The sequence below is a fragment of the Chenopodium album genome, chromosome 5 (assembly GCF_948465745.1).
Source record: "Chenopodium album chromosome 5, dcCheAlbu1.1, whole genome shotgun sequence".
Lineage (NCBI taxonomy): Eukaryota > Viridiplantae > Streptophyta > Magnoliopsida > Caryophyllales > Amaranthaceae > Chenopodium > Chenopodium album.
The window spans coordinates 73,666,293-73,810,471 of NC_137838.1; the positions used below are offsets into that span (position 1 = coordinate 73,666,293).

Below are 144,179 nucleotides of genomic sequence, written 5' to 3' on the forward strand. Positions count from 1 at the left end.
TGTAGACGAAATTTTCAAAAGAGAAAAAAAAACTAGTTAGCATTCTTTTAATATTGCAACAAGGTGAAATGCTCAAAATTTTCAAGAGAAAATACAAGTTTATCTCCTTAATAAACAAAATATGTTTATCAAATGTCAAAACTATAAATCAATCAACAACTTTATCAAATGTCAAAACTATAAATCAATCAACAGCTTTTTACTAAAAATAGACCCTATAATAATTGATTTATTTACAATCATGCCATGACAACTAGAAATGGATCTCACAATAGTTGATTTATTTACAAAAATGTCATGATGATTAGGCAAAATTATTAGTTTATTTACAGTTTTACCATTTAATAAATGAATTTTGTTTATCAAGGAGATAAATGGGGAATTCTCTTTTTCATAGTGATAAAATAAAAGGGCAAAATTACCAAATTAATCCAAATTATTGCAAACATTAACAAAAGCAATATATATAAACAAGGATATATTTGGAATTTGTAGCATAAAACATTTGATTTCTTTAAATGGGTATGATTCAAAAGTTTTTAAATCTTCTAAAAACATACCAGTATACATTGCAGCATTAAAGTTATTTTTTTTTTTTTTTTTTTTTTTTTTTTTTGTCTAAGATGCAGCATTAAAGTTACATGGGAAAAATAATCTAAAATAGTTCTATAGTTCAAGTAAAACAACTGCAATGTTCAATCCTATTGTTTTTAGCAGTTGGTATTGAGTGTAACCAAACTTAAGATGCATGGTGACATAGCCCCTCTATTCGACATTCAACAACTCATCATTCAACAATATACTCCGTAATAAACACACTAACTTAAACGTGCCATTACTATTCATCAGAACTAGCAAAGCAATCTCTTCATCCCAATTATCAAGTCTATCAACTAGTGGTGTTAGACAAAAAAAAATAGGGTTTCATATACAAGCTGGCAATGTCTAGCAATGATATACACCACCCAAATCCGGGCCACAAATGACAGTACTTGCACGTTTACACAGTTGAAGCTTCTACTTTAGAGCAAAATTCTGGCATGTTTAATTTTGTTAGAGATTTGACTAAATGATCACTAGCATTGCAAATGACACATTTAGTGAAGTCATAAGACTAACATAAAAACAAATTACTTCCTTTGTAAAAAAGATGCTGGTAGACTGTATTGTCTATATATATATAATATAACATCAATACCTTAATCACAAGAAAAAGAAAAAAAAGACCAAAATGACAATAAACAACACCCTTGAGAGTAAAATAGCGGTTATAATGGTACCACTACCTGCACAAGGCCATCTCAACCAACTTCTCCACCTTTCTCATCTCATTGCTGCCTATGGTATACCGGTCCATTATGCCGGCTCCGCCTCCCACAACCGTCAAGTGAAGGTCCGATGTAACGGGTGGGAATCAAAAAGCTTAACAAAAATTCAGTTCCATGATTTTGAACTCCCTCCTTATAACTCACCTCCTCCCAATGTCGACCTCATCTCTTTCCCCCAACATCTCCTACCCCTTTTCGAGGCTTCCATGCATCTTCGTCAACCGGTATATGATCTCTTGCAGCAACTCTCGGGAAAGTTTAACCGAGTCATAGTCATTCATGACATTCTTATGGCTTATGTTGTCCAAGATGTAAAGCTCATTCCGAATAGTGAAACATATAGCTTTATTCCTGTCTCCGCGTTTTACAATTTCTTATATTCATGGATAAGTATACCCGACAAAGAGAAGCCATTTCAGTTGGATTCAAAAGATATCCCAGAAGGTATCCCCCCTGAAGATGGGTGTTTTATACAAGATATGACAGAGTTTTCTCTCAATCAATTGAAATTTCTCGGGTTTGAATCAGGGTGGATTTTTAACACCTCGAGAATTATAGAAGGTGGATATGTTCAGCTATCGGAGAGGCTATCTACAACAAAATCACAAATAAATCACTTTGCCTTGGGACCTTTTAATCCGGTGAAAATCAAAAGTGAAAACATGAAAAATCGACACCAATGCCTTCATTGGCTAGACAAACAAGAGAATGATTCGGTGATATACGTGTCTTTTGGGTCGACAACATCTTTGACGGATGATCAGATCACAGAGTTGGCAAACGGATTGGAAAGATGCGGAGAGAAGTTTATATGGGTGCTTAGAAGAGCGGATCCAAACGACGTTTTTGCAGAAGCTGATAAAGTAAAAAAGCCTCAACTTCATGCAGATTATGAAGAGAGAGTAAAAGATAGGGGAATAATAGTAAGAGATTGGGCACCACAGCTAGAAATCTTGGCTCATCCATCAGTTGGCGGGTTCATGAGTCATTGTGGATGGAATTCTTGTATGGAAAGTATAAGTATGGGTGTGCCAATTCTAACTTGGCCTATGCATTCTGATCAACCAAAGAATGCGTTTTTGATTAGCAATGTGCTTAGAATTGGTGTAATGGTGAGAGATTGGGAACACCGCGGTGAGATTGTAAAATCAATTTCGATAGAGAATGCAGTGAAGACATTAATGGCATCACAAGAAGGAAAGGAGATAAAGACAAGAGCTGCAAGTGTAGGAGAAGCTATGAGAGGATCAGTTGCTGAAGGTGGTGCTTCCAGTTTAGAAAGGGATGCTTTCATTTCCCATATCTCTAGATAGTCCTACCTTGTAGTAGCCTTGTTTCCATTGCACATTTTCTTTTTTCAATTCAGTAGTCCTTGTTTTTACAGTATTGTTACATTCCAAATAAATGGTTTAAACAAATTGTTGTAAGGATGTTTCTGGATCTCATAACTAGCTTGTAAAAAAAAAATGAACATCTGACATTTTTTATTATAAGGAATGGACAATGAGATTATTAATTCTACAAAAAGGAACCGTTTTAGAAAACATATACTACCTCCCTCTCTTATTAAGAAAAGTTTCAAAAAATAATACAAATATTTGGCCCGTTCTTTCTTAATAATATAACCTTTGGGTTATATACAATCTTTGGAGAGTGTTCATTTAAACAGGCAAACCAGATTGGAAACAAATTTACCATAACACGTGTCGTCATGTAATTGGTTACCATGACACGTGTCGTTATAAAACGATGATAACTTGTATAAGCAGGTTACCAATCGATTTATTTTAGCCTGTTTAAAATGAACACCCCCTAAAGATTGTAATATTAATGTATAATCCAACGTTTATATTATTAAAAAGAACGGGCCAAAAGTTGTATTCCCTCCGTTTCATAATATAGTTCTTGTTTTCCTATTTTAAAGAACCAAAATGATGTTTCTTTCCATTTATGAATAATATGTAAAGACTATTACATCCTCAATTTAATAACTTTAGTCATTCTACTTCCTACAATACTCTTGAATTTTGCACATGTCTGGTACTTTTCTCAACTTTCTCTCTCTAACTTTTGTGTATAATTGTACTTTTCACTTTTATTAATGTACTTCATCCACTTTCTCCTCTTATTTCTTAAATACTGTGTAAAAAACACAATCGAGAACTATATTTTGGGATGGAGGGTGTATTATGTTTTGCAATATTTCGTTCTGAAAAATTTATATCTCACAAATAATACCCTTTGGACACATATGGGGATATACTTGTAGTTTTGAAGACAATCCATGTGATAGAAGAAGTAGCATTTTCAAGTTTTCATCAAATAGAAACAATACCACATAAAATGGTAGGGCAGTAAAGTAGGAATGATCACTAACCTCTCGAGGCTCTCGTGGTGTATAATTGGGGGGCAAAAATTTCTACTAGCTGACAAGTTACAGGGTTATAAAACATGTCTAATCTTTTTCAACAGTGTAAAAATCATCATCCTTGCCTAGTCCTACGGGCAAGTCCCAAACCGTCTCAATTTCATACCACCAGATGACATTAATCTATAAGAACCGCACAATTTTACAGAGTAACATAGTCAGTTAACTTATATGATATGTGATACTTGGTATATCTTATCATTACTTCATAATTCACTACACTTACCAATTACCAATTTACCAGCAGAGTTAATGTGTTATAAGCAGACCTATAATTTTCCAAGGTTCTACGAGTATATTCTTTTTTTTTTTTTTTGGTGCAACCACTACAAAAATTTGGCCTTTTAGCAACAGGTGAAATCCGTTGCTAATTGCTAAAAATCCGTCGCTGGACATAGCTAGCTACGGATTTATCAACGGAATCACTCCATTGGTAAAAACCTTGTCGCTAAATGAATTTAGAGACGGAAAAAAAAAATTCCGTCGCTGGACTTAGCAATGAAAAAAAAAATCCGTCGCTGGATTTAGCAACGGAAAAAATATTTTGAATCGAAAAAAAAGCTGCTATTTGGGTCGACCTCTAGGAGTCGAACCCGAGACCTCAATGTCAAATATTGATACTCTTTCCAACTATACCAAATATTATTTGTTTACTTTTACGCACATAATTGATAATAAATGAAAGAAATATTAGAGACGGAATTTAAAATCCATCTCTAGTTTAGAAACGGAATTTAAAATCCGTCTCTAATTTAGAAACGGATTTTCAAATCCGTCTCTAATTTAGAAACGGATTTGAAAATCCGTTTCTAGTTTAGAGATGAATTTAACTTACATAATTCGTCTCTAATGTAATATTTTAAATAATTAGTTTAAAAAATTATCTAGAGACGGAATAAAAAATCCGTTGCTCATATTAGCAACGGAAAAAAAAAATTCCGTCTCTAACTTAGCAACGGAAAAAAAAAATCCGTGGCTAACTTAGCAACGGAAAAAAAATCCGTCTCTAAATTTAGCAACGGAAAAAAATCCGTTGCTAGATTCATCAACGGAAAAAAAATCCGTTGCTAATTTAGCAACGGAAAAAAAATCCGTTTCTAATTTAGAGACGGATTTTCAATTCCGTTGCTAATTTAGCGACGGAATTTTTAATTCCGTTTCTAAATTAGAAACGGATTTTTAAATTCCGTCTCTAAATTAATTTAGAGACGGATTTTTTGATTCCGTCTCTAATTTAGAAACGGATAAAATTCCGTCGCTAGAATTCCGTTTCTATATGGACATTTTTTTGTAGTGAACCTACGAGTATATTCGTAGTATTGTGTTACTCTGTGTTCAACATGGTTTCTTCCATCTATCAAAACTAACTCGCTTTATATAACTGATAAACTCTTATAATAGTCTAATTCACGAAAGCTGTAACAAGGCCTAACAAGCAATTTTGACTTCTTACAACAATAAACAGGTCATAAGCTGTACCTGAACACAACTGTGAAATTTTTGTAACAAGGTACAGAAAACTTTCTGCAACACATACGAGCAAACTTGGCTACTGTATAAAAACCATAAGGTATGAAACAATTGAATGGTACGGAGTATGAGTTAGGATATACTGATATTTTACCTCTTTTCTGGCTGTATGGCAGTGTATGCGGTCTACCCTTAGCATTCTTTACATCCACAATATTTTGTTTTTCGAGCTAAACAACCTATAAGATTGTAAAGGACTATATCAGCAAAATTCTGTAAAAATATTTACTATCTTAGAGGTCGAGGACTGTTGAGCATGTTGGTCTAGCACCAAACATACTTGGGATGGTTATTCAATTTTAAGAAATCATAGGTGGTAGACATTGTTAGTTCAACTAGTAGAGCTCATAAACTTAACATACATGGAGTGATTGCGATATGCTACCTTTGTACCGCCTTCTTGTTAATCTTGGCATGTAAAAAAAAAAAGTAGAAATCAGAGGCCTAACATTAAAATGTGACATACAAAAGCTGAATAATTATGGGAAAAATAGTTATAAAAAAGTGTACAGATAGTAAATGATTTATGGTCAATATAACAGAGATAATTACGTAGTTAGAAAATGTGAGACACTAATCACAAAAGGGGTGTGAAAATCTTAGCACGAGTTAGTAATAGGAAAACATTTAATAGGCATTTCAAAATAGCATAAAGGAAGAAAAATATTAAATTTAAGTCCTGGTTTGAAGATACTTTTTCTCGTTTGTTTTTAATCACGATGAATTCTTGTTTGAGAAGCTATAAACTTATTGCAATATTAGTTTATTTTGAGCATAATCTATCTCTCTCCTTATCACATACTCCGTAGTTGGGTTCATGACATAATAAAAACAAATAAAACATAGTTTTGGAAGGAGGAAACAGACAGATTTGAGCAAGCAGGCTTCACTTTTTTTTTTTTGTTGTTGTTGTTGAAGAAAGCAGGCTTCACTTAGTAAAGATAAGATTTTTTTTTCTTTTTATTTTTTGAGGTCAGTAAAGAAAAGAATTAAACACGGGTATATACGAGTAGTAAATTCCACAATAATCAACGAGGAAATATGATGTCCCAATAACTTACTGCCACAGTAAGCCTGGTCTTAAGGTCTTCTGACCGAAACTCAACCCTCACTTTTTTTTTTTTGTCCGGTATTTACAGGTCAGACACTTTGAGAGTGAGGAGGGAAGGATAAGGAATCTTCATCCTCAAAATGCCTCCAGTAGGGATTGAACTCCCAACCTCAAGGTTGGATGGTACAATCTTTCCCACTGGATAAGCTTAGATAAGCTTAGCTTGGTAAATATTATTCTGATCTGATCTGAATAGTTCATATTAATATTGACTTGTCAAATATGCAATTTTTATAATTTTTTTAGTTACAAAAATAAAAATATTCAATGAAAATTAAACCTAAATAAGAAAATCTATATAGTTTAATTTGATCTGAATTAATTTGATACAAACTTAAATAGTTTTTTGAGGCAAACTTAAATAGTAGTTAAATTGATCATAGCTTATAAACACATTTGTAATTATCATAATTTTATACTCTGAATCCAAAGTAGCAACAACACATAGTAGGTAGTTATAAATCAAACGTAATACTCATCTTCGACAGTATAAATCTACATACCTCCCTGCCAAGTTCCCACCCCAACTAACAATGGAAGGCCAGACTTGCTATAAAGACTCCCAAGTGGCAGTTCTGATAGTGCCATTTCCGGCACAAGGCCACCTTAATCAACTCCTGCATCTCTCAAATCTCATTACTTCTTATGGATTACCTGTACACTATGCTGGATCCTCGGTCCACAATCGCCAGGCCAAACTCCGTCTCCATGGCTGGGACGCGGAAAGTTTGAGTAAAATCCATTTCCATGACTTCAATCTCCCTCCTTACAGCTCCCCTCCTCCAAAACCAGACCCTACTGTCCATTTCCCTACACACCTTCTACCGCTTTTCGATGCTTCTGAGAATCTCCGTGAACCTATTTCCCTACTCCTACAGCAACTATCAAGCAAGTTCAGGAGAGTGATCGTGATTCATGACTGCCTAATGGCTTCTGTGGTACAAGATGTGAAAGATATCCCAAATGCTGAAGCTTATGCATTTATTCCCATCTCTGCATTTACATCTTTCTTCAATTCTTGGGACAAACTGCCACAGAAACCTTTTACATTGGATTCAGATGTACCAAAAGGCATCCAATCCACGGAAGGGTCTTTAACGCCCAGGGTTACAAGCTTTATAGTCAATCAACGAGATCATTTGGGGTTCGAGTCCGGGAGGCTTTACAACACATCAAGGGTGATAGAGGGTGAATATATTGAGCTACTAATGAAGCTGCCAAGAAAAGCTGATATGAAACACTTTGCAGTTGGACCTTTGAATCCAGTGGAAACAGAAAGCAAAAATGAGAAGCGTAGACATATATGCCTGGAATGGCTAGACGAACAAGAGAAAGATTCAGTAATATATATCTCTTTTGGATCTACAACCTCAATGACAGATGAACAGATCACAGATTTGGCTTTGGGATTGGAAAGAAGCGGCCAAAAGTTTATATGGGTGCTTAGAAAGGCTGATACTAGAGACATTTTTACATTTGATGAGGTAAGCGAAAGAATGCCTCAGCTGCCTGAAGGGTATGAAGAAAGAATGAAACAAAATGGAATTGTGGTAAGAGACTGGGCACCCCAATTACAGATACTAGCACATCCATCTATAGGTGGGTTCATGAGTCACTGTGGGTGGAACTCATGCATGGAGAGCATCAGCATGGGAGTGCCAATGGCAGCATGGCCTATTCATTCCGACCAACCAAGGAATGCTGTTTTGGTGACAGAGGTTCTAAGAATGGGTACTCAAGTGAGGGATTGGGCACACCACGCTGAACTGGTGACATCAACTACTGTAGAGAATGCTTTAAGAAAATTGATGGCATCAGAAGATGGGGAGGAGATGCGGAAAAGGGCAGAAGAGCTAGGTGAAGCTATTCGAGCATCAGTTATCAAAGGAGGCACTTTTAGCTTAGAAATGGATTCTTTTATTTCTCATGTAACCAGATAATAAAAATCTGTTAGTGTAATGCAGGGCCAAAATTATCAAACAAAGGAATAGAGATTGACTCGAGTCCAGAAGGCTCTTCAACAAAATTATGCTCTATCTTATCTTAGTTACAGAAACTTACCATTTAAACATTACTGTTAGTGAATCTCTTGTTCAAAAAACTCACATGAACCTGTGCTTTATAATAAGCAGGCACTAAACTTGTCTATATCCTACTACTGTAATCTCTGTGTTTGGCATTGTAAATTCCTACTAAAACTTATAAGCATAATCACCTGCCTCTAGATCACGACTATACTCTAAGAATAATCAGAAAGCACACTTGTATTAAGAGTTCTTACAAACAGAAGCAGATAGTAAAAAGAGTTTCAAACTTCAAACTTACAAAATTAAACTTTTTTCAAAAACTAAACGAGAAGAATTTATAGATCCAAAAAAAAAAAAAAAAAAAAAAAGGTTTACGAATACTAAAAAAAATAAGTACACCCTATTAAAAAAAAAAAAAAAAAAACAACAACAACATTCTGCTTGAACAAATTTCAACTTAGATGTACAAGAAGCAAAATGGCCCGCAGCTAATACCCCTTTTTGTCATGTATGACTTAACATGAATAAAAAGATTAGAACATTTTTAAAATAGAAAACTTCAGTCTGCAAACGTAGAAAAACCACATATCAGCAGACAATGTCACAAATAAAATGTTATAAAATCCAATCTTAACATGAATCTTACTGATAGGGGCCATGACGCAGCCACTGATGTAAGAACTGAGGCAACATAAGCTCCTCCTAAAATAACATTAAACAAATTTTGCTTTGTGTGTACAACAAGTAACCATAATTTAATAGAGTTTTTTTCTATTTATCAAGAGTAGTATAAAAATCACAATTCTTCCTATATTCTACCCCAAAACTTGACCCCAAATGGAAGACCAAAATTGCAGTAAAATAGGCAACCAAGATGAAGTAAAACACCCTCAAGTGGCTGTGGTGATGGTACCATTTCCAGCCCAAGGCCATTTGAACCAGCTCCTCCATCTCTCTCACCTGTAACCTCCTACGGATTACCAGTTCATTATGCTGGATCTGCCAGCCACAACCACCAAGTGAAGCTCCGACTCCATGGTCGGGACTCTGAAACTTTAAGTAAGATCCACTTCCATGACTTCCATCTCCCTCTTCATAGTTCACCCCCTCCTAATCCCGACCCCTCTATCCTTTTCCCCACTAACCTTGAACCACTATTCGATGCTTCTACACATCTACGTCAACCCGTTTCCCAACTCTTACAAGAACTCTCCACAAAGTTCAAGAAAATCATCATCATTTTTCATAGTCTAATGACTTCAGTGATCCAAGATGTAAAATTCATCCCGAATGCTGAATCCTATGTCTTCTTTCCTGTCTCTGCCTTTATCATGTTCCTAAATATCTGGGAAGAAATACCTGAAAAGCCTTTTCAGCTAGATTTTGATGTCCCAGAATGCATTCCCTCAAATGAAGGGTGCTTGACACCAAAGGTTTTTAATTTCATAGTCAGCCAACAACTTTTGGGGTTTGAGGCAGGAATACTATACAACACATCAAGGCTGATAGAAGGTAGATTTGTTCAACTATTGGAGATGCTATCAATAAACCCTGAAACAAAGCACTTTTCTGTTGGACCTTTGAATCCAGTCGAAAAGGAAGGTGAAAATGATAACCATATATGCCTACAATGGCTAAACAAACAAGAGGCAGGTTCAGGAATATACGTCTCTTTTGGATCAACAACCTCGATGACTGATGAGCAAATCACGGAGTTGGCAATAGGATTGGAAAGAAGTGGAAAAAAGTTTATATGGGTACTTAGAAGAGCTGATACAACTGATGTATTTTCCAGCAATGAAGTAAAAACTCCTTTGCTACCGGAAGGGTATGAAGAGAGACTGCAAAATAGGGGTATGGTGGTAAGAGACTGGGCACCCCAAATGCAAATTCTAGCACATCCATCAATAGGTGGTTTCATGAGTCACTGTGGGTGGAACTCATGCATGGAGAGCATCAGCATGGGTGTGCCAATGGCAGCTTGGCCCATGCATTCTGATCAACCCGGGAATGCCACTTTAGTGACAGAAGTGCTAAAAATTGGTACACTGGTGAGGGATTGGACTCACCATGCTGACCTAGTAACGTCAGCTACTATAGAGGATGCATTGAACAGATTGATGACATCATAGGAAGGAAAGGAGATGCGAAAAAAGGCTGCAGAATTGGGTGAAGCTGTCCGAGCATCAGTTGCTGAGGGTGGTGCTTCTCGGGTAGAAATGGATTCTTTCATTAGTCATATCACCAGATGATGATATGCAGATATCTCTCTTAAAAAGTGGCCCTTTCACCAAGAATCTCAGTTGCTTTGGGTCTAGAAGGGTCAACATCCAGTTGTGTGGTGTCTTAAACTATTTTCACAGTCACATGTTCTGCTTCTCTATTATCAAATTATTTGCATCAGTTTATTTATTTATTTATTTATTTATTTGAAAGACTGATGCGTTCAGATTATCATAGTATGCAAACATTATTAAGTTTTCCAATGGTTGTTATTTCAATAATCACAATTGTGCTCAAAATACTATTGACTCACCATTAATGATACTAATCAGCTATTTCTCTTTTCTCTGAGAACTTTTATCCATTTTTCAGAGCTTCCAATCCCTTCCATACATAATTTGCAAGCCTGTTTATCAGCTCTTGCAGCACCTCTCGCCTATGTATCAGAAAATAATTGCCATTAATAACAATGTATATGATTCTGTAGACCAAGATGTAAAGTTTATCCACAATTACTGAACTCTACAGTTTAGTTCCCATTTCTGACCTTACCCTTTTCTTGACTTTTGTGGCATAGTATAGCATTCCTTGGCAATGTCCTAATTCCCTTTGAACATGTAAAACTTTACTAGTTAGAGCACACGAAAGCATTAAGGAAGCACAATACTCCCTCCGTCCCTTGTTTTTGCCCCATATAGAATTATAGATGAAGTTGCTTTTTTAAGATTTTGTTGGAAAGAGTTGATGAGAGAAAAAAAAAATGGTGGGACCAAAAGTAGTTGGTGTTAAGAGTAAAGTAGTGGTCCTATATAGCATTTATGGAATTGGGCAAATTTAAAGGGACGGACTAAAAAGGAAATTGGGGCAAACATTAGGGGGTATAAATTAGTAAACATAAAGAGTATAAATATTAAATAAATAAATAAAAAGAAAAGGAAAATGAGAAGATCCATTTTTTATTTTATTTAATCATGCTTATATGTTGCAAATAAAAAAAATAATAACTAAATCTAATTTAAACAGAAGTACAGAACATACTTCTTGAAACAGGAACAGCTTAGACGTGCAGGAAGAAGAATGGCCCTCAGCAAATGCCTTTTGATCATCTATGAATTACTACGATAATAAGTACAGGATATAAGGATTGGCACTTTTCTACAATGAGTAGAGAAGCATAAGACAACTTCAACCTACCCTAGATAACTCACATATCAGCAGACAGTGTAGGGTTGCCAAAAAAAATCAATATAATGGAGAGAATGCAGAAAAGGGAAGCAGAGCTAGGTGAAGCTATCCGAGCATCAATTATCAAAGGAGGCACTTCTCGCTTAGAAATTAGAATTGGATTCATTCATTTCTCATGTGACCAGATAATAAAAAATATGTCAGAGTAACACAGGACAAGAATAAAATGAGATTGATGTTAGTCCAATTTATGCTCTTTCTTATGCTAATTTCACAAATTCGCCATTTACATATAACTGTTACTCTGTTAGTCCATACTCACATGAATCTGTTGTTCATAATAACTTAATAAGCAAACGTCTAGCTTCTCTATGGTTCCTTAATCCTACTAATCTACTATTGTGATCTGCTTTGTGTTTGGAGTTGTAATCTCCATGTAATAAACCTTATAAGCATAGTCACCTGCCTCTAGATCATGACTAGACTCAGAAAAATCAAAAAAAGGTGGTAAAAGGCTCACACCAGGTTAATTGAGAATATATCAATCGAGCAACCTTGACGGCTTGACTTAAGGGGTTCTTCCTAACAGAAAGCAGGTTCCAATAATAGTTACAAACTTTCGAACTTATAAATTTAACTTCAAAAAAAAAAAGTGTCACAAATAAAAAATTCAAGTAAACCCTATTTAAACGAAACTAAATACTTGAATAACTCGATAAACTACAGCTCTAGATGTGCCAGAAGCAGAATGACCCCTTAACTAATGCCCTTTGGTAATGTATGCATACTATGGCACTAAACATAGATACAAAGATTGACACTTAAAAAAATAATGAGAAGTGTACGACAACTTCAACCTGCAAACATAGAAAAACACATATCAGCCTATAAATGTTATAAAATCTAATCATAAAATCCGTCTAACTCCAAGGGGCCATGACAACATCAATGAGGTAAGAATTGAGGCAACAGTAAGTATTTTTTTTATTGTTCTTTTATTGACAATAGCTAAGAGGGAGCAACAATTTGCCGCTAATTAATATTAAACAAAACTGAGCATATGACAAGTAACCATAATTTAATAAAGGTTTTTTGTATCTATCATGAGTAGTATAAAATCATAATTCTTCCTATACTCAACCTCAAAACTTAACCCCTAATGGAAGACCAAAATTGCAGTAAAGTAGGCAAGCAAAATGAAGTACAACACCATCAAGTGGCTGTGGTGATGGTACCCTTTCCAGCCCAAGGCCATTTGAACCAGCTCCTCCATCTCTCTCATCTCATAACCTCCTATGGATTACCAGTTCATTATGCTGGATCTGCCAGCCACAACCACCAAGCGAAGCTCCGACTCCATGGTTGGGACTCTGAAACTTCAAGTAAAATCCATTTCCATGACTTCCAAATCCCTCCTCATAGCTTGTCCCCTCCCAATGCCAACCCCTCCACCTTTTTCCCTACAAACCTTGAACCACTATTTGATGCTTCTATGCATCTCCGTCAGCCCATTTCCCAACTCTTACAAGAACTCTCTACAAAGTTAAGGAGAATCATCATCATTTTTGATAATCTAATGACTTCCGTGATACAAGATGTAAGAGGCATCCCAAATGCTGAATCATATGCCTTCCATCCCACCTCTGCCTTTACCAAGTTCTTAAATGTGTGGGAAATATTACCTAAAAAACCTTTTCAGCTAGATTTTGATGTCCCAAAATGCATTCCTTCAAATGAAGGGTGCTTGACGACAAAGGTTATCAACTTCTTGGTCAAACAACATCAACTTTTGGGGTTTGAGGCTGGAACACTTTGCAACACATCAAGGCTGATAGAAGGTAGATATGTCCAACTATTGGAGAACCTTTCAATAAACCCTGAGATGAAGTACTTTGCTGTTGGACCTTTGAATCCAGTGGAAATGGAAAGCAAAAATGATAGACATATATGCTTACAATGGCTTAACGAACAAGAGGCAAGTTCGGTGATATATGTCTCTTTTGGATCAACAACCTCAATGACTGATGAGCAAATCATGGAGTTGGCGCTGGGTTTGGAAAGAAGTGGACAAAAGTTCATATGGGTACTTAGAAGAGCCGATAAAGCTGATGTATATTCCAAAAGTGATTTGAGAAATCCTCTGCTACCCGAAGGGTATGAAGAGAGACTGAAAAATAAGGGAATGGTGGTAAGAGACTGGGCACCCCAACTGCAAATTCTAGCACATCCATCCATAGGTGGTTTCATGAGTCACTGCGGGTGGAACTCATGCATGGAGAGCATCAGCATGGGTGTGCCAATGGCAGCTTGGCCCATGCATTCCGATCAACCCAGGAATGCCACTTTGGTGACAGAAGTGCTAAGAATTGGTACACTGGTGAGGGATTGGGCTCACCGTGCTGACCTAGTGACCTCAGCTACTATAGAGAATGCATTGAGAAGATTGATGGCATCAGAGGAAGGAAAGGAGATGCAAAAAAGGGCTGCAGAACTGGGTGATGCTGTCCGAACATCAGTTGCTGAAGGTGGTACCTCTAGTGTAGAAATGGATTCTTTCATTATGCACGTCACAAGATGATGACCTGCGACCATTTCACGAGAATCTCAATTTTCTTTGAATCCAGAAGGCTCAATATCCCAAGTTGTGTAGTGCTATTTTGACATTTTCACACAGTTCATGTACTGTATTTTTGTCTGCATTCAACATTGTTAATTTTGTGTAATAAAAAGCATGTTCAACACTGCTTCTAAGCATGTAATGAAACAAAATTGTAGTCATCTTGTTCTAGATCACAAGATTCACAACAATACCAATGGAATTATCTCACTAAGAAAAGTTAACAAGAAATGAAATAGCTCAAGTAGAGGATACATCAAGTGAAATTGAATTCTCACAAACAGAAAGCAGTATTAGTTTAAATCAAAGTTCACTAGGAGGGATAAATGGTTTTCAATCTACTGAAATCTATTACTTTATAAGCAAGCTTACTGAAGTCTGATGATTCCACTTCATTGTCACAAAATTAACTAACCTTCAAATTAACTTATTTCAGAGAGATGAACAATAGCAAAACGAAATGTTTCCTTATCTCTGCCTTAAAATTTATCGTTACAGTCAAGTAAAAAGCTTTATAAGTTATGGCCTTAAAACATAAGTACAATAGAAATACAAGAATAAATCTAAACAAAGGGGTATAAAAGATACGGGTTTTTAACATGTTTTTTGACATCAAGCAACAAAAATAAGTATAATAAGATAACAAACAGATTAGAATACCACAAGCATATAAAAACACAGAAAAAACTTCAAAATCGGATTTCAGAGTAGCCAGTAGGTGAAGTTATATTACTTCCAAAGGATTTTAATCTAATTTCAAACCTCAAGCACTTCCTTAAGTTCTTAAGATGTTAAATTGGTATAGAGTTACAGCTAGAGTTTAAATTCACTCATCAAGAAGTAGGAACTGTAAACAAACTTATAGGACAGAAGAAGCATACACATTTTATGATTGTTCCAAATGCCCCGAAGTAGAGACGACGTCGTTGATACTTGGAATCTTCATTATCTTCCCCTCAATTACCAATGCCAATACCTCAATTTAGGTGTAGACACTCGACACTTCATTTTGAACCAAATTCGTAAAATATCCGACTTGACAATTGGCACCTGTATGATCAAGTTTATCAAGTATCATGTTAACTTTCCAAGAGACAAGATTCACACTCAGGCTCAAAATCAAAACACATTGTGCTCTTAAGAATTACAGTTTAAAACCCTCACAAATATGAGAAAATTAGCAATAATCATTTTAATATGAGTACTTCAAATTAAAGCCAAAATAAACAAAATTCATGCCCAAAATGACAATTTCTCTCATTTTTATAACCCTAAGTAAAAAAAAAAAAAAAAAAAAAAAAAAAAAAAAAAAAAAAAAAAAGGATAATTAACTAAAAAATCTCAACTTCTCAAGAGTAGTACACTTATGATCTTCTTTTAAAAAAATAAATAAATAAATAAAAAGAAAAAAATAGCATTTATGATCAATTCACTAATCCGAGATGCAAACACTCGATTAAACAAGAAAATTGCTCAAAATACTGTGAATATGTGACAGATTCAGTGAAATAAAAGCTAAATTACTCAAATTGAAGACACATAAATGATGAAAATCAAAATTTAGCGGAAATTCTTCAAATTGGAATTGGAAAGATAAATAGCAATCGAAATTACCGAAATTTACAAGAATCCACTGAATTAAACGAGTGTAGATTGTAGAAGCAGATGTCTGAAATGCAGGTAGCAGATATCGAATGGATAATTGTTGATGAAGGATGATGAATACAGATTAACTACAACAGCTTCTTTAAATGTCTAGCATTGAAATGGTGAATTGGAATGGTGAGTATTGTTGCGCCAAAAGTAAACATGAATTGATTTGTTTAAATACTTGTACTTCAAAAACAGAGGAACGGGAAAAATTGGAGTAAAGATTAAATACGGTCCCTAAACTATCGTATTTGTGTCGTTTTAGTCCCTCTAAACTATTTTGTGCCCTTTTAGTCCCTCAACCACCTTCTTTGGTGTTTGTCAACCAAAAGTTTAGGGACCTAGCCTAGTCAGTAAAAGTTGAAGGACCATGACTCATTTTTTTTTTTATTTTTCTTTTGTTTTTTCCTTGAGAATTTATTAAAAAATGAATCTTTTAATTATTTGTTTAAAAATTAATAATAAAAAACAAGCCACCCTTAAAAAAGCCCAGCCGCCCTCCCCCTACTCATGCCGGAAGCCGCCGGCGATGGCGACCACACCTACTCCCTTTCCCCCACCTACCAGCCACACCCACCATACGCACCACCAGCACCATAAAAATTCAACAAACTCCACTAATCAATCGATCATACAAATCAAAACCCTTAATTTATCACAAAATCATGAATTCAACCCAAACTATTCAACAAATTGGGCAAAATCATACCATTTTTCGCCAATTTTGCAAGCCACCACAAATCATAATTAAAAAATCATTTTTCGCCAAAATCATACCACCAGCAACACTACCCAAATAATTTTAAAAAAAAAAAAAAAAATCTCCACCCTAACCCTAAACCCGCCTAAGCCTACACTCTACAACCACCACAAACCCAGCCTAAGTGTCACGGTCCGAGTGATTCAACACCAGATCGTGCGGCGCGCTCTCGTCTTTTGGCGACAAGGGCGCAAGCCTAAAGCAAGGAGGTTCGTGAGCACACAGCAACACGGACCTACGGTGTCTCAAGAGGGCACACGAGAACAACGAGTGCGGAGTCGGGGCTTGTGACGGCCGATACTTCGAAGCGGGCACAAGCGGAACCGACGAAAATGAGGACGTCTCTAGGGTCTCTTGGTTTGGTGGGGGATGCTTTAAAACAAGGCAAGCACAATATCTATAAAGGCTTAAACAACACACAAGTCTTAAAGCAATAACAACGGGGTAGAGAGCTTTGATTGAATAACCATTCGCTCCCTAAAGAGCTTTATATTGCATTAGTAGAGAATTACAAGTGAACGTTGAAATGACAGTAACACAATAATTCTCCCTAGGGTCTAGAAAAATAAAAAGAAAGACTAAGAGACATTACATAAGGAAAATACAAGGAAAATAAAGAAGAATACAAAACAAAGAGGTTGGATTCTAACATCCTCCCCCACTTAAGTCGTCGACGTCCTCGTCGACTTACAAAATCTACACTAAGATCTTAGCAGCTTCAGTCTTCTGTTGTAGGGGTGGCTCTTGTCCTGGTTCTGATGTTGGCGCGGTAGCTGACGTTGCGGTTGCTGTCGTCGGGATCTGGATGGTAGGGTTTTAGACGACTAACGTGGAAGACGGGGTGAATCCTCATCCATGCAGGCGGTTCTACCTTGTATGCGTTCTTCCCAATCCGTTTAGTGATGCGGATGGGGCCTTCATATTTCCGAATGAGGCGACGATCTCTCCCTCTGAGAAACTTCAGCTGTTCTGGTAAGACCTTCACCATCACCATGTCCCCAATAGCAAAATCAACTAGCCTTCTGTTTTGATCAGCCCATTTCTTCATCCTGCGCGATGCTCGCTCTAGGTAGGCTTTCGCAATGTCGGTGTTTTGCTTCCACTCTCTTGTAAAATCTCGAGCCTGAGCACTCCTACCGCCCTCCCAGTCAGCCACTGTGTGCGGGAGGAGAGGTTGTTGACCCATGACCAACTCAAAGGGGCTTTTGTTGGAAGAAGAACTCCTTTGAGCGTTGAAGCAAAGTTGTGCGACGTCCAAAAGTCTCACCCAATCTTTCTGGTTGGCGCTCACAAAGTGACGTAAGTATTCCTCGAGAAGCCCATTGAATCTCTCTGTCTGCCCATCAGATTGAGGGTGGTGGCTTGACGACATGTTGAGGTCAGACCCCATCATTTGGAATAGCTCAGACCAGAATGTGCTCGTGAATCTGGTATCCCTGTCGCTTACTATGCTCTTTGGCAATCCCCAGTACTTCACAATATGCTTAAAGAAGAGCGATGCCGTTTCTTCTGCTCCACAAGCCTTCTGCAAGGGTACAAACGTTGTGTATTTTGAGAACCTGTCTATCACCACCATGATAGAAGAGAACTGGTCAACCTTCGGGAGGCCACTAATGAAGTCCATCGACACACTCTCCCACGGTCGAGTTGGTACAGGAAGAGGTTCAAGGAGGCCCCCGGGCTTCTGTCTGTCAACCTTGTCTTGCTGGCACACAAGGCAGGTTTTGGTGTAGCTCATCACATCTTCCTTCATTCCTGGCCAGTAGTACCCCATCGCGAGTAGACTGAGGGTTCTCTGCCAACCTGGATGTCCCGCCCACAGCGTATCATGGCATTCCTTCAACAACATTTTCCTCAATCCCCCTGCTTTGGGGATGAACAGCTTTGTACCTTTGGTGAAGATGAAGCCATCTTCCAACCAAAAGCGTCTAGTCTTCCCTTCTTCAATCAACCTTGTTATGGTTTTTGTCATCGGATCATCTGGGAGATAAGCACGAACTTGATCTCTAACGGATGTGGCAATGCTGCTTGCCGTCATTGGCTCTAACTTATACATCGCAGCAAGGTCGGCCCGCCTACTCAGGGCATCGGCAACTCTATTGCTGGATCCCGTTCTATAGGTGAACTCCACGTCGAACTCAGCTAAGTCCTCCTGCCACCGAGCTTGTTTTCCTGTCAGCTTGGGTTGGGTGAGAAAGTGACTCGCCGCGGTGTTGTCTGTGCGGACGGTAAACTTTGACCCCAACAAGTAGTGCCTCCATCCTCTTAGGCAGTGCACAATGGCTAGTAGCTCCTTTTCTTGTGCCGCATACCTTCTCTCCGCATTATTCAGCTTCCTACTTTCGAATGCAATAGGATGTCCTTCTTGGAGGAGCACTCCTCCTAAAGCAAAATCCGAAGCATCCGTCTCGACCACGAATGGTTTGGTGATGTCTGGCAGGGCAAGGACCGGCTCCTTCACCATTGCTTCTTTCAACTTCTGGAAAGCTTCCTTCTGGGGCCCTGACCATTCCCAACGACAATCTTTCCTCAATAGGTCGGTGAGGGGATTTGCGATCTCTGAGTATCCCTTAATGAATCTTCTATAATAGTTCGCCAGTCCTAGAAAGGATCGCAGCTCAGAGGGGTTCTTGGGATCCCGCCAATCGCGAACAGCACATATCTTCTTTGTGTCCATCCTCAATCAACCCTTCCCCACAAAGTGTCCAAGAAATCCGACTTCTTCCTGCGCAAAGGCACACTTTTCTCGTTTCACAAAAAGGTGATGTTCTCTCAGCTTCTCGAAGACCAATCTTAGGTGCTCGAGGTGCTCCTCCAAAGTCTTGCTGTAGACAACGATGTCATCGAGGTACACAACCACAAACTTGTCTAAGTACTCTCGAAATACTTGGTTCATCAGAGTACAGAACGTAGCAGGTGCATTCGTCAAGCCGAAGGGCATGACTAGCCATTCGTATGCCCCATATCTCGTCACACAAGCAGTTTTTGGTTCATCTCCTTCGGCGATACGAACTTGGTGATAGCCAGACTTCAAGTCTAGCTTTGTAAAGTACACTGCATCCCCTAACTGATCGAACAAATCCGCCACCAAAGGGATAGGGTAGTGATTGCGCACCGTAACCTTATTTAATGCTCGGTAGTCGATACACAATCGAAGACTTCCATCTTGTTTCTTCTGAAAAAGCACAGGAGCCCCATAAGGAGCCTTTGATGGGCGGATGAAGCCTGCCTCAAGCAAGTCCTCCAATTGTTTCCGGAGTTCAGCCAATTCTGGGGGAGCCATGCGATAAGGGCTTCGTGCTGGGGGTTTCGCCCCTGGAATCAGCTCAATCTCATGGTCCACTGTCCTTCTAGGTGGGAGAACTTTTGGTAGGTCTTTCGGGAGGAGATCCTGGAACTCTGATAGTAGCTCGGCAACTGCAGGCGGAAAGTCTCCACTTGCTTCATCTTCCTTCGTGGAAAGTGTTGCTAGGAACGTGGGCTCGTTCCTCTTCAACCCCTTTTCCAATTGCATTGCTGAAAGGAGGGGCCCTTTCGGCCCTTTTCCCGGATCGCAGGTTCGGAGAAGACATGGTTGCTGCCCGGGCACCAGAATAGATCTAAAATGCGGCATCGGGACTGCCTTACTAAAGTGTAAGAAGTCCACGCCAAGCACCAAGCTGAAGTCGTCCATTGGCGCAACGGTAAAGTCCACCTGTCCGCTCCAATCTCCCAGCTTCATTGTTACTTTCTTGGCAACGCCGTGGATCGGTTTGGCAACTGAATTCACCGCTTTCATACTGCCTCCTTCTGGTAGGAGCTTCAACCCAAGTCTTTTTGCCTCCTTTTCTGAAATGAAGTTGTGGGTAGCACCGGTATCCACCATGGCACGAGTTTCCTTTCCGTTTACCAACGCATTCACATACATCAATCCAGAGTTTTTGGGTTGGCCCTCAGAGCCTTCTCTTCCCATAGCGCACATCATGCGGATGGCCCCCAGTCTGGAATGTTCTCCTTCACTAGGTTCTACCTCATCGGCTTCTTCACCCTCGGGGTTTTCTAAGGACATGGAGGACAGTTTCTTTTGGAGATTGTCAATTTCTCCCTTATGTCGACATTCAAACCACTTGTGCGGTCCTCGGCAAAGGATACACGTCAATGGCCTGGCTGCCGAAGATGAACTAGGGGTGCTTCCTCTACTAGAGAAGGAAGAAGCTCCACTCTTCCGAGGGTCTTCTCCCCCACTCCTATTGTATCTATTGTTCGAGTTGTTGGAGCTCACTTGCGAGCCATGTCCGGAGTTCCTAGGAGGGTTCGGTGTCGGCCCGCTATTCCCTTTCTTCAAACCTTGTCCTTTATCTGAGGAGTAGTCCATCAACCTTTCGGCTGCAGCGATGGCTCCTGATACAGTATCAATCTTTTGGCGCCAAATTTCTCTTTGGGCCCATTCCTTAAGACCACGCACAAAGTTGAATAGGCGATCTTCCTCGGACATATTGTGGATCTCCAACATGCACGCTGAAAACTCTTTGACATACTCCCGGATGGAACCCTTATGCTGCAAAGCAGCGAGCTTGGTGCGAGCAACAAACTCGGTATTCTCGGGATAAAATTGGGCCATCAGCTCTTTCTTCAGATCCTCCCAAGTATCCACCGACGTCCTCTTAGCTTGGATGTCGGCGTACTTGGTGCGCCACCAAAGCTTTGCATCGTCCACCAAATACATAGTGGCTGTATCAACTTTTAACTCATTCTCCAACTGACAGACCCGAAAGTATTGCTCCATGTCGAAAATGAAATTATCAACTTCTTTTGAATCTCTCGTGCCGTTGAAGGTCCGGGGCTTGGGAGGTTTTATCTTGGCACCTCCACTTCCCCCGAGCCCTCTCTGGGCACGCATTAAGGTTGCACATTTATCTTGTGCTTCATCAGCGACGCCTTGCACGAAGTTAAGTTGCTCCGTTAACCCATCCACAGTAGCGGCAAGCCTCTCTATTTGGTCGACTTGTTTTATTACAATATCCTCGAGTTTGGGCAGCCTTTCTTCAAGCATAGCCCACTTTTCGGACTTGCCTTCAAGCCAAGCAAGTCTTTCCTCGAATGTGTATTCATGCATCTCTCCTTCTTCTGCCATCTCTACGGCAAACTTGGCTTTGATACCAAACTGTCACGGTCCGAGTGATTCAACACCAGATCGTGCGGCGCGCTCTCGTCTTTTGGCGACAAGGGCGCAAGCCTAAAGCAAGGAGGTTCGTGAGCACACAGCAACACGGACCTACGGTGTCTCAAGAGGGCACACGAGAACAACGAGTGCGGAGTCATGGCTTGTGACGGCCGATACTTCGAAGCGGGCACAAGCGGAACCGACGAAAATGAGGACGTCTCTAGGGTCTCTTGGTTTGGTGGGGGATGCTTTAAAACAAGGCAAGCACAATATCTATAAAGGCTTAAACAACACACAAGTCTTAAAGCAATAACAACGGGGTAGAGAGCTTTGATTGAATAACCATTCGCTCCCTAAAGAGCTTTATATTGCATTAGTAGAGAATTACAAGTGAACGTTGAAATGACAGTAACACAATAATTCTCCCTAGGGTCTAGAAAAATAAAAAGAAAGACTAAGAGACATTACATAAGGAAAATACAAGGAAAATAAAGAAGAATACATAACAAAGAGGTTGGATTCTAACACTAAGCCACGCACCACCACCAGCACCACACGAACCACCACCAGCACCATCACACACGCATAGCCACACGCACCATTAGCACCGTCACTACCCAAAAAATAAAAAAATAAAAAAAAAATCCTCAACGTACCTTATGAAATCTTCAGTGTTTGGTTTATATGGTTAAATTCGACCATGAAAACCCCAAATCTGGAGTTTTCATGGTCGAATTCGACCTAAAAAATCATTAATTGATAGTGGTTGAATCCGATCAAAAGCCCTGGGGGTGGATGGCGCTGGACTTCAAAAACCAAGGAGAGAGAATGAGAAGGGAGGAGGGAGGCGGAGATGAGAGAGACCGAAGGGGGGGAGGCGGAGATCAGAGAGAAAGAAACTGAGGAGATGGAGAGGAGAGAGAATGAGAAGAGGGTAGGGGTGAGCAAACTGGGTACCCGGTCAAAATTTTAGGACCCGGACTTAGAATTAGTTGGAATCGGTCCTAAAATTCGGATCTGGAATTGGTATTGGTTCAACCGGGTCCTAAAATTTAGGAACTGGTATTGGAACCATCGGGTACCGGTTCCGGGTACCACTTATGTATGTAATTGTTAAAATATAATACAAATTATAATGCTTATTTTAGTTAGGTTCATTTTTAGCGTTTAATACTTATATTTATCAGTGGGTTTCTGGTGCGGCTGGCCGCACCATGCGGCAGGTTGCCAAATCAGCAAATGACAAAATAACCCCCAGAAAAAGTAACCCCAAGACAAAAATAACCCCTTACTGACTTAGTAACCCTTGACTAAGTAACCCCTGACTGACCTAGTAACCCCTGACCTAGTAACCCCAAGTAACCCCTAACCGACCTAGTAACCCCCGACCTAGTAACCCCAAGTAACCCCTAACCGACCTAGTAACCCCCGACCTAGTAACCCCTAACCGACCCAGTAACCCCCGACCTAGTAACCCCAAGTAACCACTAACCGACCTAGTAACCTCCGACCTAGTAACCCCAAGTAACCCCTAACCGACCTAGTAACCCCAAGTAACTCCTAACCGACCTAGTAACCCTCGACCTAATAACCCCCTAATAATCCCAAGTAACCTGACAGGGTAAAGTCGTATCCCCTAATCAAAAGTAAATACCTAAGTCCTCTAACTAAAGTAGATAGGGAAGTAGGGTCGAACTCCACAGGGAAACAAGTCTTTTTACTCCTAATTAATTATTATAATCTAAATTATCTAAGTAACCAATATTTTTGGGAATAAATTCTATACTACGAAGAATAAGTTTAGGGAGGAAAACAATAATAAGAAGGTTTAGGGTCACAGGTTCACCAATAATTAATATTCCGGGATAAAACATAATAATTAATAATCAACATTGCACAAATAACTTGATTAACAGGCTCTCGCAATTTATTAATCAACATAGATCTAACAGGCTCTCGCAATTTACTAGATCTAAGTTCCTATTAAAAATAGTCTTTAATATTAAATTAACATCTGCTCGATTCATCAATTCAATATTACTAAACATTCACAATCAAATTACATCTGCTCGATTCATAATCTAACATTTCAATAAGAAATTATCATGCAATACCAATAATCAATAGTAACAAATTATCCCTTCATATTAATTATGGATCCCCACAAACCCTAGAAAGGAAACAACTCACACATAATTAATATAAAGAGAATTATAATATAAAAGTAATAAGGAAACAAAATAATAAAATCTTGATATGAAAAGAAAACTAAACTAAACTAAAGAAAAAGAAAACTAAAAAGTAAAAACTACCTTCTAAAGCTATGTACTCCATCCTTTTATAAGGATTTAAGAATCTTATCTTAATTATAAGCTTAGGAAAAACTAATCCTAACTAAAAGATAACTAACCAAAAATAAATCCTAGGATTCCTACCAAAAGTCTGACAAGAAAACTAGAATATCTTAGAAATCCTAATCTAACAAATTAATCACCGTCTAACAAACTAAAGCTACTACTCCTCTGGTCAGTGAAAACCGAGTAAGCAAGCCCAATAATTTGCAGGCCCACTAAGTGAATAGCTTGATGCTGAAGATGTCCGGCCAACTGGGCTAGCTCGTCTAATCGGGCCCGGTCAACTAGTGCTGTGAGTTGAGCTTTGTGGCTTCTTTTGTTGCCCATTTCTTCTCTTATTTGGTCCGTAATTTGTGTGGAAAATTTTGGACCTCTTTATATATCGAGCCCTTAATCACCGGATTAAATTCCTTTAACTCGGTTTTGGGTTTCATATGAACGGTCATAAATACGATCAAACTCTAATGACTTTGTAGTGGCTCAGTAAGCTCGGGAATTGACATTAATCTGCAAATTCCTACAAAAATAATACCAACTCTACAAAACACTAGAAAACGTATATTAGTAATAAAAATAGCTTCGTAGAGCTCAAATAAGTACAAATATGACCATGGGACGGTGAATAAAATATATATAAAATAGACTGATCATAACACCTAACCGACCTAGTAACCCCTAGTAACCCCTGTCTGCCGTCCTAGTAATCCGAAGTAACCCCTAACCGACCTAGTAACCCCCAACCTAGTAACCCCTGACCGCCGACCTAGTAACCCCTAACCGGACCACCTAGTAACCCCTGACCGGATCTAGTAACCCCTTACCCACCACCAACAAAAAACTACCACCAACAACCACCACCAACGAACCACTACCAACCTAAACGCCTTGCCACTAGCCCCTAACCCACAAACAAACCCTGATCCAACCAAACCATTAAAAAAAATCAAATCAAACAAATACCTTAAAATGTTAACAATGGTTTCGAATATCACTTCAAATATGGCTAAAAAGGCCAAATTCAACCATGAAAATTCTAGATCTAGAGTTTTCATGGCTGAATTTGGCCTTAAAAACCTTGAACTTGTTTTCCGGCGACGGACCAAACCACTACTACCCTCCCAGCGATACCACTACTTCCGACGAATGAACCACCGACGAACGAACCATGAAGACGACGATTGCGAAATTTGTGTTACGTTCTCTGAGAAAATGAGATGAAGACTCTAGCTTGAAGAAGAAGAAGAAGAAAAGAGGATAGAGGAGGGAGAAAAAGAATTTTAAAAATAAATAAATAAATTTGTGGCTAGCCACACGGTGTGGCCAGCCACATATGAAACTTTGTATATATTTATATATGCATTAAGCTATTTGTATTTATGTTAGGTATTAATAACACTTTTTTAATTTACAAATTAGAAACATTCAACATATTTTTATTATTTAAAATTTATTTAGTTTAGCATATATTAGGTAACCGGGTACCCAACCTGTTCCGATTCCAAAAGGTTGAGAATTGGAATTGGAATTGGTTATAACCGGATCCTTAATTTATTACTCGGAATTGGAACCACCGGGTCCAATTCCGATTCCAGACCCACCGGTTCCTAACTGGTTCCGGTTCCAATTCCGGGTACCCGGAATTTTTGCTCACCCCTAGAAGAGGAGGCTGGGTTTTAAAATAATAATTAAAAGATTTATTTTTTAATAAATTCTTAAGAAAAAAAAATGAGTCATGGTCCTTAAACTCTTGCTTAGTCATCAAATTCCCTCAACTTTTGGCTGACAAACACCAAAGAAGGTGGTTGGGGGACTAAAAGGGCACAAAATAGTTTAGAGGGACTAAAATGACACAAATACGATAGTTTAGGGACCGTATTTAGTCTTTACTCGGAAAAATTCGAGTATATAGTTATATACAGGGGAGTAGGGGACTACATAAAGGCTACACATACACTATACACTTGGAGTGTGTCAACCTATTGATAGGTGGTTAATTTGGGGACCAAAATAAAAATTTCAGATTATGTTTTCAAATTTAAATGAAAATTTTAAGGTTCGTTTGGCATTGCTGTGGTTTTCTGTTTTTTGGTTTTTTGTTTTCTAAAAGTATATGATATGAGTTCCATAATGATAATTTTGAAAACTAACAACAGAAAAGTGGAAACACCTTTTTCTTGTTTCCTGTTTTTGGTTTTTGATTTTCAAAAAAACAGGAAACTGAAAACCAAAACTGATGCCAAACAAACCCTTAGTTTGAATTTCAAATTCTATTTCTATTTTCAAGATATACTCGTAATTAATGGTTCCAAATTCTCAACTACCCCCTTCTCTCTCATCTCATTTTTTCTGTAATTTTTTTTGCTTCCATTTTTGTTCTCACTTCTCTCTCTTCTGTTCATCATGTTCTACTTAGTTTCTATTTTTTTTAACAGAATTTTTATGTAATTGCTTAACGAAATCTATTTTCTAAGTTTGTTTCAATAAAATAAATTGAATTTAGAAATGCTTAAACAAACTAATCTATTTTACAGATTTCTTTATGTTCTTGTTTAACATGTAAATTATTTATTATATACTTTCTCCATCTTTTGCTTAAAAATTTGTTTCTTTTTACAAAGATTCTATTGAATATGCAATGTTTTGACCAACAAAATTGTTTTATAAAATTTTCTTTTGTTTAGATTTGTACGAATCTTATGTTCGAAACTAGAAAAAATAAAAATAATTTAATTTTTCCAGATTGTCTTAAATTTTTGCTTTCATGTTGTTGATTTCTAATAAGTTTTTTATTTTAATGTTTTTTTTTCATTAAGCAATTTGTTTTTAGACAAATATAAATATATTGTCATCCTAACAATGTAAATTAAAATCGATTATAATTTTTGATTCTTCACAAGGACAACACATGAAGCTCCTTGATTTATCATAATAATAGATTAGTAAGAAATTAAACTTCTAGTTTAGAGTTAAACATTAAGCTTTTTAATCCATGAAACGTTTAAGTCCATTATTATATGATAATTAAAATTGAAATTAAAACATAAAATGGGCAATAAATTTCAAGTATATTATTAACGAAACGATTGTAAATTTGTATTTTTTTAGTAACAATATTTATTTGAATAATATTCGAACTTATATTATAGTTTGCAAATAAGAGTGATATATACTATAATTATTTGAGGCATTAATTTGTTAACATGGTGAATATCCCGCAATCTTAGTTACAACTGCAACATTCAAAATAAGTTCCATGTATTCAAGTCTCGAGTTTGAATCTTATATGTTTACAAGTGCCACTTTATTGATTTGTTTAGTAATAGTATATATTTGAATAGTATTCCCTTTATTTGTTTAGTAAATATAGACATTATAAAATTGACACAATAGGAGAATATATAGGTGTAATTATAAAACAAAGATAAGGGTATGTTCTATTCACCTTATTTTCACTTATTTCAGGTGTAATAAGTTCAGATAAGTTCAGTTAAGTTCGGATAAATTCATATTAGATTTAATAAGTTCTTATAAGGGTTATCTAAGTACAAATTACAACTAAAATAAGTTTTAATAAGGTTCAGGTAAGTTCAGATAAGTTCATATCAGTGAAAATCAGGTGAATAAAACGCACCCTCAGTTAGAGAGCTTTTATATAAAAATAAAGTATAAAAAAAATATAAGTTTTATTGTGAATATTTTATTTGAAACTTTCTATTTATTTGTATTTTATTTCACATAATGCCATATTTATTAGTAACCTATATCTATTTTATGAATTTGATATTTTATTATTTTTAACCCTTCACTATTTGATTTTAATCCTTCACTTTAATCCTTCACTATTTAATACGTAAAAAAACAATTCAAAATTAATAATTGGCTTGGTGTGCCTTATATTTATCAATTATACTACCTCAGATTTATTTTTTTTTAGTTGCAACTTTGGGGTATTATTTGAGAGATTCTAAAGTTGCAACTAAAAAAAATCGGATATAATATTATATTTTAATGATGGAATGAGACCATTACTAGTAGTTGATGTAATAAAAATATATAATAATAAAAAAATAATAATAAAAAGTAGTATTATTTCTCCTTACAAAAAGTAAACAAAGTATTGAAAATTAGAAGTTTTATTATAGATATGATTTAAAAATATTAATTTTTTTTTGAGGAAATTTAAAACTTTTACTTAATTTGCATTTGTATTATATCTTTTGAAAAAAAGGATAATAAAACGAAAAATAGTTAGAGATTTTTTTTACATAAAACAAAGTATAAAAATATAAGTTTTATTGTGAATGCGTTATTTAATTGGTGCTTGAATCAATATTGAGTATTTCAGCGGCTACTTCTTACTTTGAAAATATTTAGTTTTGCGTAATTCAACTTTTGATTAAACAATGGATCGAATAATTAGTTTTTATATATTACAAGATTAATTAAAGTGTCTAATAATAATCTATTATCTAATATTAATATTAAGGAATGAGATCACACTAGCAATGCTAACAAAGATATATAGTTTGAAAATATTTAGTTTTGCATATATAATTTAACTTTTTGGTAAAACAATTGATCGAATAATTATTTTATATATATTACAAGATTAATTGAAGTGTCTAATAATAATCAATTATCTAATGTCAATATTAAAGAATACGGTCATATTAGTATTGCTAACAAAGATGTAAAAAGAAGGATTATAGAGCAAAGATTAGTTAGAAATTTTCCCACCAGAAGTAACAAAGTATAATATTTTTTTTTTTTTTTTACAATTTTATTATAAACATGTTACAAACTTTAAATTCTTTTTTTATTTATTCGTAACCGATTACTATATTTTATGTATACTCCAATAGTTATTATTTTAACCCTCCACTATTTAATTTTAACCATTTACTTTATTTTTTTTAAAAAAAACCCTTTACTATTTGATTTTAGCCCTCCAACTTATAAGAGTTATTCCATACTTTGTATATATATTTTTGCATAAATACATTACTTTGTTACTAATTTAATTTGGTGGTTAGTTAGTTACTAATTTAGATACAATAAATACTTCGGAGTCGGGGAAAAACTTTTTTTGACACTAGGAGTCGGGGAAAAAACTTGCGTGAACTTAGTTCATTCACAATATTATTGTGGACTTGAGAGATCAATGTCTTAACATTTAAATTGTAAGGAAAAAATAGTTTAGGATACAAAAATAATGGTTTTGTCACTACATTTTTTTTTGAGGGATTGTTACTACATTAATATCAAGCTTATTAATATATTATAAACTTAAAATGTAATAAGACCAACTAAAACTCATAATGTGTCCTTGTCATGATACTAAAATAATTTGTTCGTTACTAACTTAACATTAATCTTATTAAAACCAACTAGAACTCAATACACGTTCTTATCAAGTTTCTCTGTCATCAAATAATGTTTTGTATAATTCCAGAAGTTTGTCAAAAATAAATTAGTAGATTCAAATAACAAAACAAAACTAATAAATTAAGTGGAATATATATTTAACGATTATAGTTGAACTAATTAGAGGTTACCACACTTTGGTGATAAATAACAATTCAAGTTATGTACTATTGAATATTTTCTTTAGAAATGAACAAACAGGACTGAAAATTAGTTTAATTCGGTTATGGAGTGTATTAGTTTAATATGAGTATGAAGTACTCAAAATACTATCGATCTTTAGAGCATTTTTTTAAAAAAACAAAAAAAAACAAAAAAAAACAAAAAAAAAAACATTGCCAGAAAATTTCTCCCTATTAATGGCTTCCATGTTGAAGTTGTCTTCTCCGGCCAATCATATTAATACATGGAATAGCCTTTTGGTTTTCAATTGAAAAGAAGTGGGTTAGTGGAGGGTAGTTATTTCCACAATTAATGCATGTTTAGCACTAAGGAATTACTCCCGCCTAACTTGCATTGTAGCGCCACTTTCCCATTTAATTTCCCCCTCATTTTTCCCTCCTTATTTTTTAGTTTATGTTGATGTGGCGGCTTTTTATTGGGGGTGTATGTTTACCCCATATACACCTAGTGTATGTGTATCACTTCTCAGGGGACTAAGGTGGACTTAGGGGCGGTCAAAACCTGATCCGTGTCGGAAAAATGGATTATTATAGATCGGGTTGAATCTCATCTTTGAGTTGAGAAATTTAATTTAGAAGTATGTATTTTTTTTATTCTTGGGTTGAATACTTTAAAAATTGAGCTTGACTTGAATTGATATTCTTTTGTTTATAAATATGCAATAAATTAATAATTATTTTACATTATGACATATTTTACCATTTTACTAAAAAGAAATTAAATAATAATCTTACTAGCGGTAACAAAAAATTAAAAAGAAAAAAAATTCTATTTTTTAATTATTAGCTTACTAAACTTTACTGTTGGATTATGGTCACTTCCTATGTGGAGAAACCCATTGATTTGGTGATTTTTTTGGGGTAACTAGGCAGTAGTATAGTATATGCTTAAATGTAAATGATTTTTTTAAAATGCTTTTTAGTTTGATCTTTGGGGTGCTTGTTACTATAACAAAAGTATTTTTTTTTTAATAGCAAAAATATTTCATTAATTAAAAGTCATACGACATCTACAATAGAGATTCGACGTTAACAATACATAAGATATTGAATCAAATAGAATTTTCCTTTATAAAAACTACGATCGTCGAGTAGATCTTGCACTGCGGAGCATCTCCCGCTTATATCGTTGAAAATTACAGCCTTGTTGGAGAGACAATCTAACGATCCTTTGTAGCCGTGAGGATGTTTTCCTTCTGATTCATCTGTTCGTATTCGAAAACTTGATAACTTTTTCGCCAACGAAATAAATTCACGACAAGCCATTAGATCTACTACCATGAATTCAAAACTAAGAAATTTCTCCCTCGAAAAGAGGAGATAAACCTTGTCTTTCGAAGGAGGTCGAAAAACCCTTGTCTTTCGAAGGAGATCGGAAACCCTTTCTTTCGAGGGAGAAAAGTTCCTCCCAAAAGGAGGAAGCATTATTATAAACCTAAAAAAAACAATAAAGAAACAAGGATTGAGGCTTTCCACCGATTAAAATCGATGGAAGCCCCTTCAAAGTTCAACAATGGATCGGAGGCTAGGGTTTTGGAGAGAGAAAGGAGGAGAGAGAGGAGAGAGTAATTATTTTTCGATCAGGATTTTATTCTTGTATAACAAAAGTATATTGTAACCTCACCTGTGGACAATAGAGTGACATTAAGATGAAGCAATTTTAGTATGAGAAAGAGAGAAACAATACTCCCTCCGTGTTTTAGGCCCTGTTTGGTTTAATGTAAAACATTTTCAATGGAAAACATATTTTCAAGGAAAAAGACAATTGCAAATTAGTTTTCCTTTGTTTGGTTGCATACAAGAAAAGTCCAAGAAAAATAAAAAATAAGAATGGAAATGTAAGGATGAATGAGAGGTAAGTAAAAAAAGAGGTAAGGAGGAGAGAGGAAAATGTGGCTTCCCTTGTTTTGGGAAGGAAAATGTTTTCCATCATTAAGAATGAAATTTTCCACCCTTGGAAAATTTGTTTTCCACCTATTAACAAACCAAACAAAGGAAAATGGGAAAAAAAATGGAAAATTCATTTTCCATGAAAACCTTTTACATCAAACCAAACAAGGCCTTAATAAGTGTTACACTTACCAAATCCAACCGTGTTTTAATAAGCGTTACACTAAAATATTATATCTCTCTCCTCTCATGGTCTCCACCCAAACTCACTACTACTTATTTTATTATATTTTTCCTCTCATAATTATTACTTTTCAATAAATTATTAACTCCACTATCTTTCTTTTACAATTTTTTAATACTAACTACCCCATTTACCTCTTATTTTATTTAAGTCAATTAAATTGCCTAAAACTATGTGCCGGTCAAATTGTAACACTTAAAAAAACATGGAGGGAGTAAGGATTTTCAAAGTGCAGCCATTTCACGTTTTACAATCACCAGTCTCAAAAAATCACTTTTGATCAAAGCTCATCTATGGTCCAATTTACACTACAATAAATTTAATTTTGGGCAACAAGTTTCATAACAAGGAATTTTTTTTGGCAACTTTCCGTTAGATCAAGGGCTTCGTCTTCAACGTTATCATTGTCGTTTGCTGCTATGATTTGTGAGTTAATTATAGTCGTCGGCAAATAAAACTTTGTTCTTGGTGAAGTTGTCTCAATTTCTTACTTCGCAGTTAAGCTCTTATGATTGATGTTGTTGTTGAATAAATTGAGTACCCACTTTTGAGACTCGAAATTGTGTTTATGTAACATTCCTTATTATGTGTTCTTTACTTGGTTGTTTGTGCTGGTACATTGCTATATGTTGATGTGTTTTATGTGTTGATATTGCTAGTGTATTGTTGATCTTGAAGAATATATCATATTGCTTGTGTTGGGGTGAAAATGAACAAAGTGGTAGTGGAACTTGCTTGTGATTTGTTTTGTCATTTGATTATTCCGCAAGGGGTGTATATTTACCTCACAAATAAACAAAATCTAAAACTAATCTAGTTGAGGTTTTGGATCAGGTTTCAGTCTAGCCCTAGCATCACCAATCTGGATGATCTTAGATCTTAAATCTTAAATTTCAGTATTTCATTCGTTCGCTTGTCTGAGTCTTAAAGATTAAACTTTTGAGTATTAAGTGTAGTCTAAGGGCCTGTTATGATTGACAGAACTGAGCTGAACTGAACTGAATATTTTATAAGAGAAGAAAATTAAGATTTGAACTGAACTGACCTTATTGGAGCTGAACTGAACAGAAAATAAGCTGAAGAAAATAGGCCCTAATATTCTTTTTGTCCCAGAAAAACTGACACAATCAAAATTAGCACACAAGCCCGTACACTAGTTGTACTTTATTTTATATATATAATTAAACATTAGTAAAAATTATTTAAAGGAAAAATTAGAAAATAACACCCAAAAATTGTCACGATTTTGATAATAACACCACCAAAAAAAAAACTTTTATTATAACACCACAAAAAAAACCAAAAATTTGGTTTCACCACCACTTAACTTTGCCATCCAAAAAAACCGTTAAGTGGGCCCCACACAGTACACGTGTCACTCAACTATTGGATTAAAAAATTAAAAAAAAAAAAAAAAGAAAACCCCTACAATCCTAACCCAGCCACCACCACCACCACCACCGACGCCAGTTTCCACCGCCGTTAACTCGACCCTACCACGGCCGGCACCCCAACCCAACCCCCTACCGCTGTCTCCTAGACCTGTAATCGTCGCCGAACTACCCAGACCGCAACCCAAACCAGCCCAGCCCCCATCATCGTCTCTCCGACCCGAATCCATCGCCAAACCACCCAAACCTAACCCTAACTAGCCCAGCCACCGTACTCCTCTAACCAACCCCACCAAAAGTCGCCGCCAAATCATAGAAACCCCGACCCACCCATACCCAAAACCACTAATCGCCCTACTCCTCTCACCCACACCTTGAACCAAATCGGGGGTGGTTTATTTCGTGGGTACGTTAGGGCTGATTTCGACAGTCCAAGGGTGGTCAGCTGGCTGGTTTTGTGGGTCGAGGGTGGTCGGTTGGGATTGGTTGACGGCGGTGGAGCTGGGTTGGAGAACGGCGGTGCCGGTGGTGGCTGAGTATTTAAAGGGTTTTCCTTTTTTATTTTTAAAATTTTCTTTTTTTTTTTTGTTTTTTTAATTTATTTTAATCCAATGCATAATTGCCACGTGTACAATGTGGGACCCACTAACGGTTTTTTGGATGGAAAAGTTAAGTGGTGGTGAAACCAAATTTTTGGTTTTTTATGTGGTGTTATAATAAAAGTTTTTTTTTTGGTGGTGTTATTATCAAAATCGTGACAATTTTTGGGTGTTATTTTCTAATTTTTCCTAAAATTTATATTGATACCTATTTAACAATAAATTTCATGACATATTATGTTTTCATTTAGTTTGTAAAAAATTATAGTCAAAGTAATATGTGAATGGTGAAAAAAAGTCCAACGTATAACTAATTTTGGGACGAAGGGAGTAGTTCTTTCACTATTGGACAAGTGAATAACCTAATACTTATATTCCACAATATAATTCTGGGAAGGAGAGAGTATAAAAATGTTTATTAAGTGGTAATCCTAGAATTAAATCCAAATAGAGGGAGTATGATATACTACCTCCGTTGAAACACAATACTTTAATCAAACACTCATACTTAGGTAAACAACTCATACTATGAGCAACTAAACTTTAATTGCTACTATTTAGGAACTACTCTAAAAATTACCTGCTGTCTAAATGCCAAAATCTATCCGCTACCGCTATTTTTGCAAAATAAAGCCTAAATCTAGAAATTAGACAACATGCGAAATTTCTTATATTGAATTATTATTTTCCTAATGTTTATCAATAGTGTTTTACCATATCAATAACTTAATTTCCCCCACACACAATACTATTTTTAGTATTATATTTACTAATTCAATGTTATATTTGTTACTCCTTCATTCCTTCCTTTTATTAAGGCCATTTTTGCATAGATTAATTTGAAGATATTATAGTATTGTACACACTTCAAAATTCTATCTTCTAACCAACACTATATTTATATAAAATTTATGTAGTATTTATATCCCTAAATTAAACCTAACAACCAATAATAGTTGAGATTAGACGCAAAATTTCCTTGCAATTACCACGACAATTGCAATCACGTAACAATAACTTCAGATTTGGCCCCACAAAAACCTTCACGCAATCTTCTCCACGTCAATTCTTTTTCTATTTCTTAAATTTTTTTTCTCTAATTTTCTTTAAGGCTATTTTGTTTTTTACCACCTCACAAAAACACGAAAATCTCTTTTACCACCTCCCAAAAAAAGTATTTTACTTTACCACCTCATAAAAAACACGAATATAGGTTTTACCACCACTTAACTGATTCCGTTTAAGAATTCGTTAAGTGGGCCCATAAAGCCACGTGTCGTGCTATTATTGGCCAAAAAAAGAAAAAAATAAAAAAAAAAGAAAAAAAAATTAAAAAACTCTAAAGCTACCCAGCCACCGCCACAGCGCCACCACCACGCCACCACCTAACCCACAACTACCCCCCGAACCTACCACTGGCGGCGCAACTCCACCCCCTCCCTCTTCCAACCCACCTGAACGCCCCCTTCCATCTCCCGCAACCGCAATCGACCCAAAAACCACCAACCCACAACCCTCAATGACCACGAATCCCCCCAAAATAGCCACGATTTCGGCCACAAATGGCCGAAATCGGCCGGTTAAGGCCACTCAGCCTTAAAACCGGCCGATTTCGGCCATTTGTGGCCGAAATCGTGACCGTATTAGGGAAGGAGGGTTTTGGGTTTGGTGGTTTTTGGGGGTGTTACGGTTGCGGGAAAGGGAGGGGGAGGGTTTAGGTGGGTTGGGGCTGGTGGTGCGACGCAGGTGGTGGTTTCGGGGAGTGCTGTGGTGAGTTGGGGGGGAAGGCGGCGGTGGCGCGGGGGTGGTGCCGCGGTGGTGGCCGGAGTAGTTTTAGGTTTTTTTTTGTTTTTTTTTTTAATTTCTCTTTTTTTTTTAACAAATAAAATGCTGACACGTGTTACTGTGGGCCACACTTAACGGAATTTTTGGATGGAAACCGTTAAGTGGTGGTAAAACCTATATTCGTGTTTTTTATGAGGTGGTAAAGTAAAATACTTTTTTTGGGAGGTGGTAAAAGAGATTTTCGTGTTTTTGTGAGGTGGTAAAAAACAAAATTTCCTTTCTTTAATTTTTAATTTCCTTCATATTTTTTATTATTGACTTTCACAAAAAAGTTCCATTTTCCGGTCTCTAAATTAGTTCAATTTTGTTTTTATTATTATTTTTAGGGGATTTTTATCATCAATCTCTAAATTAGTGTTATAAATTTATAATAGTTTTCAAAAAAAATAAAAAATGTTATAATATTTTATATATATAAGCTCATTTCTAATTCTACTTCTCTTTCACTTGAAATTACGGTACAATTTTCCTGTTTTATTTTTTGATTTTATTATTCAGTGTTTGTTAGTTTATTTTGTTTTTATTTCCAAAAAAATTGGGAATTTTAGTTCTAGGGTTTATCTTTTTTGTTTTTCTTGGTTTTGGGAATTCAATCGATTGATTTCTTGCGGAATTGAGCTATTTTACAAGTGAACGCTAGACGGGGAATCGATGACCGGTGTATTGCTGTGATTAAGCTTCAGATTTGGTGTGTATAATCATTTGATTTTGATTGATTATGATTATTATGTCATTTGTAATTGAAATTAATTTAATTTGTTGGATTTGAGCTATAATTATTGCTGTGTTTTGATTTTTAGCTTATGATTATGTTACTTCAGTGAGTGATGATTAATTTTTGTGTTTTGGGATTGAATTCATTTTATATATAATTGTGATTGTTTGTTGTGTTCAATTTCAAATTGAATTACACTACTGTTTTTATTGCTTTAGCCATTGTCTGATTTACGTTTTCGACTACGGTTCGAAATCTTTCTTTTTAGTTTGGATTCTGAATTTAGTAAGTGATGTTAGAGAACCTTTTCAGGTAAGGAGATACGGAGTATCCATTTTTAAGTGAAGATATTTGTGTCACCTTTGGCATGACCAACACCTACATTGTGAAAGAGCGATTTGTGCTACGATGATCGTGCTCTATTGTTATTTATTGCGGCATTGTCAACGACATTAGCCTTTGGTGAGTAGCAATGTTTTGCAGGGTCTTTTTTTAGTCGATTCTTGCTTATTAATTAAAATGTATTTTTGAAGTTGGTCTGCTATTGTGTGCATTGTCGTAGTGTTGTAGCAAGCAATGGAAATAAAATCCTTAAGAATTTTCTTTGTGCATTTCTTGATCTAAGCTGTGACGAAGTGGTTAGGTGGGAAATGTTTTTTGGTCTATCAACTTCCAGCATTGAAATCTAGTTGGAATAGTATGGTTTCCTGTTGTAATGGCAGAGTGAGAAGCTGTGTCTAAAAAATTGTATTGTAGCATGCACAAAATGATCTCGGAATTGGTTTTATAGATGCCTATAATATACAGCTGAACATCTGACCATCTCCTAGAAAGAAAGGGCCTCTTTAAATATTTTATTTTTATTTAATATAAAATGGGGTTAATGCCAAATTAGAGCAATGGAGGCAAATGTTGGAATCTAAAAGATTTAAGCTAAGTTGGAGTAAGACCGAATATTTGGTATGCGGATTTGGTACATAGAGGGACACAAGCGATGATGTAGTGAGTTTGGACGGAAAGGATTTTTCCATGAGTGAGTGTTTTAAATATCTTGGGTCGATCATCCAGAAAAATAGTGACATTGGTGACATTGATCAAGACGTCGCTCACGGGATTAAGTCGGGGTGTCTTAAATGGAGAACGACCACGGGAGTATTATGTGACCGAAGCATTCCTCTATAGTTGAAGGGGAAATTCTATAGAATTGGCATAAGACCAGTGTTGCTATATAGGCTTCTAAGAAAGAGCACATTAAAAAGATGAAGGTTACGAAAATGTGCATGCTAAGATAGATGTGCGGGAACACTGTAGGAGATAGAATTAGAAATGAAGTTATTTGCAAGAAAGTAGGTGTCGTAAGGGAAAATTGCAAGGGTGCACCGGTATGAAGAGTGGGATCATGGAAAGGTCAAACGAGGTAGAGGGATACTGAAAATGACTTGGTTGGAAGGAATTAGGAAGAATATGAAGTATATGAATTTGCATGAGAATGATATATTTGATTGTAAGGAATGGAGGAAGAAGATCTTTGTGGATGACTATACGGAATAATCACTTTTGGTTCATATACCGGACCCCACTTATGGGATTAAGGCTTTGATTGATTAATTGATTATTTAATAAAAAAAAAATGTTTCTTCCATCCCCCCCCCCCCCCTAAATTGAATATATTTTTCCATTTTCTGCCTTCCCTTGGAATTATTATCTGACATATCTATCTGTCCTACCTTTTAAGGAACGAACAAAGCTGCAGCAATTACTGTTGACAGAGAAGTTATCTTTATCAAATATGCCTTCCCTCCAACTTTTGCGACTAACAGAGCATGGCAGAGGCTTTCTTGCTTCGAGAAGGTACTGGGATTATCTTCTTTTCTCTTCCAATATGAAATTGAAAGTAGAAACTAACAATCATTTTTTCTCTATGTGTGGTACTACTAGTCTGCAGCTTAATCCAAGTGGGTACTTTTGGCTGTTATTTTGCTCATTTGAGTAGTTTGGCTGTAACCTGTTACAGAAGATTTTTCTTAGCTTTTAGGATTTAATTTTTCATGATCTTTGGATGTGCATTGGAGGTGTTTATTGCTTTGCAACTATGTTTAAGCATTTAGATGACTGATTATATGCTTTCATGGCATAGATATAAGAAATGGAAATGCATATTAAAGCTGCTCACTCCATTTAGTTGTACCATATTGACTTATAATGTTGGCCTATGCAATTAGCCTATTTGCAACTTTGACCATTAAATAACTCTACATATCTGTAGGTACATACTATAGAAATTTGATATTATGAAAAAACATATTGAGATGAATCCAACAAAAACCTGCATGACTATGTTTTTCTTTATGTATAAATAACCAAAGATGGGGAATATTGCATAGTGTCTATATGATACAACTAATAAAATGGAGGGAGTAGCTTCATTTTTCATTTACTATTTTGCATCCGAGATTTGAGAAAAACCTTTGTAATCTTATTGCCTCGACCTTCTCTTTCTACTATTAATGTGTCGTACATGTTCAAATCTGCTCCGATATATTTGAATTGTAATTCTCTTGCAGGAAGTCTTTATTGCTGGCTACTGGTATCTTAGTAGCAGGTGGAACAGCTGCATATATGCATTCAAGATCGAGCCATAGACGATCTGATTCTTCCGGTCATTGTAATGGGCCTGGTAGTGTGACAGAGGGTTCTGAAAATGACATTTCGAACCCAACTGCATATAAGGGAAAAATACAAAAGAAGAATCCATTAAGATCTCTTCAGATCTTAGCAGCGATTCTTCTGTCACATATGGGTAGAAGGGGTGCACGCGACCTTCTAGCATTGGTGTCTGTAGTGGTAAGCTTCTTCATCGATTTCTTAGACTGTTATTAATCAGGTGTTAATGAACCAAAGAAAACACAATTCTAATAAACAAGGCTCCTTTTGGGTTCAAATATGGAGAGGTTTATTCTGTTTGATACCTGCAGTTGCGTTATGGGTTTCCATTTTGTGTTCTCATCAATCACTCAATACTCTCTGTTGTCATTGTGATTAATTTTCTTTTTCTGTATATGTGCCTTGGCTGTTTAAATGGTGAGAGATTGTGAGTAGGGGTTACTGTGTGTAATCCTTCTTAGAGATGCAACGATAATCTACTTTGGATAAGAGATGAATCAATTTTGCCTTAGTTGGGTATAGAAGAAAATTTGGCACAGTATTCCACCTTTAAAGAGTGAAATCTGTGAATGGCAGAGGGTGCAATTGAACAAAATACCAGCAAGCATCTGCTAATAGGAAGGTCTTGTGGTCTCTAGTTGTATCTAATTAAGAACCATTTTTTTATTCCAAAATTTTATGGTGTGTGGCTTACTTTTCTTTTTAATTGTTGCAACTATGACTAGTAGATCTGAGAGCAGCTTTAAAGAAACTTGTTATTTTGTAAACCTCTTGTCTTTAACATGAACATGAAAATTCCAATGTTTTTGAATGTACCTTAAATAAGATTAGTGTGAAAGAACCAATTTGAGAAGTAGAGATTAAGGGATGGCTAGAGAAGCTTAAGTCCACGAGAACAATCCTTTCACTGACTTGCTTATAAGTACAAGTGAAAGTAGAATGCACAAAGCCTAAAATCTTGATTGGTAATTGACTTTGCTATTCTATGTTGGAGAAAGCGAGAAACCCATGCGGTATCCTTTTGGCCCAGGACATTCCCATGGTTTCGTTTTGGGCAATGTATTTTACAAGCTAATCATTAAGGAGCTAATTTAATTTTAGATTATATTTTGCACCCGATATCTACTGTATGTAATTTGTAGAACACTAGAACGTCAGTGTAAGGTGTGAAGGATCGTTGATTCCTTGGAGCCTATGCGTGTTTTTTTGGGTATCCCTATAAGATTGCTCCATTTCCTTAATACACATGTAGGGTTTTTTTTTTTTTTTTCCCCTTTACTCTCTCATCAACAATATTTGGTCCCACTATTTTACCCATTTATAACCTCCAGTCCACCCAATTTAATAACCGTGTAACATGTACTTGGAGCATTCATTGACTAGAGGAAGTACTTTTGGGGGGGGGGGGGGGGGAATATGTATACCTCGTTTTGTGTGTTGTTATATTGAAAATGAGGAGCTATTCTTACACGCACGTTGGATCACAAAGGGTAACCTTTTGATCAATTTGAAAAATTTTAAATGACCAAAATTTATCAAATGAGCACAAAAATACTCTTTGGTGCACTAATTTAGGTGTACATGGGTAAGAATTTCAGAAAAAAATTAGAAATATTTTAAGTAATCACCCAAAAATTTTGTTGTAGTCTTGTAGATATATTGAGTAGGATGTATAAACATCAAGTTGGATGATATTACTTGCTTCTCTAAAGGAAGATGAGATTTGTTCCTCATTTTGTTTTGTCATTTTGAAAAAGCATTTTCTCAACTAATTAAGATGAGATGTGTTCCAAGAAGCAGGCAAGTAAATGGATACACTCCCTAGGAAGTGTAGAGAATCATTGTAATCAGTGGAATCATTTGGTCTAGAGAATGAGACTAGGGAGAATTATTGATATTTAAGAAAATGGTAGTAGAGGTAACATTTTCATTCTACTGTTATCTGAAATCTCTGCCATTATATTCTCGTTTATGAGTTTTGCCCTTAGCATCTTCAACTTTATTGCTGATCCATTGGACCTTTGATATTTTAGAAAATGGAAGTAGAGGCAACATTTTCATCTCTCTGCCAATATATTTTCTATACCCATATCATCTTGAACTATTACAGATCCATTAGACCTTCACCATGTGCAAATATTGTGTGAAGGTATTTATTAGGAACTGGTTGACAATTGAAAGTCCATTGCAGTTTGGATCATTAACATGATCCACAACCGGGGGTCCAATACTCGGTTGCTGACTTCTTGTTTAATTACAAAAGACAACTTTATGATGCAATTACAGAGGTTACTCTCAGCACAAATACTTTTGGGATTCCTTTGCTTTCTATACTTTCTTAATCTTTCTGTCTGTTGTTGGTACATCATTTACAAAATAGGCCTCTTTAATACTGATAAACATTACATAATTTGTCAACTTTAATTTCTTTTGCAGGTGTTGCGGACTGCTGTAAGCAATAGACTGGCCAAAGTGCAAGGCTTTTTGTTTAGAGCAGCTTTTCTACGCCGTGTACCATCCTTTTTGAGATTAATAATTGAAAATGTTCTTTTGTGCTTTCTTCTATCAACCGTACATTCTACATCAAAGTACATAACAGGGACCTTAAGCTTACGGTTTAGAAAAATACTGACAAAGCTTATCCATACACATTATTTTGAGGTATGTTTTGTGTACAATGCATGTACCATTTCCTACTATTATGTTATTATTCTTTTTGGCTACATTCTTCTATGCTAGTCCCATTTAGAATATTATATTTTAATAGAGACGAACTTTGACTATGACTCTTCATTGATATTTATAAGAAAAAACATACTCATGGAGGGTCTTAATGGATACTAAGATTTCTCTCTGTGTGTAGTTCTGAATAATAATGTTCATAATTTATACATTCATACATGACGGTATTATTCTCAAGATATGCATCGAAACCGTGAAAAAGGTCAAATGGGACAAACGTTACGGAGTGGAGGAAATAGTTGGTAAATATTTGATTTTAGTTATAACTTTAAATCTATTTCTATACTTATATGTTAAGGACAAACGGGAGAAACATTTAGGCTTTTTTAATTATATATATAAGTATATACAGGAAACTATTGTGAGAATTCCTCCTTTAAGTGAGAACTCTTTCATATGTGTAAACACTCTCATGTTCTAAATTTGTACTCGCATGTTCTAAATTTTAAATAAAATGTTCTAAATTCTAAATCATGTGTTCTAAATCTTATATGAGTGAAATAAAATGTTTTTAATTATTACTCATATGTTCTAAATCTTAAATTTTTTGTTCTAAATTTTAACTTATATGTTTTAAATTTTAAATTGTGTTCTAAGATTTTTAATCATGTGTTATAAATTATTACTCGTATGTTCCAAACTTTTACTCACATGTTCTAAATGTTACTCATATGTTCTAAATTTAAATTTGGTGTTCTTAATTTTCATTATGTTCAAAATCTTAAATTAGTTGTTCTAAATTATAAATCAGGTTTTTAAAATTTTTAATCACATGTTATAAATCCAAAATCAGATTTTCTAAATTATTACTCGCGTAGATGTTCTAAAATATTACTCACGTGTTCTAAATTTTAAATCATGTGTTCTAAATTTTAAATCATGTGTTCTAAAAAGTTAAATTATGTGTTCAGAATTTTTAATCATATGTTCTAAATTTTCACTATTATGTTCTGAATTTTTACTGTTCTAAATGATAGATCAGTTCTCATATAAGTATGTTTTCTCACATCACTCACACACACACATACACCCATTTGATTTTACAGTTTACTTTTAACCTAAATTTAACCAAGGAAACTGCTGATGATGTGAGTGAAGGAGAGAAACACTCAGTTATTATACTCATCAATGTCAATTTCATATCCTCGTTTATTTCATCAACAATCAATTTTTCATCAAACCACATAATCATGTGTAATATGTTAGACTCTTAAAAGTTCTCATAGTGATTATATATTGAGTGTTAGTTTTGAATTAAAAACAAGATTGATTAGTAGTATTTCTGTTTTGACTCATTTGAAGCATTATCATATATTGCTGGCACTTATTTTTGCCCAAACTTATTATTACACTCAGTTAACACTAGAAATCCAAATTCTTTGCATACAGGTATAATACACTCCTCCATCCCACAAAGCCTTTCCCATTTTTGTGGGCACATAAATTTAGGAGAGCAAAGCCTTTCCCATTTTTTGTAGGCACATAAATTTAGGAGAGATGTGTATTTATGACATTTATGAATGTGTGGGATAACGTAAAACAAATTATAGTTGGTGGACCAATCTGAATGGGAAAGTTTATTGGGACACACTTAAATGTAAAATAAAGGGAATGGCTTTGAAGGACTTGGAGAGTATATATATAGTGATGAACTGAGTAATTGAAAAACTAGTGCACTCGGGCCAGCTTTGGGCGGTCCATTTGGATCGACAGAACAAGATCCCTTAATTTTGGGGCCCAATTTTATCTATCTATTTATTTATTTATTTATTCCACTGGTTAATGCTAAAACCCAAACCCAAGTAATAAGGAATGTCTTCTTCCTCGCATTCCCTGCACATTCCATGAGAAATTTAACAATTTATTAACCTCATTAAATTTATTTCTTCATTCAAACCTTAAATATCTTCTCAATATTTCTTCATTCAAACCTTAAATATCTTCTGAAGCAATCCACGTTAATTAGAGTTTTTAATGGCCAAATTTTCATATATTTATATTTGTATCAAGATAACTAAATTACAATCTTTCACATCCTACAAATTTGTTTTAGTTCTTTACAAAAGGAGAGTACTTGAATTTCTCTGGGATGATTTTTCAATTAAATTTCCATGTTATTATCTATTTTAATTTTAATATGTATCTATTATAAATTGCTGCTGTGGGTTTTCAAATAATTTTGTGAGTTTATCAGTTATGCCTCTTAAAATCAAGAAATATGATTTTCAGATTTTGGTTGGGAAAACAAAAATTGAATAAAAAAGAATGCTCTCTATAATTTCATTGTAAAGTAAACACAAGTTTCTATTGAAAATAACGATGGTGGTAATATGGAGGATGTTGTAATTTCGAATAAAAAATATTCCTATCTCGATGCTGATGTGATTTCACATTAGATAGTTGTCCTTTAAAAAATTACAAGGGCCTCTGAATTCCCGGAGTCTGCCCTAAGTGCACTGCACAGGCCACAGGACTATAATTATTCAAGTAGAAAGTTTTCTGCGGCTGGATTCTTTTACTGAACGAGCTCCTTTACCTCAACATAATCTGATGGGTACAATTGTAAACCCAAGGCTCTGAATATTTTTGGAGTGCTTGCTTGGCAATGCATAGCTGGTTCAAGTTCTAGCTATAATATGAAAAGGAATTACTACATTGCTAAAATCAGTTATTGTTTCCTCTGTCTTCTCCTCTCTCCTCTTTTATTTTGTGCAAACTCGTATTTTTTTTTTCCTTCGCTTTTTCTTTTGTTGGTGTATTGATTCTTCTTCTATCATTCAGAGCCTTTGGGTTGTTTTGGAACTGTCTTCACGTGCATCTGAGAAGAATTGGTTTTTGGATCGTAGCCACAGGCTTGAGCTAGACTTGCTTGTACTTTTTGTTGTGCTCTGTGTCGGGCTTCATTACTTGCAATGCTATTTGTGTTATAGCTGGACTTTATACTACTGTTGAGGATTTCCCCCCTGCTCAATCTTTGATCCTTGTTTTTCTTGAAGCTAGAAAGTTACACTGCTTGAACAAACTGTTCTTTATACGTAGTACATGAAAATCATGTGGATATTAAACTCACAGACATCTATCCTTTTCAGAATATGGCGTACTACAAAATATCCCATGTTGATGGTCGGGTAACTAATCCAGAACAAAGGATTGCTAGTGATGTTCCAAAGTTCTGTTCCGAATTAAGTGATCTTGTACAGGAGGATCTTATTGCAGTTACAGATGGGCTACTCTATACATGGCGCCTCTGTTCTTATGCCAGTCCAAAATATATCTTCTGGATCTTGGTATATCCAATCTGGTCATAGTTGTACATTTAAATTGAATTTTCTGGAGTTTTTAACTAAACTCCGCTGTCTGGAGAAATTCATTTCTGATTAGGTCCCTTTGATGTGTTTCAGGCTTATGTACTGGGAGCAGGGACCATGATTAGAAACTTTTCTCCTGCATTTGGTAAGCTAATGTCTAAAGAACAACAACTGGAGGGGGAATATAGACAGCTCCATTCTCGATTGAGAACCCATTCAGAAAGCATAGCATTCTATGGGGGAGAAGCTAGAGAGGAATTTCATATTCAGCAAAAGTTTAAGACACTAGTAAAGCATATGGGTGTTGTTCTTCATGATCATTGGTGGTTTGGTATGATCCAGGATTTCTTGCTGAAGTATCTTGGTGCCACTGTAGCTGTTGTTTTAATAATTGAACCCTTTTTTTCTGGCAATTTGAGGCCTGATTCTTCCACGTTAGGACGAGCTGAAATGCTAAGCAATCTTAGATATCATACTAGTGTTATCATTTCACTTTTTCAATCATTGGGTACTCTGTCAATCAGCTCAAGGCGACTCAATCGTCTCAGGTACTTTTGGACTTGGTTTCTTTAAATAAAATTTTGCAACTCTTCTGTTATCTTTTACTGTGCTCTTTTTTTATATTACGTTTCCTCCTATATGTTCTTTTGTTTGTAATGGTCATTCCGTTGGGAGTCCTCTATTTACAATATTAGATGTAGTTTTCTCAGTCATTTACTTGTCCAGTAACCTATATGTGCCATTCATCTTCCATCCCGTTGGTTGTGCAACGGATCTCTAGCTTGCATGGGAATTGCGTATTTTGTTATTGTTTTGAGATATATCTTTATCTATAGTACATACTATGCAAAAAGCGAGCATAACATTAGAGGACAAAGCTTGTAAGGATAAAGGAAAAGGTAGAGTTTCAATAAAAAACATTACATCATTCAATGAATGAACACCCTGTGGTAACCGTAAGAGTAGCAAGCTCAAAGTTAGCACCAAAGGTAATCACTGTGATTTACCCAAACTTCTTGCTGCAGAAGTTTGGGTAGGTAAAACAATACTTGCATGTTGCATGTTTTCCATGAGCAATATAACCTCTTAACACATGCACGATTTTGAACCATCTAATGCATGACATATTGGCCATTATGTATCAATTTCTCTGCTTACCGAACCAATGTATGCTTCCACAGTGCAAGTCCATGCTCCTGCATAGCTTATGCGTAGACTTAGAATGGCTTGTTGAGAAAACACTTATTTAGCTGTAAGCTTCCTCTATCATGTTGCTGGATTAATTGTATGCTCTTGATTGTGATCAAAGACGTGGATTATTCCTTGCTAATTTCAAAGGGAAGACAATATATCTGCAATTTATTTTTCGTTCATTCATTTATTGGCTAAATCGCAGTGGTTATGCGGACCGAATTCATGAGTTAATTGCTGTATCTCGAGAGCTTGGTCTTCGTGATAGCTCCTCTTCACAGAGAAATGGAAATAGAAATTGTTTTAGTGAAGCCAAGTACATCGAATTTTCAGACGTGGAGGTGCTCGCTTTCTTGCTATTAGTTCCAATACAGATTTACTTGTGTTTTGAGTTTTGGCTGTTACATAACTGTGTTAAATGCAGGTTGTTACCCCATCTAACAATAAGCTGGTGGAAAACTTGACGCTAAAAGTTGAACCAGGATCTAACCTTTTGATTACAGGTATGGTAGGAACTTAGAAGCTTGAAATTTTTCGTTGGTTTTTTATTTGGGACTGAATTTCCATTTCAGAAGTGATTGTATTTGCATGTTGCTCTAGCTTATTTCTCATGTTTAGTTCCTTGTATTGTGAAACTATGATTGAACTCTGGGCAAGCAATGTGTCAATCTATGCTTCACTTTTCTTCTCCTTAGGCTGTAGTGTAACTGTGCAGAACCTTGTGCAGTTCCCATTTTGTGCTGTGGATTGCTGCACTTCTATAACTTATGGCGTTTATGAGCTTGTCTTTGAACCGACACCCATCTATTTGAGTTTTTCATAGCTAATAGTTAGCTTGAAATCATAGACAACCCCTGGTACTCTAACCTAGAATGTTTGCTACCACACCCTTGTATGCCAACTACTGTTGGACACACATGTAAAGATAAGGCGGGGTTAAAGTAAAAATGAAGAGGCTTAGGAGAGTAGCCTACATTTAGTTGATCTACTTAAGGTCATGGGGTGATGTGGTATGTATATGCGAGAATGTAAAATTGAGATCTCCCCAAGACCTTTATTAGAGTAATCTGCCTACATGTACGCAGATTACTCTCCTAAGCCAAGAATTATATTTAAAGTTAGGAGAGGAAAAAAAATAAAGTGTGAAAGTGACAATAAAAAAAAATATTAGTTGTGAGAGTACAAGTGGTGGGTCCTATTTCCAAAAATATTAAGATGTGACTGGTGAGTAAATAAGAAAAAATCCAAAAAAAGAAAGTGAGTAAATTAAAAGATAACAGAGGGAGTATTGAATTGTTTTACCAGGAAAAGGGAAGGATGTTAAGTAAAATCTGTGTAGCCATTCCATGATTTTTGCATACATATGTAGTGGATTTACATTCTTGTAAAGATAGTGGAGATCTATGGTGTACTTCTGTATGTGATTTGAGGTTTTGCCTTTTGTTTTTCTTTGAAGGCCCAAATGGCAGCGGCAAAAGCTCCCTTTTCCGAGTTCTAGGTGGACTGTGGCCTTTAGTGTCCGGACATATTGCGAAGCCTGGAGTTGGATCTGACCTTAATAAAGAGATATTTTATGTGCCACAGCGACCATATACAGCTGTTGGTACTCTTCGGGATCAGTTGATTTATCCTCTTACTGCTGATCAAGAGGTTGAGCCGCTTACACGTAGTGGAATGATTGATCTGTTGAAAAACGTAGGTTACTTTTCTATTTGCATCATAGTTTATATTTTTTATTTGCATTATGGTATATATCTGGAAGTTGTATAGAGCAGCTGCTTTCTCTCTATTAAATGACTGACATTGACCACACAACTCTATTTTTTGTGGATTTTCTTTGTTCCTATTTCTAGGTTGACCTTGAATATCTCCTTGATCGCTATCCTCTGGACACAGAGGTCAATTGGGGTGAGGAGCTTTCTTTGGGGGAACAACAGCGACTAGGAATGGCAAGATTGTTCTATCATAAGCCCAAGTTTGCGATTCTTGATGAGTGCACCAGTGCTGTGACAATTGATATGGAAGAGCGTTTTTGTGCCAAGGTCCGGGCTATGGGAACTTCGTGTATCACAATATCCCATCGCCCTGCATTAGTTGCATTTCATGATGTAGTGCTGTCCTTGGATGGTGAAGGGGGATGGAGCGTTCACTACAAAAGGTAAGAATTTGACTTGCATTCTGAAATTGTGAAGCATTTGTAAATTATTGATATGAGCTAATGAAACCAAAATTTGCTTTACTAAATTGTATTTTTTAATTTACAGGGATGAAAATTTGGCAGATGATGAGAATGGTATGGATACTAGTAACCCTTTAGAGTCTAACCGCCAGAATGATGCAATGACTGTGCAACGAGCTTTTGCGACTAATAAGAAGGTTAAATTTATAAATCTTTTTCCATGTATATGTACAAAATGTTTCTCCTTAACACAATTCTGAAAAGCTTGGCACTGAAAATTTCATGTCCTTCCAGAGAGCATCAATTGCTAGATCAAACTCTGAATCATACATCTCAGAGGTATTGAAATCATCACGTACTTTGGATCGAACTCCATCTTTGCCCCATGTACCACAACTCCAAATATCTCCAACAATGTTGCCATTGAGAATTGCAAACATGTTTAGGATATTGGTAAGTTATGGCTAAAGAATCCTTACATACAATGACTTTTGTTGCTGCAATTTGTGCCACATTTTACCAGCTTGGACTTTTCTGGTTGTCATCAAATATGATTGATAATGTTGATGTGCATTGTTTTCTTTTTCTCCATGATTAAAGATCTAGTTAACTTGGTGAGTGAACTTGCACTCAGTGTATGGGGGCTGTGGGGAGGAAAGCCTTACAGATAATGCCTGTTTAATACTGCTGTTAATATCACAAGGGTGCTATAATGGTGTCTGAACTTAAAAATTGCCATATGGTAAAATGTAAAGCCTGAAGATTAATAAGCTTAATATGGAATAAGGCAAAGCTTTGAACATTGATAAGCTTCACCAGATTTTGGAAATGGAGGGAATTACATCTCAGCCTTGTTCTCTTCACCTGATTTTTGCTATACTGAAATTTAATTAATTTTGTTGAACTGAAATTATTTTCTAAACTGAAATTATTTTTAATTGATTTAAACTTGGTTTTTATATTTGCTCTTTAGAGTTACTGATTTTTACTAATTCAAAATTATTTTACTAAATTGAAATTATATTTATCAAAGTGAACTTATTTTTATTGTACTGAAATTATTTATAATAAACATAATTATTATTACCGAATATTAATTGAGTAAGGTGAAGAGAAAAGGGCCATAAGCGAAGATGTTTTATGAGCAACGGTTTTGTTCATTACTTGGCTACTTACGGCAATTATTTAATTGAAAGCATCAACTAGAACTTTAGAAAGTAATGGTGTACTTTGTTCATTTTGTGCTTATAAGGCAGCTTGTAAGAACTGTTGTTTCCATGTTGGTCTATTGCTTGTGCTATATATTGTCCTTTGACCATTCTTTGTTATATGGTCTTATCTGCTAATTTTCTTTGTCATATTGTATGCTATAGTTGTTTTAAGGGTGAACTATGTTCTTGAAAACAATTTTTTCTCAGATATCAGGTGCTTGTAAGTATGCTATAGTTGATCTAACATTATAACATAAAACACTAATGTTTAGTTTATACAGCCATAGCAGTTTCAGTTTTCCACGCTCCTTATTAACTCGTTAATATGCCTTTCCTGCAGAAAATAGATTCATGCTAGTCTCTTTTAGTTGTTGCTTGATTTCAAGGACAAAGTCATGTGATAGCATTCTTCTTGATTATATATGTAAAATAGCAAATTGAACACTTGGTCACTGTGCAGAAAGGTACAGCCATTGAACCACAGAAATGTGCTAAGGTGTAGAGTTTAATATTTGTCAATGCCTTTGCTTTTGCAGGTACCTACTGTTCTTGATAAGCAGGGAGCGCAGCTACTCGCAGTTGCATTCTTGGTTGTCTCAAGAACATGGGTCTCTGATCGTATTGCCTCTTTGAATGGTAACTGGCTTGTATAATTTTTTTTATTTATCCTATACAATTATTTTTAGCCAAATTGTTACTAAATTGCATGTTTTCCCCAGGGACAACTGTAAAATTTGTTTTGGAGCAGGACAAGGCAGCCTTTGTCCGTTTGATTGGGGTCAGCGTGCTACAAAGTGGTGCTTCTTCTTTCATTGCTCCATCTATAAGGTTATATTCCCTGGTATCACAAAAACTGGTACCACTTTAGCACAATTCAGGTTTCAAATTCCGTGCTTATTTTAGGTTGCATCATTAGCATTCTTGGATTTAGGAAATTTCATGACAAGTATCTGTAAGTTGCTTGAGGATTTTATGTTTTGACAAATTGAATCAGATCTAACTACCCTTATTAAATCAAACAGTTGATATAGTTTCTTACAAGGATGACCCTATTACTATCTAATTTCATTGATGATTCATATGATACTAAGGAATGAAGTAGATTTGCGTAAAACTCAATTTAGGAGTCTTACCTAGAAATTTCCATGATCCTATCATGTAAGGGCATAATTCTAGGAAGTATATCAAACACACCCTTACGGCATGCTTGGATTGGGGATAATAAGTTAAGGGGGTAAATGTCAAACTAGAAAAAACGTAAGTGATTAAGGTATTGTTGTAGGAGATAAGGTGCTTACAAATGGAATAAGGTAGTTGAGACATGAGAAAATGAGAGAGACTGAGGAATCATTACCCTCATTATGAGGGCAATTTTTATCCACCCTCCCCCAGTATAACTACAACAATGAGGGTAATAGCTCCCTTTTCTTTACCTCTCATTACACCATCACTACATAATTTTCTTATACTCACACCATCACTCTCTCATTTTTCCTTTTATTCACATTCATTTTCTTAAGTTGACTTTTATTACTTCTAGTAATACATAACTCTCAATTGAAGCATGCTCTTAGTGAAAGAAAAAGTACAGGATTAAAAGCATATATTTTTTTTTGTGGGATGCTCTGCATTAGTACAACTACAACAACAAAGCCTTTGTACCAAAATGATTTGGGGTTGGCTAACATGAATCATCATAGCAAAAGGCTCAGCTGCTTGACAATTACCCATTGAATTTGTGCTCATAAACCAAAGCAGCTGTTAAATTTCTTTTAGCTGCAGATGGTAATGTAAATTGGCAATTATTGCTCATGTTCTGAACATCAAGATGAAAGTCAGTCACTGATGCTGTTGTGTTATTTGATATTATTGAAGCTTGAAGATTTTAGCATAAGAGACGTTTCTGATCTGGACATTTTGTCTTAATTCAGGCACTTGACAGCTAGATTGGCACTTGGATGGAGGATTCGTTTGACTCAACATTTACTCAAGAATTACTTAAGGAAAAATGCTTTCTATAAGGTACGAGTTAGACCAACAATTTTCCGGGGCAGATTAGACTATTACCAACTTGTTAGCTGCTTTGACCGTGTTCTGAGCATTTATTTATTTTTTTTCGCAAAAACACTTGTTACGTTATGTAGTAGTTATTAAAAACTCTAAATTTTCAGGTTTTTAACATGTCAAGCAAAAGCATAGACGCTGATCAAAGATTAACTCATGATCTAGAAAAGTTAACCTCCGATTTATCAGGGCTTGTCACTGGAATGGTGAAGCCCACTGTAGACATACTGTGGTAAGCACTGATACAACTGGCAAGAGATGCAACTGGGGGCTTATGATTTAAATTCTAGATGCTATGTGTTCACTTTCTGTGTATGGTCCTTACTCGATTTCATAATTTCTTTAAGGTTCACTTGGAGAATGAAGCTGTTAACTGGACGTAGAGGTGTTGCTTTCTTATATGCGTATATGTTGCTTGGACTTGGATTTCTGAGGAGTGTTACTCCGGATTTTGGTGACCTTGCAAGTCAAGAGCAACAACTTGAAGGAACTTTCAGGTTTTTTTATATTTAAGACTATATATATATATATATATATATATATATATATATATATATATATGTATATATATATATATATATTCACTATTGTCTGTCTATCTGGCATTATGTTGTGAACTTTGTTGTGTATTACTTTTCTATCTGTTTAGGTTTATGCATGAGAGGTTGCGCACACATGCAGAATCTGTTGCGTTTTTCGGAGGGGGTGCTCGAGAAAAGACGGTGAGTTACTTCAATTTTAGTTTTCTCTTGCTCATCCCAAAGGTAAAAGGTAGACGCTCCTCTCTATTGGCTGGGTACTTAAAAGGGTAGAACTATATCTTTTAATCTGACTTCAGAAATGATAATAGGCCTAATAGTTATGGTAAAATAATTGGCTATTAGTTTTTCTATTATTCTCAAGCCCTGATTCTACCTTTTTCTTACATTTTTAAAGTTTACAGGTTAGTGAACTTTTCCTTTTGTTGGTTGTAGGAAAGTGGCACTAAATGGTCATTATCTATCTCTTGAACAGTATTTTAATCTATGCCTTATCTTTTAACTTATTGATTTTGCTAAGTGACCTTTCTAAGGAATTTAATCATTTTTCTACTTGCACATGTTTTGTGCACGCATCTAACTCTTTTGTGCAAGAGGTAGGGAAGAGAGAAATAAAATTCAGCCATTATTTTGTTCAAAGTCCTAGTGTAAGTCACTTTTGAGTAGTGTATGAATTCTGGCACACTATCTTTTTGTCATTGACTCATTGCCTGCCTTCATGTTGACAAATGTAGACACTGGAAACTAACTAGTCAAGTTTTATGTTCTCAATTTGCTTAACCCAAACCAAAATTGAATTGTACCCAAAACATGATGTTCAATTCTGACTTGAATTTATATTTTAATTCAAATCAACCCACATAAATGGCGCGACTAGCATTAAGAATTAGATCTATTTATCTGTGATGCAACACCCCCTCTCCCCCCCCCCCCAATGGGCAGTAATTAAACAGAGTATTTGTTAAGATTCAGTTGTGATTTAGGTATTAATCTAACTTGTGTGCTGTTTTGTTCACTCTGCCAAATTTTCAATTATGATACGGTTTTGATAAGAGCTATGCTGTGCCTTTGTTATGTTGATTCTTGTTGTGTTAGTAGTTGAGGAATTCTGATACTGGTTTTTGTAAATCCTGCTTATGTTTGCAGATGGTAGATTCAAAATTTGAAAAACTTTTGAACCACTCGTTAATTTTGATGAAGAAAAGATGGCTATATGGCATACTTGATGATTTTGTCACCAAGCAGCTCCCGCATAATGTCACATGGGGACTGAGCTTGTTATATGCCTTGGAACATAAGGGAGATCGCTCATTGACTTCCACACAAGGTGAGAACAAAATAACAACACGCACACACGTGCCACTTAGTGTCCTTTAATATGTGTCTAATTGTGTTATTATTGGCAATTTTGCATGATAAAAATCATTTTAATAAATTAACCTAATGCTCTACCAGTAGTGATGTTAAAAAAATTCTTTATAATTGTCAGAGTTTGACAAGCTGTAAGTAACTTAAAGTGTCTTGCAACCCTGACTTTATGATAAATTTTCCTTCAGGTGATCTTGCGCATGCTTTACGCTTCTTGGCATCTGTTGTCTCTCAAAGCTTTTTAGCTTTTGGTGACATACTTGAGCTGCATAAGAAATTCGTTGAGCTTTCTGGTGGTATCAATCGAATCATTGAGATGAATGAATTCTTAGATGCTGCTCAATCTGGTAAATAGAAGACATGGTTTTGTTTTTTCCTCTCCCCAATTATATACCATAGAGCATCGGAAAATCTATACATTTTGAATTTGTGAAAATGACATCATTTATACTACCTCCGTTATATATTATGTGCAACGATTAGACATTTTTCCTCTCTACTTTATGTCAAATCGTTGCAAATAAAATGTAACGGAGGTAGTATATAATTATCCTGTGCTGCAATTCAGTTCTTATAACGCACATGAAACATGCCTTAATTGTGAACTTTTCTCATTTAGAAGCTCTGTAGCAATTAAGATGAATTCATGTACAGTCCTCAGAAATGAGATTCCAATTTTCTCATCTCTCTAAGAGGCACTAAAGCAATATATGCGCTTTTATGTCTGATATACTGTAGAATTATGTGAATTGTCATTATCTAGATGGTCAAAAGAAATAGTAGTGGAAGAGAGTATGTTTTGACATAATTGCTTAGAATTTTAGGACTCTTTGTCGTGTTTGTTGTCAAGGTATCCCATCAAGTCCCTTGAGGTTTGATTTATTTTATATGCATTCAATAGTTGAATTGAATTGAACTCAAGTTTTGCATTAGAGTCTTAACTGCATTTCTTCTCTTCTGCTCTCTTTGTTCTGTGTCTCAAAAACAGATTAATTATTTTGCCTTGAATATATAGCTGCTCTGTTGTCAATTATGATTCCCTCGGAAAGAAGAAAAAGCCTCCTTATGGAATTGTTTTGTTTAGGAAGATTATCTGATCAGTTAATATGCCCATGCAGAACACTTGACTCAAACTTCATTGGCATCTGAGGGAAATTTTGCTCTCTCTGAAGAAACCATTTCATTTACTGATGTTGACATAATCACACCGTCCCAGAAATTATTGGCGAGGCGGCTGACGTGTGACATTGTACCTGGAAAAAGTCTTCTTGTTACTGGTAAGTTTATCAACCTATGTTCTTTCATTTTAACGCTCACTTGTTGATGTCTGACTATTAGCCCTTTTTTAGGTCCGAATGGGAGTGGTAAAAGTTCAGTGTTCAGAGTCCTTCGTGGTATCTGGCCCATTGTTAGTGGAAGACTTGTAAAACCAAGCCAACTTTATGAAAAGGGAATTGAATCTGATTGTGGAATATTTGTTATTCCACAACGACCTTATACATGCCTAGGAACCCTGAGGGATCAGGTCATATATCCTCTTTCACGTGAGGAAGCAGAGATAAGAGGACTGCAGAGGGATGAAGGTATGCACTTGTTTGACTGCTTTTCAACTTTTCGTTTCAAATCAACCTTGATACTGGATGTGACTGTTTGTTGATTCTGTATTTTTTGTTTGCCTTGGATATTTCGTTCTTCAGATTGCTTATAATCTTAATCCCTTGATAGACTCTTTACCATTCTAATGTTTAGATCTATAGATTCTAATAAAATCCTATGCTTTAGGCACACATCTACAATTTGCTCAAGTTTTTTTTTCCCCCTTTTCTTCGGCATCTCTTATGATGCATCATTTCTTCGATAAAATTAGAAGTATTACGGATTCCAACATAGTTGTGACGTATCTGACCATTAGGAAAGGAGAATATGCTGTTTTGCTTGTTCAGGTTCCATAGAAGTCCCAATTTTAATGATATGTGTGGAAATTTATTGCTCTGAATCAGTGCTGGCTCCCCATTACCGTATCTCTAGTTGTGACTTGTAAGGGCAGGGCCTCTGTGACTGTAGCAAGCTATCCATGCTTTTTTTTTTTTTTTCCGGGGTTTTTAGCATGCAAATTAATAAAAGAATCCCTGTGTATCCACTGGCCAGGTTATCAGGCTAGGTTAGTGAATGCTACTATTCACATCTAAATGTGGGCCCACCTTTATTTTTGCTGGGGTTACGGAGCAGTGTTTGAAAAGCGCGCCTAGGCGCTGGGCATTAGGGGTCTAGGAGCTTTTGTAGTCTAGGAAAAGCGATTTTGATGGGGCGCAGGCGCACCCCCGAGGTGCATCGCATTGTTCATAAGACTTTTTATTTTTTATTTTTTATATATGCGCCTCACTTCAATAAGGTGCACTGAGGCACACTTTAGGCGCAGGGAATTCCGTAATGCCTTGGTGCTCCTTGAGTTTTTTTATACATTGGTGGGGAGTGGGTGGGATGTGGAGCTAGAAAGCAACCCTCCCCCTCAAGTGATCCCTTGACTTGTCTGTACCTTAGGATCTAGATTGGAAAGTTATGCTGTTAGTCCACTTCAACCTCAAAAATGTTGACTCAAAATGTAATCATTTGTTCATTTTTTGTAAACTTGAAAAACAGAAACTGTTTGAACGCTTGGAATTAGGCACCTTATACAACTTCTAATAAATCAAATTAGTAGTGTATGATTCTCACATTCGATGATTGACATGCTGCAACATGCTTTAGAATGCTTCATGCAACGTTCTTATGTTGATTTCAGGTCATCACACTTGCACCTCCTCAGATGTATTGGATAAGCAGTTACAAGTCATACTAGAAAATGTTAAGCTGACTTATCTATTGGAAAGGGAAGGCGGTCTGGGTGCCACTCTAAATTGGGAAGATGTTCTCTCTCTTGGAGAGCAGCAGAGGTTAGGGATGGTGAGTTTTTCTTGCACACTGCTCAGAAAGTCAGAATATTAGTGCTTTATGTTTTTTTATCTCTTGTGGATATTGTATTCTACTGGTCTAATCTGTCATTTTTTTGTTCGGTGAATGGCTGAAGGCACGCTTATTCTTCCATAAGCCTAAATTTGCTATCCTTGATGAGTGCACCAAGTACGTAATCCTGCATTAACTCCTTTTGTTTTCCATGAAATGTTGCCCTATCCCCATCTTTGAACTAGAAAATTTATTTTCAAACCTCATTGTATCTATCATCCACACTGTTGGTGGGCTAATTCACCCTATGACTGACAGTGCCACTAGCGTTGATGTGGAGGAGCACCTGTATACACTTGCTGCTAATCAAGGCATTACAGTTGTCACTTCATCACAGGTATATGGTTTTTCTTCCCATACCTTCTTGGTATTAATGTACATTTAAAGTTTTTTTTCTACTTTACCAGTATCTATCATTCTATTGTATCAGTACTGCAGTTCCAAGTATTAATAAAACACTGTGCACCAGGTTTTAAGGAGAAATAAATTTTGTCAAATACTTTGTTGTTGCTAGGGCAAGTTTCAGTTCCAAGTATTAATAAATTTGTCAAATACTTTGCTCTGCCTGTCAAATACTTTGTTGTCAAATACAGATCAGCAACTGCCTTGAGTTATCTGCTGAAAGGCTGATTACAAATAGCTTCTTTGATTTAAATTAGGAGAGTACTATGTATTTTTGTGAAGTTCATAATACATTGTTATCTACTTTTATTCTTCGAATTCTATTTATAAGAGGGTAGCATTTACATCAGTTATATTTGAGAGAAAAACACAAGCCCCTCTTATTATCGAAGGGATATGGCCTGATTGTGATGGGGGAATGAATGAGAGTGCCATGATAATGGGAGCATTTGCATCAGTTTTATGTGTGAGAGACGCAAGTCCCTCTTATCACCAATAAGATATGGCATCAATTTTATGTATCCTTGATTTCGGAAACTTATAAACAACCAATTTCTAATAATCTCTTAAACTGTGAATTAACTGTGTGCATCCTTTAGTGAATGTACGAGTGAGTTGCCAATCATTTAAACTTTGGTACTAATTTTTTTTTTTTTTCTTCTTTCAGCGCCCTGCTTTGATTCCGTTCCATGCATTGGAATTGCGACTGCTTGATGGGGAGGGCAGCTGGGAGCTTCGCAAAATTAAGCAGTGACTGCTGATTTTTGCAAAGAAATGTGAGGTAAATGATATGCTATGTTTGATGCAGGTAGTTAATTTTATGTAGTGATGATATTAATGGTTGTAATTCAGATTTCAGGGTGTAGCAGTGTCCTGAGCATTATTTTGGCCCAAAAAAGAGCAAACCATTCCCTTAAAACATATGGGTAGAAATTGTTCACGGGCAATCAGAATTAATAAGACTGCACATATAGAAATGTAATTTATGTAATACATAGAATACTTCTGTACAGGCTATCAAGCAATCTAAGTTATGGCATCATTCTTATTGTACAACTTTGGTTTCTTAATCAATTTTGTTTCCCGTTCTTAATAATGCAAATAACTAGATACTCGATTACTACTGCTGTTCAGCGTATTCCAGGCGTCTGTCTTGTGCTATATGCACTTCAGTTTCCTCATTGCCATCAATTTCATGATTCGGAGTTTGTAAATTGTGCATGAACAATTCTTTCTGGTACCTACAGTTACGGAGGAGTCTCATACGCCTGGCAATTTGTAGCTCATTGATCTGAATGACCTACCTACGTAATTAGTACAATACTACATTAGCTGAGTAGCCACCATTTTATCAATACTATGACATGGAATACAAAGCTCTACTTAACAGATTTATATAATCATATAACTAATATATAAAGCTAAACTTTTAGCCAGGCGACGAGACAACGACACTTGGCATTCTAATTTTTCTCCAAGTGTCGCGCCACGTAGGATAGAGTTAAACAGAATTCAATTTGTAGGATAAAAAAGTTCGTTAAGAATTCTATTTTCAATCAAATTTGGATATAATTTTAGGATAAAATTGTTAATTTAGAGTTTTATTTTCAATAAAGTACCAATATTTACAAATTAAATTATAATTTTATTCAAAAAATAATTACATTATAACTCTCATAAATTATCATATAATTTTATTTTTTGTATCATAATATTTTTTTTTGAAGCAAAGGAATTAGTTCAAAATGTACCACATCTATTATTTATAATATATTCTAATCAATTAAAATAACAATACTTCAAAATCTAATATAATTTTATTACTGTGTGAAAACCTACCTATCAATCGGCTCGGATCACGAGTCATTTCGAATAGAGTCATCATTTCAAGTTACAGGTCAAGAAATGTTTTCACCAATATTATTATTATTTGTAGTCATTACATGCCTACTATATAGTTTAAATTGTCACAAAATTAAAACACATAATTTCCTAACTAATTTGTATCAATGATATGTTTTAAAATTTGACATATAAATCAAAAATTAATTTTAAAATTTAATAAACAATCCGGGCATCGCACGGGCACAAAACTAGTTTATGTTTAAAGCAACTGCATTGACGCGCCACAGGCTGAGCAAGACCTGACTTTTTATGGTATAGAATTAAGAATTTACCAAGTCAGCATGTTTAAATCATGAGTTTGTGGAGACTTTCATGGGATCTTCACTCTGCATGGGGCGTGTATTAACTATTTTTCGATTTTAAATTTGGAGAAACCTAGTCATGTAAATACAAGATGAAGGAAAATGAGGAAACCCAAATTGATATCCTATATCAACGAGGAGCGTTGATATAGGGGCGGCGTTGTCATTTCACTCATTAAATGAAGGCCAAAATTGGAACAGAAAAGAAAACCCCTTGAAACCCGTTATATGCTTACGGTTTTTGATAGATGTGGGGTCTTTACCTTCTTCCAAACCTTAGATTGTCTTCATCTTTGTCATGAGAGAGAAACAAAAAAGCAAGCTCACATAGTACATGAAAATGGCGAAATCGAAAAGCATGAACAACTTCAATGGAGAAGGAAGCAAACCTTGCCTCTAAGGGTTAACCATGCCCCAATTTCTCTTATTTTTCTAGGGTTTTCGTTTAATTCCACGGCGAAGCCGTCGGAAATTTGTCGCCGGAAAGGTGAAAGAGGGTGAATGAGATAGGGGACAGCAAGTTACTAGGTAATTTCAAGCATTCAAGCATGGAGCCATGACAATTGGTGGTTTTGACTCTTCATTTCTTTCGGATCGGGAGTTGCAAAATTCCAGTTTGTGTACTACTGTTTGGGTAGCCTTGAACACCATACCTAAAATTCAAGGAACCACGTGCATAAATTCAGCTCAGATGAATCGATTTGGAGCAAGATCGACCTGGAATTGCGCCATTGATGTTGTTCTAATGTAACTTCTCTCTGTATTGTGGTTTCTCTCTCTAAAAGGGGTTTTTTTCAAAACGGGCTCATAAAAGGAGATAAAACGGTATCCTAGTCAGCCTTAGTAGTACAAATACTATATTTTACTAAAAGTAAGTCTAATAATTACGGAAATGCCACTATATCAACGAAATTTCGTTGATATAGAATATCAATGGGGTCTGGCTCGAAGGAAAATATGTTGAAGCAAGTATCAATGTTGGTTCTCCTGTCGTTTCTCCTGTAGTTAGTTAAAACCGGAAAGTCAAATCATGCAGAAAAATAACTTCAAAGTAATTAAAAACAGTAAAGAAGATAAAAACGATTTAACAGCTTAACTATACAAGTGAGCTAACCCATGCCAGTCCACGCAGTTAGTCTATTCGTGCTTGTTCAAGCTCTCAGGAATCTTGCTAGGCTGATCGATAGCTTAGCAAAACTTGACACAGATATTGGTATATATAGATCTATCAATTTACAGATCGCAAAGGGCTGTTTTTCCTGTCTCACACAAATTAACATTTAGCTATTAAGCTATCATTTTTAGTAAAGTACAATTCTACTAGGGCAGATGCTTCCTGCTAAGATCTTCCAGTCTCCCATGTTGGCCATGTATTGAAGTTAAGAGTACTGCCAAGTGCCAACCATGAAATTGACTAGTTTGTGCTATAAAATGGCTTCACTGTGATTAACGGAGTATAAAATTGTTATTCATGTTCAGACAAACATGAACTTAAACAACAATTCATAATTCATACTAATACCTCACCTTTCTCAACTCCAACAAACATTATCAGACAACAACAGTACCAGACAACAAATTGTTCACTAAAGTTTCAGCCTAGACAATACCATGATGCTTCCAGGTGCCCTATCACCATCTAGTTTTGACTTCGAATGATTCCATGTAGGTAACCACCAGTCATTCCAAGTGAAAGAAGAGCAACAACTCCAGCAGGAAATACCTTCCTCGTTTTCTGAAAACGATAACCCATTGATCCAAGCAACATTGTAGAGACCCCAAGCCCAAGTGATGAGGCAAAAGCTGGATTATTTGGGAGTTCTGTGTAAACATAGTACAGTAAAGCAGATGATGCTCCACCAGAACCAAGGGACATAAGGCTACCTCTCTTCATATAACCCATAACCCCGCCTACTCCAACTAGGGCAGCATAGCCCAGAGTGAGTTTTTGGGATGTTGACAAGTCCATTATCTTCCTTCGTTAATAATAGAGCAATCTGCAATGACCAATTGGCACAAGTAAATTGATCAGTTCCCCCATGTCAACCTTTGATGATAGGAAAAGGGCTTAAGTTGAGACTTTATTGTGTTGGAACTATTCGGAGAAATTGTGAACATCATAAAAACACTAACTGAAGCATAGATTTTCTGAGGCTATTTATCACATGATTTTATGTCATAATTAGCATATTATGGCAAAGTGCAACTCTAAGCATGATCACAAAATTATTACGTGTATGATCACAAAAGTGAAAGCAACTCTAAGCATGGACAAAGTTTGAAGATAGGGACTGCAGAAGCTCAGCTAAACTCAAAGGCCAACCCAAAAATGAAATTAAAAAAAAAAAAACGGTGTCGAGTAACAGAAACTATCTCCACTCTTTTCACTCTCTATTTTGTTTTATTTTATTTTTTATCAGTCTTCAATCCTCCGTGACACTCTACATAATTCCATATCCTTAACATCATCATCTGAACAACCTCAATGGTTGAGTCTCAGCAAAATAGGCAATATGCCACTACATAAGTCTATATATTTGGAAATTGATCTTCAAATTATGAACCCCCGTAAAAATAGCAGAATAATAACAAAATAATAGAGTATTACTGTATTAGAATAGAATATCATTGTTCAAGGCTCACTTTATTTTATTTTATTTTTAATCTTTTATTTATTTATTTTTTATACGGTAAGATACGGGGTCCCCCACACTATCACAGGAAAGGGAAGATGTAGATCGAACCCCCAACCACTTGGGGGGGAGATGGAGGGACTAAACATCCCTCCATTTCCTATGTCCTCTTAAAGCTCAATTTATATGGAGACTATGTCAATCAAAGTTGTGAAAACCTCAAACATGGAACATGATTTGGATTCCCTCCAATGGTGAGTCTAATCTCAATTGAGCCTTTTATCCTGAGAACCTCTTTGAGACTACCATTTAAGGTAGTAACGTTTTCATTGTATCTGTGAATCAGCCCAGAGACCATAGCACAAAGCCAAAGGGAATTCAGGAAATCAATAATTTGTAAAAGCGGATTGATATTGATTCATATTGGACACGGAGTAATAATGAGAGGGAGGGTAATCAATAAAAAGACGGAAGTTGGTCTACAACTTTAGAGTTGGATATGGATGCTAATTTAAAAGGAGAGTTGTTGTAAATTACTTTTATCTTAAGGATAGGTATATCTTCCCTTCCTGGATCGTGATCCGCATATCACCTCTTAAGAAAGTTCAAATATGCATTAAAAATTGCCACCCATTATCCAAGTAGCTGACTTTGTTTTACACTGATAGGATTAACATAAGAAAGTTGAAAGATATCCATTTTTCCTTTGTCTCTTAGGGCAATTAGAAGATGGAAGCAATGAATAAGGTTAAAAGGAAATATAATAAAGAGAAGGAAACAAAGTAGAGATGCAGGTTGAGGGAGGAGAAAGTGTTGGGAAATTATTACCTTCCAAATGAAGGTAATAGTTCACCACCAACCCCCTCCTCCCCCGCCCCCCCTCTTTCGGTCTTTCCCTCCCCTTGTATCAACCCTGAAATGAGGATAATGATTCCACATCCCTCCTTCCACCTCTAACCACCACTACATCAACCAATGATTCAATTGGGTTATCTTGGACGCCATCACTCTCTAATTTATGCACTCCATTCTAAACAAGACCTTCCTTTGACCTTTCAACATGAAAATTGTCATTGACTCCCAATTTCGAAAATCTCATATTGGCCCTCGCCTACAAGGCTACAAGTCCTACAACTACAAGTACATTGAACATCTATATCATCTAGGTTCAAGTTTCCACACCCAACTCAACTAAAAGTTGGAAATGGTATTAATCTGGGATAAGGGGCTAGGAATATTAGGTTTTTGACAATAAGATCATGATCAAGCTAAAAGTAAATATTTATGTGAGAAATTTTGATCTTTTATTCTTTTGGCCTAACCCATAAGGGAAAGTGTAATTTCCAAACACCAAATCCCCAAGATTTAGTACCCTCAATGATAATTAATTACAGATATCTTACAATTCCACTATAATTAGAACTAAATTAACCCCAATCCAAAATTTAGGGGAAATTTAATTTCAAATTTGCAAGGCCATAATTTTAGTGCCACGACTTTTTCAGAAAGCATACAACAATAAATTCTAGTCTAGCAAGTAGCAACTAATTGCTTGACGATAAACAAAGATTAAACAAAACGATTCAAACCCAGAAATCCAAATGTTTCAATATTCTGGGATCATTAAAGATATTAAGCAAATTTAATGCAAATTAATTGAAATAAATGACAAAAACCCAGTTCACCAAATCAGAAAAGGTTAAATTAAATAAGGGAAATCTAAATATCAAATATCGGAAAAAATAGATGGGAGAAATACTTACTTGTTGAAATGGCGTTTGGTAGAGTTGCTGTATTAGTCTGTTTAGTGAAAGTGACGAAGGAAATATTCAAGTTTGCACCTTTTTTTTTTTTTGGAGGAGATTCTAGTTTCTTGCATTTGCAAATCAAAGTGGCAATTTGGTAATTAATTATAATCCCAAAACTATAGCTGAACTATATAATTTTTTTTTTTCCAATATTAATTCTAAATAGTTTTCATCTTAAAGCACGTGATAATATCTTAATTTACTCCGTATATAGTGTTATACTCTTTCATATCTCATCTGCATATCTCATCTACAATTAGGGATGTGGAATTTTGAACAAGCATAATCTAAACTAAGAGTTTGCAACAAAAAAATAAAAAATAAAATAAATCTAAAATAAGAGTAAACTTAATTCGATGATTAGGGAGTCCAGTGTGCAGTATCCACACAATTGCTGTAATTATGATATAAGAGTGTTAAACAAACAATTTGTTACTATATAAATTAAGAAATTATCACGTGCTTTTAGGATGAAACAGAAAATTATCACGTACTTTTAGATATTATCACGTGCTTAATTTACCTAACAACAATCATAAAGAGCTAATATGTGGAGGAAGAAACAGAAAATATCATCAGAAAAACTAAGTTATGCCTAATATCTCACGACTCACAAGACGTAGCAATATATGGAAAATAAAACCGTTGAAGTTGAAAATTTAATGCCCCACACAAGCTACCAAAGTTTGAGGTAAATTAGATTTTTTTTTTTTAAAAAAAAACACAAATTTGAGATTCAATCCGATGTAATTTTTAAGACTGCTCACAGTTTCTCTCTTTCTCTCACTATTTTGCTTCCTCTTTCTCACTATATTGTCAACAAATGAGCCACTAGAGGACTTTAGTTGCCCATACAAATCCACAACAAAAGACACATCAAATGTAAGTAATGTTAGCATTCTACAGAACTACTAGGTGCCTAATGTTCGAATTGTTTTTAAGGACGACTGTATTCCTAAACAGGACTGTCCTTCGGTGGTTTCTGATTTGTTACTGGTGCTTGGGATGCGTCTCTGGTTAGGCAACTTTTCCCTAATTCTGTAGCTTCGGCAATTCTTGGTTTGGAACGTTCGTTACAGAAGATTGACAACTTTGTTTACTGAAAATATACCCGAGATGGATCCTTCTCTACCAAATTTGCCTACACCAATTTACTTTCTTAGTTTCTTCCCCCGCCTTGCACTTCAATTTTGCCTTCATGGTGGAAAAGGTTTTGGGGTTTACCTGTGCTTCCAAAATGGAAAATGCTAGCTTGGAAAGTATTACATAATGCTCTTCCTACGGCGGAGTTATTGGTGCATAAGGGCATTCCCATTGATTCGGTTTGTGTGTTGTGTCATGTTTCCTTTGAGTTGGTGGAACACTTATTTCGGGATTGTTCTTTCTCCCGTCGTATGTGGGATTCTATTCCTTGGGATTCGCCTCCCATGCCTGACGTTCTTCTTCCTTTTCATGACTGGTTCTCGGGTTTTATTTCCAATTATGCTAAAGCCAAGAATTGGTCTGCGTTAGATCGCTTCTTCGGGATCTGTTGGGCTATCTGGCTAACCCGGAATAAAGTGAGGTTTCGATCGGTAGTCTATTCTCCTAGGTCTGTTTTGGAGCTTGCCTCTGATTGGTGTGACAGAAGTAGAAAGGCCAGTGAATTATCAGATTGTTCTGATGGTATTCCCCCTGGGTTCTCTTGCCCTTCCGTGGGTCAAGTTTTCGAGGTAGTCTTCAAGCGACCTGTGATATTGTTATGTTTTTTTATGGTGCCTGGGATCGAGAGAATCATAGTGCATGTCAGGATGGTGTTTTTGGGATCCCTATTGTACCCAGTAATTTGTAGGGGGTGGTGCCCGAGCTTGTATGGCCCCTATAAAATTTTAGAATAAATAATATACTTGTTATACATTTAGTTGTACTTAACTAGATATATTGATGGTTAATGAAATATATTATGAAGCTTGTCTTAATAAAACTAGGCATATATGCAAGGAGAACATAGGAAGTGTTTGTATATCATCATCAAAATTGATATGTATATTGTTATTTTGATAATTGTGATATGAAGGAATGTAGGATATCTCATAGAAAATTTTCTAACAAATATATACTTACCTCCGTTTTTTTATTAATTGACACATATTCTTTTTTAGAAAGTTTTTTCTTTTAATTAACACATTTCCTTTTTTGGTAAGTTGATTCAATGATTTTTTTTTCTTACAATTAAAGTGTTAGTCGGCCCTATAGCTTTAAAATCCTGGCTTCTTCGCCCCTGCTCATATGTTACCTATGGATATGAACTCCAAGAATGAAATTCATGGAAATGATCTCTCTTTTGGTTTCAAATAAAATTACTTAGTGGGACCCCCCTAATAACAAGATCATAAGATGACCACAAACCCTTGTGATTTATAGGGTTACTGAATAGAATTATTAATTTCTCTCAACTGAAAACTGAAATTATTAAAAAGTAAAAAGTTATGCTATTAAGGAGTTAACACAATTCAATAGAAATTTATTGGGCTAGGGTTTCAAAGGTGGGGAGGGGTAGTTGAGGGCTTTTGCGGCGGGAGAAGAGTTTTTTTAGGGGGTTTTTTGGGGAAGGGGGGTTACAAGATGGAGTTAATGGTGGTTTAGGGGTGGCGCAGTGGGTAGAGGGAGTGCCGGCATCGGTGCAAGAGATGGGGGGTTCAGGCACGGTGGGAGGGGAGGGGAGGGGCGGGGGCAGAGGGCGGGGAAGGTGGCTGGTGGTGGTGGGTTTTGTTTATTTTTAAATTAATTTATTTTATTTAGTTAGTTAAGGAGTTAACCACACAATTAGGTCCCAATTTCTCACTTTTTTCACCGTTTTGGTACTCTAATTTTTATAATTTTTCACCGTTTGGGTACTGAATCCCAAAAGTTGGCCAAACTAATTAAATACAAGTTAAAAAGATAGTCCCTCGGGGTAAAAATAGAGGGCCTTGGATTAAATTAATTGATGTATAACTCAGCATAAATTTCTAGCAATTATTTTTTTTTTTTTTTGTTTATTTTTTTGTTTATTTTTTTTTAAGAGAAGAAACAAACAGCAGCATTTTATTCAACACTCACAAATTACAGAGTATCAATCTCCGCCCCAAAAAGACTTGTTCAATTTCATTACATGGTTCAAGCTTAGCACTAAGATGAGTTACTGCATTCCCATTTCTTCTAATATGGGCACAAGAAAAAGACTCAAAGCTTTTGCCTTCATTCTGGATGTCGTCAATAACTAAATCAAGGGGAGACCTCCCTTCACGGATGTGTTAAACAATTTAACCACAGCAACCGAGTCACATTCAAGCTCCACACATCGGTATCCAAAGAGATGTTGACCTTGCAGCCATTGCTTCTACTGTCTTTACCGAATCAATCCCAGCTTCTCTGCGAATAGCTACAGCACACAGCTTCCCTTCATCATACCTCAAAACAGCACCAAGTCCCACCTTATTATTAGCCAACATTGTCGCATCAGAGTTCACCCCAATCGCCAGCTACTCCTCGAGGCTGCCCCTGTCTAAACCCACCTCCACTAGTAGACTCCCTGTACTTCTTATAGTCCTCCACCAATCTCACAAATCCCATACCCCCACTCCACACAATTACTCCAAGGATTATCGAACACAACAGAGTTTCTAAAGGCCCAAGCAGCCCACGCTAATACAGCAAAAGTAATAAATTCATCAATATTGACCTTCGTTTTCATCCATAGCAAAAATGATAAATTCATCAATTGAAAATTGTGGACGACAATTCTTTTGCAGCAGTTCAACTTCCCCTCCCCTGTTCCTCTTTTTTTCTTCTTTTAGAATGTGTCAGTGAAGGTTGAACATCAATACTTAAAAATTCATGATTAATTCCAGATTTCCATCTAATAATGCTATAAATAACCTAATTTTAACAGAAATTTAAACCTGTCATGACCGAGTACTCATGACATGAACAAAGGTTATAATATCATTCAATGACAGAAATCCAAACTCGGATACACTTTAGACGGTCTATGAAACGGTGCATCCACACATACACATTCACATAGCAGGGTTAAAACCATTCAAATTAGCCTGAAATGGCATTCTTGAAGTGCAAGAGCAAAGTGGCAAGAATATGTAAAATAGAAATAAGAGTTTGCTCCGGACTCTGGAATGATAATTTTAGCCATATGACAAATTATACTATTGGAGAACACAGCTGAAAATTCTTCTAGTTGTCACTAATACTTCTGTCTACATGAAAAGTAATTAAAGGCAGGACCAACATGGTAAATCATACCAAAAACACACAGCCTAATTTGATCTAGCTGCAAGAAATATTCTATATATCGGTAAAAAGAGAGAAATAGGAAGTTCTAGTTTCATAAATGTACAAAATGTGCAAGAGGAAAGATAAGCCCTTGACACCAGCACTTGACAGTAAGCTTGGCAGCGCTGTCCAAGCTGCCATCTTTCCCTTGTGGTTGATTTTCAAAGGCTTCTTGCAACCTTCTCAAATAAATCACGAGGCCAATTTCGATGCAGGTTGTTAGCAAGAAAATTTGCAACCTGTGAAAGTAAAAACTCACATCAGACAAGCAAGTTCATCAAACTTTCAATGAATGAGCACTTACTACTTCTCACTAGCGTGTGTCAAAATTATTTATGAAAATTAAAAATAAATTAAAAAAAAAAAAAAAAAAAAAAAAAAGCACAAAGACAGACACGAAACTAGTAAAGAGGAGTGTGATGATCTGTATAAGACCAATCAAGATAATCAGAAAATTCAGGAATATTAGAGCATTTTGTCCATCAAGAAAGCCAATCACCCACTTCTCTATTACCGCACATCCATATGATCAGAATTAGCTAATTTGCAACTAAACAAGCTAAAGCATGAAGTTTGATAATAACTGAATGTGACATTTGCATGTGATGACACAACCAATAGCTGAATGTTTATGCTCAGGGAAGAAACCAGGCTGCCTGTAATTACCTTTGTTCTTAAAGCACGAAGAGATCCATCAGTATCTGTCACATTGTCCAGACAGCTTAAGGCAACTCTTAGAAGGTCAGGGACACAAGCCTGGACATAAGGGGATAAATTCTGGAATGAATCCATGCTTAACCCTGGTGCACGTGGATCCAGTGGAAGGAATGGAAGTTTCGCAATCTCTCGTAATGCATCCAAATGGCGGCCCTGTCGTGCATGCTCGTGAATTGACAATGTCGCCTCAAGCTGTCTCAAGACAGTTTCTTGTTCTATAACATGCTCTCTATCTTTTACGCTGCACGGAAATTTCAAGTTAGCCTCCAGGAAAGAAATTATGAATGCATCCCAGCTACATGTTAGCACAATATTAACCATTATGGCTCTTACAAAATCTACAAGTGCAAACAGTGTAGACAATAACAAGAAAGGAGGAAACAGCAAGTTGATGAAGAGACTATCAAGACTCAGGCCAAATGATAATTTAGTAAAATAACACTCATACCAATTTTTTTTGTAAGTAAACTGATCATGTAATTCCTATTTAACAGTAAAATGATTGCATTTAGTTAAAGAGGGAGGACCAGCAACAAATTCACCTATAAGCTAAAAACAGCAGAATTAGATTTTTTTTTTTCATATATAAATGACAAGTTGCTCCCAGGTAACTTTAAAGTCTTTTTCACCCAGGCTAATTGCCTAATTCTGCTGGCATTCTATTTAAAAAGAATAAAGTGCACAGTATTGATTAATATGTGTAAAAGGCAGAAATCAGCAAGCTCCCAAGATAACAACTAAGCAACAGAACCACAAATAAAACAGTAAATATGAGATTCAAAGATAAAAATCTAATATTATATTCCTGCACAAGTTTATCCAGCATTTGCCATAACATTTCCCTTTCTGGAGCATCAGCTTAGAGAAGCTACACTGAAATAAGAATGCAGCTGAATGGAATATTAAGTATATGCGATCGTGATACATACCTGATCTCAGGATAATATTTGCACATCTCTAATATCTCATTGCCAGAATGGATGAGCGCGGCCGTCCGACTATCACCATCGAGTTTGCCACGTGATAGTGAGCATATTGCTTCAGATAAGCACTTATTAATTGTATCTAAAGCCATTCCAAATGCACCAACTCTCTTCTGAATTTCTACAGACTGATTCAATATGAAAAGAACATTAAGAAAATTGACGATGATCGAATACATGATCATAAGCAAGGAAACACAAGGTACAATAAAATATCCTTTTCATCCCAAAAAGCGGCAAAATAGTATTAGCTCATAATAATAAGCATCTAACATGACTTCACTAAAAGACCTATAAAATTTGCATCATATTTACCCTCCTGGGCTAGTCCCTGTCAACCAATCTAAGCATGGACATAATGAGAAACTATAGCAGTTTTCTTTTTCTTTTTTATTTTTTAAAATAAGAAACCATAGCATTTTAACATTAGGAAGGTATCCATTTTTCAGAATAATAAAGTAACATGTGGCTAATATATCCAGAGAGCAGTATTAATTAGCTAGCAAGCACCAAGGAATCACAGCGCTAGATTATTACTTTGTCAAACAAACCAGCTTCCTGACACTGTCGAGCTGCTTCAAGCAGAAATTGTTGTCTTGAACCAGCATCAGTAAAAAACCGTCTCAGTTCGGCTTCTTCTCCAGCACCCCTAGGTCCAAGTAGGAGATAGATTCCATTATCACGTAACAACAACTCTGTAAGGAGCTGATTCAACATTAAGCTTCTCTGCCTTTGCTGATCTAAACTACCTCTTCCTACCCATGACAATTGACCACCCCCAACTGCAGCAGCTGCTTGTGCATAATATTCGAGTGCCATAGAAAGATTTCCAATTCTTAAGTATGCAGACCCATACTGCCTAATCATGCTAGATACTTCAGCAAACGCATCCATCAATCCTAGCTTCTGTCCTGCAGCAGCACTTTCTGAAAAAACCCCGTGATCTGCAAATGTAATTGCTATGTGGACTGCATCAATGTTAAACCCTTCACCCATTTCTTTTGACAAGTAGATGACAGCTGGTAACAACTGAATGCTCAATAGCAAAACATATGGGTACATGAGAGGGTCCTTCCCACTCTTAGTGTAGTATGATGGCTCAAACTTGTTAAGGTATGTTTGTAAATCCTCTAAGGTGTAAGGCACAGACCCCTCATTCAGTGCAGAGGATGAGGCTCCATGTGAATTCTCTCGTATGGCACACAACTGGAACCATAGAAAGTCCTCTATGGTGTTGAATAGATTTGGTAGCTCTCTAAGAAGGCGGTCAATCTGCCTGCGAGATCCAGAAATCATAGCATAAAGTAATAGTTTCTTTCTGTCATACACCGCTCGAGCCCCGCGATCACCCATTCTAAACATTTTCTCGCATTCTTCAGAAGCTGCAGCAGCAGTATTTGCAGATACCACACCTCCAGTAGATATCCATTCTGAAAGCTACCACAGTAGAAAGTTATGAAATATCATCTTATACCTTAAAGATGCAGGGAATGAACAACTAATACCTGAGGAGCAAATTGAAGAGAGCCACGAGACGACTGAGCTACACTCTTTGCTTCATCGTAATATCCACTTCTTAAACAGAAATATATCTGAAACAATAGTACGAAAAGATTCAGTACTTTAGACAAATAAAAGCTGGTAAATTATTCAGGTCCTTTATAGCTTCACACAGATGAAACAGGTAAATTAAATGTGAAACAACCAAGTTCAGAAACAATTTCAGAACTCAATCCTGATTTAACAAGAACTAACTCATTACTATCAGGTTTCAAATAATATGATGATCGTGAAAGATAAACTAGGAAAATGTAGGGATATCAATTCTGAGACAATGTTCTGACCTCCTTGTCATTTCACCAATGTATAGCAACTGTTTGCAGAAAAACAAAACAGGAAGGGTATACTAGATAGGATAGAAAAGAAAATAGTAATATAACAGATACTATAGGACCTGTTGCCAAGTTGTATCCAAAGGAGGTTGCCTCCTGGCATCAGCTGCATCAAAGTCTAGAACCCCGTGATCTCGTAAACGGATCTGTAAAAAGCATGACATTGATGATTATAAAGTCCTAATATACACAAAGTGTAATTCATGATTCAATTAACTGATAAATAATAACTCCAACTAACCCGAAGAAATGCATGAATTCTTTGTAGATTACCGACAGAGCCCCCAAGTGCAGCCTGATTACAAGAGCCGAATATGTTTATGCAACAAAAACCATGTCAGATTGTCAGGTATAAGATGCAAGCATACATATGCATTATCGTTTAAGGCTGGACAATTATTGTATTGACAAAGTATGAGATCTATTGGCAGAAACTACTACACGCCAAAAAGTACCAACAACAGACCAGATTGCACAAGCACTAGTTTTGAGAAACACTTGCTCAGAAAAAAAAAACTGGTGGTTACTAACCTGTACAGGATGATTTTGTATTGTTTCAATGACATGCTTCGAATGTCCCCACTCCAAATGCCGCCTGGCACCATTCACCAACATCATTTTCCTTGAAATATTCTGCTGACTATTTATATCCTCACCCACCAATGTCTACAAAGAACCAATACATTAACATTAAATCAAGGAAAAATTATAAATACCAATATCTTGTTTAGTCATCAAGATGAATCATATAATCTCACAACCAACCTGCACAAGGTGCCATATCTTCTGCATGCCAACAGACTTTCCCCCAGATGCCTCAAGAGCCAAACTTTCAAAAGCAATCTTAAATGCTGAAGCAGGCTTCAGAAAAAGAAAAGAAAAAATAACAAGAAAAGACTAGTCAGAAAAATACTGATTATAAAGCACAAACTTGGAAAAGACAAGGATGAGAAGAAATCTTTCAGTAAGAGGCATTTGAAAATTGAAACCAACACACTAAAAACCTTCTTGATAATGAACAACATCAAAACAAATCCAGAATTTTAATAAATTAGTATGAACTAGTAAACAGGTAAAAAATACCTTAAGTTTAAGACATCAAACCACCCTATTTCAATCGAGTAACACTGACTCATTATTTGAGTTGAAAATTTTCAACACTAACGTGCAGTTTTTAACTTTTTGTATCTAGTTCGAGTAGTCTTGTCATATGAAGTCAGTTGATTTGCAATGATCCATATTTAACAATCTCAAATCAAACTTTGAGCAAGTCGATTCTAAATTGTTTGTGATTCGCTTTGATCATGTCACCACAATGAAATTTGAAGCTGTTCGACTTTCTAACTTCACTAATTTGCATATCTCTCATTAATGCTGATTAGACATATAATATTCATGCTCAGTCCAATATCATTTTCTAGGGATAGAGGTTGGTTTTTATTTCTTTTATTATTTTTTTTTTTCTCTTCTCAAAAAAATATTTTGCTTATAGCATGGAGCTTTATGAGGAAAGCAAATAATAATATCCAATACATTTCTTGAGTTTGACATCCCAACAAAAATCCTGCCTTCACAACAGTAGCTGGGCAATCATGCATTATGCCATCATCACAAGAGCTAAACAGGAAAATTCATAATGTAATAAAAAAAAAAATTACATACACACCCGCAGCACGCACACATGCACACAGGTAAAATTATAAAGGAAACAGCAAACTATGAACAAATTTATAAATCCACAGCAAGGAAACAGCAAACTATGAACAATTTATAAATCCACAGCCTTACTTTAAATGACAAAGCACGCTCCCTTGCACTATTGAGGCTCCTCACAACCTCAGCATAAACTGAAGCCTTCTTCTCCTCAGTGGGCCTATTAGTTTGAGGGACGATCTCCATACTGGAGGATCCACTCAAGGCTTGAGGTGTAGAAGACATTGATACTATTTGACCAGAACGAGTAATTGCATTAGTTGCTTCACCAGTATTAGAACGAGGCAATGTTGAAATACGGCTCAAAACTTGAAGATAATCCCTTTTTTCCTTTTGCCAATCGTACTGCAGAAAATCAAACATGCAAAGTTTACTGTTAGAATTCCAGTAATTAATAACTTCTTCCTCTGCAGAACAATCACTCTTTATTAAAATAAAATAAGAAAATAAATATAAATAAATAAATAAACAGGAAGCATAGGAAGAATAATCATATAAACAAAAATTCTGAAGTCAAGAAAGTCATAATGTATATGAGAATGGTTTCTGACTTTTAAGAAATCAAAAGACTTGCAAACCCAGGTTAAGAGACACTCTAAATCTAAACAATAAGAGTTATAACACTAACCCACGAGGTTTGTGCATGAGTCATTTGCACTCCTTTTACGTAATAATCTCAAACAATCCTTCTCACTTGAGAGAACACCTTGAAATGGACAACTACTAAAGATCAAATCCTTCACTGATTGCAATAAAGGGTCAAAATACAAGCCAGATTAGGCTATGACATTGATGAATTAGGAGTCTTTCAAAACAGGGCTAGGTTATGCTTGACAGTGTAAAGAAGGCAGGGGTTACAAAACTCATAACAATTAAAAACAGGACAATGGTTTAACCAATTATTAATCCAAATGATGATTCCTACATTGAAAATGAATAGAACAAATGTCAATAGAAATCAAATCCCACTCTGCTCATATAATACATTCTCTATCCTACTCCATTGTGGAAGATAGCGCATGGTAATAGAATACTCTTTGCACAAGTTTTCTAAAGCAATGACTACGCAATGAAAAAGGAAAAAAAAAAAAAAAAAAAAGAATAATCTTTGCACCTGCCTCTGTACCACTATCTCACTGCAAAGATATTCCATCTTTAAGGATGTAAAGGAATTGCAACAGATAGAAAGAGCAAGGAAAAATTAAAACAAAAGGGTCCTACACATAACTATGTGAAAAGTATATACATCTGAAGATGAAAAAGTGATTTTCTTAACCACCAAAGTGAATCTTGTTCCTCAAAAACTGAAGACTTGTCACCAATCTAGCCATTAAATCAACTCCCTCAAGATCAGAATTGTAACTCTCGTACAGTCATACTCCTAAATGAATGACTATCAAATATATTACGAACAAAAAGATCTACACATCACAAAAAAGATGCAACACATATGCAGCATCAAACTTCAGAAAGGAGAAATTATAACCATAGTTGTGTGGGCCAGGTGATCGTGGGCAGAAATAACAACAAAGACAGTAAGTTCTTTTTTTTTTTTTTTAATAATATTGAGTAATCATATACTTTAATTCAAACAAAAATTAGCATGCAAATGATATTATCATACTAACAATAATAATTTTCACTAGAAAAACATCACAATAACCAATGCTAATAGCAGGACGTAATACAAGAGAGTAGGGCAAAATGTATGAGCACTTGAGCAAAACCAGATCAACCTGCTTGGCACACTAACCTCCAAAACTTTCATCATATAGTCATCAAAATTTCTCAGATTATCCTTCTGAGCTTCCTGGATGGATGAGACCATTGCCATCTCATGTACCTGCAAGGAGAATTTAAGGAACTAAATGATACAGCCAACAAATCATGCTAAGAAGTATACAGCAATGCACAAAGGTTAGACATAAACCTATAAACGTAAATTTATTAACACAAAATGACTGTAGACAAAAATTCATGTTTATATTGAAATGCTAACAAGTAACAACCAAACAATAAATAAAGAGTATAACAGAACATAAACCTAATCCTGGAGTTTTCTTTAGAAAATGTTCAAACTTTCATTGTAAACCACAAAACAGGAAAGGAAAGTACCTGTTGGAGATACTCTTCGACACTAGTTGCTTCAGCTGGGAAAACATCCTCATAGGTGGTCTTCAAGATAAAGAAAGTAAACTGAGTCAAAATCATTCTACACAACAAGAAAGAATTTTAAAAAAGAGAAGAGGGGGGGGGGGGTATTGCAAGAGGACAAAGTGAAACTTCCACATTCTTTAGACAAGTACAGCAACAGTTTCATAATAGTGTAAAGAGCATTATATACATCAACTAAAAAGGGGGTGAACAGCAAAGATTAGTTCCCATACACCGAAAACAATTCAATAGCATTTACCTTCAGTTCAAAAGACTTTAAATCCCTAGCAAGTTGCTCTGCATTGATCCCCTCACGAGCTAACAACCTATCGACAGGCAGCAAATTAAGCCCACGGCAATAGCCGATAAGCAATTAAGCATACAAGGAAAGTGTAAAAAGGGGGTAATTAAGAAAAACCATGATATCATTTTCTCAGTTTAGGAGTTCAACAGAGGAGGAAGCATTAAATAAAGGTTGATGCAGCAATATTCAATGAAGGGCGTGTAGGCCTTGGAGTGTTCATCAGATCAGAGATAGGGAAGTTGCTAGCTGTTGGTGTCAAGAAGTATAGTGCAGTGTGGACAGTGGAGTGCCGATATGGCTGAAGTGCTAGCAGCAAACTTTGGGCTGATAGTAGCACAGAGGCTGGGGTATACTAACATCGTGCTAAAAAGTGATGTTCTGAGATTCTGAGCACTCTTTCCCCACAGCATTATTACCTTGGAGGAGTTTGTTAACTAATTTACAAAAGCTCCCCCCTCCCGGTTCTCCCAAAAAATAAAAAATTTAAAAACAAAAACTTTTACTCAAGATCAATTTTGTTTTGCAACTCATATGAAATCTAATATCTGGTAGAGCTAAAGATCAGATTGCTTGTTCATAGACCTGCTATCTTCATTACAGAATTATAATATAATCATTTTATTAACTGCAAAATTGACCCTCCTTAGACTCCTTATCCCTCCTAGTATTCCCAAAAATGGCACCAAAACTATCTTCTCATCCCCCTTTTTAACCCTTATTCTATCATTACCCCTCCCTCTCTCCAAATCAAGCATACAACAAAGAGGGAAATTTTTGGCACGTATGAGTAAATAAGTCCCAGGGAAATCCCAATAAATTATATACCCTTCTAAGTTCTAACCAGCCAATGATAGCAGCTATCTAACCCAACATCTAAATTCAGTAGAGAAAGGTGGAATTCGAAGACAGATACTATCTTTCCTAGAATTAATCGCTTTGCTCATGGAATAAACCCCCGTGTTTTGCTGTCAATTAATCACCTCAAACCAAACCAATTGCCTTTCCTCTATCCCCACAACCCGCTTTCCCCAAACCACTAACCCAATTACAGAAATTTGTGGACATTATATCATAGCATATGGTTGAATTAATTATAATTAACATAATATATAGATATCTACAAATTAAAAATCAAAATGCAAATGAAAAACAAGAAGCAAAATGCAGTTCAATCACAAAAAACATAAAATAAATAAGAAATGTAAAAAAAGGGGGAAACCTGGTGGCAGCAATAGACTGAGAAGGAGCTTCATTTCTTAGGGTTTTAGCCTTAAGCTTCTTCGACAAGGCTTCCAATTGATCCAAATTCCTCTAAAATCAATCCAAACATAAATTAAACTTTACATTTCAATCATCAATTTAACCTAATTCAAAAATGCCGAAATACTTGAAACAACAACAATGAAATTGAAGAGAGAGAAAAAACCTGAAGAGGAGGAAACTGTGCGGAAGGAGCAGCTTGTTCGAGAAGCTTAGTGGAGGAATGAAGAAGGTCGGTCCAACCGCTCATGTCTGCTTCGTTCGCCATTGATTTCTCTCTCCTCGAACTTGGGTTTGAGCAGTAGAGTACAAGGAAGTAGTAGTGTGAGCAGAGATAGAGCCCTAGTAGGAGGAAGGGGAGTAGTAGTTTGTTCGAGGTTTATGTAATTCGGGGTTTTCAAATTTGGTACTCCGTAAAAGAAGCGCTTATGATGTTAAATTCGAATTAAGCTACACTCGGTAGGGAGGAGGTGGAGGATCACGTTTTTCGATTCTCTAAAATAATAATTGGAAAATAATTGAAATAACATAAGCCGAATTTGGATTTGTCCAAAGAGTAAATTAGTGGAACATCAAAAGAAATGTTTATTTGAGGGTATAAATGCCGATTGACGTATTTAGGTATGAATAATTTCGTAATTTCAACTATGAAAAAAGTTAACACTGTTATTTTCATGAACAACAACGTTAATGGGAAAAATTCAGAAGCTAACCATAGACAATGTTAATGGGAAAATTTCAGAAGCAACCCATAGAGAATGTTAATGGAAACAATACAGCAAAGAGATTATAACTATATCACAGTCTCAATGGAGGACATGGTTGCCATAACCCCAACCTTTTGGGGTTGACTGTGCCCTTAATCTCACTTTTTCATAGGATTTTCGTGTAATACCCCGTATTTTTTAGCCGTTTACTAATTATTAATTATGGATTTTTTGAAATATTTTATTATACAAAAAAAAATATCTATTTAAGTCCATATATGATTTTACAAAGATATAATTTTATTACGCTTTATAATTATATGAGTCAACTCAAAGTTGTCGGAATTTCAACCTCCAGTATTTTGCTTCCTAGTCAAACTAACAAGTACCAAATTATTCCTCCTTCCGTAATCAAAATCAACCCTTATATTAATACTACTCATATTCACAACATTTATTAGGCCGACTGTATTTATTGGGTCAGCAGCATTTATTGGGCCAGTTGCATTTATTAGGCCAACAACATTTATTAGGTTGGCTGCATTTATGAAATCGATTGGAATAGTGCCTGAGTTGGGGCAATAAATAGCCATGGAACATGAGCTATTTTCATCACATCTCCTACTTCTCTTATTACTTTACTTCTCCTTTCTCCTTCCTCCCCCATACTCACCTCCTTTTAGCTTTCATTTGTGGTCTTAAGCTCCTCACAAGCACCTCCTCGCTGCCACCATACCGCCGCCATTCGACCACCACCTTGTTGCCATCTCCTTCCTTATGTTGCTCACCGTAAGTAAGCCATATATTTCTCATTTTAATACTATTACTAAGTACTACTAATACTACTACTTCTTCTTCTTCTTCTTCTTCTTATTATTATTATTATTATTATTGTTGTTGTTGTTAGTATTGTAGTTGTTACTGTTGATATTTTTGCTACTACTACTACCTAAGTACTAGACTACTACCTTATTATTATTATTATTATTATTATTATTATTATTATTAAAGATAATTTCATGAATACAAGTGTTTATTTTATAAAAGGGTTAGATAATAAATTGTTCATGCACAACTAGTCAAAGTCGATAGTTTAAGTCCTTGTGTCTGTGGGTTGAAAAGTATTAGATTAGGATTATTGGTTTGTTATAGGAGGAATTTCGGGCTCAAAATTAGGAGTCCCGTACTTGTGTGTAAGGATCAAAGTATGTACACGTGGCTAGATCTTTTAAAGTGACTTTTATATGCAACGTGATTTACATGTTTAATGATTTCGGACCATGTTTAAATGTTTGTAAAATATATTTCGGTGAAACATATTTTAAGTGTTTGATCTCGAATGTTTAAATATTTCATATGGTTGATTATAAACTTGTACTGATATTCAAGATGTTTTAAAAGGGAAGTTTTATTGTTTAAATTATCCCGAGTATGGGATATTGGAAAGTTTATTTAACATGATTTACTCCTTTGATCTTTTGATTTTTAACTCCCACTATGCGGAGTAAGTTGAAGACTATGGACTTTGTATGACCTAGTCTTTCCCCTTGATAGCACTATGTAAAGGAGTTACTAGATTGGGGGGTGTGCACACTTAGATGGGAAAAACGATTTATGAAAATATAGACTGATCCATCCTATTCGGAATTATCTTTGGAAAGTTGGTTATTTCGGAAATTGGTTCTTTTGACAAGTTTTCATACATGAATTTCTATTCAGGATTGGTTTGGATGAATTATGATTTATTAAAGTTAAATCTCTTCGAAAGCATGTTTAATTAATTAAATTAATTGTACATGTCTAGCATTTGTATGTACTTAGCATTTTGGCTAATACGTATTTGTTTTGTTTTGGCTTGGCCCTACTTATCATTTTGATAAGTAGATAGGTGATGGCGATCAGACAACGTGAACTATATGCGGCATTGGGAATGATGGGCGGTGACCACCTAGTTTAATTTAGTAAACATAGTATTAGTGGTGTAGCTACTTTGAAAGTGTATCAAACTATTATTATTATTACTATTATTAATAATAAAAGATAAGTACTGTTTTCCGCTGCAAAAGTCTGTTAAGCCTTACGTAATCACGTGGCGGTAATACTTCCATGTTACTCCCTAAAGTTGGTTTAGCATTGTTAAATATTAGAGAGTAATTTGGGGGTGTTACATTTTGTATAATATTTAGCGTTGTAGTTAGTGTCGTTGGTGGAAGATGGAGTAAAAAAATGGTGTTGTTGAAAGTTAGAGACGGTTAATATGGTGTCGAAAATAGTGGTGTTGGTGAAAGTGAGTGAATGCAATGGATTTAAAAGAAAACTAAAGCACTTAATTGAGGGGAAAAAAAATTACTTAAATTGCACCATTTTTAACACTAGATAATTAAATAGACCTGGTTTAACAATAAGATTCATTGAGGTGCCATCACATGGCATTAGGGAGTGACTTGTGGATTAGGAGTAGGTCGCAGACTCGCAGTGGTTAATAATTGCGATATATAAATTTCATTTTCTCCATAAGAGTCCCAGATGTCTATTGGTACCAAATCTACCAGTCAAAGCTTAATGAGAAAATCTATTGAATTATACAAGTTTATGAACAAATATCAGATGTACATATCTAGTCATTAATATATTGAATTGAATTATATGTGTGAAAATTATAAAATTTATATTAAGATGAATCACACTTGAACTCCCCCCCCCCCATTAAATATATATACCCTCTTTGTTTTTAAAATTATACTTGAAAGTTGCAACACACCTTAAGGGTTTTCAACGTAAGAAAACCTCTCTCTCACATGGAAAAAAAAAGTTGATAAAATGAATTGTCAATATTTTTATATGTTTGTTGTACCATTTTTTCATCTCTTTATTCATTGTCCTTTATCTTTGATCTTCCGCAAATCACCACCCACAACCCCCTCAATTTTCTTTTAACAATCCCAACCACGACCCACCTCCGTCATCTTCTAACAATTTTCATTTAAACTATTGGTACACCATTGAAGCTACTCGAGCTTTCTCTTTTCGAATCACCACTTTCACCACCATATTTCCTGCGACTTTTGCAACTTAATTAAACAAATAATGTAAGAAAAAAAAAAGGAAAGATCATGGTTAACACCATAGGGTGAGGGTGTCCTCCCCATCCATTAAAGCCCATTGTCATGTTCATTTTCTCCTTTGAAGCTCTTCGTTTCTCCTATAAAGGTCTTTTAATTTTGCATATATACATTGAGTCATTAGACAAAATTTCAATTTTAACACCAACTGATTAACTAAGGGTCTGTTCTGATTGACTGAACTGAACTTATTGGAGCTGAAGTGAACTGAACTGAAATGAAAATCACAACACTATCTATCATCAACATATTTTTTTCTTTACAACAATTTTATAAATGGAAATACAAATGTCAATATAAATAAATGAATAAAATTAGAAAAATAAAATAACCAGTTATAGGTCACCTTGGTTCATTAAAAGATAATATTTCTAAAGATTGGATTATTTAAGAATAATTGAAAGGTAAGATTATTTTTTTTTGAGAAAAAAGGTAAGATTGTTTTGGGTGCCAGTTGAATTATTATTTATTCGTCTATATATTTATTTAATTATCAAGTTAAAAAATAATTTAAATAAGCAAAACAAATGCCCTTGAACCTCGACTCCTTGAACTGAGTTGTGGAAGAATCTGGAGTAGTACTGGTAGTCATAGGCCTCATAGCAGTAGTCGAGAATGCGGAACGTAAGAGCAATGCAAACAGTACTCAAGAATCGGGAAGCCGCCAAAGTCAAAGCCTTCGATTTACTCAAAATCTTGCAGTCTGAAATCACTCACGAACTCTCTTCTCCCTGCTTTCAAGTATTTCTTCCTCTCTCTTTCCTCAATTTTTCTTTATTTTTCTTTTTAGATTATGCAATTTCTGTAATGTGCCTTTTTCATTGGAAATTTGTGAACTCAAATTAACTAATTTTAGGGTTCTTACTTATTGATGTACACCATGCTTGAATTCTGATTATTTTTTTTTTTTAGTAATTTATGGGTTTTCTGCCAATTTGTGATTGGAATTGTGTTAAAGTTTCGAAATTTTGAAACCCTTTTATTTGAGGAAGCCCCAGTTAATCTCTGGGATACAAAATTTGTTTATCACGTGGCATTTTGGTAAATAAACACCTTTATCCAGTCATCATCAATGTAGGACCCACTTTTATAGAAAAAGTTGTTGGTTTATTTACAAAATTGCCATGTGATAAACAAATTTTGTGAGTGTCAGAGATTAACTTGTATTTACCCCTTTTATTTATTTCGAGTATTTTTCATTTTTTCCGTATTCTTTGTAGCAAGGCAATGACCATTAGCTTAGGATAAAAGCCAGTGCTTTGTTAAGTTGTTGAAGAGTCTAAAACATTGAAAATCCGAAAGTTGTTTGGTTGGCAAAAACACGGTGCGAAGCTGCTTATGTAGCCCCTAAACTTCGATTGAGAAATTCTGCTTATAGGGATAAATAGATCATACCCACTGACATTATTTTTAAGGATGAATTACGAGTGCGAGTTAATCCTATATCATATTCCATACACTCTCTTCGTGTTTGAATAATAAGCTACATGTGAGTATTTGATTACTGGTTGATGTATAAGAAATTGTGATATAATACCAGAACTACAATAAAAGTACTAAGTAATTAGTAGTTAAGGTATCAATCGGTGTAATTTGTGAAGTTTGTGAATTAAATTACTGAAATTAGAGAGTAACCTATCTTGTTTTGATTCAACTGAATATAGAGACATGGTCTCTTATTGAGGACAGGGAAGTATTCGTTATGAAATGTTGGACTTACAAGATTATACAAGGTTTAATTACAAAAATGAGAAATCATGCCAAGATGGAAGCCGTTTGTTGTTGTCCTCTATGATACAGCCGGTTAATTGCTAGACTCATGGTGTTGAAGTTCATCAACTGAACTTTGGCTTGGAGAATTTCTCCAGAAAAATAGAGAGGAAAAATAAACTTGGAGAAGAAGAAAGAAGTTTTTATTATTGAATGAATGAGTTTAATACAGTACAAGATTCGTATTTATACAAGAGTTTGTTACAGAAATCTAACAAACTCTAACAAACTTATTTGCTGAGCTGTTCTTCTGCTGACTGTGCTGTAACAAACTGATGAGCTGGCTGCTGACTTGAGTCGTGTACTCCAACACCCCCCCTCAAACTTGGCAGGGGAGAGTTAACCATGCCAAGTTTGGATAGAAGCAACTGCTGCTGAGAAACAGAGAGCTGTTTGGTAAAAACATCAGCAAGTTGCAAAGCAGTAGGAACATAAGTAAGTTCAATCAGTCTTGCAAGAACCTTATCCCTGGTAAAATGACAATCGACCTCAATGTGTTTTGTTCTCTCATGAAAAATTGGGTTCTTGGCTATGTGAATAGCAGATTGACTATCACAATAAAGCTTCACAGGTTTCAAATTCTGTAATCCAAGTTCAGCAAGAATCCTTACTAACCAATCAACTTCACTAGCAGCATGAGACATAGCTCTGTATTCAGCCTCAGCTGAACTCTTTGAGGTAGTGCTTTGCTTCTTAGATTTCCAAGAGATAGGAGACTGTCCAAGAAGTAAGACATAACCAGTGACAGATTTTCTTGTTGAGGGGCAGGCAGCCCAATCAGAATCACAGAAAGCCTGTAAAGTAAGCTGATCAACAGCCCTGAGTAAAATACCTCGACCCACTGAGCTTGCAACATATCTCAGAGTATGTTGCAGGGCCTGAACATGTGGAACTCTAGGACAATGCATAAATTGGCTTAAGGTTTGAACAGCAAAGGCAAGATCAGGTCTTGTATTAGTGAGAAAATTTAGCTTCCCAACATAGCATCTGTAGAGTGCAGCATTATCATAAAGTTCACCCATATCTGAAGAAAGCTTCATATGAGAGGGAAAAGGAGAATTGGCAGGCTTAGAAATGTCTAACTCACAGTCTTGTAATAGCTCTTTAGTAAACTTCCTCTGAGATAAAACATAACCTTCAGCACACTTACTAACTTCAATGCCTAGAAAGTAGCTCAACTGTCCTAGGTCTTTAATACTGAAAATGGTGTGCAGATGAGCTTTGATATCAGAAATTAACTGATTATTGGAGCCTGTGATGATAATATCATCAACATACACTGCAATAATTGTTGTATCAACTCCATCTTTCTTTAAGAACAAAGAATAGTCATTCTTAGACTGAGAAAACCCTTGAAACTTTAACTCTTCAACCAATCTGGCAAACCATTGCCTTGAAGCCTGCTTTAAGCCATATAAAGACTTTTTAAGTCTGCAAACATACCCTTTAGGAGCTGAAATACATTGTTAATGTCAAGTTGAAATAAATCCCAACCATTTTGAGCAGCAAGAGAAATTAAACATCTGATAGTTGACATTTTCACAACAGGAGAGAAAGTTTCTTCATAGTCAACCCCATATTTTTGTGTGAAACCCTTGGCAACAAGCCTTGCCTTGTATCTTTCTATACTGCCATCTGCATTTTTCTTAATTCTGAAAATCCATTTGCAGCCAATTGCTTTTTTTCCTTTAGGAAGCATTACAATATCCCATGTATTGTTTTTAGTAAGGGCAGAAATTTCTTTGTCCATTGCATCTACCCAAGAGGGATCCCCTGCAGCTTCTTTATAGCTTGTGGGTTCAATAAGTGACTCATAAGCATAAATTTCCAGCTTCTGCTTAGCTGGAAGAGAATCAAAACTAACCAGGTTACACCAATGATTAGTAACAGCATTGCACTTATAATCTGATAGATGAGAAGGTGGTCTGCTGACTCTAGAAGACTGTCTAGGAAGGATGTCCTGTGTTTGAGAATCAGAAGAATTAGGAAGAATTGGGGTAGAAATTTGAATATTAGCAGGAAGAGGTGAGGCTGGTGTATTTGAGGAAGAATTAGATATAGAATTATTTCCTGAATCAGAAAAGATTTCAGGAATATCAATATTTGTATGTGAAATATGAGTGTTGACAGGAAGAAAAAATTTGTTTGTATATGTTTTGTAAGGTGTAGAGGAAAAATGAAAAGGGAAATGTTTTTCATAGAAAACAACATCCCTGGAAATGATAATTTTGTTTGTGGCAAAAAAAAATCAAGAGAAAAATCTGAAAACAAATTTAGAAAGAAGAAGAACAAGGAAATTTGAAGAAGATAATGCGGAATTTGGATCAAAAATGAGCAATGTTCTGCTCTGATACCATGTTGAAGTTCATCAACTGAACTTTGGCTTGGAGAATTTCTCCAGAAAAATAGAGAGGAAAAATAAACTTGGAGAAGAAGAAAGAAGTTTTTATTATTGAATGAATGAGTTTAATACAGTACAAGATTCGTATTTATACAAGAGTTTGTTACAGAAATCTAACAAACTCTAACAAACTTATTTGCTGAGCTGTTCTTCTGCTGACTGTGCTGTAACAAACTGATGAGCTGGCTGCTGACTTGAGTCGTGTACTCCAACACATGGCTTTAGTACCATTTAAGGGAAGAACTTTAATGGGGTTTTAAAATGTACTTCCCAGCTGTGTGTTTTGCTACTTGCAGAGTTTATTGTGAGAAGCTTACTACAAGTTGCTTATGCATAGAATTCTTGAATTTTTTTGATAGATAATATCTACAAAAGCAAATAGCCAAATATTATTCACGGTACAATAGAGTAAATATCAGTTAGTTCCAACCTTTTATTTTTTGGACATAGTCATCTTTCGGTGTTATACCTGTTGAGGAAAAGGGATCGTGTAGATAACTTGATATGAGCAAAGCAATTTCAGACTTCAGTTTTTGAGACAAAAAGCGAGGGGGGATTCTAAATAATCTAAATGCTTCAAGAAATTATGCTTAGCTGTGGGCCTAATCGATCTGCATCTTTGTTTCAGTAGCAATGCATTGTGGCCTTGCCAACCTAAGTCCTAGACTCCTAGTTAATGTTTGTGCTAAGAGGTAAGTACTGCGTGTTAAGTCTTTGTTTGTGCACATAATCTTGGTTGTGCAATGAAAACCCCAGCCTACCACCATTGGTTTGAAAGGGGAAGTCCAGATGTGATTTATTGTTATAGTTGAAATTTACCAGGAAATTTGAATATAAAATGTCTCTTACTAGAAGAGAGAAAGAAGAGTGGGAGAAGGGTATTATATCTTGTATAAATATATTGTTTAGTAATCCTTATATGGTTTGTGCCTTGGATTGCAAACCTGTGGAGAAGAAGTGAAGTAAATGGTTTCCGTATTGGGTTGCTTATAGTAAGCTATATATACAGAGTTCGTTTTTGCTGAATGAACTAGTCTTTTGCTTCTCTGGAGTACATGTTATCATTAAGAATTTTCCCTGGCTTCTATTTGACATGCTTATTCTAGTACACACAGATTATATTTATATGCAACTCACATGGGGCTATCTTTCAGCAATTCATCAAAAAGTCAATTAATTTCTGGAAGTTCCAGAGACCAAAGCTCGGCTTGAAGAGCTTGCTCTTTCCTGTCTTTCTTTCTTTCTTTCTTTTTTTCTTTTTTCCTAGACTCCTATTGCTTTAGTTGATAACTTGATACCATGCTGCTTTGATGCCTGACCAGAATTATTCCTGGCACAGAATTATCAAGCTGGTTCCCCAGGAGATTTCACAGTGGAATGGGATACTCCAAATTCTAATGATGTAGTATTGCGAAAGAAATGTGATACTGGCGAAGATGTTGCTGTTTCGGCTTTACTTGGTCCACCAGATTATGCAAGAGATGGTACATACCCAAGGGGTGTTCTTATGAAAGTGTGCATAAAAAAGCCTGGCTTAAGTTCACTTCTCCACTTCAAGTGTGAAGTTACCAATACAGGTCATTATGGCCCAGAATTTAATATCCATTCTGCAGATTATCTAAGATCAACAAGCTCTACAGGTCCTAAAAATTACAAGGCCCCCTCCTTTAGGTAAATATATGTTGTCATTGTGATTAACAAGCTCTTTTAGTTAGTTTATATGAAAATATAGGATTGTATGTTAATTGTTAGTCCTTAGTCCCTAATTCCCTATGTCGAAACTTAAGTGTCCAAGAAAAAACTTTATATTTGTATCCCATCAATCATTTTATCTATCCACATTCTCTCTTATTTTCCGTTTATCTTAATTCATTCTTTATTCAACATCTAACTGCTATCCAATCTCCATGTCAATCCCAATTAAGTAAAATATATAACAAAGGGAGTAATAATCTGCTAACAACGTTTCTTATATCCTTGTATCCGCCCTACTTCTTTGCCATTTTGGATTCATCACTTTTTGACCTTCAATTCATCATGCTTGATTTTCAATGACCTAATGTAATGGTCATCAATTCATCATGCTTGGTTTTCAATGTGCAGCAGTCTTCTACTCCATATTATACTTTGTATCTGCTAGTTATATTCCTTTTTCCTTCCCTAGTTTAAATTTCGTGTTCTTTAATATTGCAGCACTAGAGCCTTCTTACTGTATTAATCTGAATTGTTGAATATTGCAGCTCCAATCTTTGTTCATTTCCTTCTTTAAAATCAACTTTCAGCTCTCCTAGACTTTGAACTCCATGCCTCTGAGGATGAACATGGACACATGCTATTATAGGGCCTAGATAGGGATGTAAGCAAATAGATGCAACTGTTTCTAATTTTGATATTCTAGGGTAGGATTTTGTTGACCGGATCATCATAAAACTGTATTATTTGATCTAGTAAATATTCTTCTTTTTCATTACTTTTACAGTGACTTGGACCCTCATCTTCTAGATCCATGAGAATATTTCCTTATTCAACTGATATTCTGATATTCATTTATGGTTTTATTTCTTCAGTGAATTAGACTCTGATCTTCAAGATGCATTCAGAGACTATTTACAGACGAAGGGTATTGGAGAGAGCTTGATGAACTTCCTTTTAGTACACATGCACAAAAAGGAGGAAAATCAATACGTCAACTGGCTGCAGAAACTTCAAGGAATGGTATCTCAAGGTGATTCAACGTGATGTGCAGAGAGAATGATCTTCGGACTTTGCTCTTGTCTCAGATGTAAGCATGAATTTCATGTATATAAACACGGCAGGGTTATTTTTGGCGACCTGGTTAGACATTGTGGTCTAGTCATAGCATTGTTGTTAGATAGCATGAATTAGCTGTTATGTTATGCTTATGAAACTTCAACGAAAAGTCGAAAACTCTTGACTTACCGAGAGACATGTTCAATTCTGAGCACGTTGTTTTCATTCAGGAGGAAATTGTCCTGCAAATACTTATGGTAGTTGTTCACATTATTTTTTGAATTGGCACATTGTAGACCTTCCACACCCGAGCTGGCACAAGGCGGTCTTATGAGATTTATATAATACAGAAGCTATACACATACACATACACATACACGATTATACATTTTCTGAATTACAATAATAATACTATACAGTTAGGGTGTGCCGAAAAAAAAAGAGGTTACTCTTACTATTTTAAGAGAATTGTTAACTCACAGTTGACAATTATGGAATATTTTTTTATACATTTTTTTAGGTTAGTTAATTTGCAATCTTTCAATAGATTATCAACAAAACATTACTTGGATTTTATAGTTTAAAGTTCATATAATAGGGTTTGAATTAAGAGACTGAAATTTGAATTAGAACTTTAGAGTAGTACTCATCATAACTCATAAGCAAGCATGAAAGTTAAAATTTGTAATTTAAAAAGAATGATGGAAGTTTAGCTTGTGCATCAGCCAAATTTGAAAGATACTAAACCATGTTAACAGTAAAATACCTCATTCAACAATATTTCATCTTTTGCATTATTTACCTACACCACTTCTACCTTCGTTGGTGCTTTATACATAAAGATTAAACACATTCGCCAAATTATAATTTTATACTTCTAGATACTAACTTTTCAAATACTAACTTTTATAATTTTATACTTCTAGATACTCTAATTAAGAATACAGTATTTTGAATCAAAAAGAGTATTTTGCATATAAATATAAGGTTAAATTTTAAATTACCACCCAAAAATATAACCATTTTCGAACTAGTGTTTAATTATTTATTTTAAATTACCACCCCTTAAATTAAATAAATGCTCAGATTACCACTCATTTCAAAAATCCTGTGGATTTTTTGTCTGTAGGCCCCACCTAACACTTATTTTGACCCTTTTGACTGATTTTTTTTCTCGATTTTTCTCTTTAAAAACGCTTTCTATACTTTAATTCACATTTCCTTCACCAAATTCTACCAAATTTCAAAGAGAAAAATGTGAAATGAAGTTAGGAGAGCGTTTTTAAAGAGAAAAATCGGGAAAAAAAATCAGTCAAAAGGGTCAAAATAAACGTTAGCTAGGGCCCACAACCGGAAAATCTACCGGATTTTTGAAATGGGTGGTAATCTAAGCATTTATTTAATTTAAGGGGTGGTAATTTAAAATAAAAAATTAAACGGGTGGTAAGTTCGAAAATGGTTACATTTTTGGGTACTAATTTAAAAATTTTCCTAAATATAAAGTTAGATAAAACAATTAAGAATTTTTTTTGAGGCATAACAATTAAGAATATCAAAGGGAAGATACAAATTCTTAAATGGACCCGGTTCACAGTTCACACTAATTTATTGTGGACCACCAACATTAGAGATAATATGATTGTTTTATCAATTAAAAAAAGGATACTATATTAAAAATAAAGATTATTATTATGTTGAAATAAAAGTTAGTGTGACATTATAAAAACTATAAGAGGTTAATTTTTTTAATGAAATTTTTAATATAAGGTCAATATAAATAATAATAAGGTCACTATTCAACATAATGTCGTACTTTAAATTCATAATAACATTAATGGTCACATAAGTTTTAAAAAAGGTTACTATGTTAAAAAAATAAGGTTACTATATTAAAATTAGAGTCACTATATTGAATGTATAAATCTTGGATCCATAATAATATTATTGTGGAACAGGTCCATGTAAGATTTTCTTGGCAAACTCCAAAAAATACACAAAATTATCAAAGTCATTTAAAAAAGGAAAATTTGCCAAGAATAATACCACCTTTCACCGGTCTTCTATTAATGGAACGACCTTTAGATTATTTCAAAATGGAACAACCTTTGATACACATTTGCCAAAAATGGAACGTGACCGGTTGGTAACCGGTTTGATAGGTTACCAATGACATGTGTCACAATGTCATTGGTCTTTTTTTTTTTAATTTTGTTTTATTTTAAATAAAACCTTAAAACTAAAAAAATAAATTATTTTAAAACCAAATAAAGAAATTACTTAAAAGAGTTAAAATTAAAAAAAAAAAAGACTAAAAAAAAAACACTTTCCTCCCTTTGCCGGCAGCCACTCAACCACCATCCGGTCTCCTCCTCCCCACCCCGGGCTGACGGCCTGAACTCCTATATGGCGTCGGCGGAAACCCTCCTAACCAAAATCCCGACCACGCAGCCTATACCCTTCCCCTGAACCACCTTACCCCCTCCCGAAAACCCCCTCCTCCGCTCGTAAACCCTCCTCTCCTTATCGGTTGGCGCCCAATCCCCTTCCTTTGTGCCGACGAAACCATTTCGCCCTTCTGCCAACTGACTCCACTCCATTCCCCCTTGAACCACCACCCAAAAATATTAAAACCCCAAAATCGAGTGGTGATTTTGGGGTTTTCGAATTTTTAGGTGGTGGTTCAAGCCTTCACGGGGAGGGGATAGGTGGTCGTGTCAGGGTTAGGACGGTGCCGCCAACGCTGGTAGGTATCTCTGGGCACGCCGATGGGTTTAGAAAGGGGGAGACCGGGTGATGGTGTGGTGGCTGCCGGCAAGCCAAGGGGGGATGGGTTTTCTTTAGTTGGTTTTTTTTTTTTTTTTAAAAAAAAAAAAAAAATTAAATTTAAGATTTGTTTTTTTAATCATTATAATTAAAGAAGAATGTTAAAATAAAATAAAAATGCTTTAACCAATCACCATGTGTCAAATGTAACCTGTAAAACAAGTTACAGGTTTTTTGTTCCATTTTTGGCGGATGTGTACCAAAGGTCGTTCCATTTTGAAATAATCCAAAGGTTATTCCATTTTTGGAAGACCACTGAAAAGTGGTATTATTCTTGGCAAATTTTCCTTTAAAAAAAGGGTAATGCTATATGTAGCCCTAAGGGCTATATATAAGCATTAAATACACACTTGAAAATTGTATAAAATTAGGAATTCATGACAAAAACACGCGTAAATCAGTGTAATTAGTGTTTATATTTTTATGATTTCTTAACTTTTTACGATTTTCAAGTGCAAATTTAATGCTTATATGTAGCCTTAAGGGCTATGTATAGCATTTTCCTTAAAAAAAAAGACTTTCAAAAAAACTCCTCTTTATAATTTTATAAAATCAAATAAACGTGGAGTCCACTAAATGGACCTTTACTCCGTATAAAAAGTACGGCCCATTTTTTTTCCCATTATTTATTTCTCTAGTCTCCAAAACACAACCTTTCTTTCGGGGTAGGCTGTTGTACTACTAGTACTACTTCCCGCTATTCTATTTGTTAATTCGTTTCATATAATAAGATTTCATAGAAAAAACAAACAAATTCCGAAACCGAATTTGATCGACTATTAATGGAAAGCTTGCTTAAGGACTTTAATTTGCCGCCGGATGCGCCCGAAGACGCTCGTATTCGGTGGCGAAAAGCCGTCGGATTGCTCATTCGTAATCGTCGTCGTCGTTTTCGATATGTTGCTAATCTTAAACAACGCTCTCAAGCTGCTAAAACTCTTCAGGTTCGTTTTTTTTATTTTTATTTTTTAATGGCGTAATAATGTACTATTAATGTTGCTGAAAATATCTGTTTAACTGTCAAGAGTTAGTTGACCTTTTGTATTTCCTTACAATTAATCTCTTTCAAATTGCTAAAAAATGTTTGATAATAAAAGACTTTATTAACGGCTGTTCATGTTATTTTAGTCAAAATAGGTTGATAAAATGGGAGTAACTTTTTTTTTTTGTTATGTTGACTTTTTTAAAGTTTGAGATATAAAGGTAATCTTTCATAGATTATATTTATGTCCTCAAATGTCATTTATGTACGAAGTAAAATAGATGGGTGAGGCTTTAGTTTTATTTTTTATGAAACATGATGGCAGTATGGTACACAACTAATGAAAAAAATAAGGAAAATGCTATACGTAGTTCTTAGGGTTACATACAAGCATTAAATTTACACTTGAAAATCATAAAAAAGTTAAAGAATTTTTGTCATGAAATCCTAATTTTATATAGTTTTCAAAAGTGTATTTAATGCTTATATATAGCCCTAGCTACATATAGCATTACCCAAAAAATAATAGTCAAGCTAAGAGAAATAGTCTATGCTAATATTTGATTGTCAAACAAGACCATGGACTTTTTAACGGCGTACATATGCTATGTGCATTCCAATTCAATACATACCATATAAACACTTATGATACTCCTTTCGTCATCGAAAGAACGATCCATTTGGGATGATTTCGCGGGTATTAAGAAACTTAATTTACAAGTACAAATGTATGGAAAAACACAAGTGAATCATAATTCTCTTTAATACCAAGAGAGATAGTATAAAGATCTGAAAAAGTACAAGGATAAAATAGGTAGAAGGAGCTAATGATAAAAATATTTGAGGATATATTGATAATTTTGTGATTTTAATAGATGTTGGGAAAAACAAATAAGTTATTCTTTTTGGGACTAAAATTAGGCCAAATTGATCGTTATTTCAGGGACGGAGGGAGTATTAATTAATTGGCTAGTGATTTTATCATATAATTTTAATGCTACATTTGATGGAATAAGTATAAAATGCTTTAATAAAATCTTAACGGACATACGCCCTTACTAGACAGGATCTCTTCTATAGGCTCGTACCTTTGTATCCTCGAGTACAAAAAATAAAAATCTTAACGAACATTTGGTATGAAATAAGGATAGAGATAGAGTTATAGAAATAATAACTGGAATAAAGAAAGGATTAAGGTCAGGGATAAGAAGAAGAAGGGAGTGAGATAAGAAAAAAAAATAATTAATGTTAATCTCCTGTTAATCTGGTATAGACACTAGATGGGAAATAAAATTGAAACAAATAACTAACTTAATTACTACTCTACTCGCTCCACTTTTCTTTTTCAGTCGTATTTAAATATTTGCTTTATTTTCTTATTTGAAAAGTTTTTACAATAATCTACCCCACTTCCTTCCTATTTTATTATTTTCTTCAATTTCTCAACTCCGCACATTAAGAAATAGAGCAAGCATATAAAAACGGAGGACGGAAGGATTACTATCTAATAATTATCTCACCAAACAAACACCCTCTAATATCTTAGCAACAATTAAATTTCATTGATTCATGTTCACTGTACTAAGTTAGGTCGTACAGACTACAGAGTAGTTTGCATAGTGTACACGACATTATGTCGGTTGGTTAATTACTTAATTCACATTAGGGAAAAAATAAAAATAGTGGAAGAGTATCTAATACCTCGTATCAAATCACCGGAGAAACAACTAAACTTAGCGGTACACATTACACAATGTCGCCAATTTCCAAATAGTCAGTACTTATTCTGCCGTATCCAGTATACTTGCTGTCAGATTGTAGTTGAATCATCTAATACAGTAATGTGCTTTAGGGGTTGTAATTTTCGGCTTATTTTCAGTTTAGTTCGGTTTAGGTTAGCTCTAATCAGTTCAGTTCCTAATTTTTTTCTCTTATAAAATATTCTGTTCAGTTCAGTTTCAAATCAGTTCCTTATTTCAAATCAGTTCACTTTAGCTCAATTTAGTTCAGTTCGATAAATCAGAACATACCCTTTGTAATACGAAGTATCTAATAAGATTCCACTTGTTAAGGTTAGTGTGATAACTGATAATCACATATCTCTACTTTGTAGAAGACCCACTTATATTTTTATTCATTTGTCTCAAATATCAAAATTCTGTACTCTAGTGTTGGTAGCAAGTGGGTGCACCTATTAATAGCATTATAAATAATGAACCTTGACTTACTTCTCAGCCACTGTAAATGGGCAAAGGAGATTTGTAGCCGCAAATTTTTAACTCATTTTCAACATCTATACAAAATTATCAATAAGTACATATCACAGGAAATTTCCTTGAACTTTCATTAAAAAATGTAGGTTAGTTTTGGCTGATCAAAATGAAGATATGGGCATCTTGTATTGTTATAGGTTATTTTTGGCTATCTTTTGCGAAAGTGATGTTATGGGTTATCTAGTTATCCTTTATCTTTTTGATGTGCTACATGCTCCAGTTAAAATCTTTGTACGTGCAATTTGGTACCACTATCATGTATCACGAATTCACGAGAATAAGTCCTTGCTAGGATTAATACCAAATACCTTACATAAGAAAACTCGAAACACCTAACAATTTAGGTACCTGTTACCTAATGCACTATGAATTATATGGCCGTGTTATGGATAAAGTAAAGATTGAAATGTGGCCTACTAAGAGTTAAAAAGTTGCCTTATGGCTTATGAAAACTTTGAATACGTAACTTGCTATTCCATAATAAGGATTTAGCACACTAAGGTTTTGTTTGGTCATTAGCGCGTAGCTAGTTTCTATGAGTTTGTTGTGTTGACTAATTTGACTAACTGATTGAACTGGATGTATTGACTAGCGGAGCTTATAATTTGTAGCTATTACTCCATAAGTACTTAGCACATTAAAGCTCACAAGTCACAACATAGTAAACATTGTGTTTATGCACATAATGGGGGCGTAAATCCATATAATATATATAGATATATGAGCGTTTCAATGACAATTATTTTAACCTTTGTGACTTGTAAGGATTTGAGGAATGTGTTACAAGGCTGAATCAAGATAAATGGTTTCATCTAGATTTTTGTAGACGTAAAGTTCCAACATGATCAATGAATTTAGCACTTTATATGCAGATGTTGTCCCAAAATTTGGGTGTTCAACTGAATTAAATCCATGTCGCTGTAATTCAACATCATATATGACTCCTTTTTCTAGTCCATGCACCGTCTTTCCTTGTCTGTGCGAGGTGCTAGATGCTCAATAGAGTAGGTTTATGTTTCATTCTTGTTGGTAAATTCAATTGCACATATTCACCTTTGACTTCATTTATGAATCTTGTAACTTGCACTATATGCTGTCTAGTATGAGGTCTGTGTATTGACATCAGCTGAAAGTATCGCGATTGGTTTTGATCATGTCTTTCAATTTCCTGGTTAGAGGTTGTGGATAATGTCCTGCAATAAGAAGAACAATAAAAATGATCCAATATATTTCTTTCCTTTGGAAGGGTTATAAGAAGCCCATATGATGCTTCTTAGCCCCTTAGTCTACAAAACAGTCAAGACTAGGAGAGGTTGCTTGAAACGAAACCTATATCAGAAACCTTTTTATAAGAACTGTGGATTGTTCTCTGTTACTTGAAAAATAACTACTAAAATACTAAGACCTACATTTTATGATGTGGAGAGGAGAAGAGTAGTTAAGAATTGAATCTGTAAACTCGTTCTTTTTTCTCCTTTGATCAGATGGAACAAAAGAATCCTGTTTATCCTTGGCCTACGTTATGACTAGCTATGACACTATAGAACTTCACACCTCAAGAGCGAATGTAACTCTAAGAGAAAATGGGAATTTTGGCTGAAAAGTCCAGCTAACATTAGGGATATTATTCCTCAGCATCACTTGTAGTTCCAGCATTGCACTATACACATCAATGTCTTGTATAGTTGACACTTCACAAGGGGATCTTGAGGCAGTTGCTTGTAGTTTGGACTGTTAGCCATACCCATTGATGTCTTGTGTACTCTTGACACTTAGGCTACTCGAACTATAGCATATGACAAATATTATTGTATGAACTTGCAGGTAATGGTAATCTTGATAAATTGTTTCTGGGAATAAGGAGATATATATGCTGCATGGTTTGATTTGTCTTTGGCTGCATCATCCTATATTCCGTGAGTTAGTTTTATCTAGACCTGTGTACTTAGTTTTTTATTTTGACAGGAATTACGTGTTGCATTCATGGTACATAAAGCAGCAATTCGTTTTAGTGATGGTATGGATCTTCAAAATATTCTATGATATTATTTGCTATCTATTTCTCCAATTATTCAGTGTTTAATATGTAAAATCATTTTTGCAGCTGGTAGAGCTGAATATACGCTATCAAAGGAAACCCAAGAGGAGGGCTTTGGAATTAATTCCGATGAATTGGCATCAATTGTTCGTGGTCATGATACAAAGGGCTTTAATACCCATGGGGGCGTAGAAGGACTAGCCATGAAAGTATCCTCATCACTCAAAGACGGAATCTCATCAAGTGACATACCTTGTAGGCAAAAAATCTATGGACAAAACAAATACACTGAAAAACCTCCTAGAGGATTTTGGACATTTGTATGGGAGGCATTACATGACTTGACATTAATAATTCTGATGGTTTGCGCGGTGGTTTCAGTAGGGGTAGGAATTAGTACTGAAGGGCTTCCTAAAGGAATGTATGATGGGGTGGGAATTCTACTCAGTATATTTTTGGTTGTTATTGTGACTGCTGTCAGTGACTACAAACAGTCATTGCAATTCATAGATCTGGACAAAGAGAAGAAGAAGATATATGTTCAGGTTACAAGAGATGGACGTAGGCAGAAGGTACTGATCTTTGATTTGGTTGTTGGAGACATAGTAAATCTGTCTACTGGAGATATAGTTCCTGCTGATGGAATTTTTATTTCTGGCTACAACTTGTTGATTGATGAGTCAAGCTTAACGGGTGAGAGTGAGCCAATTAACATAACTAATGAAAAGCCGTTTCTTTTATGTGGAACGAAAGTACAAGATGGATCAGCTACAATGCTGGTGACTGCTGTTGGTATGAAGACTGAATGGGGTAAGTTGATGGAGACTCTAAGTGAGGGGGGTCAAGATGAGACGCCTTTGCAGGTGAAACTAAATGGAGTTGCTACTATAATTGGAAAAATTGGATTATTATTTGCAGTACTGACATTTTTAGTATTGACTTCTAGATTTATTATTGAAAAAGTTGTTCATGATGAGATCTCACACTGGTCTTCAGAAGATGCATTGAAGCTCCTAGACTACTTTGCTATTGCAGTAACAATTATTGTCGTTGCTGTTCCTGAAGGGCTTCCATTAGCAGTGACTCTCAGCCTTGCCTTTGCAATGAAGAAATTGATGAATGACAAGGCACTGGTTAGGCATCTTACTGCATGTGAAACAATGGGTTCTGCCACATCTATCTGCACTGATAAGACTGGGACACTCACGACAAATCATATGGTAGTTGAAAAGATTTGGTTAGCTGGGAAAGAACGAGAATTGAAAGGAAAAGATTTGAAATCAGATGTATCTGAGAGTACCTTGACCACTCTTTTACAAGTTATTTTCTTAAATACTGGTGCAGAAATAGTAAAGGACCATGATGGAAAGACTTCCATTCAAGGGCAGGCAACTGATTCAGCATTGCTTGGATTCGGAATGCTTCTAGGGGGGAATTTTGAGGAGTTTCGCCAAAAGTACCAGATAAAGAATGTAGAGCCTTTTAATTCTGTTAGAAAGAAGATGTCTGTCCTTGTGGCTTTGCCGGAAGGTGGAACTCGAGCCTTCTGCAAGGGGGCATCAGAAATAGTTTTAGGCTTGTGCCACAAAATGATTGATTGCAATGGCAATTCTGTAGACATTTCTGAAGAGCACTTCAAGAATATAACTAATGTCATAAATGGTTTTGCTGATCAAGCTTTGAGGACTCTGTGCTTGGCTTTCAGAGACATGGATGTTGGATATGATGAAAACAGCATTCCTGAAGATGGATATACTTTAGTAGCCGTTGTTGGAATCAAGGATCCAGTTCGTCCTGGGGTAACAGAAGCTGTTCAGACTTGTTTAGCTGCTGGAATCACTGTGCGTATGGTCACTGGTGACAATATCAATACAGCCAAGGCCATAGCAAGAGAATGTGGTATACTAACAGAAGGTGGCCTTGCCGTAGAAGGATCTGAGTTCCGTAGTAAGACTCATGAAGAGATGAAAGAGATCTCACAAAGAATCCAGGTTTGTTTTCCAATTCTTGCAGAAACTCTCTTTAGTTGCAGGCATTTATAGTTGGAAAGTACTGAAGTTTGCACGAATTTTTTTATCAATAATATCAGGTAATGGCAAGGTCTCTGCCATTAGACAAACACAAATTGGTGAGTAACCTCAGAATACTCCGGGAGGTGGTTTCTGTGACTGGTGACGGGACCAATGATGCACCTGCCTTGCATGAGTCTGATATAGGACTTGCTATGGGAATTGCAGGAACAGAGGTTTGTTAATAATTTCATTGTCTAAGTCAATTATGATGCACCTTTTATTTTAGAGAATGGATGCAGGGTTCATTCAGTTCTTTTACTCATGATTGATGATTCCACATGGTGGATTGGAAATAATTTTAATGCCTGTGAAAATGACTGTTGCAGTGTAACTACTGAACAGTTTCTTTCTTTCCTGGCACTTCCCTTGGTCCTTGCCAAATTCTGGGGACTGTTGTTGATACCTTTGTATATTATTTCAGTATTATATTGTCTTGACAATAAAGACTTTGCAACACCTTTAGTTTCTAAAATCCAAATTTCTTTACAAAGAACTTCCATATGGATAGATAGATTAGATAGATATTACCTGTTATCGAAAAGACTAGAATTAAAGCTTTGTAGAAATTGTTTATTGAGATTCATCATTTACCACCTTAAGTCTGAAATTTTGTGATCTGAAGAGTTTCATGTAGAATGCTAGCTGCAATTCTACCTTCTGACTCCAAAAGTTATTGTCTACAGGTTGCAAAGGAAAGCGCCGATGTCATTATTTTAGATGACAATTTCAGCACCATTGTAAATGTAGTCAAATGGGGGAGAGCTGTCTACATAAACATCCAAAAATTTGTGCAATTCCAGTTGACAGTCAACATAGTTGCCCTAATGCTAAATTTTGTAGCTGCATGCATCACTGGTTAGTTCCGGATTTATTGAACTTTCTTACATTGCATAATATCTTTGTACATTTTACGGATATATTATGGGACTTCTAGGTTCTGCTCCATTGACGGCTGTGCAGTTGCTGTGGGTCAACATGATTATGGATACACTTGGCGCGCTGGCCCTGGCTACAGAACCACCTACTGATGAGCTCATGAAAAGACCTCCTATTGGAAGAAATGTTAGTTTTATTACCAAGACTATGTGGAGAAATATCCTTGGCCAGAGTGTATATCAGTTCGCTGTCCTTGCTGTTCTGAGCTTTGATGGAGAGCGGCTACTTAGACTTGGCGGCCCAGATTCTCAAGTTATCCTGAATACAGTCATATTTAACTCTTTTGTGTTCTGCCAGGTTTCCTCTTGCTTTTCCTCTGCCTCTCTCTTTTCCTTTCTTCCATTGCTCCCTTTCTCCCTCAGATTGAAATTGAAAATCCAGCAACAAACAGCACTTACCATTGAGCTTTTAAGTCATTGTTTTCGCTGCTTTATATTCTTATGTGTTTTCTGCTCCATTCTTTATCAGGTGTTCAACGAAATCAATAGTCGTGATATAGAGAAAATAAATGTCTTCCGTGGAATATTCAGCAGCTGGATTTTCATGGTTGTTATGGTTTCCACTGTTGCATTTCAAGCAATCATAGTTGAGTTTCTGGGAACTTTTGCAAGCACTGTGCCCTTGAACTGGCAGCTTTGGTTAATCAGCATTTTAATCGGAGCAGTTAGCATGCCTTTAGCTGTCATTCTAAAGTGCATTCCTGTTGAGAGAAATGCTGCTCCGCAACACCATAATGGTTATGAAGCCCTACCTAGCGGTCCAGAACAGGTCTAATAATACACGGGCTGCACCAACTTTGATCAGACAAAAACGGTGCATAACTCAATTTCACAAAAAAGGCATGAACCAGAGAACTAACTGGTTGAAGAAGTATCCTCAGGTGTTGCTTCAGTTCCACATTTTTTCCTCGTACCAGCGGCTTGCAACTCATTTTGTTTGCACCAATATCCCAAGTTAGGTATTTTGGATTAACTTAATGTTAGGAATTTGAGATTAGGCTGAATTTTACCAAAATGATTCATGGAAGTGGTTTCATTTTAGGTACCTCCACCCATACGGAATTTACTCTTCTGTTAAGTTGCTTACATAAACGTATGGTTTGGTTAGAACGCGTTAACTTAAAATATTTTGAAAACGACGATAATTTTTCATCTAATGGCTCTGTGTCAATTGAAAGTTTACCTTGCAATTGAACTGTTTGCAATTGTTTATGTACTTACTTTTAAAAACACTATTCGCTTGGTTGAAGTATCATCCAATAATAATTTAATAGAAGTGGTAACTCCAATGAAAAATACTTGACGATTTTTTGGATATTCAAAGGATGTTAGTTTTTCAAAATATCAACTCAAAAGCCTCTGGTATGAAAAAAATGTGAAGTTGAAGCAACTTCTGATGATACATCTTCGGGCCATGCTTATCTTCAAGAGATTAAGCCATGCATGATTTTATTTTTCGTCAAAAGTTGGTGCTCATGCCAATATTGGTTCATATGGAGAAGCCGTCGAAGGGAACTGAGACAAGGTGCCATTGTGAGACACTGAGACCCCTGAGACCTCTAATCTTTTCAAGTTTCAGTTATTCTGTTCGGAGCACTGTAAGAGAAAATGTTGTTGGTTTTTACAAAATGTGAGGTAAATTATTAGATATATTTCATCCATGTTTTCTTGCCATATTACCTGAATATCTGACTATCTGAGATTGCATGCTGGTAGAGAAGAAAAAATTGTCTTGTTTTTCTGGTGTTATATCAGCTTATTTCAGCAAGGTATTGATTTTATGCTCCAAGAATATGCAAACTTTCAATTCTATTCATTTTTGTTTGTAGTTGTAAATTTGCAATCTACTACAGTATTTGTATTACTCAAAATTTACTGCATGAAAAACCTAATTGAGCATTTGAGCCGCGTTCAGATTTTCATACTACCAATTTCACAGCAGTCATAAAATTCATCTGATCATACTGTTAAATAGCAAGAACGACAACACTATATTCTTTCCGATAATTTTCTTAAGCTGAATTTCCTGGTGAGCAGAATACAAAAAATAGAATTATAAATTTATAACCTCTGTTTTGACCTCTCTGTGAACAAATACTGCTCCACTCTACTCAAGACATGCTACTTTAATACAATATAGTTACGTGTAATTACCTAGCTAATCAATCTTCCTATTTAAGATGAAAAAAAATTAAATAAAGAATGTATTACTTGAATCTTCTCTTTGTCTCTCCATAAGCAATTACTCCAAGAACAGTCATTGTATAACCACCAATACCTATCACGGTAACTGGATTCTGGAAAATAAGTATTGAGATAACGACAGCCACTGCACCCTTTGCATTGCCTAATACCTGAAGGAAAAATTAACATATACTGAGTAAAGATACTAATAGCTGGGAGAAACATCAATATCACAGGGATCCCTAGGAAACAGAACAAGAGAAAATAAAACGTATGGAGTGTAAACTTTACCTAAATATGCTATACAAGAAAATGAGATGTCATACTTGCGAAAAAAAAAAATAAAAAAAATAACACTACACAAGGCATACAAAGTCTTCCCTAACTAATTAAGTTCTTGTAATGGATAAAACAATCCGTAAATAACCAGAATTACTTTCCTAGATAAAGTAGATATTCCGAATCCTAGTATTGTTGCTTTGAGAGAATAACGATAGCAAACAGATTAGCCATCGACTCACAACACATACAATTAATTAAACACATTTAAAGCATTAGAGGTATAAGGATATCAAACCTGGAGAGTTAGGGCACTTGTGTACTTGGTCACCAAGAAGTTGGACAAATTGGCAGCATAAGCCATGGTTGAGTTCAGTATAAGAATTATCAACATGAACTTATGCTGATCTCCCACAGAAGCAAAGACTTCTAGTACAGTGGGCTCCATTATAAACACAGCAGGAACTAAGGCGACAACTGCAATTGGGGCCATATACAGCAACAAGTTCATCGAGTCCATCTTTTCCCTGAAATAAGTAACACGAGATTAGATTGAAAGTCCACCAGGAATGCATCTGAACAGAATTCAAACTTTTACCCCAGTTTGCACTTTGCAAATTGCTCAAGTATGAGTCAATAGGGAAGGACATCAAATGTATCATACTCTATCAGAAAAGTGTCTGTTCTTTTGTCCTATATCTAGTCTCAACGTTTTTAAGATAAGACTTTAGAATCAATGAATGATGTCTGAAATAAGCATTCTATTGTTGATCCATGATGTGCCATGTATTACACTCTTTTGAACTTTCAGCCTTAAATGTGATATACCCCAGAGAATGTTTCTAATCATGATTTTAAACACCATGCCGTGATGCTTCCTGTACTATTTTCTACTAAAATGTTGAATTTGATGCAAGATAGATGAGTAATTGCATATCATTTGCCATCAGCATCTTGGTCAAGTACGGGTCACTTCTGAAGTTTTGATGCACCCTGGTTATGTCGTGTCACTTGATGGAACGGAAAATTGGATATAAGGACAGAAAAGCTTTCATGTGTAGTCGTGTAGATTTGTGATTTTGAACGTACTACCACAAAAACTCACAACTTCCTTTATTTCTGTTGTGATTCTTTGTTTCCCTGCTTATATCTAAATGACTCTTTACCTGAAAATGCCCAAAATTTTGCAGTGTCTATTGCACATTGTTTCATAAAGTAGCAGAAACTCACCCTTCATCAGAGAGTAGGATGCCCTGGAGAACAGATTTGAACGCCCTCGCTGCAGTGGCACTTATACACATAATAAATCCAAACAAATGAAAACTTGGCTCCCCCTGTCAAAATCCGCAAGAATTCCATCAAGTTTCTTACTTTCAAGTTCAAAATCATCAAAAACACGAATTATTTTCTAAACAAAGATGGACAAAGTAAAAGGTGGTTGCTTGCTTTAGTGATGTTCTCAAAATTTGAATGCGGTCCTTGATGATCCGAAAGGACCACATTCAAATATGTTTACTTGTTCTGATATCAATATAACCAAACAGGCCAATAGATTAGTACAATCAATTAAGTACAATAAGTGGGGTTAATTATTTAACAAATCAAATCAACAAACAAGCAATGCAAATATGCCATCAATTCCTGCACTAAATCAAGATTTGACAATATTACTATTTACCAACATTCCCAACAAATTGAATAATGAACAATATTTCCAAAACTATCTTCATTATCATAATATAACTTCTCTTAGTAATTAATTGATTACACCAAGCAATGCTCTACTTTGAAAGATCCACCAAATTCAAAGGTGACATAATTTAAATCAAACATTTACTATTTTACAATATTTAGCTCACTATCATTATAACAACACATTCCAGATCTTAAATCTCATACTTAAAGTTCCAAATCAGATCAAAACATACAAATAAAAGATTCAAAGATTTCAAACTAATGAGGAAAACATAACTATCAACAATCATATAAATTTAAAATTCCACAAACAATCCAACAACAATAACATTGTCAAAGATTTTATCTCACGTGATCATCAACAACGAATAAAATATAATAATTCAAAAATACCAAGTTGAAGAAATATACCCCACTAGCAATAATAACACCAGTAACAACAGGAACAAGGCAAGCATAAGTAACCCAAGCTTCTCTCTTGAAAGTGATCAAATAAGCAAACAAAGCAGTGAAAAACGGCGTCGTAGCACCAACAGCTTGATTGAAGGAAACAGGAAGAAATCTCAAAGATGCATTACCACCAACAACTGACCCACAAAAAACAATACTCAAAGTCACAATTTTAACAAATTGTGATCTTGATTTTACTCTTTGTAATGGAACTATTTTCAATATAACAATGGAGATGTAACTCAGAAAAGCACAAGCTGACATGTGGCACATTGTTAGGAATATTGGAAATCCGAATTTATAATTTGAGAGAAGTAATTTGTTTAATAGTAATACCCCAATATTTGATGAATACCATAGTATTATCAATGATCCTATAAAAATCATGTCTTTTTTTATTGACATGTTTTTTTTTTTTTTTTTTTTTGGGATCTGGGGATTTGGGTTGAAGCTCTTTCTGGAGCTTTAATGGAGATTGAATCAGGGTTTTTTTTTCCTTTTTTGGGAAGATGGGTTAAATTAATTTGAAATAATTAAATAATTAATGTATTAAAAAATTTTCAAAAAAAAAAAAAAAGCAATCTTTGAGTTGAGAGGAGAGAGAAAGGGATGTATTGAGTTTGCAGGAGATGTCACAGGTGGTGGGGAAGAAGATGAAGATAGAAAGCGTAGTTTTTGTGTTTTTATTTACGAGTTTTTTTTTTAAAGTTTTTTGTTGGAAAGAATGTTACACTTTGAAAGCTTGAATAGGGTATTTGTACAGATCATATCTAATTGGTGCAAAATTTAATAAAAGTATGTTTAATAGTTTAAGGCTTTAAGCCCTTAATTTTTTTTTTTTTTTTTTTTTTTTTTGTTGTTTAGAGAGCCACAAGAGCGAGGGTGAGAATCAATCTTAGGATCTCCTGAATTCGGAAGGTAAGCTCTAACCACTTGAGCTACCCCTCACTCTCTTAAGCCCGTTAATTGGATGAGCTAAATGCACAAGTTTGTTATGGAATATATTTATATCTTTAAATAAGAAAATTAATTAAATTACGATATGAAATTCTAAATCATACCCATATATGGCACACAAAATAAGGGTATGTTCTTATTGACTGAACTGAACTGAAATGAATATTTTAAAAGAGAAGGAAATTAGGAGCTGAGCTGAGCTGAACTGAACTGAGCTGAACTGAACTGAACTGAATTTCAACGTAAGAGAACATGCCCTAAATATATTAGCTTCCCTACCTTATAAAAAGTGGGAAAATACTTTATGAATAGTGTCAAGACTATTATACCCTTAAAAAAGTTAATTGACATATTACCCCCATTTAAAATTAAATTTTGATGCATTTAAGTATTTAATCTTTCGTATTTTTGTCCTCTATTTCTTTTATTTATCTTAGCTTCCTTCTTATCATTCCATCGAAAAGGCCAAAAATCCTCATTTCTCAATTTCCTCTTTTCTCACGAACTCCTTTCTGGTTGCTGGAAAATACTACTAACATGTCAGTTTTCATTCCCCCGGTCACCACCTAGTCACCTACCACCGCGATAATTCTATAAGGATGATGATCCTGCTGATTGGTTTTTTATACTAAAGGAAATGTAAAGTTTGTGTAAACTATTTGTTTATGTTATACGAAGAGGTGAATAAGCATATTATTCGGAGACGCCCGTATCCGGTTAGAGTTGGGGACAACTCAAGATTGGTGGAGTTGACGGATGAATGCAATAATGGTACCTTCGTAGTGGTGGAGTGTAAAGTGTAATTGCTTGGATACCATTAAAATGATAAACCAAAAAAATAAAAAATAAAAAATAAGAGTAATACTTTTGATATAATCTCTTCTAGTTGTGTTTATAGAGGAGTCAAACAAAGCAGCTCATTTGATGAGTCTTCTACGGAATGTAGCAGTTATGTCTTACATATGAGGTACTATAGTCTTATGCTTTTGATTAAGAGGTTGTTTGAAGATATATTTTGCTTTAGTTACTGTGTCATTGTCTCGATTTTTATCCTAGGAAAAGCTTATAGTTTATGATTATAGGAAAGAGTTAAGATGTACCCATACATCATCAGTTAAATACTCGTAGCTCATAAATGCTATCTCCTCCATCATATGGTCCAATGACTATCTAATTGCAGGGAAATATACTAATTCACATATAGCCTTTGTGCTAGGGTGTTCAATGAGGGTTTTGTCCTCTCCATAACACTCCTATTGTAGTTATAGAATGATGCAATATCTTTGATTGCCTTTTAATATAGTAATACGTACATTGGCGAGTTATAATATGTATGATCATTTTCAAAATAAATAATCATAACACAAAACATGTTTCCACTATTAAATAAATTAAGATATAATTACTTATTGATCGACCTAAGACAAGTATAATTCAACAGCAACTCAAAGTACGTAAATTTTGAGGTTCGAATTTATAACTCCCTTACGATGGCTAGCTGTATCGCGCACTGCGCGCGTAGGATTCCCTAGTTCAAATAAAAGCTCAAATTAACCCTGTATAGTTGTATGTGCGGAGCATAAATTGATTGAAATTTAAATGTTGATAACCGCATAAGTTTGTAATGAATACTAAATAATTAAGTCTTTGAATTATTATATGTAAAAAGTTAAAGTCCATATTTAATTTACAAAACTAATTGTTGATACATGTGTATTTAATCAAACTAAATAACTCTGTATTCTCTTATTTGTAAATTACTAAATTGTAATGTCTTATATGAATATCAAACACATTTAAAATATCTTGCTAATTTCTTATTGTATAAAGAGTAGTAGAGTTGATCAAAAGTAGCCTAACTCGCAGCCCGAGTTTGGGCAACTTTCGGACCTGACCTGTTTCGATCCAACTCGACTTATTAATTTGTTACGAGCAACCTAAATTATCTTTTTTTCAGTAAAAAAAAATATATATATATATATATATAGTCTAATCCAAATTTGATTTGATAATGTAAAAGTATGCTATTTTAGCTCTAATTAGTGAGTTTGGGCACGATTTTTGGCACTAACTTTGTATTTGACTAATCATCACGAACCCCTGTAACTCGAGTAATCTCTGATTGAGCAATTCCTGCCACCCCAAACTAAAAATGTAAAAGGGAAAGAAGAAAAAAAAAAATCATAGTTTTGTTTTCTGTATTGTTTATGGGCTCCCTCATTTTGGCCCAAACTTGTACAGTTATATAACCAAGTTCTGTAATAATAAAATTAAAGAGGAATTCCAAGAAGAAAAAAAAAAAAAAAACAGTTATAAATACCGTAGTTTTGTTTTCTGTAATTTTCCACATTTAAGTCAAACAAAGCATCTCTTTTCACTCTCACTGTAGTGTTGCCGCCAAAACCACCACCATTTCCTCTCTCCGCTATACTCGCCGCCGCAAAACCCCAACTCCATGTCTTCTCCGCCGCAATCTCCGCCGCATAAGAAGCTAAAAAGCTCCACCGAAGACGCCGGCGAAGAAACTTCGATGCACATCATATCGAGTGAAACCCAGAACAGTGAAACCCAGAACAATGAAACCCAGAACTCTGAAACCCAGAACAGAGAAACCCAGAACTCTGCAACCCAGAACTCTGAAACTCAGAACAGAGAAAATCAGAACAGAGAAACCCAGAAAAGAGAAATTCCGAAGCACATGATATTGAAATTCTTGAGTGAAACCCAGAACAGAGAAATTCCGGATCACGTGATATTGACTGAAATCCTTCCAAGACTTCCCGTCGATTCACTTCTCCGATTCAAGCAGGTCTGTAAAGAATGGGAGTTGCTAATCTCGAGTCCCGATTTCATCAATGATCATGCGTTCCGCCAAAATCCTCTCTCCTCGAGGTCTGTTCTTTCAATTGCCAATGATTCTTCATTAACTGCTATTGATTACGAAGATCTTGATTTCACCCCTTTTGGCCAGTATTCCTCAGTAAATCCCATTTTCTTGATTGGTTCTTCTCATGGCTTAGTTTTGTTGATTTCTTCTGATGCAACTAAGGGTCAATTGCGATTTCCTAGTTTACTTCTTTATTTTGAATTTGATTTTAGGATTTTTAATCCTGTTCTTGGTGGTCTTGGTAATACTATTTACCCTCCTCCAAAATTTCTTCAGAGTACTGATTTTGCTGCAAAGGATTATAGTTTTGGGTTTGGTTATTCTTCAACTCATGATGAATTCTACATTGTTGCTATTAATCTTCTAGTGTCCTCGAACCATCCTGTTGTAGTTGTCTTTCTATACAACTGTAGTACCCAAAAATGGATTGAGAAGCACAAGGTAATAACAGCGCCAAGTTATGAGGAACAAAGGATGGCAATTATACTTGAAGATGTTTGGTATAAACATAGTGGAACACTTGTGAATGAAGCTTTACATTGGGGTGCTATTATTGTACTTGAAGATCTTTGGTGTAATCACCAATGCATTGTTGGCTTTGATTTGGGTAGTCAGAAGTTGGGATTTATGAATTTGCCGTCTGCCAATTTTGGGGAATCTGCAATATTCATTCGTTCTGCTTTTAGTCTGTGTTGTTTGAATGATTTCTTGTGTGCTTGGGCTTATTTTAAGGGTGGAAGAAGAGTTGAGATGTGGATGATGAAAGAATATGGTGTGCGGAAATCATGGACCAAGTTGTTTTGTGCTGATATGAATTCTACATATTGGTATTTTTTTGGAAAACCTAGACAGATAATGATTTTCAATTTTGATGGGCTACGGTATGTTGACTTCAGCTGCATTACACCAAGATGGAGCAAAGTTGATTTTCAAGACCAAGTGAAAGCGGTGAATTATGTTCAAAGCCTTTTATCACCTGATGCAATAATCAAATATCCGACCTCTGGTGAAGAGAATGAATGACATACATTGGGAGAACTATCGTGTTGGTACATACATACATTGTGAAACTTAGCTGCTCGTGTTGGTAGATACATTGTGAGAATTAGTTAGTTGCTCGTGTTGGTAGATACATTGTGAGAATTAGTTAGTTGCTCGTGTTGGTAGATACATTGTGAGAATTAGTTAGTTGCTCGTGTTGGTACATACATTGTGAAACTTAGTTGCTCGTGTTGGTAGATACATTGTGTAGTTAGTTGCTCGTGTTGGTACATACTGCTGCCTGAAAATTAGTTGCTAGTGTGGTTGAGACAAGCATTGTCAAAAATAAGCTGTTTGTGTTGGTACAAACATTTGTTATTGTTGTGAAAATTAGTTTCTTGTGTTGATACAAACATTTGTTATTGTTGTATTCCATTGTAAACCTTACCAGAAATGATAATGCAAATCTGCAGATAAGACTTAGCTACTTGTCTTGAATGATAAGTCAGTTTGCCTGAATATTGCTATCATAAGCTGCAATGAATATGAGTTGTTTTCTTGGTTTGATTTATATCATGTGTTTCTCCTATCTATTTTACTGTAGACATGATCACAAAATGGTTCAACTAGCACTTACTAATTTGCTATTACAGCAAAATCAGAGAATATTATTATCGGGTTGGATTTGTTTTAGCGAATTTCTTGTTTAAATGTTATCTTGAAGCAGGTATGTTACTAAGGTAACAAATGTCAAATGTGCATTGTTTTTCAATTGATGTAACTACTTAGTTCCTACGTCAATTTTTGGCTGCTTGAAGTGTAGCAGACTGTAGGTGTCATGGATAAAGAATATGATCAGTACGCATCAGGAAAGAAACCAGGTAAGTAGTAATAGGTCATTTACTGCATTAAGTTAAGCTATGTGAGTATGTTGTTAGAATCCTAGCTCTGAATTCAGTTTGGTATCTGTTCTGAATCCATTTGACATTTTTAGAATGAATGAATGGTTTAATGTGTCTTATTCCTTTGAGTAAAAGAGTATCAGTGGGTGCCATCACCGGCAAACATTCTGAATTTCAGACATACTCTCTATGAACAAAAGGGGGGGGGGGGGGGGGGGGGAGCGATTTTGATCTTGTACACAGTCTAAATATGAGAAGCTGTTTCCATTTTTTTTTTCTCTTTTTTGTGGTTAGTTAATTAGTTATATTGAGCTTATTTATCCTGTTACTCTTTAATAATAATCAGGTCATTTGCATGTCCACAACAATCTTTCAGCACACAGATACCTCTCAATGTAGACTGATCTTGTCCATGAAGGCATGAACCACCATCTATATATATAAGAGGCAACTATGATACTTAGTCACTTTGTTTTGCTCACATGAAGTGTTGACAAGTAATCATAGATGACACACAGTACATGATGTCCTCCAACCCCTTAGCCTTCCTCCATATCCCGTGACCCTCTAACCAGGAAGCTTTCCCACAGTATGCTCATATGTGAAACTTGTATTGTGATGCGTTTTGTTCTTGATCGATTCATGCTCAACTATAGGTCTGTTAAGTGTATGACTTGCATTTTTCAATCCTGAATCACCAGTTTCTGATTTTAAAAAGATAACTTTAGTGGCTGCCTTCTATTTGGATTTGGGTATGTGTCAAATTTGTACTACTACAAACTTGGTTCTAGGTATTGATGAATAAAAGGCTTGATTTATGTGAATTATGTCTATTCCTTGTAGCAGTAAATGATCGCTTGTCAATTTAATTACTAGTAGATCGTTTTTCTGTAGTTGTCAGAAGCTAATGAAATGTTAGTCTCTGAAACAGATGATAGCAGATAATATGTTAAGCTGTTGAAATGTTAGTCCTTGAAACACTTTGAATATATTATTAGATTATTGTTGGATCACGTCTAATTGGTACACATAATATGTTAAGTTAATCCTGTTCATTGGATGAGCTGCAAAAGTTTGATACTTTGATATGGTGAAAATTATAATATAGTCATAAGAGTTTGATTTACTTTTAATTCTGGATTGGCTTTTATCTATGCCTTTACTGATGAGCTAATGCTAGCTGACTTCGGCCTTGATCCTCCGAAATATCTGCATATTTAATCCAATGGCCATTTTAATGTAGTGAATTATGTTCAAATCCTTGTATCACGGCTCTTGCCTTAAGCTCGGACCAAAGAGAAAAGATGATTGTTTGTACTATAGACATTATGAAAGTTAGTTGCTTCCTAAAATGACATTAACTTAGCTACTTGTCTCACAAACTGTAAGATAGTTTCCCTGATTTTGCTAGTGATCGAAATGATACAAAATGTCTAGTTGTATCACCTCTTATCCTAAACTCGGATCAATGAGAATAGATGGTTATACATTAGTTATTTTCTCTGTAAATAAACTTATTTGTCAAAAAAAAAAGTTACTTGTTTACTGCAATGAATACTACGGAGTATGAGTTATTTTTGCGTTTGATGAAATATCATGTGTAAATACTTTCATCTATCTCTTTATAATTGCAGATTTGATTACAAAGTGGTTCAACTACCTTAACATTTGCTATTTTATATAGCAAAACCAAAGAATAATAATAAATCTTTTTACTTGGTTGGAAATAGATTGGATTCGCTTTAGCAAATTTCTATATAAGTATTCATCAAGTTTTTATCTTGAATTTGCATATTCTAGTGTTTAGTGTCTTCAACCAAGTTTGTCGTCTTAGCCGGAAATATAACCATCAAACAAACAAACATTTAAGGGGATGATTTTTTTATTTTATTATTTTTTTGGGCATATAAAGCTTATTATGATTAGTTGTGATTTAAAAAAAAATAAAATAATAAATAAATGAATTCAATTAAAATAAAATAAGTAAAATCCTTTTATCAAATTAAAAAAAAAAAAAAAGTAAAGCTCTAAAAACCTAGCCACCATAGTAAAACTTAGGGCTGCCATCAATTTTATCGATGGTAAGCCCCAAATTATTCTTCAATTTAATGTTTTTAGCCAATAAAGATTACCAGCATGGTGATTATAGTCAGTCCCTTAGGATTTAGCCAGTCCCTCGATGTAGGGTTTAGTATTGTTTGTTTTTTGTGTGTGCAAGGATACAAATTTAAAAGATTCGTCTAGCAAATTTGTGGAATAGTGAGTCGTTGGTATAGTGGTACAGATTTAAAAGATTTATCTTGCAAATTTGCAGATCTTGATGGTCAATCAAGTTTTATCACTTTTACGACTATACATCAATGGATCCCCGTCAAGAACGATGCAAAAACATCTAAAATTATTCAGGAGCAGTTCAAAAGCAATGTCATTAGTTTAGGGGTGTTTAATTCTTGTATTGAGAATTTAGATCTCTTAAGGGATGATTGTAAGTGTCCTTAATGATATCACCACTCCCTATTCCATTAAAAAAAAAAAGTCAAGTCATAATCATTTAAGGACTTGTGTTACTCACTCTGTATTTTGTTATTTGCTCCATTTTTTCATATTTGGAGTTTTAGGAGAAATATTAGAAAATTATTTTATAATGAAAGAAGGGTTGGTTAAAGAGTAAAAAAAATGTGAAAACCAAAGGTGGGTATAAGAAGAAAGGAGAGTAAGGGTCTGTTGATTTACCGAGCTGGATTGAATTGAACTGAAATTAAGCCGAAAACAACATAACTTAAATATGAAAAATATTAAAAATATGATATGAGGAGACAATTGATGGGAGAAAAAAGTGAAAAATATGTTAAAAAATTTCAAACAAGGATAAGAAAATTAACAAGAATAATCCTAGCTATTGACTCCTCATTTGAATCCCAACTAAGGGCTGTTTCGATGTACTGAAAACAACTTAATCGAACTGAACTAATTGGGGCTTAACTGAACTGAATTAAATATAGTTGAAATAAATTGTTTATGAGAGAAGGAAATTAGGAACTGAACTGAACTGAATCTAAATAGAACAGGGCCTAAGTTTCAAATCAGAATAATCCTAACTATTAGGGGTCCTTCTCAAAATACTCCCTCTTACCTATAACCTGTGATACCAGTAAATCGTTTTTTTTTTTTAGGCAATTAACTTTTTATTTATTATCACCCATCATTCACCTACAACCTTGGTCACTTCCATAGCCACAACTAACCACCACTACCCCTATCTCTCTCTTCCTTCAAACCACCATGAACCCAACAACTCTTCACGGCCATACCACCACCACAACACCACCTCTACCCTCATACTGCCACACCACCACCACCTCATCAGCCCACCTCCTCTCCCAATTGCAGTACCCTCGCTTACTCTCTCTCCTATCCCCATTTTGTGGTCGTTGGTCAGTGTGGTTTTTTAGTGGATCGAACATTGTGCTTGATGGTCATTATATTGTTGTCAGGGGCGAGGCAAAGAATTTCGGAGTCCTGTGCGATTTTTAAACTTGAGCCCCTTTTTCGTAATTCAAATTTCCGCTAAATGATACTTGAATACTTTGTAAATATTAATTTTAATCATCACATTATAAATTATAAGAAATAAAACTCTAATATTTTTACGAGTCCTTGTAATGCCAATTATCTCAATAATTCAAAATTTTGGAAAAATATATTATCATAAAAAAAATTCAATAAGTTGTATTAAAAAAATTGTTAATTAAATTTATAAACATGATACGATAAGTTTTTTTTTTTTTAACGGGTACTTGTAAGAAATAAAACTAATATTTTTACGAGTACTTGTAAGGCCAATTATCTCAATAATTCAAAATTTTGGCAAAATACATTTTCATAAAAAAAATTCAGTAAGTTGTATTAAAAAAATAATGTTAATTAAATTTACAAGATTTTATGTCATGGGAATCGAACCCCTGACTTCCCCTACATAGCTCATTTAACCTAACCAGCAAGCCAAGAAAATCTTTAGCTAATATTGATTTCATAATTACATTTTATAAGATTTTGAGGCCCCAATATTTTGAGGGCTTGTGCAGTCGCCCAGGTTGCATCGTGCCAGCGCCGCCCATGATTTGGTGGTTGATAGTGATTGATTGCTGGAGTAGCAAAAAGGATAGTTTCGGTGGATAGGCTTGGCTGAAGATACTTTTGGTTGCTAGGGGTGGATGTAAAGGTGGTTTTAGTGGATGAAATTTATAGGTGTGAGAGGGTGGTGGTGAGAGTTTGGGTTTAACAGCAGGTAGTGATTTTTTTTGTATATATAATAATAATAATAATAATAATGTAAAATAATCTAGCTAACAAATAAGTTGTTGACATGTTGCTCATTTTACCTGATTAACTAGTTAACAAATAAGTTGTTGACATGTTAAAATATGGCTATAAAATAAAATTAGAGCAAGTAATTAAATATAAAAGGAGTACTTGTTGTTAGTCACCGATTTAAAATCTTACCTCTTATAGAAGCCTCTTTAACATAAGGGGTTGGGAACGGAAAGTTTTGCTAGAAGACTTCAACATATCTTCATTGAGATTTTGTTAGAAATCTCTTTGGGGAAATCACAAGAAGTGACTCAATTTCCATCTATCAATGGAGTCTGAATGGTTCTCAATTACTCAAGTCCTCGAGAATCCCTAAAACACGAGAGGTTATTTTCGCCCCTCTTGGTGCTACAATTCACCTAGGATGATTGTTCGAGTGCACTAGACCTACAATCAAAGCTCATTGGTTATATCTCTATGAAGTCATGTAAAGTATGCAAGTAGGGATGACAATGAGTAGGGCCTAACGGTGGGCATTGTGCCGTGCCAGGCCACCACGAGTCGTGCCTTGCCGTGCCTAGTGGTGGCTCGTGCCATGTTGTGCCGTGTCGGGCCACCATTTTGCATACCCAGCCCACGTGTCTGGCATGCTGCCCAGGTTTCTTCTTATTTAAAAAAATCGATATATTTTTGGAAAAATTGCCTGGAATAATCCGACTTTTGGCTCATACACTCAAAATAATTCCACCTATTGATTAATTTTAAATAATCCGACCTTTAATGCCAATCCTCTATAAATGATCCCAAGTGACCTGTAACCAGTTAGGTTAATAATTTTTTTTATTAAATTTAATATACACGTGTCATCACCTGATTGGTCAAAAAATAAGTTTTAATTTTAATTCTATTTTGAATATTGATTATTATTAATTAAATTTAATCAACTAAAAATGAAAAATTAAACCATATCCAGACCCATAGCAACCCCAATAACCTCCCCACCGCCTCTACCATCGGCCTCGACCAGGCCAAGAGCCGTCAACCCCACCGCCACTAGACAGTTACTCCGCACTGTTCGCCAACCATTCCTTACCTTGTTCCTTCGCAAATTAACTATTATAGAATTCAAGGTGTGGGAAGAGGAGGGAGACGAAATCGGCAATTGTGGGAAGGGGATTGGGGTCGAATTAGGGCGTGGGGAAGGTGAGGGGGGTAGAAAAGGTACAGGGGAAGGAGAGGGCCGGAAAAGGTACAAGGGTGGTGGAGGGAGGTCGAGATCGGGATGGGGAAGGAGTTTTTTGAGACGGTTTATGGGTTAGGGGGAGGGGAGTCGATGGTTCAGGGGGAGGGGGAGAGTGGTCAGTGTAGGGCGCGACGCTCTGGCGTTGGTTGGCAGGCAAGGGGTCGGTAGGTAGTTGGTGGACTAGTGGGCGGCCGTGGAGGGTGGTTGGGCTGGTGGTGGTGGCTTTTTAATTATTTAGAAATTATTTTTTTAACTTTAAAAATTTTATTTTTTATTTTTTTGACCAATTAGATGTCAACACGTGTCATGTAACTTGCTATAACAAGAAGTTAAAATGACCGGTTCGGACCATTTATAGCGAATTGGCATTAAAGGTCAGATTATTTAAAAATAATCAAAAGGTGGGGTAATTTTGAGCGGATGATGAGCCAAAGGTCGGATTATTCCGAGCAATTGCTCCTATATTTTATTTGAACAACTTTTAAAATGGATACAATTTAAATAATTTTATTAATTTATGTTTATGTTATTTTATTATTATATTATTATTGTTTTTTTTCTTCTTTTTCTTCTTATTATATTTATGTTATTTTTATTATTAATTTATTTGAAGCAGCGAATGAGCAGTCGTTTTGCACAAGCCGTGCTTTGGCGTGTCGCATGTCGTGCTTGGCCATGCCATGTATTGCTCGCGGGCCAAAGTATCATGTCGCTTGCGGGTTCGTGCTGTGCCCGTGTCGAAGTTTCGAAATCGTGTTCACGGCACGGCCCACAGCCCAGTCATCGTGTTGTGTCATGATGTGCCATTTTCATGTTGGGTCGTGTCGCCCATGGGCCAGCCCGGTCCATGCCCAGCTCTAGTATGGTCTAGTAATACTCGGAATAGTACCCCGATTTTTTTTCCATACATATACTCTACCCGGGCCCTATAGTTATAAATTTTTAGACCCTTACCCGCACCCTTTAATTGGGTATAGCAGGGTCTATCTAGGGTTCAATTAGGGTTCTTTACCCCCCTCCTCTAATTATTAATCATATATTTTAGGAAAAATTGAAAAGAATAATCCCACCTTTGCTCCATCTGCTCAAAACAGGCCAACCTTTGCGTATTCTGGGAACAATCCCACCTTTTATCCATATTTTCTCAAAACAAGCCCCTGACCTGTTTTCTAAATTGTTAACTGGTTTTAGCAAGTGACATGCCACGTGTCACTTACTAATTGGCCCAATATTTTTAAATTATTAAAAATTAAAAATAAAAACATAAATTAAAAAAAAAAAATACAACCCAACCCCAGCTCAGCCCCTGAACGACAACCATTCCCCAACCCCTGAGCCGCCCTTGCCTGAATGACTATCATCGTCCTCGACTCAACCCCACCCCGCCGGTCTTAAACAAATCCGCCACCTCAATGACCACCCTCATCTTCCTCTTCCTTTGAAAATTACTTTTGTTCATGGTTAATTTATTAACTGCTTATGATTTTTTTGGACTTATCAAGGCTAATGAGCTGGGTGTGCTGGGTGTGTAGGGTGGTGGTGGTGGGTCGACGGGTCGCTGGGTTCGTGGGGTGGCTGGGGTTCGTGGGGTGTTGGGTACCGCCTGGGTTCGTGGGTTGCTGGTGGTGGTTTGGCGGGTTGCTGGGTGCGTGGGGTGGTGGTGGTGCGTCGGTGGTTTGCTGGATGCGTGAGGTGGTGGTGGTGCGTCGACGGTTTGCTGGGTGCGTGAGGTGGTGGTGGTGCGTAGGCGGTTTGCTGGGTGATGCTTGATGGTGTTGTTGGTGGTGGGCTATTTAATTTAATTAAGTTGGGTTGGATTAATAGTTAAGCATATACCCTTATTTTTCCATAATCATGCTTTCAATCTTTTGTTCATGGTTAATTTATTACCCAACATTTGATTTATATTTGGTGATTGTGAAATAAAAATAGATGTGAATTTTGTGGGTATTAGCAAAAATTGAGGTTTTTATTGTTTAATTTAAGTTTGTAAGTGAATTTTTCTTGGTAGAATTGTGGGTAAAAGCTGCTACCTGCCTTACTTGCTTGAATGCTCCATTAATAGCTAGAAATGGTAATGTGGGGAACAACTAGAAATGGTAATGTGGGGGTTGGTGGAGTATGCATCAAAGAGGGATGTGGCGTCAGGTGGGGTTTCACGAGTTGTGGTTGGTGTTTTGAGGTGGAAGTCAATTGTGGTGTGGAGATTGTATGTGATGCAGTGGTGCTGGTGGGTTTTAGGGGGTGGGGTTTCGTGGGTGATGAGAGAGGCGGTGCTATTGGAAGGGTTTTCGTGGCGGTGAGGGTCAGCGGTGGTGTGAGAGGCGTCGTTGGTGGTGGGTTAGTGGTGACATGGCTAGAGGTAGTGGAGGTGGTGGGCAGGGAGGCGGGGATACAGAGGTGGGTAAGGTGATAGAGTGGTGTCTTGATGAATTGGGGGCTGGTGGCCGTGGTGGGGAACTGGTGAGGGAAGGTGGAGGAGGGAAAAGGTGGTTTTTTTGTTTTTAACTTTATTTATTTTTATTTTATTTTAGGGAGGAAAGAATAAAAAAAAATGAAAAAAAAAATTAACCTGTTAAACAAGTTGTAGGTAAAAGGGATTGTTTTGAGAAAATAGGGATGAAAGGTGGGATTGTTCCCAGAATACGCAAAGATTGGCCTGTTTTGAGCAGATGAAGCAAAGGTGGGATTATTGTTTTCAATTTTTCCTATATTTTAAGTGCACGACGCTGCTTGCCGGTATTGGTAGGGGCTGCCACCTCCAGGGTAGGGGTTAGGGTTTGGGCTTATTATTATTTTTTTTTTAATTTTTTGGATCAATCACGTGCTGACACGTGTATGGTAACTTGCTATATCAAATTATATTGGATGACCGGTAGGAGGCAGTGAGAGCAGATTGAATGTGAAGTTGCGATTAATTAAAAAAAATAAACGAAATTCGGATTAATTTGGACAGATAGAACAAAGTTCGGATTAATCCTATCAATTTTTCCTTGAATTAAATGTAAAAAGTTATTGTTTCAAAAATGTAAAAAGTTATAATCCATATTCAATTTACCAAAGTTATAATCCATATTCAATTTAATTGTTGGTAGAGGATTTTTTTTTTTTTTTGAAAGATCCTCTTAAGTCTTATTATTACAGAATACAAGACCCTTTCACAAAAAAAAAAAAAAAAAAAAAAAAAAAAAAAAAAAAATTTATAAAAAAAAAATAAAAATTACAGAAAGAAAAAAAGAAGAAGCTATAAATAGTGTTGTTAAAAAAAAAAAAAAAAAAAAAAAAAAAAAAAAAAAAAAAAAGTTTGGGCCAAAACGAGAGAGTTGTTGTAATTTAATTTGTTTCAAGTACCTATACAGCTATTCGGGCTATACCATATTTCAAAAAAAAAAAAAAAAAAAAAAAAAAAAAAAAAAAAAAGAAGAAGCTATAAATAGTGTTGTCTGACTTGTTTTCTCACTTTCCTGTAATTTTCCACATTTAAATCAAACAGAGCATCTCTTACACTCTCATTCTAGTGTTGCCGCCAAACCACCATCATTTTCTCTCTCCGCCTTGATCGCCGCCTTAAATCAAATCCCAAAGCCCACTCCATGTCTTCATCAATGCTGAAAAACACCGCGGAAAACGCCGACGAAAAAACCCAGAAAAGAGAAACCCAGAATATTGAAACCCAGAACAGAGAAACCCAGAATATTGAAACCCAGAACAGAGAAACCCAGAATATTGAAACCCAGAACAGAGAAATTCCGTCGGACATCATATTGACTAATATCCTTCCAAGACTTCCCGCTTCTTCACTTCACCGATTCAAATGGGTCTGTAAAGAATGGCGTTTGTTAATCTCGAGTTCCGAGTTCATCATTAAGCATAGTCGCCACCCAAATTATCTCTCCTCGAGGTCTGTTCTTGGCATCCCCTAATTCTTCATTAACTGCTTTCGATTATGGAGATTCTCAAAATGTTCAAATCATCAATTTTGGTCGATATTCCACTACAAATCCCATTTTCTTGATTGGTTCTTGTAACGGTTTAGTTTTGTTGATTTGTTCTCATGCTCCTAATTTTGGCCAATTTCTTAATTGTGGATTTGATTATAGGGTTTATAATCCTGCTCTTAAGCTTGATATTGTGATTCCCCATCCTCGAGGATATGTTCTTCGGAATGACCATTTTGCTGCAAAGGATTATAGTTTTGGGTTTGGTTATTGTCAAACGCGGGTCTGGGCCGCGGAGGAGTAGCCCCTTAGCCTTATAAAGTGTTTAACTCTCTCTTCTGCAACCAATGTGGGACACTTACATGTTGACACTTGAGAGGTTTATTCTTCAACACACTCCCCCTCACATGTAAGGTCCCTTTTAACTTTGTCTCATGTGATTTTTCGGGCTAGAGTGCTTCTTCACTCCCCCTCACACGGACCTGCTCTTGGCCCAGTGAACTTTAGCCATTTAAGGTCCCATATCGTGGGCCTGGCTCTGATACCATGTCAAACGCGGGTCTGGGCCGCACCCGCAAACTAAGAGAGAGAGTCCACTTCACAAGTCCAAGGAGGTTCCATTCCAAAACCATACGGCAATAGGAGGAGTAGCCCCTTAGCCTTATAAAGTGTTTAACTCTCTCTTCTGCAACCAATGTGGGACACTTACATGTTGTGACACTTGAGAGGTTTATTCTTCAACAGTTATTCTTCAACTCTTAAGACTTACTACATTGTTGCCATTAGTTTCCGAATGGGAGATCTACTTGTCTTTAAATCTTCCACGAAAAAATGGACTTTAAAGTATGTATTACATAGTGATCTGCCAATTTTATTTGAAGATGCTTGGTATAAACATAGTGGAACACTGGTGAATGAAGCTTTACATTGGGGTGCTAGTTCTACTATGTTAGGAAATACTATTAAACGCATTGTTGCCTTTAATTTGGTTAGTCAGCCTGAGATCAGATATATGAGATTGCCGTGTGCCAATTTTGGGGAATATGATATCCTTCGTCCTGCTTTTAGTTTGTGTTGTATTAATGATCGCTTGTGTGCTTGGGCTTATTATTATGGTGGAACTGTGGTTGATATGTGGATGATGACAGAATATGGTCGGGAATCATGGACCAGGTTGTTTTGTGGTGATATGAAATATGAATATGATTTTTTTGGACTTATCAAGGCTAATGAGCTTATGATGTTCCGTTTTAATTGGCTACTACTTATTGACTTGAGCCATGTTCCACTTGAAGGGAGGTTTGTTCATTTTGGAAACCAAATGGCAGCGGTGAGCTATGTTCAAAGCCTTGTATCACCTCGTGCAGTTTTTCTTTCCGGTGAACAGGATGGTCGAATGGATGAAATACATTGGGAGAATTAGTTGCTCGTGTATACACTGTGAGAATTAGTTACTCGTGTTGGTTGATACATTGTGAAAATTAGTTGCTTGCATTGAGTCATTGAGACAAAAAATAAGCTGTTTGTGGTGATACTTATGCTGTGGAAATTAGTTGCTTGTGTTGATAAATACATTTGTTATTGTTGTTATTTGTAATAAACCTTATCAGAAATGATACTGCAAAAATCTGCAAATAAGACTTAGCTACATACTTGTCTCAAATTATAAGACAATTTACCTGAATATTGCTATCATGAGCTGCAATGAATTTCTTGGTTTAATTTATATCATGTGTTTCTCCTATCTATTTTACTGGAGATATGATCACAAAGTGGTTCAACTAGCACTTGCTAATTTCTTGTTTTAATGTTATCTTGAAGCCGATATATTACTTAGATAACAACTGTCAAATCTACATTGTTTTGCAATTGATGTAATTACATCAATTTTTGGCTGCATGAAATGTAGCAGACTGTATGTGACATTGCATGGATAAGTAGTAACAGGTCATTTACTGCATTACTTAGATAATAATTTGAGTATATGTTAGAATTTTACATCTGAATTCTCAGTTTGGTATCAGTTTATGAAGTGTGCTTGTCAGGATTCAGTTTGACATTTTTAGAATGAATGAATGTTTTGAATTGAAGAGTATCATTGGGTGCCATCACTGGCATACTTTCTGACTTTCAGATATATTCTCTATGAATAGAGGGGGACGATTTTAGAAATGCACTCATCCAACTCTTCGCCCTTTAGCTATTGATTTTATTTTGGCTGATCTTGTACACAGTTGCAAGCTTGGTTTGTGACCTTAATTATGTGTGTTTTGGTATGTATTAACTCCTATATGTAACACTTTACTACTCAAAGAACCTGTGTACAGAAAAATAATTGCAAATAAGAGAATTTGAGGGAAGAAAGGTAGCTGCTTTAATTACTGCCAAAGGTTTTTTTTTTTTTACAAATATTAGCCCTTAACCTTGAGGTCACTAGTCTCCAATCATTCATTCACAAAAATTAGCTAAGCCCTCTCTATATTTATACAATCACCCCTTGTCCTGTACTCGCTAATTTGGCTGCTCTGCTGCTGAGATATGTGGGTGCTCTGTTGATGCTGCAGTTGCTGTTGCTCCACTACCCATCCCCTCCAAGGCCCCTCTTGTCCTTCTGGCATAAGTAAGCAGAGTGCATGGGGGTCGATCATAGGTCTGATCATATGGGTTCGTTACACTATATCGTGTACTGCTATTGGTTGATTTGTATGTTATTATCTTCTCAATAGACGCCTCTCAAAAAAAAAAAAAAAAAATCCTCATATGATTAGTTGTTCAGTCTCTAATCATGCTGTTCCATGATTTCAAGCTTTTTTTTTCCAAATAGCACATATTTGTTCGACCCTCTAACCAGGAAGCTTTCCCACAGTATGCTTTCATCATCACTTCCAAAGTTTTCCTCATGCTCAACTATGGAGCTTGTTAGAAAGTCACTATTGGAAATGATGGTACAAAAACATTTGGTTAAAACTTGTATTGTGCTGCGTTATGTTCTTTATTGATCATGCTCAACTATAGGTCTGAAAGTGTATGACTTGCATTTTCAATCCTTGCACCAAGGTATTGAAATGTTAGTCCCTGAAACACGTCTCAAGCTTTAAATTTCTTTGTTGTGTTTACAATGGGTTTATTAGTAGTAAATAGTAATACTTGGCGAGAGATTTATTGTTATTGGTCCGATTTTGGACTTTTCTTTTGTTGCTTTTGTTTTGACCTTCTTGATGTTGGATTTGACTTTTATGACGCTAGAACTAGAAGTTGGGAAAATGTGGGTCTTTTGGATACTTGGTGTTGGAAATTTTGTGTTAAATGTGTTGAATTTATCTTTCTAATGTTAAAAATATGAAGGGAGGGGAATGGGTGACTGGGTGAGGTTGTATGGTCTACCTTATGCTGAGAACTGAGGAGATGTGCTAGGCCTCTAGCCGGCCCTCTTCTACTCGTAAGCGCCTCCGGATGTGTCCCTATGACTCTGAGCGGACACTCGGGAGCCAGGAAGTACTATATGGTAGGCTCCTTGATGAGCATATAACTTGACCTAGCTACTCCATCTCCAACTATATGCATTAATCAATAATCACAATGCAATTTTAGCGTAAATACATATATGATTAATTATTTGATAATAATCTTATTTTACTTCAGTTGGAGAATTTTTTTATTGCTCCCAAGAAATATTTACACTTCAAAATACATACTCCATGTGTATGAATATATTTATATATTTTTCATATATGGAGTAGATAAAACACGAGCAAATTCAATCGAACTTTTAACATGATAATTATCTTAAATTTCGTAGTATGGAGTATATTTAATTTGTCTTTAAGAAGGCACATTTATGCTTTATCCATCTTTGTTGTATCTTGTATGGTAGATTGGTAGTGTCCAAATCCAATAGTTTTAGACTTCATTTCAATGGTTCACTATCAACAAATTATTGATTATTATACTATCACGTCTAATTGGTGTAAATAACATGTTAAGTTTGTTCGTTAAATGAGCTACAAGTTTGTTATGGAGTAATTTCATATCTATAGTAAGGAAATAAAATTACCATATGAAATTCTAAATCATCTCTATATATTGTACACAAATTAATATAAACGGTTGAATTAAAAGCTCTCCTTGACCCCTTGTATAAGTTGACTAAAATTTAAAGGTTAATATATACAAGCCTAAATTTGAAACGCATACTTAAATGATAGATTAAGTTTTTGAATACCCAATTTAATTTTTTAATTTGTTTTGGGGCAACTTGCAATTTTTTTGCTTAACCATGGTGCTACATTTTTGGATGACCCCGTTATTATAACGTTGCGTTTTACACTTGCTTCTTGCTGATTTCAGAGTTTAATTTGCCCTCTTTTAATCAATCTTATTTAGCTTATATTTTTGTTAAGTTTTTGAGTTTCCTATTTTCATTACTATGCATTAGGAATTCGGTTCATGTGAGGTCTCCTAATATTTTCTCCCTTCATTTCGTAATCATTGCAACACTCATAATAATTTCAACACAATTTTATTTGATACAGAGTACATTTAATTATTTCCTCTTTCACTAAACTCAATTGCACACATATGTTATTAAACCCCTCTCCTATCAAGCTCACTTGCACTAATTTTGATTCTCTATACTAGTAACAATTTAATATATCCCTAGAAAAGTCAAATTATAGAGGGAGCCCCATTAATCAAATTGATTTTGTAAATTAGTAATTTTCTTTCTTTAAAAAAAATAAAAAGATGAAATGACAAAATTGCTCAAAATTATTACGGAGTATATGGTATGAAATTTGTTCCTAACATCATTGAAATTCATAGAAAAGCTCTAACTAATTGAGCGATCCCTCACCCTCATTGAAATTCATATCAAATGAATGTAGTACCCTAATTTACAGATTTTAAAAAATCAAACTTATAAACTTGTAATTTCTCCCAACTATACTATACCCCTATTATTTTATTTTATTTTATTCTTACTATGGTCTATGGAGTACACAGTACACACTAGTAGTCAGTACACTGTCACTCGTCTACTTATTAGATCATTAATGCATCTTTAACGGAAAGATGTCCAAAATAACAAAGCCACAAAATTAAACATTTATAAATAATATTCCCTAAAAAAAAAAAAAAAAAAAAAAAGTTAGTTATAAATAATCTCGTTTTCATTTAATTTTGTTATGAAATCAAATAAACCATCTAATAATCAACTACTGAAGTGTTGCCGCCAAAACCATCACCATTTTCTCTCTCCGCCATAATCGCCGCCGCAAATCAAACCCACTCCATGTCTTCTCCACCGCATAAGAAGCTGAAAAACACCACCGAAGACGCTGACGAAGAAACCCAGAACAGAGAAACTCCGATTCACATCATATCGAGTGAAACCCAGAACACTGAAACCCAGAACACTGAAACCCAAAACAGAGAAACCCAGAACAGAGAAACCGGGAACAATGAAACCGAGAACAATGAAACCCAGAACAGAGAAACCCAGAACAAAGAAACCCAGAACAGAGAAACCCAGAACAATGAAACCCAGAACAGAGAAACCCAGAACAGAGAAACCCAGAACAATGAAACCCAGAACAGAGAAACCCAGAACAGAGAAACCCAGAACAATGAAACCCAGAACAGAGAAACCCAGAACAGAGAAACCCAGAACAATGAAACCCAGAACAATGAAACCCAGAACAGAGAAACCCAGATGAGCGATATTCCTTCGGACATCACATTGACTAAAATCCTTCCAAGACTTCCCGCCACTTCACTTCATCGATTCAAATGGGTCTGTAAAGAATGGCGTTTGTTAATCTCGAGTTCCGAGTTCATCATTAAGCATATTCGGCACCCAAATTATCGCTCGTCGAGGTCTGTTCTTTCCATTTCCCTTAATTCTACATTAATTGCTTTCGATTATAGAGATTCTCAAAATGTTCAAACCATCAATTTTGGCCAATATTCCACTACAAATCCCATTTTCTTGATCGGTTCTTGTAACGGTTTAGTTTTGTTGATTCGTTCTCATGCTCTTAATGGTGAATTGCCATCTCCAACTCTTCTTCTAAAATTTGGATTTGATTACTGTGTTTACAATCCTGTTCTTAAGCTTGATATTGTGATTACCCACCCTCAAGAATTTGTTATTCGGAGTAATCATCTTGCTTCAAAGGATTATAGTTTTGGGTTTGGTTATTCTTCAACTCCTGAGGATTACTACATTGTTGCCATTAATTTTCCAATGTTCTTGAATCTTCCTTTGGCAGTTGTCTTTGTGCTCTTATGTAATTCCGGAGAATGGGTTGTAAAGGAAATACCGCGAAACATTCAGAAACATAGACTGCCAATTGTATTTGAAGATGGTTGGTATAATCGTAGTGGAACGCTGGTGAATGAAGCTTTGCATTGGGGTGTTACTGTATCAGGAACGAATCAGAGATACATTGTTGTCTTAGATTTGGTTAGTCAGGAGTTGAGCCTTAAGCAATTGCCGTATCCCAATTTTGGGGAACCTAGACTCTTTCATCCCGATTTTAGTTTGGGTTGTTTGAATGATTGCTTGTGTACTTGGGCATATTCTGGGGCTGGAAAAGTAGTAGATTTGTGGATTTTGAGAGAAGTATGGAACAGGTTGTTTCGTATTGATATGAAAACTACATATTGGTATTTTTTTGGACTTACCAAGCCTAAAGAGGTTATGATCTTCAATTTTGATTGGCTGATATATCTTGACTTCAGTCGCGTTCCACCAAAATGGGTGCTTGTTGATATTGAAAACCAATTGAATGCAGTGAATTATGTTCAAAGCCTTTTATCACCTGATGCAGTAATCAAATGTCCGACCTCTAGTGAAGAGAATGAATGACATGCATTGGGAGAATTAGTTGCTCGTGTTGGTACATACATACGATGTGAAACTTAGTTGCTCGTGTTGGTACATACATTCTGAAAATTAGCTAGTTGCTTGTGTTGGTACATGCATTCTGAAAATTAGTTGCTCGTGTTAGTAGATACATTGTGTAGTTAGTTGCTCGTGTTGGTACATACTGCTGCCTGAAAATTGGTTGCTAGTGTGGTTGAGACAAGCATTGTCAAGAATAAGCTGTTTGTGTTGATACTTATGTTGTGAATATTAGTTGCTTGTGTTGATAAATACATTTGTTATTGTTGCTAGTCTCAAATTATAAGACAATCTACATGAATATTGCTATCATGATGAGCTGCAACGAATATGAGTTGTTTTCTTGGTTTGATTAATATTTATGTGGTTTCTCCTATCTATTTTACTAGAGATATGATAACAAAATGGTTCAACTAGCCTTGCTAATTTGCTAATGTTAGCCTTGCTAATTTGCTAATGTTTAGCAAAATTTCTTATTCAAATGGTATCTTGAAGCAGGTATGTTACTAAGGTAACAACTGTCAAATGTGCATTCTTTCTCAATTGATGTAATTACTTAGTTTCTACATCAATTTTTGGCTGCTTAATGATGGTATTGATACTATTATGAGATATGAGCACTTAAATTGGTAAATTTGAAACAAGTTTAAGAGTGACTTCTGGTTGGAGATAGGATTGGGATCATCTTTTTGCTAGTGAAATGATACAAAATGTCTAGTTGTATCGCCTCTTATCTTAAACTCGGATCAAAGAGAATAGATTGTTATACATTTGTAACTTATGGCAATGAATAGATTCTCTGTAAATGATAGTGAATAAACTTAAGTTGATAAAAACATAAAAGTGTCTACTATGCTTACTGCAATGAATACGTTGCTTTCTGCGTTTGATAAAACATCATGTGTTTCATGCTTTCATCTCTCTTTATTGTAGATTTGATGTTTTCATTACAAAGTGGTTCAACTGCTAGCTTAATATTTGCTATTATAGCAAAGCCAAATACCCTTTTTTTTTTTGGGTGATTAGAGAGCCATAAGGGCGGGTGATGAGAATCGATCCCAAGATCTCTTGGAATCGGGAGGGGAGCTCTAACCCTCACTCTCGCAAAGCCAAATACTAATAATAATAAATCTTTTACTTGGTTGAAAATAAATTGGATTCACTTCAGCAAGACAGCAAATTTCTTGTTAAGTTGATAACATCTTGAATTTGCATATTCGAGTGTATGTTTAACTATTTACACAAGTTTACTCTTCTAAGCTGAAAATATAACATTTTTCAAAACAAACAAACATTTAAGGGGACTTTTTTTTTTTTGGGGGGGGGGGGGGGGGGGTTGATATGAAGCTTATCAATAATTGTGATTTTAAATAAGATTATAAATTGAATTAAAATAAAATAAGTCAAGATAAGTCAAAATCATATAAAGACTTGTGTTTCTCTCCTACCAAAGGGGTTGAGAAAGACAAGTTTTGCTAGAAGATTTTGGTATATCCTCATTGAGGTTTTGTAAAAAATCTATTTTAGGGATGAATGGATCTAATTTACTTAAGTACTCGGGAATCCCTAAAAGATGAGAGCTTGCGTTTGCCCCTCTTGGTGCTACAATTCAACTAGGAAGATTGTTACACCCGCAATCAAAGCTCATTGGTTATATCTCTACGAAGTCATGTCAAGTATGCAGGTAGGGAAGGTAGTGGGTAGGGTCGTCTAGTAATACTCGGACTCGTACCTGGATTTTTTTCCGTACCCGAACCCTTAGGATTTAATTTTTAGACCCTTACCAGGACCCTGTGGGTCTAGCTAGGATCCAATCAGGGTCCTTTTACGTCCCCTCCCCCCCCCCCCCCCCCCCAATTTTTAATTGTATTTTTTTAGTGCACATTTGCATATAGTACGCAAAAAAAAATTAATACATGAGAACATTAATAATTAATTTGACAAATTATAACACAATTATAAAATTGGCGATGCGAATATTGCCTGATATCAGGGACTCGACAAAACAAAATGTAGTAAAGTACTGAAGTTGAGGACTTGAGGTTTCTCTATTCACTACAAAAAATGTCCATACAGAAACGGAATTCTATCCGTTTCTAAATTAGAGACGGAATCAAAAAATCCGTCTCTTAATTAATTTAGAGACGAAATTTAAAAATCTCTTTCTAAATTAGAGAAGGAATTAAAAATTCCATCGCTAAATTAGCAACGGAATTGAAAATCCGTCTCTAAATTAGAAACGGATTTTTTTTCCGTTGCTAAATTAGCAACGGATTTTTTTCCTGTTGCTGTATCTAGCTACAGATTTATTTTCCGTTGCTAAATTTAGAGACGGATTTTTTTTCCGTTGCTAAGTTAGCAACGGATTTTTTTTTTCCGTTGCTAAGTTAGAGAAGGATTTTTTTTTTCTGTTGCTAAGTTAGAGACGGATTTTTTTTTCCGTTGCTAATATAAGCGACGAATTTTTGATTCCGTCTCTAGATAATTTTTTAAACTAATTCTGTAAAATATTACATTAGAGACGAATTATGTAAGTTAAATTCATCTCTAAACTAGAAACGGATTTTCAATCCGTCTCTAACTAGAAACAGATTTTTAAATCCGTCTCTAAATTAGAGACGGGTTTTAAATTCCGTTTCTAAACTAGAGACGGATTTTAAATTCCGTCGCTAATATTTCTTTCATTTATTATCAATTATGTGCGTAAAAGTAAACAAATAATATTTGGTATAGTTGGTAAAAGTCTCACTATTTGACATTGAGGTCACGGGTTCGACTCCTACTAACAGCAATCTTGCGATTGGAGATTCAAGGGGCATTACATGGAAAGCCGAGTCGGGTCGACCCAAATAGCAGCTCTTTTTTAAATTCAAAATGTTTTTTTCCGTTGCTGAAGCTAGCAACTAATTTGCCATCGGTTTGGTTTGAACTGGTGACATTTTTATTAGTGTAAATCCCGCCCATTTTTTCCCCAACGATTTTGAAAAAACGGTGGCTTTTCCTCGGTGCCAAATTGATATTTTCTACTAGTGTATAGCATTTCAACAACATTAGCACAATCAGAATAAATGATGGTATGTTGTATTTGCTTATGCTTCAGAAATTTCAAGCCCTCCCTTATTGCCATCAATTCCGCCATAATTGCATAGACTCGTTGGTAGAACCCAGTGCACCAAGTACCATCATGATTCCTAATAATCCCTGCAATAGCGGCTGGTTCACCAACTTTGATAAAATGAGGCATCAACATGGAGCATATGGCATACATGAGGGTGTATAGGGTCGACATGGATAAACTAGATTAGAGTAGAGCTATCAGCACCTTTAGCTAGCCAAAATCCCAAGCTTGAGAGGAGGCAAGGTATACAATAGTTTGGAGGGAAGGGAAGGGTTCATTTTGGAAGACGAGATTATTTCTACCTTTTCATATTTCAAAACACAAGATAGGAAACAAAATTCTCCAAGTTAGGTCCCCCCCCCCCCCAAATAAGATTGGTGGTTAAATTACTATCAAGCCGCCCACCATTATTATCTTCCTGCAAAAGATAGATCAATATCGATAACCTGAGTCAAGTCCCAAACGACTTTCGAGAGAGGGCAATCCCTAAAGGTATGGATGGAGTCCTCAAGATTAGAGGGGCAATTAGGGCAGTTGGAATTGTCGATGAGGGTGGTGGTATGGTGGTGACGGGCAAGAAATGAAAATGAAAATGAAAATACCTATGGGGGTCGGAATTGGCTTGGACGGATTTGGGGAATGGAGAGAGTAAAGGGAATGAGATAAACACCTAACAAAGGAAATAAGGACAGTTAAATCCTTTTCCCTTTGATTAATACCCCAACCAAACGGCCCATAAAATGTACGGAGTAAGGAAATGTTCTCTTCAATTAGTTTCAGCTACTTACTCCTTTATTCATTAAAAAAATTAAAATCAGATCAGCTTAGACTAAAATCATTCAGGTCAAATTAAATCATAACTTTTAATTATTATCTACTTGTTGCTATATATTGTTAATTGTGTATTAAAATATTATGAGAATTACCTTTTTGAAAAGTTCCTAAATCTCCAATGGTTTTACAAAAAAGACCTGCTTGCAAAATAAAATTAAATTGTATGCATGTAGCTTACTGTTGGAGTGACAATATTGATGTAGCTACATCAAGCAAGGTTGCTCAAACAAGCTACATTGCTTGATTTTTCAAAGTACTTCATCCACTTATATTATGACATGTGTATAATTACAATTATTTAATTTATTTACTTATTTTTTCAAGCTACAACATTCTATTGCTCATAATTGGAGCACCTTGTAGCTTAATAATATACTAGCTCAAAATTTTGATGTATCAAGGTAAGCAACAAGCCTTTGTAGCTTACCATTGGAGATAATGACATGTATCTAACAAAATCCATTTTGATAATTTTATTTTTAATTATTAAAAATTAATATTAAAATACAATTAAAGTTTAGTAAAATTATAAAATCAGATCATCTTTCAGAAAAAAAAAAAAAAAAAACAGATCAAATAAGATAATAAAAATTCAATTAGACCTTACAAAAATAAGACTAAATCTCTTTGTTTGAAGTGAATAGAAAAAATCAATTATCAGTACTTTTGTTTTCTACTTTTCTGTAATAATATTTCTAGGCTTCCTCGTTTTATTTTGGCCCAAACTTATGTTTGACTAATCTTGACGGAGTTTTGTTTCTGTAATAAAAAAACTAAAGAGGATTTTTCCCAAAAAAAAAAAAAAAAAAAAAAAAAAAAAGAAACTGTTATAAATACTACGAAGTATATTGCTTTTTGTAATTTTCCACATTTAAATCAAACAAAGCATTTCTTGGACTTCAACTGTAGTGTTGCCGCCAAAATCACCACCATTTTCTCTCTCCGCCATACTCGCCGCCGGAAAACCCCAACTCCATGTCTTCTCCGCCGCAATCTCCGCCGCATAAGAAGCTGAAAAGCACCACCGAAGACCCTGACGAAGAAACCCAGAACAATGAAACTCAGAACTCTGAAACCCAGAACAGAGAAACCCAGAACTCTGAAACCCAGAACAATGAAACCCAGAACTCTGAAACCCAGAACAATGAAACTCAGAACTCTGAAACCCAGAACAATGAAACCCAGAACTCTGAAACCCAGAACAATGAAACCCAGAACTCTGAAACCCAGAACAGAGAAATCCAGAACAGAGAAACCCAGAACAGAGAAATTCCGAAGCACATGATATTGAAATTCTTGAGTGAAACCCAGAACAGAGAAATTCCGGATCACGTGATATTGACTGAAATCCTTCCAAGACTTCCCGCCGATTCACTTCTCCGATTCAAACAGGTCTGTAAAGAATGGGAGTTGCTAATCTCGAGTCCCGAGTTCATCAATGATCATGCGTTTCGCCCAAATCCTCTCTCCTCGAGGTCTGTTCTTTCAATTGCCCATGATTCTTCATTAACTGCTATTGATTACGAAGATCTATCTACCACCCATTTTGGCCTGTATTCCTCTGTGAATCCCATTGCCTTGATTGGTTCTTGTAATGGCTTAGTTTTGTTGATTTCTGCTCATGCGCCAAAGGGTGAATTTCTTCTTTATTTTAAATATGATTTTAGGGTTTTTAATCCTGTTCTTGGTGCTCCTGGTATTACTATTTTCCCTCCTCCAAACTTTATTTGGAGTATTCATTATGCTGCAAATGACTATAGTTTTGGGTTTGGTTATTCTTCAACTCTTAAGGAATTCTACATTGCTGCTATTAATTTTCCTCACACCTTGCTTCTTCCTGGGATAGTTGTCTTTTTATACAACTTAAGTACCACAAAATGGTCTACATTTCATGTACCGCGAACAGCATGGCGATACATTGAGGAACAAAGAATGTTTATTGCAGTTCAAGAAGCTTGGTATAAACATAGTGGAACACTGGTGAATGAAGCTTTGCATTGGAGTGTTGTTATATTAGGAAATAATATCAAATGCATTGTTGTCTTTGATTTGGTTAGTAAGAAGGTGACTTTTATGAAATTACCGTATGCCTATTTTGGGGATCCTGCAATACTCACTCGTTCTGCTTTTAGTCTGTGTTGTTTGAATGATTGCTTGTGTGCTTGGGCTTATTCTAGAGATGGAAGATTAGTTGATTTGTGGATGATGAAAGAATATGGTGTGCGGAAACCATGGACCAGGTTGTTTAGCGGTGATATGAAATCTACATATTGGTATTTTTTTGGACTTACCAAGCGTAGAGAGGTTATGATGCTCAATTTTGATGGGCTACAATATCTTGACTTCAGCTGCATTACACCAATATGGAGGGAACTTTATTTTCCAGGCCAAGTGAAAGCAGTGGATTATGTTCAAAGCCTTTTATCACCTCATGCAATAATCACATATCCGACCTCCGGTGAAGAGAATAAATGACATACATTGGGAGAATTAGTTGCTCGATCGTGTTGGTACATACATACATTGTGAAGCTTAGCTGCTCGTGTTGGTAGATACATTGTGAGAATTCGTTAGATGCTCGTGTTGGTACATACATTGTGAGAATTAGTTGCTCATGTGGTTGAGACAAGCATTGTCAAGAATAAGCTGTTTGTGTTGATACTTATGTTTTGAAAATTAGTTGCTTAATTGTGTTGATAAATACATTTGTTATTGTTGTTATCCTATTGTAAACATTATCAGAAATGATAATGCAAACTGCAAATAAGACTTAGCTACTTGTCTTGAATGTTAAGTCAGTTTACCTGAATATTGCTATCATAAGCTGCAATGAATATGAGTTGTTTTCTTGTTTTGATTAATTAATATCATGTGGTTTCTCCTATCTAATTTTACTGGAGATATAATTACAATATAGAGTTGGATTTGTTTTAGAAAATTTCTTGTTTTAATGTTATCTTGAAGCAGGCATATTACTAAGATAACAATTGTCAAATTTGCATTGTTTTGCAATTGTATTGATACTATTATGAGATATGAGCACTTAAATTGGTAAATTTGAAACAAGTTTAAGAGTGACTTCTGTTTGGAGTTAGGATTGGGATCATCTTATTGCTCAACTTATACCGGGAATTGGATGAGTAGAAAAATTTTCAGGAGCTAAGGTATGATTATATATTAAGGTGGCCATAAGGAATTTGGTTATGGAAAGTAATTGATATAAGCTGAAGCTATAGGTGCAAATATGAGCCAGCTATAGTTGTCTCAAGAATAATGCTCCATTATTAGACCTCAACCAAGTACATCAGCTTTTATGCTCTGACTTGGGTATAATTCAAATTTACAATTCAAGGGACCGGGGCTATTTTAATGTAGTGAAATTATGTTCAAAGCCTTGTATTGCCTCTTGCCTTAAGCTCGGACCAAAGAGAATAGATGATTATTGTTTGTAAATTATCATTTTGAAGTTAGTGGATTGCTTCCTAAATGACAAACTAATAGATGATTATTGTTTTGTAAATTACAATTCAAGGGACTGGGGCTATTTTAATAGATGATTATTGTTTTTTAAATAATATAAATCCTAATATCTAAAGATAATTTTTAGGGTTTTTTTTTTTTTTTTTTTTTTTTTTTACAACAGATAATTTTTAGTTTTTGAACAAATAAAAATGATAAAATTTAGTGTTCTTAAATACCTACGTGGCAAAAATTTAAAATTTCATTCGTCACTTTTGTTTAGGTGGCGAGTAATTTTTTTTAATTCTAAAATAAAATAGAAATCTAATTTTTAATTGGTCGAAAATATACTTTTTCTTATGTGGCGCTCCCAAGATAATTTTTAGTTTTGGAACAAATAAAAATGATAAAATTTAGTGTTCTTAAATAAATAAAATCCTAATAAATTACTATTCGTTGTTTTTACCTACATGGCAAAAATTTAAAATTTCATTCGTCACTTTTGTTTAGGTGGCGAGTGATTTTTTTAATTCTAAAATAAAATAGAAATCTAATTTTTGATTGGTCGAAAATATACCTTTTCTTATGTGGCGCTCCCAATGCTCTCCAAAAATGCTTACTTTATTTATATATATATATACTAGTTTTGTGCCCGTGCGATGCCCGGGTTGTTTATTGAATTTTAAGATAAATTTTTAATCTATATGTCAAATTTTAAAACATATCATTGATACAAAATTAGTTAGGAATTGATGTGTTTTTGTGATGATTTAAACATATAGTAGGCAGGTAATGACTAATAATAATAACATTGGTGAAAAACATTTCTTGACCCGTAACCTGAAATAAAGACCCTGTCCGGAATGACTCGTGACCTGACCGAATTGACAGGTCTACACACAGTAATAAAATTATATTAGATTGTAAAGTATGTTGTTTTAATAGATTAGAATATATTATAAATATGGATGTGGTGCACTTTGAGCTAATTTCTTTGCTCAAAAAAAAAAAATACTATGATACAAATTAAAAAAATAATTTATGAGTGTTATAATTTTTTTTTAATAAAATTATAATTTAATTTGTACATATGAAATATTGTTACTTTATCGAAAATAAAACTCTAAATTAACAATTTTATCCTAAAATTCTATCCAAATTTGATTGAAAATAGAATTCTAAATTAATTTTTTTTATCCTACAAATTGAATTCTATATAACTCTATCCTACGTGGTGCGACACTTGGCGAAAAATTGGAACGTCAAATGTCGCTATCTCGTCACCTGGCTAAAAGTTTAGCTTTATATATTAGTTATATGATGATTAGATTTGATATTTTGATTACAAAGTGGTTCAACTGCTAGCTTAATATTTGCTATTATAGCAAAGCCAAAGAATAATAATAAATCTTTTACGTGGTTGAAAATAAATTGGATTCACTTCAGCAAGGCAACAAATTTTCTTGTTTAAGTATACATCAATTTATTATCTTGAATTTGCATATTCGAGTGTTAAACTATTTACACAAGTTTACTCTTCTTAGCTGGAAATACTACCTCCGGTTCAATTTAGTCGTAACAAAGTACAAGTTTTCGGAAACAAAGCAAAAGATTGAAAGCATGATTATGGAAAAATAAGGGTATATGCTTAACTATTAATCCAACCCAACTTAATTAAATTAAATAGCCCACAACCAACAACACCATCAAGCATTACCCAGCAAACCGCCTACGCACCACCACCACCTCACGCACCCAGCAAACCGTCGACGCACCACCACCACCTCACGCATCCAGCAAACCACCGACGCACCACCACCACCCCCACGCACCCAGCAACCCGCCAAACCACCACCAGCAACCCACGAACCCAGGCGGTACCCAACACCCCACGAACCCCAGCCACCCCACGAACCCAGCGACCCGTCGACCCACCACCACCACCCTACACACCCAGCAAACCACCGACGCACCATCACCACCCCACGCACCCGGCAACCCGCCAAACCACCACCAGCAACCCACGAACCCAGGTAGTACCCAGCAACCCACGAACCCCAGCACCCCCACAAACCCAGGCACCCCACGAACCCAGCAACCCACCGACCCACCACCACCACCCCACGCACCCAGCACTGCTGATCCACCAACCCACCAGACCCACAAAACCAAACCCACGAAACGAACCCATGAAACCCGCCTATCTGAAACCACGAAACCCGACCCACGAATTAAACCCACGACGCCGCCGTTCTGCAACCCCCCGTCGCCGATCTGCAACCCCGAACCCAGCCGATTCACCAACCCAGCTAACCCACGAAACCAACCCACAAAATCCGCTGATCTGAAACCACGAAACCCGACCCACGAATAAAACCCACGACGCCACCGTTCTACAACCCCCCGCTGCTCTTAACACCACGAAGCCACCATGTAAATGGGGTTGGAGGAGGAGAGAGAAAATTAAAGGGGATGAGGGTTTAATTAATTAAGGTTGGGGTTTAATATAATAAAATCAAATTTGTAATTTAATAAGGTTGTTTTAAAAAAAAAAAGTAAGGGGTATATTGGTCAATTATCACCCAAAAAATACTAAAAAAGGAAAGAAATAAGTTTGTTGCGAGTAAATTGAACCACCCAAAAAAGGAAATTGTTGCGAGTAAATTGAATCGGAGGTAGTATAACAGTTACCAAAATTCAAACAAACATGTAAGGGGACTTTTTTTTTGGGGGGGGGGGGGCATATGAAGCTTATGATTGGTTGTGATTTTAAATAAAATTACATAAGATAAATTCAAATAAAATAAAGGGCATGTTCTGATTTACTGAACTGAATTGAATATTTTAAGAGAGAAGGAAATTAAGAACTAAACTGAACTGAATTGAAAATAATATGAAGAGAACAGACCCTAAGTCAAGATAAATCAAAATCATATAAGGACTTGTGTTACTCTCCTACGGTCCTACCAAAGGGGTTGGGAAAGGCAAGTTTTGCTTAAAAATTTCAGCATATCCTCGTTGAGGTTTTGTCAAAAATCTCTTTAGTGGAGTCACAAAAAGTGGCTCAGTTTCCATCTATCAGTAGAGTCTCTGAAAATATGAATAGGGTATTTGTGTACAAATCACATCTAATTGGTGCATAATATAATATGTTAAGTCCGTTAATTGGACGAGTTTCACAAATTAGTTTTGTTATATCTTTAAATAAGGAAATTAATTAAAAATAACGATATAAAATTCTTTATCATACCGGCCTATATATATTGCACGCAAATCAAAGTATCTTAGCTTTCAAATAATAGCTTCCCTTGACCCCTTGGCCCTTGCATAAATTGATTTTAGTTTAAAATGCATATGATATCATTTAAGGTTGGTTTGACATTACTGTGGTTTCTTGTTTTTTGTTTTTTAAAATCATATGATATATGTCACATAATGAATTAAAAATTAGTCAAAATTATTAAAATCATGATAATTATGAAAACTGACAACAGAAAAGTGGAAATACTTTTTTCTTGTTTCCTTTTTGATTTTTTGTTTAAAAAAAACTGGAAACTAAAAACAAAAAATAATGCCAAATAAGCCCTTAGTTTTTGGATAATAAATAGAGTTATAATCTATATTAAATTTACAAAACTAATTGTTGTATTCTCTTGTCTAAAACGCCTTTTATGAGTCTTGAACACATTTAACTTCTCTTGCTAATTTCTTTTTGTACACTACAACCTTTGGGTCACTAAACAAGCTCGGTAACATAAATTGTAAACAAATACACTGAACACATTATTGCTTTTAGTCACGCTAGTGTCATCACTTTGACATCATCTTGCATCAAATTGACAAAAATGCTAATGCAAAATAACTCTACAATGAATAGAAGTGGAGTTTGAGGAGAATGACAAACTTAGGCCCCATTCTTTTAGAGTTGTGACAGGGTAAAGTCGTATCCCCTAATCAAAAATAAATACCTAAATCACTAACTAAGGTAGATAGGGAAGTAGGGTCGATCTCCACAGGGAAACAAGTCTTTTTACTTCCAATTAATTATTATAATCTAAATTATTTAAGTAACCAATATTTATGAATGAATAAGAAGCTAAACTACAAAGAATAAGAGTAGGGAGAAAACAATATATAAAGGGATCTAGGGTATAGGTTCACCAATAAATAATACTCCGGGGTAAAATAGGGTAATCAATCATTGACATTGCATAAATAACATGATTAACAGGCTCTCGCAATTTATTAACCAACATAGATCTAACAGGCTCTCGCAATTTACTAGATCTAAGTTCCTATTGAAAATAGCCTTTAATATCAAATTAACATCTGCTCGATTCATCAATTTAATATTGCTATACTTTTACAAGCCGCAATTGTAAAACATTAAAACAATCCAATAAGAAATCATCATGCAATACCAACAATCAATAATAGTCAATCATCAATGCATCAATTAACCAGATTGTAAAGGGCTCTCGCTACTTATTACAATCACACAATTAAATTACCGGTATTAAATCTCATCTCTCGAATCTTGACTTAACCATTTATAAATTAACTTGCCTATTGAAACTAGACCTAAACATTAATTCTCATCTCTCGATTCTTGAATCAATATTGTCAAACTCATGCATAAAAGACAGGCCTAATCTAGTAACAGAGCATTAAATCAATCAATAGGAAATTAATCTAGCATCGATAAATAACAACAATAAATTTACCCCTTCATATTATTTATTAGATCCCCATAAACCCTAGAAATTAAACTACTCACACATAATTAAATATAAACTAAGCAAAGCAATGAAATAAATCATGATCAAAAGAATAAAATAAAGAACTAAGATTAAGGGAAGAGAAATCGTTACCAAAACAATTCTCGAATTAATTAAAGAAATAAGAACAAAGGTTTAGAGAGAGATTAAGAGAGAGAAAACTAAGTAGAGAGAGAAAGTCTAGGAGAAAGGATTAAGAGAAGAAGAAGAAGATCCCAAAATCGTATTACGGAGGAGTATTTATACTCCGTACAAAAATCCTAAACTAAAACAAATTAAAACGACTCTAATTGTCTCCTAAATAAACACGCGCCCGATCGGGCGAGGCACCGCCCGATCGGGCGCGCCTTTTTTCACCTCTAATAACAATCTCGCGCCCGGCCGGGCGCGTCATCGGGCGCTCCTCCCGCCCGGCCGGGCGCGCCTTCGGGCGCCAGCCTTTTTGGCCGGGCGGATCATTTGGGCCAATATTTGGACTTCGATTGGGCTCCAATTCTTCGGGCCAATCTGGGTTTCCTCTTTGGGTCTTGAATACTCGGTCCAAACGCCCCGGTATCACCTCTACCGAGCCCTTAATCACCGGTTCGATGGCTCCAACCGGCCCTGGGCTATAAAATCTGGTCGTGCTTCTCCAGTGCTCGTGATTGCTCCTAAATATCTCGGGAAAATACTCCAAAAGCATAAATCCCTGCAAAAGTCAACCAAATCTACGAAAACACTAGAAAACACCAATTAGTAATAAAAGTGGCTCTAAAAAGCCAAAAACACTACTAATTATGACCAAGGGACGGGGGTAAAATACTATATAAAATGGATACATCAAGTTGCTCTGTTGAGCCCTGCTCTGCTCAAATCAAATCTGTTTTGCTCTGTTCAAAAGAAATCTGCTCTGTTTGGCTCTGCTTAATTTTCAAATAATAATTAATAATAACAACAATAATAATTAATATTGTATTGATAATAATAATTTATTATTTTGAATAATTATAATAATTATTAATATTAAAAATAATTTTAATAATTACTATTAATAATAATAATAATAGTAGTAGTAGTAATAGTAGTAGTAGTAAAGTAATAGTAATAGTAATAATAGTAGTAGTAGTAGTAGTAGTAGTAGTAGTAATAATAATAATAATAATAATAATAATAATAATAATAATAATAATAATAATAATAATAATAATAATAATAATAACATTAATAATAGTATTAATAATAATGTTGAATTCTACTCTGCTCGGCTCGGCTCTGCTTTGCTATCCTGAAATTTGCTCTGCTCTGTTCTGCTCTACTGAAATTTAATCTGTTCTGTTGACCCCTGCCCTGCTCTGCCCAGAAGCTCAAAAGAAGCCTAAGGTGGAAAAGAATATTAAGACAAGCATGAAATTATAAAGAAGATAATCATATGATATCAACCCACACACTAAGGCCCTGTTTTCTTCACCTTAAAAAAAATAATATTAAGTAAAAATAATTTCAGTTCAGTAAAAATAAGTTCAGTTCAGTAAAATTAATTTCAGTTCAGTAAAAATAATTTCAGTTCAGTGAAAATAAGTTCAATTCAGTAAAATTTAGTTTTCTTAAAGAAAAATTATAATAGAAAATCAGTAAAAATAATTTCAGTTCAGTAAAAATTTAAGTTCAGCAAAATTAAGGTGAATCAAATAGGGCCTAAGTGTAAGCCAAACGAGGTTTTTTTTTTTCCAAATATGAGTTTCAAAAAAAACTTAACAGCTAAAAAAGTAGAGTCAGGCCCCGTTCTCTTCACCTTATTTTTGCTAAATTGAAATTATTTTTACTGAACTGAAACTATTTTTGCTGAACTGAAATTATTTTTACTGATTTTCTATTATAATTCTTCTTTAAGAAAACTGAATTTTATTGAACTGAACTTATTTTTACTGTACTGAAATTATTTTTACTGAATTGAACTTATTTTTACTAAACTGAAATTATTTTTACTTAATATTTTTGTTTAAGGTGAAGAGAATAGGGCCTAAATCTAAAGTAGCGCGACTTAGGTTTGGGTAACTTTTGGGCCTGACCCAACTCGACTTTTAATTTGTTTCGAGCCACCTAAAAATATCATTTTAGTAAAAAGTTTTTTTTTTTTTTTGGGGTGGGGGGCGATTGACGATTTTATGGGGAGGGGTTTCTAAGGTTTTGCGGGGTTGGGGAAAGTTTTTCGTAGAAAGGGAGAGCTTTGCAGGGGGAGGGGAGGGACATCGAGGGGTGGGGGAAAAAGGTGGTGCGATGGATGGGTTTTATGGTGGTGTGGGTAGGTATGAGGGTGGTGGTATGGTGGTGGTGACCAAGGAATGAGAATGGAATTATCTATGGGGGTGGGAATTAGCTTAATTGGAAGGGTTTGGGGGGGAGTGGAGAGAGTGAATGGAATGAGATAAAGACCTAACAAAGGAAATAAGGGCAATTAATTCCCTTTCCCTTTGATTAATAAGTCAACCAAAGGGTCCCTAAAAGACATGTTCTCTTTGACTAGTTTTAGCTACTTATTCCTTATTCATTAAGAATTTCAAATCAGATTAGAGTAGACCAGAAAAATTCATGTCAATTAAATCATAACTATTAATTATTAATTACTTATTACTAAATATCGTTAATTGCGTATTAAAAAAATAATGAGAATTACCTCTTTGAAAGTTCCTGATGAGACGAATTTAACAAGATCCATCTAACCATCTTGCTAGTGGTTTATTTATTTATTTTTTATTATAAATTAATGTAAAATGCAGTAAAAGTTTAGTGAAATTATAAAATCAGATTTGATAATAAGATAATAAAAATTCAATTAGACCTTAAGAAAATCAGACTAAAACAAAGAGATTTTTGCTTCAAAAAAAAAAGAAAATAGTTTTGTGTTTCTAACTTTCTACTTTTCTGTAATAATAATTTCTAGGCTCCCTCGTTTTATTTTGGCCCAAACTTTTCGACTAATCTTGACGGAGTTTTGTTTCGGTAATAAAAAAAAAACCTGTTATAAATACTGTATTGTTTTCTGTAATTTTACACATTTAAATCAAACAAAGTATCTCTTACACTCTCACTGTAGTGTTGCCGCCAAAACCACCACCATTTCCTCTCTCCACCATAATCGCCGCCGCAAAACCCAACTCCATGGCTTCTCCACCGCAATCTCCGTCGCATAAGAAGCTGAAAAGCACCACCGAAGACGCCGACGAAGAAACTCCGATGCACATCATATCGAGCGAAACCCAGAACTCTGAAACCCAGAACAATGAAACCCAGAACAGAGAAACCCAGAACAATGAAACCCAGAACAGAGAAACCCAGAACAATGAAACCCAGAATAATGGAACCCAGAACAATGAAACCCAGAACAGAGAAACCCAGAACAGTGAAACCCAGAACAGTGAAACCCAGAACAGAGAAACCCAGAATAATGGAACCCAGAACAATGAAACCCAGAACAGAGAAACCCAGAACAGTGAAACCCAGAACAGAGAAATTCCGTCGGAAATCATACTAACTAAAATCCTTCCAAGACTTCCCGCCAGTTCACTTCACCGATTCAAATGGGTCTGTAAAGATTGGTATACGTTAATCTCGAGTTCCGATTTCATCAATGATCATGCGTTCCGCCAAAATCCTCTCTCCTCGAGGTCTGTTCTTTCAATTGCCAATGATTCTTCATTAACTGCTATTAATTACGGAGATCTTGATTTCACCCCTTTTGGCCAGTATTCCTCTGGAAATCCCATTTTCTTGATTGGTTCTTCTCATGGCTTAGTTTTGTTGATTGCGACAAAGGGTCAATTGCGATTTCCTGGTTCACTTCTTAATTTCAAATTTGATTTTAGGGTTTTTAATCCTGTTCTTGGTGGTCTTGGTGAGATTATTACCCCTCCTCCGAATTTTCTTGAGAGTACTCATTTTGTTGCAAAGGATTATAGTTTTGGGTTTGGTTATTCTTCAACTCATGATGAATTCTACATTGTTGCCATTAATTTTCTTGTGTCCTTGAATTGTCCTGTAACAGTTGTCTTTCTATACAACTGTAGTACCAAACAATGGTTTCTAAATAACGCAAAGCTAAAAGCAGTGTCAACGAATGAGGAACAAAGACTGCCAATTGTACTTGAAGATGTTTGGTTTAAACATAGTGGAACACTTGTGAATGAAGCTTTACATTGGGGTGTTACTATAGGATTGAATCTCAGATGCATTGTTGGCTTTGATTTGGGTAGTAAGAAGTTGAGGCTTATGAATTTGCCGTATGCCGATTTTGGGGAACCTGCACTGATCATTCGTTCTGCTTTTAGTTTGTGTTGTTTGAATGATTGCTTGTGTGCTTGGGCTTATTCTAAAGGTGGAAGCGTAGTTGAGATGTGGATGATGAAAGAATATGGTGAGCAAAAACCATGGACCAGGTTGTTTTGTGCTGATATGGAATCTACATATTGGTATTTTTTTGGACTTACCAAGCCTAGAGAGGTTATGATTTTCAATTTTGATGGGCTACGGTATCTTGACTTCAGCTGCGATACACCAATATGTAGCAAAGTTAATTTTCAAGACCAAGTGAAAGCGGTGAATTATGTTCAAAGCCTTTTACCACCTCATGCAATAATCAAATATCCGACCTCCGGTGAAGAGAATAAGTGACATACGTTGGGAGAATTAGTTGCTCGATCGTGTTGGTACATTACATACATTGTGAAGCTTAGCTGCTCGTGTTGGTAGATACATTGTGAGAATTAGTTAGTTGCTCGTGTTGGTACATACATTGTGAAAATTAGTTGCTTGTGTTGGTACATACTGCTGCCTGAAAATTAGTTAGTTGCTAGTGTGGTTGAGACAAGCATTGTCAAAAATAAGCTGTTTGTGTTAGTACTTATGTTGTGAAAATTTGTTGATTGTGTTGATATAAGCCTTTGTTATTGTTGTTATCCTGTTGTAAACCTTATCAGAAATGATAATGCGAATCTGCAAATAAGACTTAGCTACTTGTCTTGCTTGAATAATAAGTCAGTTTACCTGAATATTGCTATCATGAGCTGCAATAAATATGAGTTGTTTTCTTGGTTTGATTAATGTCATGTGGTTACTGGAGATATGATCATATGAGTTGGATTTGTTTTAGCAAATTTCTTGTTTTAATGTTATCTTGAAGCAGTTATATTACTTAGATAACAAGTGTCAAATCTGCATAGTTTTGCAATTGATGTAATTACATCAATTGTTGGCTGCATGAAGTGTAGCAGACTGTAGGTTGAGCTATATGATCAGTACTCATCAGGAATGAAACCAGGTTTCTCGGTAATAGGTCATTTACTGCATTAAGTTGAGCTATGTGAGTAGATTGTTAGAATCCTAGTTCTGAATTCTCAGTGTAGTATCAGTTTATAAAGTGTGCTTGTTAGGATTCCATTTGACATTTTTAGAATGAATGAATGGTTTAATGTGTCTAATTCTTGTAAAATCAGAGAAGTTGTTTCCAATTTATTTTCTCTCTTTTGTGTGGTTAGTTAATTAGTTATATTGAGCACGCAGATACCTCCCAATGTAGACTGATCTTGTCCATGAACCACCATCTATATATATATAAGAGGCAACTATGACACTTAGTCACTTTGTTTTGCTATTTGTTATACATGAAGTGTTGACAAGTAATCACATATATGGCACACTTAGTTATTTTGTTTTGCTATTTTTTTTTTTCCTCTCTTTTGTGTGGTTAGTGTTGACAAGTAACCCCTTAGCCTTCCTCCAATCCCGACCCTCTGACCAGATAGCTTTCCTACAGTATGCTCATCTGTGAAACTTGTATTGTGATGCGTTACTTTCTTGATCGATTCATGCTCAACTATAGCTCTGTTAAGCGTATGACTTGCATTTTTCAATCCTTGCACTGATCTGAATCACCAGTTTCTGATTTAAAAAAAAAAAAAGAACTTTAGAGGCTGCCTTCGATTTGGATTTGGGTATGTGTCAAATTTGTACAACTATTTTCATCTCTAGGTATTGATGAATAAAAGGCTTGATCTATGTGAATTATGTCAATTTAATCACTAGTAGATTTATTTTCTGTAGTTGATAGAAGC

General features: G+C 35.5%; 10 protein-coding genes and 1 pseudogene across 15 annotated transcripts; 7 read left to right on the top strand and 4 right to left on the bottom strand.

Annotated features, from left to right (window-relative positions):
* Nucleotides 1–1,397: 1,397 nt before the first annotated feature.
* LOC145631027 (zeatin O-glucosyltransferase-like) lies at nt 1,398–2,838 on the top strand. Its single transcript, XM_081683134.1, has one exon. It carries the CDS (start codon nt 1,535–1,537, stop codon nt 2,639–2,641), a length of 1,107 nt encoding a protein of 368 aa, XP_081539260.1. The 5' UTR covers nt 1,398–1,534; the 3' UTR covers nt 2,642–2,838.
* Nucleotides 2,839–6,864: 4,026 nt separating this feature from the next.
* Nucleotides 6,865–8,664, top strand: LOC145631030 (zeatin O-glucosyltransferase-like). Its single transcript, XM_081683135.1, has one exon. The coding sequence runs from the start codon at nt 6,931–6,933 to the stop codon at nt 8,335–8,337; it is 1,407 nt and encodes a 468-aa protein (XP_081539261.1). The 5' UTR covers nt 6,865–6,930; the 3' UTR covers nt 8,338–8,664.
* Nucleotides 8,665–9,232: 568 nt separating this feature from the next.
* On the top strand, nt 9,233–10,986 carry LOC145631029 (zeatin O-glucosyltransferase-like; annotated as a pseudogene).
* A 2,005-nt stretch (nt 10,987–12,991) lies between these two features.
* LOC145631031 (zeatin O-glucosyltransferase-like) lies at nt 12,992–14,680 on the top strand. Its single transcript, XM_081683136.1, has one exon. The coding sequence runs from the start codon at nt 12,992–12,994 to the stop codon at nt 14,408–14,410; it is 1,419 nt and encodes a 472-aa protein (XP_081539262.1). The 3' UTR covers nt 14,411–14,680.
* A 4,862-nt stretch (nt 14,681–19,542) lies between these two features.
* Nucleotides 19,543–21,972, bottom strand: LOC145633139 (uncharacterized). Its single transcript, XM_081685421.1, has one exon. It carries the CDS (start codon nt 21,970–21,972, stop codon nt 19,543–19,545), a length of 2,430 nt encoding a protein of 809 aa, XP_081541547.1.
* Nucleotides 21,973–35,729: 13,757 nt separating this feature from the next.
* Nucleotides 35,730–58,373, top strand: LOC145632273 (ABC transporter D family member 1-like). Of its 6 annotated transcripts, none has more exons than XM_081684597.1 (28): nt 35,730–36,619; nt 36,959–37,108; nt 38,382–38,497; nt 39,211–39,490; nt 41,747–41,971; nt 45,142–45,339; nt 45,454–45,908; nt 46,757–46,892; nt 46,976–47,054; nt 48,008–48,246; nt 48,405–48,709; nt 48,816–48,927; nt 49,025–49,183; nt 50,478–50,577; nt 50,661–50,769; nt 51,873–51,963; nt 52,113–52,237; nt 52,353–52,502; nt 52,655–52,727; nt 53,691–53,871; nt 54,101–54,259; nt 55,031–55,189; nt 55,262–55,495; nt 56,695–56,855; nt 56,980–57,032; nt 57,174–57,252; nt 57,985–58,098; nt 58,170–58,373. In XM_081684597.1, exons 3-27 carry the CDS (start codon nt 38,436–38,438, stop codon nt 58,069–58,071), a joined length of 4,011 nt encoding a protein of 1,336 aa, XP_081540723.1. In that variant the 5' UTR covers nt 35,730–36,619; nt 36,959–37,108; nt 38,382–38,435; the 3' UTR covers nt 58,072–58,098; nt 58,170–58,373. The 6 variants fall into 6 exon arrangements, with proteins under 6 accessions (XP_081540723.1, XP_081540726.1, XP_081540725.1 ...); XM_081684600.1 differs by having other exon boundaries at nt 58,177–58,373; XM_081684599.1 differs by having other exon boundaries at nt 57,985–58,093.
* A 2,790-nt stretch (nt 58,374–61,163) lies between these two features.
* On the bottom strand, nt 61,164–61,493 carry LOC145633140 (protein FATTY ACID EXPORT 7-like). The gene has a single exon (XM_081685422.1). It carries the CDS (start codon nt 61,491–61,493, stop codon nt 61,164–61,166), a length of 330 nt encoding a protein of 109 aa, XP_081541548.1.
* A 6,536-nt stretch (nt 61,494–68,029) lies between these two features.
* Nucleotides 68,030–77,628, bottom strand: LOC145631032 (nuclear pore complex protein NUP93A-like). Its single transcript, XM_081683138.1, has 15 exons — nt 77,466–77,628; nt 77,259–77,350; nt 75,995–76,061; nt 75,697–75,756; nt 75,335–75,424; nt 73,657–73,926; nt 72,634–72,729; nt 72,400–72,534; nt 72,110–72,163; nt 71,931–72,014; nt 71,482–71,568; nt 70,514–71,413; nt 69,923–70,104; nt 68,943–69,234; nt 68,030–68,515 (listed from the first exon to the last, which is right to left on the bottom strand). The coding sequence occupies exons 1-15, from the start codon at nt 77,565–77,567 to the stop codon at nt 68,438–68,440; spliced, it is 2,589 nt and encodes an 862-aa protein (XP_081539264.1). The 5' UTR covers nt 77,568–77,628; the 3' UTR covers nt 68,030–68,437.
* A 4,060-nt stretch (nt 77,629–81,688) lies between these two features.
* Nucleotides 81,689–88,230, top strand: LOC145631033 (uncharacterized protein At2g39795, mitochondrial-like). Its single transcript, XM_081683139.1, has 3 exons — nt 81,689–81,869; nt 86,639–86,970; nt 87,867–88,230. The coding sequence occupies exons 1-3, from the start codon at nt 81,744–81,746 to the stop codon at nt 88,036–88,038; spliced, it is 630 nt and encodes a 209-aa protein (XP_081539265.1). The 5' UTR covers nt 81,689–81,743; the 3' UTR covers nt 88,039–88,230.
* Nucleotides 88,231–91,648: 3,418 nt separating this feature from the next.
* LOC145632275 (putative calcium-transporting ATPase 11, plasma membrane-type) lies at nt 91,649–100,330 on the top strand. The gene is made up of 7 exons (XM_081684603.1): nt 91,649–91,817; nt 96,094–96,145; nt 96,233–98,157; nt 98,256–98,411; nt 98,922–99,093; nt 99,173–99,471; nt 99,643–100,330. The coding sequence occupies exons 1-7, from the start codon at nt 91,656–91,658 to the stop codon at nt 99,946–99,948; spliced, it is 3,072 nt and encodes a 1,023-aa protein (XP_081540729.1). The 5' UTR covers nt 91,649–91,655; the 3' UTR covers nt 99,949–100,330.
* Nucleotides 100,331–101,203: 873 nt separating this feature from the next.
* Nucleotides 101,204–104,510, bottom strand: LOC145632274 (UDP-URONIC ACID TRANSPORTER 1-like). Its single transcript, XM_081684602.1, has 4 exons — nt 103,743–104,510; nt 102,867–102,970; nt 101,935–102,163; nt 101,204–101,527 (listed from the first exon to the last, which is right to left on the bottom strand). The coding sequence occupies exons 1-4, from the start codon at nt 104,184–104,186 to the stop codon at nt 101,381–101,383; spliced, it is 924 nt and encodes a 307-aa protein (XP_081540728.1). The 5' UTR covers nt 104,187–104,510; the 3' UTR covers nt 101,204–101,380.
* Between the last annotated feature and the right edge of the window lie 39,669 nt (nt 104,511–144,179).

What these genes read in the sequence shown, in the direction of transcription:
- LOC145631031 (XM_081683136.1), top strand. Translation starts at nt 12,992, where the DNA reads ATGGAAGACCAAAATTGCAGTAAAGTAGGCAAGCAAAATGAAGTACAA.
- LOC145631033 (XM_081683139.1), top strand. Translation starts at nt 81,744, where the DNA reads ATGCGGAACGTAAGAGCAATGCAAACAGTACTCAAGAATCGGGAAGCC. An exon ending in TCTCTTCTCCCTGCTTTCAA is followed by an intron (nt 81,870 to 86,638) that starts GTATTTCTTCCT and finishes TTCCTGGCACAG; the next exon opens with AATTATCAAGCTGGTTCCCC. An exon ending in TACAAGGCCCCCTCCTTTAG is followed by an intron (nt 86,971 to 87,866) that starts GTAAATATATGT and finishes TTATTTCTTCAG; the next exon opens with TGAATTAGACTCTGATCTTC.
- LOC145632275 (XM_081684603.1), top strand. Translation starts at nt 91,656, where the DNA reads ATGGAAAGCTTGCTTAAGGACTTTAATTTGCCGCCGGATGCGCCCGAA. An exon ending in AAGCTGCTAAAACTCTTCAG is followed by an intron (nt 91,818 to 96,093) that starts GTTCGTTTTTTT and finishes TTATTTTGACAG; the next exon opens with GAATTACGTGTTGCATTCAT. An exon ending in AGCAATTCGTTTTAGTGATG is followed by an intron (nt 96,146 to 96,232) that starts GTATGGATCTTC and finishes TCATTTTTGCAG; the next exon opens with CTGGTAGAGCTGAATATACG.
- LOC145631027 (XM_081683134.1), top strand. Translation starts at nt 1,535, where the DNA reads ATGCATCTTCGTCAACCGGTATATGATCTCTTGCAGCAACTCTCGGGA.
- LOC145632273 (XM_081684598.1), top strand. Translation starts at nt 38,436, where the DNA reads ATGCCTTCCCTCCAACTTTTGCGACTAACAGAGCATGGCAGAGGCTTT. An exon ending in TCCATACACATTATTTTGAG is followed by an intron (nt 41,972 to 45,141) that starts GTATGTTTTGTG and finishes TATCCTTTTCAG; the next exon opens with AATATGGCGTACTACAAAAT. An exon ending in ATCCTTGATGAGTGCACCAA is followed by an intron (nt 57,033 to 57,173) that starts GTACGTAATCCT and finishes TATGACTGACAG; the next exon opens with TGCCACTAGCGTTGATGTGG.
- LOC145633140 (XM_081685422.1), bottom strand. Translation starts at nt 61,493, where the DNA reads ATGGACTTGTCAACATCCCAAAAACTCACTCTGGGCTATGCTGCCCTA.
- LOC145633139 (XM_081685421.1), bottom strand. Translation starts at nt 21,972, where the DNA reads ATGGCAGAAGAAGGAGAGATGCATGAATACACATTCGAGGAAAGACTT.
- LOC145632274 (XM_081684602.1), bottom strand. Translation starts at nt 104,186, where the DNA reads ATGTCAATAAAAAAAGACATGATTTTTATAGGATCATTGATAATACTA. An exon ending in GTGTTATTATTGCTAGTGGG is followed by an intron (nt 102,971 to 103,742) that starts GTATATTTCTTC and finishes GGATTTTGACAG; the next exon opens with GGGGAGCCAAGTTTTCATTT. An exon ending in ATCCTACTCTCTGATGAAGG is followed by an intron (nt 102,164 to 102,866) that starts GTGAGTTTCTGC and finishes TACTTATTTCAG; the next exon opens with GGAAAAGATGGACTCGATGA.
- LOC145631030 (XM_081683135.1), top strand. Translation starts at nt 6,931, where the DNA reads ATGGAAGGCCAGACTTGCTATAAAGACTCCCAAGTGGCAGTTCTGATA.
- LOC145631032 (XM_081683138.1), bottom strand. Translation starts at nt 77,567, where the DNA reads ATGGCGAACGAAGCAGACATGAGCGGTTGGACCGACCTTCTTCATTCC. An exon ending in TAAAGTCTTTTGAACTGAAG is followed by an intron (nt 75,757 to 75,994) that starts GTAAATGCTATT and finishes TTTATCTTGAAG; the next exon opens with ACCACCTATGAGGATGTTTT. An exon ending in CTCTTCAATTTGCTCCTCAG is followed by an intron (nt 71,414 to 71,481) that starts GTATTAGTTGTT and finishes CTACTGTGGTAG; the next exon opens with CTTTCAGAATGGATATCTAC.